Source organism: Entelurus aequoreus, linkage group LG09 (assembly GCF_033978785.1).
Source record: "Entelurus aequoreus isolate RoL-2023_Sb linkage group LG09, RoL_Eaeq_v1.1, whole genome shotgun sequence".
In the NCBI taxonomy this organism is placed as follows: Eukaryota; Metazoa; Chordata; class Actinopteri; order Syngnathiformes; family Syngnathidae; genus Entelurus; species Entelurus aequoreus.
Genome location: NC_084739.1, coordinates 28,532,771 through 28,676,949, shown reverse-complemented (window position 1 = coordinate 28,676,949; position 144,179 = coordinate 28,532,771). Strand labels below are relative to the sequence as shown.

The following is a 144,179-nucleotide window of genomic DNA, read 5'->3' as shown; positions in this document are numbered from 1 at the left end:
GCTGAGCTAGCCGGAGGTTGGCCGACATCGTCTCACAAAACGTAGTTTCTCTTTAAATATCGTTCTTGAAAATGGCCTTGCAAATATATGTGTTGTCATGTATAATGATAAAAGATACAGACGAGGAGTGTTGGCTGAGTTCTTAAAGTTTACTCCACAGCGTGCTCATCGATAACATCAAGCTGCCGGCTTGTCTACATTCAACCACTGTGCATGCTCTTCACTACTGTGGCATGCTGGGTAATGGGGTTCTTATGCTACCTAGCTCATAACATCACTATACCTGTATATCTGCCTTAGGCCAGCTAGAAGGCCTTACTGACAACAAGTGGTGATCTGATTGGCTATCGCAACTGTTTGTCAAATGTTTGTGTCCGTTCACTCCGCAACATAAGCTAGCTGAATTCTGATTGGATAACAACTCTATAACCTAAAAACAACAGCGCTGGAAGGAGCACAATATGACATGAAGAGAATATGAATACTTTTAGATATTTAGGGAAAGTAAATAAAAAAATACTTGTATCTTTAATTATGATCATGATTTCTGGTTATGTTAGGCCAGCAGAGAAGGCCTTGCTGGCCGTGACGGCACACCACTGACTTTACCATTGGGAGTTTCGGCCTGCTTTCCAAGTTTCTAGTTATGTGTCTGTTGGTCAAGACGACTGATAATTTATCTCTGTCAAAGTGTACTTATACTTAAATGTGCAGTATATCACTATTTTACATAGTTTAACAGACTGAGGATAGTTTTTTGTTTTTTTTTAACTTTCGCTTGGCATGCATGTTACAGCATTTCGTTTGCTTTTGCAGATCCAACAGATATAATTTTGATAATGATTTCTGTATGAGAATTTGAAGTTGAATAAAGGAACCCTCAGTAAAAGCTCACGAGAGACAATTGTTGTCGTTTTGTGACAAGCAGACTTCGTGCTGAGCGCTCTTGGGAAAGGGCCACTCCATGGTTAATTAACAGACAGTGATTTGGTCCCAAGAGGGCCCAGCAGTTAGCTCATTTCCCCTCATCTTCGCACATGCACGGCCGCTCCTCAGCTATGACTCAGTCCGTGGAGGCGGGGGAGCGGCGGGGAGGTCAGGTCGGAGAGTGAGAAACAGGAAGTTGTTTTACCCGTTTCAGGCCCATCTCCAGTCCCATCGTGATTACAAGCGAAACTGATTAAAACAAAACAACATAGCCTGGCAACACACACACACACACACACACACACACACACACACACACACACACACACACACACACACACACACACACACACACACACACACACACACACACACACACACACATACTTGAAAGAAACAGGATGTTTAAGCGGGATTCTAAATGTGATCATTTGAGACTCTAATGGCATCCTGATGGAACACAGGTGCCTCGTAAGTTGCAGCCTGGATAACGTACAGACAATCACTCGATGCCCATGTTCTCTATTATGTATTTCCTGATACTTCGGAGCTTCAGCTTGGCCTACTCTAGAACAATATCAAAGACTTGATAACAGTATGATGATAACCAGAGTCTCCGTGGCAACCAAATAAACAAGACTTTTAAAAGAGACGTCGCATGCAGGTGTTGTGCTAAGATCAAAGTAACAGCATAGAAGTCCTTAGTTTCGGAACGCTGTGAGACTGCCAGTTAATCAGAATCAGAAATACTTTATTAATCCCTGAGGGGAAATTATAATTTTCAGCACAATCCCATTCAGGATCAGACAAACATTACAGGGAGACAGAACAGGATCGCAGACGGGTCTGCCAACTTCCGGCGCCCCTTACAAAAAAGGTGAGATACAGGTAAACAATGGGGGTTATGATTGGAGTGCTACACGTGTACAGGGGAAGAAGACAGCACAGACAGCGGGGACGTTGTTAACTCTATATTTATTATATATACAATAGAAATGGAGTGTGTGAACTAATCCAAAATGTGTGTGGTGTGTGACTATGTGTAGAGATTAGCTATAGTGTGTTACTGGTAGTGTTGAGTGAGGTGCGAAAGTCCCAGAGGGGGCAAGGCAGACTTGGAGGTTTGTGGGCAGGTGTGAGGTCAAGGGCAGGGGCGAGGCGAGGCGCCAAAGTCCGTGTCCAGGCGGGAGGTCGAGATCCAAGCGGCAGCCAGGGAACCACAGGGAATACGGGGAGACGAGACACACATCTTGTGACGCGGAAACGGAGAAAGGCTGCTGGAAGACGACAAGGGACACGAGACAAATGAACACGTAGGGGGAGAAAACACAGAGAGAGTGTGTGCATAGAGCTTGATGAGTCGGCTTACTGTACTGGAATGGATCGCTACGTTCTGGCACCGGAACGCAGGTTTGCACTGGCTTAAGAAGGTACGGAAGCTCATCAGCGACAAGTGTGTAGATTGCTGATTGAGCCGATTGAATGCAGCCGCCTGCTGCAGCCGGAGTAGAGCGCGCCTGGCGCGCTCTTGGAAGTGCGCCCAGCGCACAGATGGATGCGCACTGGGGTGCGCCCGGGCCGTGACACGGAGCAGTTCAACATCAATCAATCAATCAATCAGTGTTTATTTATATAGCCCTAAATCACAAGTGTCTCAAAGGGCTGTACAAGCCACAACGACATCCTCGGTACAGAGCCCACATACGGGCAAGGAAAAACTCACCCCAGTGGGACGTCGGTGAATGACTATGAGAAACCTTGGAGAGGACCGCATATGTGGGTAACCCCCCCCCTCTAGGGGAGACCGAAAGCAACGGATGTCGAGTGGGTCTGACATAACATTGTGAAAGTCCAGTCCACAGTGGATCCAACACATCAGCGGGAGTCCAGTCCACAGCGGGGCCAACAGGAAACCATCCCGAGCGGAGACGGGTCAGCAGCGCAGAGATGTCCCCAACCGATGCACAGGCTAGTGGTCCACCCGGGGTCCCGGCTCTGGACAGCCAGCACTTCATCCATGGCCACCGGACCTATGCAACTCCCCCTCGCAAGGGACAGGGGAGAAGAGGAGAGAAGAAAAGAAACGGCAGATCAACTGGTCTAAAAAAGGGGGGGTCTATTTAAAGGCTAGATTATACAAATGAGTTTTAAGATGGGACTTAAATGCTTCTACTGAGGTAGCATCTCTAACTGTTACCGGGAGGGCATTCCAGAGTACTGGAGCCCGAATAGAAAACGCTCTATAGCCCGCATATTTTTTTTTGGCTCTGGGAATCACTAATAAGCCGGAGTTCTTTGAACGCAGATTTCTTGTCGGGACATATGGTACAATACAATCGGCGAGATAGGCTGGAGCTAAACCGTGTAATATTTTATACGTAAGTAGTAAAACCTTAAAGTCGCATCTTAAGTGCACAGGAAGCCAGTGCAAGTGAGCCAGTATAGGCGTAATATGATCAAACTTTCTTGTTTTTGTCAAAAGCCTTGCAGCCGCATTTTGTACCAACTGTAATCTTTTAATGCTAGACATAGGGAGGCCCGAAAATAATACGTTACAGTAATCGAGACGAGACGTAACGAACGCATGAATAATGATCTCAGCGTCGCTAGTGGACAAGATGGAACGAATTTTAGCGATATTACGGAGATGAAAGAAGGCCGTTTTAGTAACACTCTTAATGTGTGACTCAAACGAGAGAGTTGGGTCGAAGATAATACCCAGATTCTTTACCGAGTCTCCTTGTTTAATTGTTTGGTTGTCAAATGTTAAGGTGGTATTATTAAATAGATGTTGGTGTCTAGCAGGACCCATAATCAGCATTTCCGTTTTCTTAGCGTTGAGTTGCAAAAAGTTAGCGGACATCCATTGTTTAATTTCATTAAGACACGCCTCCAGCTGACTACAGTCCGGCGTGTTGGTCAGCTTTAGGGGCATGTAGAGTTGAGTGTCATCAGCATAACAGTGAAAGCTAACACCGTACTTGCGTATGATGTCACCCAGCGGCAGCATGTAAATACTAAAGAGTGCAGGGCCAAGAACCGAACCCTGGGGAACTCCGCACGTTACCTTGACATAGTCCGAGGTCACATTGTTATGGGAGACGCACTGCATCCTGTCAGTAAGATAAGAGTTAAACCAAGACAAGGCTAAGTCTGACATACCAATACGTGTTTTGATACGCTCTAATAAAATATTATGATCGACGGTATCGAAAGCGGCGCTAAGATCAAGAAGCAGCAACATAGATGACGCATCAGAATCCATCGTTAGCAATAGATCATTAGTCATTTTTGCGAGGGCTGTCTCCGTAGAGTGATTTGCCCTGAAACCGGATTGAAAAGGTTCACAGGGATTGTTAGTCACTAAGTGTTCATTTAGCTGCTGTGCAACAGTTTTTTCGAGAATTTTGGAAATAAACGGAAGGTGGGAGACCGGTCGGTAGTTTACCATGAGGTCAGGATCGAGGTTAGGTCTTTTGAGCAGAGGATGAATAACCGCTTTTTTGAATGCTAGGGGAACAGTGCCGGAGGAAAGTGATAAGTTTATAATATTTAACACTGATGGACCTAATAATACAAACAGTTCCTTGATAAGTTTCCCAGGAAGTGGGTCAAGTAAACATGTTGTTTGTTTTATCCCACTTACACGCTGTAATAATTCCTCTAATGTTATTTCATCAAAAATAGAGAGACTATTTTGGAGGGCAGTGTCCGTCGTATATACAGTCGTATTTGTGTTAATAGAGCCCAGTTGTAGCTGGGATGCGTTGTCTTTAATCTCCTTTCTAATGAGTTCAATTTTCTTATTAAAGAAATTCATAAAATCATCTGCCGAGTGGGTGGAGCTACTGGGAGGAGTCCCTTGTTGGGTTAGCGATGCTACTGTACTAAACAGAAATTTAGGATCGTTTTTGTTGAGGCGGATGAGATTTGAGTAGTATTTAGCTTTAGCTAAGGTAAGCATGCGTTTATAAGTTATTAAACTATCACTCCATGCTTGATGGAAAACCTCAAGTTTAGTCGCGCGCCATTTGCGTTCCAGTTTTCTACATGATAATTTATGAGCTCTAATTTCTTCTGTAAACCATGGGGTGCGCCTTTTAGGGGCCCTTTTTTGCTTTAGCGGTGCTATACTATCAATAATTTCGCGCAAGGCATCGTCAAAGTTGTTAGTGAGTTTATCAATAGAGCCGACATAATTTGGGAATGGTGCTATTACCGAAGGCAGTAGGTCAGCAAGAGTCATCGTTGTGGCAGCATTAATGTTGCGGCCGCTATAGCAGTTATTATTATTATTAGCTTGTTGACAAAGAGTCAAAACTTCAAATTTTATAAGGTAATGATCGGACATTACTTTAGTATATGGAAGTATCATAACTTTGGAGGTGGTGACACCCCTGACAAGCACTAGATCTATTGTATTACCGTTGCGATGCGTGGGTTCATGTATTATTTATGTAAGACCACAGCTATCAATTATCGTTTGGAGCGCCACGCACTGAGGGTCCGATGGGGTATTCATATGGATATTAAAGTCCCCCATTATGATTATATTGTCGGCGTGCGTCACTAGATCAGCAACGAACTCTGAGAATTCACTGATAAAGTCCGAATAGGGCCCAGGGGGGCGGTAGATAACAGCCAGGTCGAGAGGTAGCGGTGTGACAGACCTCATAGTAAGCACCTCAAACGATTTATATTTATTATTTAGGTTAGGGGTAAGGTTGAAATTTTCATTGTATATTAGTGCGACACCCCCTCCCCTTTTAAGAGGGCGGGCAACATGCGCATTCGTATAGTTAGGAGGAGATGCCTCATTGAGCGCAAAAAATTCGTCCGGTTTGAGCCAGGTTTCGCTAAGACCAATGACGTTAAAGGGAAACTTCGGTTTTTTTCAACCTGGGCCCTGTTTTCATAATTTTTTCTGTATATGTGAGTGCTGGATAAAACATTTTTTGAGGTCGCGCCAGTATTGAGCAGGGCAGGCAGCCTCCAGCCCAGCTAACGCTCGTACACAGGGCAACTGGCTCTCGTCAAAATTCGGCCTATAAACATGCATTTTTTTCACACTGACAGGCTCAGATAGTTACAATGAGTGTCCGACAACATACTAGAAAGGAGAAATTAACGTATGTCTCTACCTTTAGCTGGAGATCGCTGTATGTTGTGAGCTGTGTCCAAATCTCACCACGCTACAAATCTCGTTCCGAAATCTCGCGATAACTCGCGACAAATCAAATCGTCCACATCAGGCAAAAATTCAGCCATGACAGACAAACAAACAAACTTTTCTATAAAACTAAAATAACAGTCTTCGGTAATCCAACAGAAAATCACTTCAGTCATCTCTCTTCACCTCAGTCAGGTAACTGTTTTTCCACCGGTGTTTTGTCGCGAGTTATCGCGAGATTTCGGAACGAGATTTGTAGCGTGGTGAGATTTGGACACAGCTCACAACATACAGCGATCTCCAGCTAAAGGTAGAGACATACGTTAATTTCTCCTTTCTAGTATGTTGTCGGACACTCATTGTAACTATCTGAGCCTGTCAGTGTGAAAAAAATGCATGTTTATAGGCCGAATTTTGACGAGAGCCATTTGCCCTGTGTACGAGCGTTAGCTGGGCTGGAGGCTGCCTGCCCTGCTCAATACTGGCGCGACCTCAAAAAATGTTTTATCCAGCACTCACATATACAGAAAAAATTATGAAAACAGGGCCCAGGTTGAAAAAAACCGAAGTTTCCCTTTAAGATTGTTGTCTCTAATGACCTCATTAACCAATAACGCCTTGGGAGACAATGATCTTATGTTTAAACATCTTGATGCACTACTGTCACAAAAGAAACACATCCCATAAATGTGTTGGTTACTTGTCGTTTAATTTGGGACAAGCACAGGGATGCACTGATGTGGTGTGGTGTGTTAATTGAATATCTCGAATTGTTGTTTTGCATTTTCTTCCAAATATACAGTGCATCATGGAACACATGGCTTTGATTATAGCTTATGTGGTACTCATGGATGGGTGCATTCCACTGCCATTCACAGTCATGTGCTCCAGCCTGGGGAATTTAGCTTTTTTGGAAGGTTAAAGGAATGCACCCACTAAATGCCGAAATAACACATACTTCCAATTTTTTTTAATTCATTTGGTCTCCAATGGCCTTGCCACATCAGTTACAGTATGATGTTTTTCACATAGCATTTGAACTTGTACTGTAGCCTGGAGGATTGGTTTCGGAACATGGACTGGATCCAAAATGCACTAACCTTTGCTGTTTGCTCTTTAAATCCACCTCACTCAACCCAAGGAAGAAAACCACTGAGGGTAGGGAAACCATCTGACAAACAAATAGGGCTCTTTCTCTGTCATGCATGTCCCAATGCCATGGAAACTGGGTGTTTTACTGTGGAAATTAAACGTAATAAAATATAATTAGGTTGGTTAGTACAAGTGCATGGTTCTGCAACAGTATAGGGCAGAAAAGGGACATGCCACTTGTATGGATTCAAGGAGGCAGCCTCCTTGAAATTAGACCTATAAATGTTATTGCAGAAGTAGAAATTCATATTCTTTGACTACTTGACCATGTGTGCAGCAAAAGCGCTTGTTAGTGGAAATGATTCTCATAAAATTGCATGGAATGTGCAAAATAATGTTGTAATTAAAGGACCCTCGTGAAAGTACGGGTTCAGTCTTTTTTTTGTTACAGTTCATCTCCACACAATTAGGAATGAGTACCTTTCTTATTTAATTGACACGGTACCAATTCCTGGAACTCGATACGGTACTCAACGGTAACACATTTCTGTGCTTTGTGTGTGTATAAGTGTTTACTTGATAATATATACAGTATATAAAATTTGACTTAACAAAACTAATCTGTGCTGTCCATTTTTTATCTTTTCTTACACTTCTGTCTCTTTTGTACTGTACTGTACCATATTATATAGCTTGCATAGACTATTTAGATTTTAAATGCAGTTACAATTCCAAGATGTTAGATGGTAGTAGTGTTAGCCCGCCAGCCAGGAAGTAGTCGTTGCCAATAAGTTGAATGTGCTAGTCTTTTCTTTTGTTAAGCCCTACAAAGTGTTTATACTGTAAGTATTGCAGTGGTGGGCCGTCAGGCCTATCATAACCAGAAATCATGATCATAATTAAAGATAAAAGTAATGTTTAATTTACTTTCCCTAAATATCTAAAAGTATTCATATTCTATTCATGTCATATTATGCTCCTTCCAGTGCTGTTGTTTTTAGGTTACAGTTTTTATCCAATTAGAATTCAACTAGCTTATGTTACCATGCTGTACGAAATCTGCCCAGAGCCTTTAGAATAAAAAAATGCGGGCGTCCGTGCACTGTAAGTGAACGGGCACATACAGTTGATAGATAATTGCAATAGCCAATCAGATCACGACTTGTTGTCAGTAAGGCCTATTAGCTGGCCTCACGAAGAACGTGACATTTACGCGTCCTGTGATTAGATACTCACTGGTTTGAGCCGCGGCGGTGCTATGTAGATCAGCAGAGCTCCACCCGGGAACATTAGCGGATTAATTTAATACAGCTACTTTTTCAACCCACAAAGAAGGAGAACAAAACGTTGATTAGGTGGCAGATATATATTTGCAAGGCCATTTTCAAGAAGGATATTTAAAGAGAAACTACATCTTGTGAGACGATGTCGGCCAACCCCGGAAGCTAGCTCAGCTATTCCGGCGATGAAATGGGGTAATACCTGCCACTCGAATCAAGCGACTACGAGCGGTACTACTGGCTTATACGGCGTTGAATGGGTTCTACAAATTGTGAGTTCAATTATTTTATTTCTTTATTTTTTCACGTTTAAAGTTTTTTACAATTTTAATTTTGACAGTACCGCATAAGATATCTTCTAATTGCTGATGCGGGTTTATTGATTTTTAAATGCGCCAGAAAATAGCCCGTTTTGTACACTGTTGAGGTGTTTCAATGGCCAGTAGTGCCTAAATGTGTTTCTGTATAGTATTTCTCCAGCAATGGTCATGTGGTGACATCAATGATGGTATTTTGAGAGGTAATCATTGAAGTCGGACCTCACTGAAGGCCCAAGTGGGAAACGCACGGCTTGCCACTGAAGTATTGTAATTATTAGACACCAGCTGTTTAATTGTAATTTGCACCTTAGTTGTAGTTTATATTAAAGAATTTGGAGGTGTGGAAATCACTAATAGTAATGTTTACCATGTCAATGGCAAATCCAATCTAAATTTGCACTTTCTTTTTTAACTAGAGCCTTACAGTGCTTATGAGTGCTGTCTATTTGCTTTGTTGGCATGCAAATTGTAACATTACCTAGAAGCAGTTCAGCTGACTCCACTCTGAGTGCTTGACTGGTTGTATCCCTGCCAAGTGCTTGAGCCAAGGCTGAATTTTGCAACTGAATGTGATGTCACATGTAAAAAAGGTATCGAAATATGGCACCGTTTTGATTTCGCCTGAATCGGTACCGACAGACTTCAAAGAGCACCTATAAAAGTAAAAAATTATGTACACATACTACATGCAATACACATGCAGTACTTTAAATATAGTACTTTCAGTATATGTATACATCCTTGGCTTCCATTTAATTATTGTCTTTGACTGAATCCATTGCGGTCTAATCAGAGTCAGAATCAGCTTTATTGGCCAAGTATGTTTAACACACAAGGAATTTGACACAAGAGTTGTATCAGAAAAATACTTTAGTGGGGTGTTTTAAATCATCTGGTTACATTAGAAGTCAAAATACTGGACACAATTCTCAATCGGTCATAATGCATTTCCACACTGCTGCAAACTGCAGCCACATTAATGCACATATTGTTAGACAAACATCTTTTTTCTAAAGCAAATCTAGAAATCATCAACTTTTTATACACATATTTTGTCATCCAGCTCTTCAATTGATGCTCAATAGTTGTTTTCAGATACTTACAGTATATCAGTGGCGTGCGGTGAGGTTCATGGCTGGTGAGGCACTGACTTCATCACAGTCAGATTTACAAACATATGAACCCTAAAGAGTATCTTATTCACCATTTGATTGGCAGCAGTTAACGGGTTATGTTTAAAAGCTCATACCAGCATTCTTTACACATACAAACTGTAGCACACAAAAAAGCACATTTAATAAAAAAAACATTATTATGGTCTTACCTTTCTTGCTGGACATCCACACAGCCAGCCTTTGCGTGTGTACCACGCCGTTTGAAAAGAACGGGTCTTCTGTCCCGAAGTCTGAAGCAAACCTTTTAGCTCCGGCGTTGGTCTACCTTTAATTATTACCTCCTGCTTCGATTGAAAGTCCGGTTTAGAAAATGGTTTTATTTTACATTTGTAATCCTCCATGTTTTTAATAAAAGTTCAGGTGAGAGGAAATGAACAATCACTGCACTTGACCGGCTAACTTTTTTTTTCTTTTCTTCTTCTGCGGCCGAGGAATGATCTCTGGGATCACTACCGCCCTCTACCACCAGGAGGCCGAATTACTGCGAGCCTCAGCCAGTACGTCTTTTGCAGCAGTTTTATGAATGCTCAGCACAAAAAATATGTTACACACATACAGTTGTTGACAAAATACACTGTACATTATATACCTCAGCTAACTAAACTATGCCATAGTTTAGTTAGCTGATATAATTCATATAGCAATACAGTCTCACTGCACAGCAGGCCAGCAGTTAGCCGAGTCATTGTGCACAATCCATGTTGAGGCACAACTGAGTGACGTGCCTCAACTGGCTGCTGATCACCGCACCGTCTCTTCTCAGTATTTGAACGGCAAATGTGAAAATAAAAATACAAATAATCTAAAACTGGTGAAGTTAAATGGAAAATAACTTTAGTATAATCACTGGATACATATAACAATTTAATTATTATTTTTTTCTTTTTACATTTTTTTCTTTCCATGATGGCAGGTGAGGCCGTGCCTCCCCTGCCTCTACTGACTGCACGTCACTGCAGTATATGCAGATTACAGTCAGTTCTATTATTTTGATAGCTGTCCTGTATGTCATTAAACTGCTGATGAAGAAAAATGTTAACTATTTTAAATCGTTTCTCAACATTGAACTTGGATTGATAGTTTTCACGCTACAATGCCAAATACTTGGAGTTGCATTTTGTGTGACCACGGCTCCCAAATGAGCCGTTAATTATGTGTACTTATTTTTGTTCGAATGCTTTTTTCCCTTGGAGACCTCCGACAATACAAACACACACTGCGTGTACAAACTCATGCACACACCTTATTCCGAAGCGCGCTCACAATGGTTTACTTTCACCTGTGTGCTCTCCACCCAGCAAGCTATACTTCAGTCAGTGTGCACATAAATCTAGATAAACCCTCCTTGTAAGGCCTGCGTGGTACTGATAATAAAGTTGGAGAGATTCCAGAGGACTCTTCCCTTCCCACAATGCATGTCATTGTGCTCTGCAAGGCTGCAGTATAGAGCATAGGGATCACAGGCCTGAACACTGCAAACATAAATGAGATCAGTCTCTATGGATGACACGCACCCAGTCATTATAGAACTTTAGGATCAGAGCTGTAGCTTTGTTCTCTTGTCAGTGTGTTTTATGGCCCAAATCCTCAAGATGCCTTTAGAAACCGGCTCCACCACACAGACCCATATCATGTCAGCATACCGCATCCAACGGTCATCTCAAAGATGAGTGGCTTTTCTGCCTGGTTTATCGCAAATAGCTTCCTGTAACGGTTTGTGTGGCCGCCGAGTGGATGTTTTACATACATTCTCACTGGAAGTTGACACAAGACGACACAGAACCGGCTCGCCGCTAATTGTATTTGAAGTAAGGGGCGACTTAGAGGTGAAGCTAAAAAGGAGTAACTAGGGAACACAAAGCTGTAGCTCACAGAGCAAAAACACAGCACTGAAATTCTTGTTTTGACTCGCAGAAAAACAAGAAGCCATGAGAGTGCAGAGATTAAGCACTTCTTGAGGGTGTGCGCTCACCTGAGTACACACATCAGTCCTGCACAGAGTAGCCATCCAGGGTGTTGTGACATGTTCAAAATAGAGAGGGATATGACATATGATTTATTAGTTTTTGTCTGTGAAGTTATTTTATATCCAAACTGTTGTTGAATACAAATAAATATTAATGCAGAGAGGTAACCATGCACAATACTAAATGTTTTCCTCTAGCCTTCTTACACAAACGTGGTCAGAAGTTTACGTACACTTGTAAAGAACATAATGTCATGGCTGTCTTGAGTTTCCAATCATTTCTACAACTCTTATTTTTTAATGATAGAGTGATTGGAGCACATACTTGTTGGTCACAAAAAACATTCATGAAGTTTGGTTCTTTATGAATTTATTATGGGTCAACTGAAAATGTGACCAAATCTGCTGGGTCAAAAGTATACATACAGCAATGTTAATATTTGGTTACATGTCCCTTGGCAAGTTTCACTGCAATAAGGCGCTTTTGGTAGCCATCCACAAGCTTCTGGCAAGCTTCTGGTTGAATTTTTGACCACTCCTCTTGACAAAATTGGTGCAGTTCAGCTAAATGTGTTGGTTTTCTGACATGGACTTGTTTCTTCAGCATTGTCCACATGTTTAAGTCAGGACTTTGGGAAGGTCATTCTAAAACCTTAATTCTAGCCTGATTTAGCCATTCCTTTACCACTTTTGATGTGTGTTTGGGGTCATTGTCCTGTTGGAACACCCAACTGCTCCCAAGACCCAACCTCCGGGCTGATGATTTTAGGTTGTCCTGAAGAATTTGGAGGTAATCCTCCTTTTTCATTGTCTCATTTTCTCTCTGTAAAGCACCAGTTCCATTGGCAGCAAAACAAGCTCCGAGCATAATACTACCACCACCATGACTGTAGGCTTGGTGTTCCTGGGATTAAAGGCCTCACCTTTTCTCCTCCAAACATATTGCTGGTTATTGTGGCCAAACGGCTCAATTTTTGTTTAATCTGACTACAGAACTTTTCTTCAGAAGGTCTTATCTTTGTCCATGTGATGTCAGATGAAACAAGTAGTTAACAGAAGTATAACATCATTAAGCCTTTAGGCAGCACTTTTTCCAAAAGATGGACAAATGGATCATGTCCTATGAGAAACCAACAGTAATTTAGCAAATACTATACCACACTAGACTCTCTAGGGTTTCGTTATGTTGAGACAAATCCCCGTAAACTCCCATCATAAATGTTTATGAAAAAAAATATAAAGGCTTTTAAAATATATACTAAATATTTATTGATATTGGTATGTATTGGAATATTCAGTCACATTTAATCACATCATAGTTATAAAATAACTCTTACAAATGCCAGTTATAAAAAGCATGAAATTAAATAATTTATAATTGGGAAAAGGATAACCCTCAAAACATTGCAACTTTTGCAAATGTTTCTGAAAAATCTCTTTAGCAGCAGTTTTCTAAAGAAGTTCACAAAATCCCAGAGCAGATGTTACAAACCTTTTTCGAGCACAGAATCCCAGGTCCCAGCCATGAACCAAAGCAAGATTTACCACTGTATCAGTTTTTCCTAATCCTATTGTTGTTGTTGTTGTTGTTGTGTTTGCTGTGGTTGTTTTTGTCTCTCTGTCTAATCCCCCTCTTGTCCCCACAATTCCCCCCTCTGTCTTCCTTTTTTTCTCCTTCTATCCCCTCCTGCTCCGGCCCGGCTGCACCAAATGATAAAGTCAAATACATTTAATAAAGTCAAATACAAATAAGGCAACAAGAGAAGTATCCTACACTTCTCTTTTGTAAAGTAAATCTGAACAGCCGATATGGGCGTCTACATCAACTATATGATTTGCCTGAGAAGCTGGACAGGACAAAAAAAAAAAAAAAAAGCCAGTTATATAAAGCATGACATTAAATAATTTCTAATTGGGAAAAGGATAACCCTCAAAACATTGCAACTTTTGCAAATGTTTCTGAAAAATCTCTTTAGCAGCAGTTTTCTAAAGAAGTTCACAAAACCCCAGAGCAGATGTTACAAACCTTTTTCGAGCACAGAATCCCAGGTCCCAGCCATGAACCAAAGCAAGATTTACCACTGTATCAGTTTTTCCTAATTTTTTGCAGAGTTTTTGGGAATTAATTTTGTTTCTGCAGTGTACCCAGGGCCAGTGACAAAATAAGTTACGGGCCTCTGATGGCTCCTGGGCTGATTTTGGATACCCCTGCTGTAGCTTGTTGTCGCTATAGTTTTAGTTGTCTATTTGTTCATGCTATGGTCACATATTCATATCACATTACCTGCTCAGTGGCCTTGTGGTTAGTGCTTGGCACTCAGCATCAAGGGTTGGAATTGGGGGTCAAAACACCAAAATGATTCCCAAGCGCGGCCACCGCTCACTGCTCCCCTCACCTCTCAGGGGGTGGAACAAGGGGATGGGTAAAATGCAGAGGATAATTTCACCACACCTAGTGTGTGTGTGACTATCAGTGGTACAGTCAGCCTTAATGCTTTGCTGCACCTTGATGATTATTTTTGGGAGGTGCACGTCATGCATCGCGTGTTTGTAGGCTGAGCTGGTGGCATGCCGCTGCGCGCCTCAGTGTGGGAGGATACTGTCAGTGGGTTTCAGAGGCAAAGCTGGTGGGTTGGGGCCCGTGTCCACACTGGCAGGATACGGGCTCAAGCCATGACTGCATGATCATGGGTTGAAATGTGTGCATGTCTGTTGGTCACTCTGTGTCACGGCGCGGATTCGATCCCGCTTCCCTCCTGCCAACGCCGCTCATCCGTCTGTGCGCACCTCGGGACACGCCCACGGGTGCGCACATCCAGGGACGCGCCGCGCGCGTCTCCGCCCTGCAAGCAGCCACCAGCTGCAATTACTCACCGAAATTCTGCACACCTGGGACTGATGAGGGCGAGCTGGATAAGAGACCAGTGGACCCAAGGATCGGCCCGGGAACTTAGTTTACCCTTTGGATACCTTACCTCTTGAAGTAGCTGCCTTCATAAGCGTGGACAACCTGGCATGCCGCGGCCGGAATATAGTCTTCAATCGGCGTATAGTAAGCGATCATCCTGCTTGATGCAATCCTGTAGTGATGGGTTGATGAGGCCTCATGAAGCGTTTCGACACATTGCAAAACTGTATTGATACTGTGTCGATACTGTGTCACTAAATACTGACATCTGCTGGACATTAAAAATCCCTACAGGCAACCTATGGACCGATTCAACTGACACTGATTTTATGACCTAGTATATGCAATAATATAAACCAAGTCATTGTATTTCATTTAGGATTATTTCATATCTTCATTTAAATAAATATATATTTTTATCTTTTTTAGATACAGTCAAATAATGTGAACATGTATCATGACTAGGATGGTAGAAGGTGGGGATTGAACCCCAGTAACCAGCAACCCTCCGATTGCTGGCACGGCCACTCTACCAACTTCGCCACGCCGTCATTCCTATACCTTCTCTAGTAACAGTAGTGATGGGTCCACACAGATGCATCGGCGCATGCGTCGAGCTCATAGAGCGAAACCCTGTGTCGGTGCGCGTACCGCTTTTAGAAAGTCACGTGACCGATCATGAGCTGCTTTGGTCACGGGACCGATACGCGAACTGTATCGCACTGACGCCTCCTTTGTGCCCTGTGAGCAACGTTCCCTCTAAGGTGCGCGCCTGCGCAATTGCGCAGTGCTCAAGCGTCCTCCGCGCACACCGTGCGCCGCACAGCCAATATATGCCGCGCACCAAATCAAACCCATCTGAATTCTAAACAAAATAAACACATTTATTCTGTGTAATTTTGAAATGCAACTTTGAGTGACAGTGACAACAAGCGGCCCTAACGGTGTTCGTCAACAACACACATTGCGCCGCTTCCTAATAAACACAGTTTGGTGCGCAGGCGTCAGTGCGATACAGTTCATGAGCGTTCACGTGACCAGAACAGCTCATGAGCGGTCACGTGACCAAAACAGCTCGTGTTCGGTCACGTGACTTTCTAAAAGCGATACGCACACCGACACAGGGTATCGCTCTATGAGCTCGACGCATGCGCCGATGCATCGGTGTTGCCGGACCCATCACTACAATCCTGCTCTCTCTGTCTGTTTTCCCTTCCGTGTCTCATTGTCGTGTCATCCTACTGCAGACCTCCGTTCCCGTGTTTGACGTTGCTGTGTGACTCGTCATTCCTCGTCGTTCCCCTGCTTCCCTGACTGCCTCCTTCGTTCCCTGACTCCTTGCTCGTCCCTGGATTCTGACGCCTCTCTATCGCCCCGGATCACCTGCCTGCCCCCTGGACTTCCTCTTCTCTCGTGCAACACTTGGTAACACACACTTCAGTTAAAAACTACACATATCTTACACTATACATACACTTTTTGATCTAGTTCACACTCCATTCTATTGTTTATTTGTATTGATTGATTATTTATATATATATATATATATATATATATATATATATATATATATATATAGTTTATATATATAATAAATCATTCTACATACTGCCATCTAGTGTCTGTCGCCGTCACCTCCAAACCATAACACTCTGGGCCGTAACTAGGATTTGACAAATATCGAGGTCGAAAATTGGTGGTCCAAGAGGAGATTTGAAAGGCTGTAATCATGGGTATCCTAGCACCATATAAATAATATTACCTTGAGCAACACAATTCATTTCCAGAATAACAAAAGCCTTCATTGAAACAGAATTATATCAATTTAGATGATCTAACACAGTGTTTTTCAACCTTTTCTGAGCCCAGGCACATTTTTTCCCATTGAAAAAATTCTGAGGCACGCCACCAGCAGAAAACATTAAAACGTTAAACTCAGCAGCCGATATTGACAATAAAAAGTCGTTCTCGCAATTGTTTGATATGAATTCAAACCATAACCAAGCATGCATCACTATAGCGTTAAACCCAGATTCCGAACTAACAAAGGTCTTAACTCATTCTCTTTCTATGCCACATCAATGTGGAATGCGCTCCCAACAGGTATAAAAGAAAGGGCATCTCTATCCTCCTTCAAAACTGCAATAAAAGTACACCTCCAGGCAATTACAACCCTAAACTAACACCCTCCCCGGATTGTTAATAATCAAATGTAAACAATCAAATGCAGATACTTTTTCTTATGCCTTCTGATATCTCTCTCTCTCTCTCTCTCTATGTCCACTACTTGCTGTACATATCCTACCAAGTCAGACCTACACTGTTCCAATATCCATTTCTCTGTTCTCAATTGTTGATGACTGATGATAACAACCAAACCTAACCCCCCCACACCCCGGATTGTAAATAATGTAAATAATTCAATGTGATTATCTTGTGTGATGACTGTATTATGATGATAGTATATATCTGTATCATGAATCAATTTAAGTGGACCCCGACTTAAACAAGTTGAACAACTTATTCAGGTGTTACCATTTAGTGGTCAATTGTACGGAATATGTACTTCACTGTGCAACCTACTAATAAAAGTCTCAATCAATCAATCTCAAACAAAAAGCTCTTGTCTCAAAGTAGGTGTACTGTCACGATTTGTCACATCGCGCCGTGACTTATTTGGAGTTTTTTGGTGTTTTCCTGTGTGTAGTGTTTGAGTTCTTGTCTTACGCTCCTATTGTCTTGTTGATTGTACTTTGTGGACGCCGTCTGCTCCACACGCTGTAAGTCTTTGCTGTCCTCCAGCATTCTGTTTTTGTTTACTTTCCAGCCAGTTCAGTTTTAGTTTTGCATAGCCTTCCCTAAGCTTCAATGCCTTTTCTTAGCGGCACTCGCCTTTAAGCATTAAACACCTTTTTACCTGCAAACCATTGTCGTCGTTCCCGACATCTACAAAGCAATTAGCTACCTGCTGCCTCCTACTAGTATGGAAGAGTATTACACGGTTACTCTGCCGAGCTCTAGACAGTGCAGACACTCAACAACGTTACATTTACGGATTATAACTACTGGTTTGCAAAAAATATTTTTAACCCAATTAGGTGAAATTACAAAATCTCCCACGGCACACCAAACAACATCTCACGGCACACTAGTGTGCCGCGGCACAGTGGTTGAAAAACACTGATCTAACATACTGTATTTGACAATCAATATGACTTTGTAACAGTCCGCTTTTTTGTATTAATATGCTGAAGTTGAGCGTATTAAACAATTTTAACTGTACTAAAACATAAATCATAAACCTTTGTATTTTTCAACTATGAGCAGAGGTCGAACCCACGATCTTTGGTTTGGCAACTGGGTATTAATGACACATGCCACAAGAGCTACCGAAAGTCCAAGAGGGAAATGTGTTAGCTACACTATATTGTCAAAAGTATTTGGCCACCTGCCTTGACTCACATGTGAACTTTAAGTGTCATCCCATTCCTAACCAATAGGGTTCAATATGATGGTCAACCTATTGCTGCTATTACAGCTTCAACTCTTCTGGGAAGGCTGTCCACAAGGTTGCTGAGTGTGTTTATAGGAATTGTCCACCATTCTTCCAAAAGCGCATTGGTAAGGTCACACACTGATGTTGGTCGAGAAGGTCAGGCTCTCAGTCTCCGTTGTAATTCATCCCAAAGGTGTTCTATCGGGTATTCCTATCAGTGACAGAGAATGATGTGGCCAGGATTACGTTTGGGGTAAAGTTTTGTCATCCAATAATTTACATTTGACATGGGCTTTTTTACGCAAAACGCCGCCTCCCCTCTCCCCCACGGATCGCGAAGACCTACGCACAGCTACGTTTAGGGGGCTTGATTGCTGTGAGCAGAAGCTGGCTGACATGACAATGGTATTTTTCCGACAATTTTATTCAGGTGAAACCAACATTAGTTACGTCAGTACCGTTTAATATTAATGTCATGTTGACAGCACATTTCGGATCGGATGATGTTTATAGTAAAAGTGGACTTCAGTGTGTTAAAGTTGCTGAAGTTGTAGCGGGCAGTGCATGACCAAAGATTGTATATTGTGAGAGGATGGTACTACCGCATGGTGATGTAGAGGCGTCGGACAGTGCAGCGCACACAAAGTACATTTGCAGTCAGTCATATCATCTTTTTTTTGTCACTTAAAAAAATACCAAGGACATGACCTCTGTGTCCTCAATGGTAGTTACGGCCATAGTCACTCTTAGGCCATGTCCACACGAACACGCAGAGTTTCAAAAACACAGCCTGAAAAAAAAAAGCAATATCTGACTTGGTGGCATTACACCTCCTATAATGTTACTTTAAACGTACAGTGGCATGTACATTATCTTTAAAACCTGCCTGCACGTACACACAGAATCCTGGGAACATTATTAAAGAGCGAATGCACGCCTGTGCTGCAGAAACCCAACACTCATAGAATTATAACATGTTCAGCAACAAGGTGATGTATTACATGTGCAGTGAAGTGTACATTATTTCTAAAATCAGCACGCACTAAGGAGCCAAGAAAACCATTTTGCACGTTTAAGGGCCTATATAAAGCACACTGACGTGCGTGTGCCGCTGCAAAACTCTCATGGAATTATAAAGCATTTAATCATGGATATAGTGATATAGTACATGTGTAATGAAGTGTATTTTGTCTTTAACATCAGTACACACTACAAGGAGGATGCTACATCATGTTTTTTTTTTAGTTGCTTGGTTGTTTTGACGCGCGAGCAACTCTACAAAAATGTAAGCAAGATACGTAAGTTCACTTCTTGATTTGTTGTTAAACAAGGACTAAAAACATAAGATAGCGTTGCACCTTTCTTATGACACATAGCAAAAAGTCTTGCTTATCAAAGTTTTCCCATCAGGTGGAAGTTCCACAGCGATCGTATCCAAAACAGCTGACTGTTAGTGTCGCAGAGCCCATTTTGATGTGTCTTTTTTATTAATGTTGAGTGAAAATAGCTGCATGTTTGCATTCAAACATCCTTTAAGTCATCTTATAGTGTGTTCAAAGGGAGCAAGGCAGTGTTGTTGAGCTTGTAAATCACAAGTTTCCGTTTGTGCCGTGTACACGCATACGCTAAGCAGAGAGTTTTGGATCTCTACACTTTGGCCAGCGTTTGCAAAAATCTGCGTTTTTAAAGACAAAAGTATGCGTCTGCGTGTGGACAAGAGGCCTAAACTCAGAGATAATTATGCGTTTATTAAGTATCTGTGTTCGTGTGGACACGGCCTTAGTAGGTAAGGTGTCATCATTTATTTAAAATGTATTTATTTTTACTAATATGTAGATGTTCTACTACTTGTTTATCTGATGTATATCTTAGCGTTGGTGTCACATAACTGCATTGATTGCAAATGTATGCTTGGCAAACAAAGGGAGTTCTGAGGTCATTTAGTCTGCTTTCTCTCCACAAAAAAAAAACATTCTATCCCAGACTAAAGTTGTCTTCTTTGCGCATGACGCCACTTCTGTCGACAGACTGCACTGCTCTTGTAATCTCGATCAAATGCATCCAGTTAGACTTCACCATTCAGAGGATTTAAAGACAGTTTTTGGCCTGCAGCCTGATGGTGTGTGATGACAAAACCCCGAAGCTGCAGAGTCCAGAAGGAATAGCTACACTATATTGCCAAAAGTATTTGGCCACCTGCCTTGGCTCACATATGAACTTTAAGTGCCATCCCATTCCTAACCAATAGGGTTCAATGTGATGGTCAGCCTTTTGCTGCTATTACAGCTTCAACTCTTCTGGGAAGGCTGTCCACAAGGTTGCAGACAGTGTTTATAGGAATTTTCGACCATTCTTCCAAAAGCGCATTGGTTAGGTCACACACTGATGTTGGTCGAGAAGGCCTGGCTCTCAGTCTCCGTTCTAATTCATCCCAAAGGTGTTCCATCGGGTTCAGGTCAGGACTCTGTGCAGGCCAGTCAAGTTCATCCACACTAGACTCTGTCATCCATGTCTTTATGGGACTTGCTTTGTACACTGGTGCACAGTCATGTTGCATCCGCTGACCCCTTCTCTGTCAGTTTACGTGGCCTACCACTCGGTGGCTGAGTTGCTGTTGTTCCCAAACTCTTACATTTTCTAATAATAAAGACAGTTGACTATGGAATATTTAGGAGCGAAGAAATTTCACGACTGGATTTATTGCACAGGTGGCATCCTATGACAGTTCTACGCTGGAAATCACTGAGCTCCTGAGCGCGACCCATTCTTTCACAAATGTTTGTAGAAACAGTCTCCATGCCTCAGTGCTTGATTGTATACACCTGTGGCCGGGCCAAGTGATTAGGACACCTGATTATGATCATTTGGATGGGTGGCCAAACTTTTGGCAATATAGTGTATGTAGTGTCATGGTCATTACTAAGAGACTGCAGTCAACTGTTGTGGTGTACTGGTTCTAACGTGGAGGTAAAGAGAGGTGGTGTAAGGCAGCTGTCTCCACCTCCACAAGATTTCTTGACTCTCCCTTTTTTCTGTCAAATAAATCCTCTGTGACTCTTTGGAAAAATCCTTTAACTTTTTTCTGCCAAACATTCTTTTCACCCTGTCTTTTTCCCTACTCCTCATTAAAGGAAGAAAGCCTGTTTTGGGACCCCTCCCCCCTTTTCTTGGCTTAGAAAAGGGAACTGTAACAGTTAACTGAGGGAGGTCTCGCCCTGGGAGAGGAGGCACATGCACAATGCACACACTCACATCGTGACATTGTTCGGAAGGGATGTAAGAGGCGGAGGATGAAACGAACATATCTCTGTAAACGACTCTTGATGGGACTCAGGTGATGATGGCGAGAATAAGAGGGGAATAGCCCAAGGAGACATGGCGCTTGTCTGGCCTGTTTCCCGGCCTCCCGTGTTGGAGCATGAAAAGGAGCAGGTCGTTTACACCTCAGTGAAAAAAGCCACCACAGCCATAGCAGCACCTGGTTGTTATTTAGGTTAATGGACTTGGGCGCTTACTCAATAGTAATCAACTTGGGAGAGCTTGTCATTTGGATTTGTGCTCCGACTTCCTCGCCATTCCTCATCGCGCCCGACTATTCTCTCCACGGCTCGCTCCCTGGCCTTATCACTCCCCACCCTTGCCTTTCTTCCTCTCCCATGTTTATTTTATTTAGTGGAAAGCTGTGTTATGACAAAGACTTCACTCCCCGGATGTATGCAGTCATGCCCTTATGAGGTATGGGGGCCCTCGCAGCTTCCATGCCAGCCCCACCCAGGCTGCCCTTCCCAGGCATAGAGGGCTGAGAGGAGGGGCCCGGGGGAGGGTGATTGTCTCTTGCCCACACCCTGTCCTGTCCTGTCCTGCCTGGCTTGATAATACTCCAGTGATATTCCAAGAATCACGCTGCTCCAGCTCTTGTGTTCAAGTTGAAAGTGCTGACATGCAGCTTCCCGACACAGTTGTCTTTCCTGTCTCGCTGTGATGACCTCATTCTTACATGCTCATCCGTCCGTCACAAAGTGCTGGCGTTCTAAAACCATTAACTGGATCGCGAAAGCTCTGGTAGTCACATAGAAAAACCCTCACCAGAAGCTTGCTCAAAATGAGTTGAGTTCAGTTTGTGTTTATTTCCAACATGCATGCATACAACATGATACATCACAATTCCCAGTTTCTCTATTCCAGTGTTTTTCAACCACTGTGCCGCGGCATGTCATGAAATAGCGTCTGGTGTGCCGTGGGAAATTATTTAATTTCACCTATTTGGGTTAACAATATTTTTTTGCAAACCAGTAATAATAATCTGCAAATGTGCTATTGTTGACTGTCGGTGCTGTCTAGAGATCGGCAGAGTAACCATGTTGTACACTTCCATATCAGTAGGTGGCAGCAAGTAGCTAATTGCTTTGTAGATGTCGGGAACATGGTTTGTCGTGATCACAATATGCAGGCGACAGCGTGCAGGTAAAAAGGTATCTAATGCTTAAACCAAAAATTTAAAAAAAGGCGAGTGCCGCTAAGAAAAGGCATTGAAGCTTAGGGAAGGCTATGCAAAACAAAACTAAAACTGAACTGGTTGCAAAGCAAACAAAAAGAGAATGCTGGACGACAGCAAAGACTTACTGTGGAGCAGACAGCGTCCGCAAAGTACATCCGAACATGACATGACAATCAACAATGTCCCCGCAAAGAAGGATAGCGACAACTTAAATAGCTTTGATTGCTAAAACAAAACAGGTGCGGGGAATATCACTCAAGGAAGACATGAAACTTCTACAGGAAAATACCAACAAAACAGGAAAAGGCACCAAAATAGGAGCGCAAGACAAGAACTAAAACACTACACACAGGAAGAGACCAAAAAACTCCAAATAAGTCACGGTATGATGTGACAGTACTTTGAGACAAGAGCTATGTCATGCATGGACGGTTATGGTTTGAAGTAATATCCAACACTTGCGAGATCAACTTTTTAATATCAATATCAGCTGCTGAGTTTAATTTTTTTTAATGTTTTCTGCTCGTGGTGTGCCTCCACATTTTTTCAATGAAAAAAATATGCCTTGGCTCAAAAAAGGTGGAAAAACACTGCTCTATGCAACATGTTCGAAAAGGAGTAGGAAGAAGCAGAGCTTATTTAATTCTACCCATTTTCCTTTACATAGCAGTTACTAAAACTTTTGTTCACTTCCTGTTCTCAATTTATTCACAATATACTCCATAATTAATAACATTAAAAATAAATAAATGAATAAAAACACAAATTAGTGAAATAAATTATATTTCATATGGTGAGATGAATACGATTATCTTGAAAATTAATTTATGGATGAAATAAATTCAGAATGTTTATCGTGGTTCTTCTTCTTTGTACTTTGTAAACACTTTAAGTTTGAAGAGTTTCTTGAAGTGGATCATATTAGTGCAAAGTTTGATTTCTTTGCTTAATCCATTCCATAATTTAATTCCACATACTGATATACTGAAGGTCTTAAGTGTTGTACGTGCGTACAAATGTTTTAAATTACATTTTTCTCTAAGATTATATTCCTCCTCTTTTGTTGAGAAGAATTGTTGTGTATTTTTGGGTCGCAGATTATAGTTTGCTTTGTGTATAATATTAACTGTTTTGCAAATTCACTATGTCGTGGAATTTCAGTATTTTCGATTCAATGAATAAAGGGTTTGTATCTTCTCTATATCCAACATTAGGTATTATTCTAATTGATCTTTTTTGTAACACGGCTAATGAATGACGTGTACTTTTGTAGTTATTTCCCCATATTTCTACACAATAACTCAATGGTATTTATTTCATAAAATCCTAATGGTGTTTTCCCCGCCTATAGTTTACTTTCTGTAGTCTGCATCTGTTGATTGTTTGGTGAAAAAGTATTTCCTTTCCGATTCCTGAAAATCATTTAGCCAAAGACAATTAGTCAATATATCAATCAGCGATAGCAATTGGCTGGCAACCATTCTAGAGTGTCCCCAATCTATCGCCCATTGTCAACTGGGGTAGGCCTCAGCTTACCCGTGAGCCTAATGATGACCTGCTCAGTGGCCTTGTGGTTAGAGTGTCCGCCCTGAGATCAGTAGGTTGTGAGTTCAACCAAAGACTATAAAAATGGCACCCATTAACTCCCTGCTGGGCATCAAGGGTTGGAATTGGGGGTTAAATCACCAAAATGATTCCTGAGCGCGGCCACTGCTGCTGCTCACTGCTCCCCTCACCTCCCAGGGGGTGATCCAGGGTGATGGGTCACATGCAGAGAATCATTTCACCACCTCTCGTGTGTGTGACAATCATTGGTACTTTAACTTTAACTTTAATAAACACTACATAAAATGAATAAATGAATCAGAGTTTAATATTTCTTTCTCATTAACAGTAGGGTTGATCTGAGAAACAAATGTTTTGAAACAAGCAGCTTCATTAAAGTTTTTTCATCCCACTGTCAAACATCTTGAATAAAATGTGAAAAAAAAGCCATAAGCAGAATACTACATTGGCTTAGTTTTCCTTTTGTTAATTTTCACCACACTGTCTGAAATGTTTTAAGAGGTGCAACCTAATATTGCTTGAACTCGTGGACCTACCACAAAGATCTCTGGGTAAATGGGAGGGAAGGAAGTGCACAGACAGGAGGACGGGCGTGGATGGAAAAGTGCGCAGTAACTTGGCTGCAGCACACCCTTAAGTAACAACACATGCTATGAAGGATTTCCACATCCAGACTCTCCATAAGGAAGGCTAATGAAGGCTGTCCAGCCTGCTCAAACTTAACGGCCTGGTCAGGTCCAAATGGGAAGCTGATAAGGCTCTGCCATACCTAATTCCTTTCCATGTTCTCATTCAGGGTAGGCATCACAATGGGCATGATTCATGGGGGTAATTCCGCCAGCTACTGACTTGGCTCCTGCTTGCAATTGCAAAGAATGTGACCTCACAATATGCTTCTTTCAGCCCTGTCTGAGTTGGAGCAGCCTCTCCTTGAAGCCCTCTTCTGTTTGAGACTGCAGGGTGAGGACAGGAGAATGCAGCCGCAACGCAAGGAGGAGATGCAATGTAAGCAAAGGGTGGGAAAAACTCTCCTCAAGTCCGGTCCTTTCTTTCCCTGCATCACTATCCTCCTCCCACTGGTTTCTCCCCCTAATAAATAAATGATGTATAGCAAAGAGGGGATTGAACTTGAATGTTAACCACCATGGCGACCACAGAGACAAACCCTGATTGCGCAGACGGAAGTCGTAGGTGTGATGCCTGTTGTAGTTTTCCATACATGAGCCACAGAGACGAGTCTAGACTGGGCGATGATTCAAGCAAGTACATAACTGTGTGCTGTACTGCAAGTCTCCGACTGCTCCTCGAACAAACTGCAATCATAGATGGTCATTATTTAGCTACATTAGGCCATTTGAAGCCCAGTTAATTCCCGGTTACATTCCGTCTGTCACAGACACAAAGACCCTTGTCTTTATCGGCCGTCAGTGCTGACACATAAATTGGGCTCATGGGCTAACTTTGACCAAAGTAAGTTTAAAACTGATGCTACATCAAATATAAGTATTCAACATCAATGCCAGCTCTAGGTCAAAGCAAAATGAGGTCAGCAAGGGCCTTACAATAAAAGGCATACCATTTTCCCCTCAAGCTCTTACTAAGGAGCAGGGGTACTTTACCACTAATGTAAAATTCTGAAAAAAAAACATACATCCTTAATTGGAAATTTCGCCTCTTAAAACTTCAAATAGAAGACCGGTTCAGTAGATAATAAGGCTGCGGAAGAAAATGACTTTAGGGAAAAGGCACCACTATCAAACACATGAACACATAACCATAAGCACAACATGAAACAAGTAATGGCATTTGCACTCTCACAATATATGCAAACAAAGGGCGTTGACACGTTAGCATGCAGAGGTGATTTCGTCATGTCACCCTACTTACGATCCTGCCATTGGAGGAGGTTAAATGATGATGTCATCGCTGGCACAGTTGTGGTGTCTGAAAACGTTTTCATGCAACCAGTGAACAAGAGGCAGACATCATGCATTGAAAACTGGAGAAAAGACTATTTGCTTGCCATCAATAATAGAATATTTTTCTTACACTGGTGGACCACTGACAAAACAAAACGCTTCTAAAATCACCCACAGGAAGTGAGTTGATGTGCCAATCACACGTCCTTCCTGTCCCTAGCAGGCACTGGCGCTAAGTGAAAACCGCCAAGTTTGTCATCACCAGCCAACAGTCTTGTACGCCTTCCAGTAAGCATCATGTTCTACTGCCGTTTAGGAACCACTCAATCAGCCATGGAATGAACTAATTCATTTCTAAGAACTGTGGAGAAAGTTCAGTGTAGAAGATTTAGTGTCTTTATTTGTCGATGTTAATGCTCACTCACAATTTACATAGGCAAAACATGTACAAAATGTTGAACACATTGATGCAAATCCAATACAAAAGCTGTGACAAGAGATAATAATCCTCAGTTTTCTTGTCAGACTGTGTCAGTTTTGACATTAATTTTTAATTTAGTTTTAGTCACAGTGTTTTGATAAATGTTTTTTAGTTTTAGTCAAACTTTAGTCATCTAAATTCATTAGTTTTAGTCTAGTTTTAGACTAAAACTAAAAGGGATTTTTTTTCAGACTAAATTTCACATATGATTTGCCCGAGAAGCTGGGCAGGACATTAAAAAAAAAAAAAAAAAAAAAAAAAAAAAAAATTCACATTTTAGTCAACTAAAATTACAGTAAATTTTGCCAACTAAAATATAAAAGATAAGACATGTTCAAAGTTTCCTTGAAAGTGTCTTAATTTCGTCTACCTGCAAAACACTTGTTCAACTCAAAACTAGAAAGAGCTTTTGGTCAGGATACAATTATAAATTTTTCCCTCCACATGTCCATGTCAAGAAAAATATTTTTAAAGGCCTACTGAAACCCACTACTACCGACCACGCAGTCTGATAGTTTATATATGAATGATGAAATCTTAACATTGCAACACATGCTAATACGGCCGGGTTAACTTATAAAGTGCAATTTTAAATTTCCCGCTAAACTTCCGTTTGAAAACGTCTATGTATGATGACGTATGCACGTGACGTCAATGGTTGAAACGGAAGTATTCGGACACATTGTATCCAATACAAAAAGCTCGGTTTTCATCGCAAAATTCCACAGTATTCTGGACATCTGTGTTGGTGAATCTTTTGCAATTTGTTTAATGAACAATGAAGACTGCAAAGAAGAAAGCTTTAGGTGGGATCGGTGTATTAGCGGCTGGCTACAGCAACACAACCAGGAGGACTTTGACTTGGATAGCAGATGCGCTATCCGACGCTAGCCGCCGACCGCATCTATGATCGGGTGAAGTCCTTCGTCGCTCCGTCGATCGCTGGTACGCAGGTGAGCACGGGTGTTGATGAGCAGATGAGGGCTGGCTGGCGTAGGTGGATAGCTAATGTTTTTAGCATAACTCTTTGAGGTCCCGTTGCTAAGTTAGCTTCAATGGCGTCGTTAGCAACAGCATTGTTAAGCTTCGCCAGGCTGGAAAGCATTAACCGTGTAGTTACATGTCCATGGTTTAATAGTATTGTTGATTTTCTGTCTATCCTTCCAGTCAGGGGTTTATTTCTTTTGTTTCTATCTGCAGTTAAGCCTGATGCTATCACGTTAGCTCCGTAGCTAAAGTGCTTCGCCGATGTATTGTCGTGGAGATAAAAGTCACTGTGAATGTCCATTTCGCGTTCTCGACTCTCATTTTCTAGAGGATATAGTATCCGAGGTGGTTTAAGATTCAAATCCGTGATCCACAATAGAAAAAGGAGTGAGTGTGGAATCCAATGAGCCAGCTTGTACCTAAGTTACGGTCAGAGCGAAAAAAGCTGCATCCTGCACTGCACTCTAGTCCTTCACTCTCACATTCCTCATCCACAAATCTTTCATCCTGGCTCAAATTAATGGGGTAATCGTCGCTTTTTTGGTCTGAATCGCTCTCGCTGCTGGTGTAAACAATGGGGAAATGTGAGGAGCCTTTCAACCTGTGATGTCACGCTACTTCCGGTACAGGCAAGGCTTTTTTTTATCAGCGACCAAAAGTTGTGAACTTTATTGTCGATGTTCTCTACTAAATCCTTTCAGCAAAAATATGGAAATATCGCGAAATGATCAAGTATGACACATAGAATGGATCTGCTATCCCCGTTTAAATAAAAAAATGTCATTTCAGTATGCCTTTAAATTGTTTTTTGTACTTGAACTCTATAAAGTTTGTCTATTAGATTGTGTATTTTAGTTTTCTTTGGAAAAGTGAGCTTTCGATCAGTGTTTCTATCATTAGATAAAATCACTGAAAAGTACTGTATTTTCCGGGCTATAAGCTGCAACTTTTTTCCCAAGCTTTGAACACTGCGATTTATACAAAGATGAAGTTAATCCATATATTTTTCTCTGCCAACGTCTAAATGAGGGAATGGATTAACCAAAGAAATAAAACAATTAACTAAAATAATTAACTTTAAGAAACTGTTCAAACTCAAAATGTTTACAAAGTACAAGAAAGAAGAATCCTGATAAACATCTTAAACAACTTAGTTGGCACAGCAAAAGGTGTATAAACTTAGCAAAGAATACCAGTAGTTCATATAATAACTTTCATAATAATAGTTTTGGCTAACTGGCAGTTGTGTAGACACCATGATGACTTGCCTCTTGATGGTGTCATAGCAATCAAAAGTGAAATGTGCTCTCCTTCGTAACGCATTCCAAAATATTGATTGGATTTTGTTGGTTTTGTTATTGAATGTTACTATTGGTTGGCATTATATGTTATATTGAAAGGGACAAGCGGTAGACAATGGATGGATGAATATTAAAGTACCAGTAGAATGGAAAAACAAGTTGACTTTACTGTATAATGCATAATTGCTTTTCATTGTATCTATTAAACCATATCCAATTGTATTTACAATCCGTAAAGTTTGTGAAAATACCGTCTAAACATCACAAGATGCAGCAAATTCAGTCAGCCAGTTTGAATATTCCACTCCGGACTTCTTCAGTAATTTCAGTAGATTGACGCCACTGGAGTAACACTAATGCAATCTGACCATATTATCAGATCAGTCATAATGGAAAATATCCAAAAATTAGAGAGAGACGTGCCGTCATTCACAATCCTTATATAAGACATGAACACATGTTTTTATGCGTTCTAAGTCTATACATAAATCTGTAGTCCAACAGCAAGCCGCACTCACCCCCGCAAAAGTGCTTTTGATTGATTGATTGAAACTTTTATTAGTAGATTGCACAGTACAGTACATATTCTGTACAATTGAATACGTTTTTCAACTTGTTTAAGTCGGGGTCCACGTAAATCAATTCATGGTACAAATATATACTATCAGCATAATAAGTCATCACACAAGTTAATCATCAGAGTATATACATTGAATTATTTACATTATTTACAATCTGGAGGGTGGGATGTGGAGGGGGGGTTGTGGCGGGGGGCTAACAACAGCTCTGGCATTAGCCGGGTTCCAGGCTAAGCAAAAGCCATTCAGCTCTTGGATGTATCTTGTCATCAAACAAAATTTCACATGTGGACTGCCATCTCCTCTCCTGTGGTGGATCATTTTGGCTTGTCTGACCGTCATCCACTCTTGTTGGTGGCAAGCATCCTGGCAAATACTAGCAGCAGCTAACACAGGCAGCTCGAGCACCCGCATGCTCGGCAGCTCAATGGAACTCCAGCATCCCCACACTAACCAAGATCCGACCTCGTCGGCCCTGTTACATCCACCGGGGGTCTGGCCGCAGGTTCAATCTCTCCTCACCTGGCGACCACAGCTCCATAACCCTATCGTCAGCTGAATGTCCCGTCGCGCAACACCTGTGTCACCCTGCACGTCATCAGATCTCGACAACAACGAGCACAGATATGAGCCAGCACACTGCAAAATCTGGAGTGGGTCAGTGTCCTCCGGCCTGTGAACAAACAGAACTCTACAAATCATATCCTCTTTGAACAATTAAATGCCCCATCTGTATCCAATAAAACTGTATGCAAACACATTAAGGTCAAGAGGCTGGGCATTCTCCGCCTCACACAAACGTGGCAGTAGCTTAAATGAGGCTTACCCGCCTGGGTATAAATACCTGAGCAAAGCCCGTACAACTGGTCGTGGTGGTGGCCTCGCTGTTTTATACCACCGTGACATTGAATTGAGCCTTCTGTCTACCCCAAATTGATGTTCTTTTGAAAATCTATTACTCAAATGCAAACACACTCTTAATGTAACTATAGCTCTTATTTACTGTCTTCCAAAATCACAACCAACTTTCTCCTCTCTCCCTCCATTACCAACCTTGCGGTCAGCATTACCCCCACCTCTCCTTCCACAACCATGTCACCCACATCTGCAAAACCTCACCTCCGTTAAATCTCCTAACTTCGCCTTTTCCCTTCCCTTCCAGCTGCAGAGAAGCTTGTCCACACCTTTGTCTCCTCCAGGTTGGATTACTGTAACGCACTCCTCATCGGGATCCCTGGCAGGAGCCTCCAAAAGCTCCAGTATGTTCCGGACAGTGCTGCCAGGGTCCTGATGAGGGTGCGGATGTATGAGCACATTACCCCCATCCTCCGCACCCTTCACTGGCTCCCTGTCACCGCCCGCATTGAGTACAAGGTCCTCCTGCACACCCACCATTGTCAGCACGGTGATACCCCATTTACCTCTCCGACCTCCTCACACCACACACCCCAGCTAGGACCCAATCAAGCCAACAGCACTGTCTGCTCGCGCCCAGGACACGGCTCAAGACCATAGGGGACAGAGCTTCTGAAGCTGCTTTTAAAAAAGGGCCAAAATCCTACTTTAAAAAAAAAAGGCATATAACTCATTTTAATATTGTTTTTACTGTCTTGTTTTAATGCTTTTATGATGTTTTTACTTTGTAGCACTTCAAGATTTGTTGCTCAAATGTTAAGTGCAATACCAATAAAATCTATTACATAAGTTTCTGGATCATAATTTTTCCCAAAGTAATCGTTGTTGGCTCTCACAAAGTCTGCATGATTTGCATTGTTGTTGTGGGGGAAGGAATTTGCAGTTCCTACCTCTACGTCATGCGTCAAGCTCATTATCCCTCAAATTGGCTCAGGAATCGCTGTGAAATTGATACTATTTTGATCATATTTATTTTACACGCAAACTTTGTAAGTCTTTCGGTGTCATACAAAACCCAAAACCACTGAAGTTGGCATGCGTGTAAATTGTAAATAAAAACAGAATACAACAATTTACAAATCATTTTCAACTTATGTTCAATTGGATAGACTGCAAAGACAGGATACTTATCGTTGGAACTGGTAAATTTTGTTATTTTTAGCAAATGTTAGCTCATTTGGAATTTGATGCCTGCAACATGTTTCACAAAAGCTGGCACAAGTGGCAAAAAGACTGAGAAAGTTGAGGAATGCTCATCAAACACTTATTTGGAACATCCCACAGGTGAACAGGCTAATTGGGAACAGGTGGGTGCCATGATTGGGTATAAAAGCAGCTTCCATGAAATGCTCAGTCTTTCACAAACAAGGATGGGGCGAGGGTCACCACTTTGTGAACAAATGCGTGAGCAAATTGTCAAAAAGTTTAAGAACAACATTTCTCAACGAGCTATTGCAAGGAATTTAGGGATTTCACTATCTACAGTCAGTAATACCATCAAAAGGTTCAGAGAATCTGGAGAAATCACTGCATGTAAGCGGCAAGGCCATGACCTTTGATCCCTCAGGTGGTACTACACCAAAAAGCGACAACAGTGTGTACAGTATATCATCACATGGGCTCAGGAAAACTTAAAAAAACCACTGTGAGTAACTACAGTTGGTCGCTACATTTGTAAGTGCAAGTTAAACTACTATGCAAAGCCAAAGCCATTTATCAACAACACCCAGAAACGTTTCGCTGGGCCTCAGCTCATCTAGGATGGACTGATGCAAAGTGGAAAAGTGTTCTGTGGTCTGACGACTCCACATTTCAAATTGTTTTTGGAAACAGTGGACGTGTCCTCTCGACCAAAGAGGAAAAGAACCATCCGGACTGTTACAAGAGCAAAGTTCAAAAGCCAGCATCTGTGATGGTACGGGATATATTGGTGTCCAAGGCATGGGTAACTTACACATCTGTGAAGGCACCATTAATGCTGAATGTAATTTTCATGGACGCCCCTGCTTGTTTCAGCAAGACAATGCCAAGCCACATTCTGCACGTGTTACAACAGCGCAGCTTCATAGTAAAAGAGTGCGAGTACGAGACTGGCCTGCCTGCAGTCCAGACCTGTCTCCCATTGAAAATGTGTGGCGCATTATGAAGCGTCAAATACGACAACGGAAACCCCGGACTGTTGAACAACTTAAGCTGTACATCAAGCAAGAATGTGAAATAATTCCACCTGAAAAGCTTCAAAAATGGGTCTCCTCAGTTCCCAAACGTTTACTGAGTGTTGTTAAAAGGAAAGGCCATGTAACACAGTGGTAAAAATGTGTTGCTGCCATTAAATTCTAAGTTAATGATTATTTGCAAAAAAAAATAACTTTTTCAGATCCAACGTTAAATATCTTGTCTTTGCAGTCTATTCAATTAAATAGCAGTTGAAAAGGATTTGCAAATCATTGTATTCTGTTTTTATTTACCATTTACACAACGTACCAACTTCACTGGTTTTGGGTTTTGTACATCAGATATACATGATAATAGCTTCAATTCAGAGGCAATTTGTCTTTCCAGTCTACTGGTACTTTAAAATATACGTGTATGGAGAGCTATATTGTATTTCATGGGCTACGGACCTCAAGCAGTAATTGACTGTAAATCCAAATACTTTTATTCAAACATTAGAATTATTATGGTTATATTTATGATAAATTATCCAAACAATAAATTATCCAAACAATAAATATACAGATCAAGTGGTTCCTCGGTTTTGCAACTTTTTTGAGACACAAACCATCTCTTGGCTATTGTTATATTTCAGTTTGCGCGCAAACATTTGGGTTAGGAGCCTCCCCACCGCAAGTTGGTGTGATGAATGTCACAGTGAACCCTGTAAGTTCCAACCAAAACATCCCGTGTCCCACTTGCTAGTGTGAGCTAATAGCTAGCAAGATATAACTGTGTTTTTCCAATAATGGGTCGTAAGAAAGTGAAGTGAAGTGAATTATATTTATATAGCGCTTTTTCTCTAGTGAATCAAAGCGCTTTACATTGTGAAACTCAATATATAAGTACATTTAAACCAGTGTGGGTGGCACTGGGAGCAGGTGGGTAAAGTGTCTTGCCCAAGGACACAACGGCAGTGACTAGGATGGCAGAAGCGGGGATCAAACCTGGAACTCTCAAATTGCTGGCACGGCCGCTCTACCAATCGAGCTATACCACCCCAAGTGAGTGTGAAGGACAGTACTGAGAAGAAGAAGCCCGTGATATTCATTAGATTAAAGAAATAAATCATTGAAAAACATGACCAAGGTTTCTGTGTAGTCAACTTAGCGAAGCAGCATAGCATTGCTACAACAATTTACACAAGCAGATTAACGCCCACCAAGGGCAGTACAAATATTTTTTACAGAGGACATTTTCCAAGAAGACATGGAGAAGCTCCTGATGGTGTGTTTGACGAAGAAGCAGCTCACAGAAGATACAGTAGAAACACGCTCTCCATGGTAAACAGTGTACATTATTATTACATTACTTAATAAAACTACCGTAGTTTGTAGTACTGCATTCTATGGTATTGTGTTAAGACAATCTTTGTTATCTAGAAGTTATTTTTTCTTATTAAAAAACATCATTTTGCCTGTTAAAATTTTGTTGTGTTTATTGTGGAGAAGTGGAATAATTAAATTCATTAATTTGACGAGGTGGCGACTTGTCCAGGGTGTAACCCCCCTTCTGCCCGAATGCAGCTGAGATAGGCTCCAGCACCCCCCACAACCCCAAAAGGGACAAGCGGTAGAAAATGGATGGATGGATGGAATTTCAAAGGGTAACATTGATTTGAGATACAAAAATTCAGGGTTACGAGCTCCATTTTAAACCGATCGAACTCGGAAGCAGAGCGACCACTATATATAAGTTCCATAATCATTAGAAAAATTGGGCAATTATCTCTTGCTATGTTTTGGTTGATGGCGGCAATATTTTTTAACCGATCTTGCTCACATTTAAGGCCATATGGTGACCTATATTTTACATAAGACTGCAACTGTATACAGAAAATAGTGCAGATCAGTCGTTCTCAAACTTGGCTCTCCATATACCACAACAGTGACCAAGACTAAAATATAGTAGTGTAGTAGGCCTAAGTATTTATTAAAAACAAGGCAAATGTTTTGTTTAACAAGTATATTTAATATGTGTTGCCACTGTACCATTAGATACACTTTAATCAGTAACACTGAATTTGAATATTTAATTAAGTGATTATTTGGCGTACCACTCATCGAAGCATGCGTGCTACTAGTGGTAGATGTACTACAGTTTGAGAATCACTGGCTTAGATTATTTGTCCACATGGCATACATAAAGATTCATGCGACACTTAAGTAGGCATCCCAGCGATGGTATTGGATCTGACTGGACTGTGCACATACAGCATTAGCATTTTCACATTGCATTGTGACTATTCCATGATTTTATGAATTATGTGTCCCCTGCAAGTGTTCAAATGTAGATCAGATGGCGGCGTTATCTCGGCTATCCTTATTGCTGCATCAACATTCTCATTCTAGCTGACAGGTCAATTGAACTGTGAAGTCACAGGACGGAAGAGGCCTTGTTTCACTCATGAGAAAGTACAATGATCCTGTGGGCAGGATGTAGCTGACAACACACAACTAAATCCATTCAGTGTGTCTATTTTGGTGCAACGTCTAGACATGAAAACATTTTACTCGCCACCAAAAACCACCACTGTGTTCTGCAACAAGTTGAACCCAGCAGAGACACCGGTGCCCAAAAACGCGGTGCGGGTAATACAATTATCTGTAACTGATTTCCTACCGAGCACCTTGCAGTGTGCATAACATGAAGTGTAATGGATGAGGTCATGTATTTACACCCTGTAATGTTTTTGTGGTGGGTTAAAGATGTGTTTGCATTTGAAAAAGTGTTTATATTAGTGCATTTTACAAGATGTTCCATGTATACCTTACTCTTTTCCGCATCATAAAAAAACAAGCACAAACTGCAAATTAAAGGGGTTGTGGCTGACACTTTTTTTCCTCCCAGCGTTCAAGTTAAAACTTCTCGAAACATTGACACACTTTTAAAAGGGAAATCACAAATTATGTAATTTTAGGACAGTGGTTCATCGAGGACAGACATTTCTTCTTGCACCTCTCTGACTTGAAATACTGTTAAGAACCATCCATCCATCCATCCATTTTCTACCGCTTGTCCCTTTCGGGGTCGCTGGAGCCTATCTCAGCTGCATTCGGGCGGAAGGCGGGGTACACCCTGGACAAGTCGCCACCTCATCGCAGGGCCAACACAGATAGACAACATTCACACTCACATTCACACACTAGGGCCAATTTTTAGTGCTGCCAATCAATCTATCCCCAGGTGCATGTTTTTGGAGGTGGGAGGAAGCCGGAGTACCCACGTCCCACGCAGTCACGGGGAGAACATGCAAACTCCGCACAGAAAGATCCGGAGCCCGGGATTGAACTCAGGATCTGTTAAGAACCATATTATATTTATTTATTTATATGTACAAACCACTGTATAAGTTACTGGCAACAGCATTTTGTATAAAATCACCTAATTATCAAAATAGATTAATGAAATGAGCTGAGATAACATCTGCAACAATGTAGAACAGTGAGTAAGCTAATTACCTGAATTGGTAACATATATATTACCTGATAGCAATTGCCAAAAATGCTATTCAATACTGATCGCAAACGCCAATCCTCTCTGGCTGACACTGTATACATTGACAAGCTAGCAGCTAATTATGCATCGTCGTGCACAGTGGGGAGCCGCTCCCCTAGGTTAATAATAAGCACCTTTATATTTTAGTATCTTAAATTAATTTGCACTGGAGGACGAGGCTCAGCATGTTACACATTGAGAACAATAACAGGGCCACACAAGCTTGTGATCACGGTGCCGCTATAAAAAGTTTGTCTGCATTAGCGCTTATGATAGCAAAATCACTAATACTTGGTTAATATTCACGTCACGAAATGGAAATGGAGTATTATTGGTGCTTTTTGAATGGTTATTTATTTGGATTTTATGGGTGAAATAACAGAGCTCCCATTGGCTTCGCTGTAAGTGGACTTTTATTTACATTTATGTAATATTTGGAATACATAAAAAAAAAAATCATCCGTCGTCATGTCTTTCATAATGATTGAGAACAATAGGCAAAATTCCAAAAAAAGTGATTTTCCCCTTAAAATACCAGGTGGTTCTAAATGTTTACTGCCGTCATGTGGACAATGCAAGTAAATCATATATATATATATATATATATATATATATATATATATATATATATATATATATATATATATATATATATATATATATATATGTCGCTCAGGAGTATAAGTCGCACCGGCCGAAAATGCATAAAAAGGAGGAAAAAAAGATATATAAGTCGCACTGAAGTATAAGTCGCACTTTTTGGGGAAATGTATTTGATAAAACCCACCACCAAGAATAGACATTTGAAAGGCAATTTAAAATAAATAAAGAATAGTGAACAACAGGCTGAATAAGTGTACATTATATGACGCATAAATAATCAACTGAGAATGTGGCTGGTATGTTAACATAACATATTATGGTAAGAGTTTTTTAAATAACTATAACATACAGAACATGCTATACGTTTACCAAACAATCTGTCACTCCTAATCGCTAAATCCGATGAAATCTTATACGTCTAGTCTCTTCCGTGAATGAGCTAAATAGTATTATTTGATATTTTACGGTAATGTGTTAATAATTTCACACATAAGTCGCTCCTGAGTATAAGTCGCACCCCCGGCCAAACTATCAAAAAAAAACTGCGACTTATAGTTATTGGTACCTGTTTTTGTGTATTGAAGGATCTGCATACGTCGAAAATGTGAAATCCAACCATGGAGGCATTGCTGAGATATTTATAAACAATCTCGTCTTCTTTCATACTTCCTCCAAATGATAATTTTCCCCATTTGTGACGTTTTTCCCAATTGTCAGCAGATATCTCCATGTATGGTAGACATTTAACCAAACTGCTTTTCACGAGTCCGCCATCGTAGTCCGTGTCCACACCTGCGGCCAATCAGCATATGTCTATTTATGTTTCACTCGAGCACTCCTCAGTGCTCGAAGATCACTTTATGTTGGTAACTATTACATGCAAGACTGCTTCCCTCTCTGTTTGAGTAATACAACTCATCTCACCTGCTCATCGTCCTCCTGGTTCTTGCATCTTGTGGTCAGAAGAACTGCAGCCATGCGAGTTCCTAACATTTCCGAGTTCCGAGTCGGAATTTCAACTGAAACGCCCCCCGACTCGGAAAGTGGGAGCATTCTCACCACCCCTGAGTTTGTTTCAAAGATGGCTGCTCTGGATATAAACAATGATAAACAATAATAATCTGTTATAAGCACCTCTGATTAGTTTTTGTCACAGTAAATCACCTGGTATTGTTGTACGTTGATATATGGTTACGTCACTGTAGTGTACACTACATTAATTTCATGTGGTATACATGTGCTACATCACTAGCAATAGCGTCTGTGTTTTCTCTTCATTCACCGTGTTTGAAGGTTGCAGAGAGCGCATATTTTCCCATAAGTTGTCTATATACCAAAGACTATAAAAATGGGACCCATTACCTCCCTGCTTGGCACTCAACATCAAGGCTTGGAATTGGGGGTTAAATTCCCGGGCGCGGCCACCGCTGCTGCTCACTGCTCCCCTCACCTCCCAGGAGGTGAGGTTGATGGGTCAAATGCAGAGGATATTCTCACCACTCCTAAAGTGTGTGTGACAATCATTGGTACTTTAACTTGAACTTATATTCAGACAAGGCAAGCGCAAAAATAACTTTTGTGAATGTGGCCATCTTGATTTCCAACTGCGTATCTGGAACGCGCTCAACTCGGCAGTGACGTCATTCCCAGCTCCGACTTCCCACTTCCCAGTTCACTGGAATGCAACATAAGATCGCCCACAAAATGACACATCCTTAAGACTCTTAAGGATGTGTCAGAAAGCAGCTTGAAAACGGTCTGTGAAACAGAAACTATGAAACATTTAGATCAAAGAACCCCCACTACATGTTATGCAGACCACAAGGAGGTGTTTTACATGTAGCAAAAAACCTTAATATGACCTCTTTAAGAAGTGTAGCTGGGACCAATGTTCCCTCTAATTTTTAGTGTGTATGAGCAAACGCAAAAACTCCCTGAGCATTCAGTGGAGCACGTGTGAGCGACATCAAACGTGCACACTGTGGCCACACCAGCGTCACACCTGTCCCAAACCTGACATCATAACAATTTAAATGTTTTATTAAAATAATTTTCTGATAAAAGTGATTTTGCCCCCTTACAATGACAATAACAAAAAAACATGTTTTTCATGACCTATGTGCTAGTATTGTATGTCTGGCTGTGGGTCCTGCCTTTAAAGGCCTACTGAAACCCACTACTACCGACCACGGAGTCTGATAGTTTATATATCAATGATGAAATCTTAACATTATAACACATGCCAATACGGCCGGGTTAACTTATAAAGTGACATTTTAAATTTGCCGCTAAACTTCCGGTTCGAAACGCCTCTGAGGATGACGTATGCGCGTGACGTAGACCGGCGAACACGGGTATGCCTTCCACATTGAAGCCAATACGAAAAAGCTCTGTTTTCATTTCATAATTCCACAGTATTCTGGACATCTGTGTTCGTGAATCTGTTTCAATCATGTTCATTGCATTATGGAGAAGGAAGCTGAGCAAGCAAAGAAGAAAGTTGTCGGTGCGAAATGGACGTATTTTTCGAACGTAGTCAGCCACAACAGTACACAGCCGGCGCTTCTTTGTTTACATTCCCGAAAGATGCAGTCAAGATGGAAGAACTCGGAAAACAGAGACTCTAACCAGGAGGACTTTTGACTTCGATACACAGACGCCTGTAGAGAACTGGGACAACACAGACTCTTACCAGGATTACTTTGATTTGGATGACAAAGACGCAGACGTGCTACTGTGAGTATGCAGCTTTGGCTTCTAAACATTTGATGGCTTGACCGTATGTGCGCAACTTTTTTTTGCGTATGTACGTAACTTTTTTAAAATATATAAGCTTTATGAACCTTGGGTTAGGTGAACGGTCTTTTGGGCTGAGTGATTGTGTGTGTTGATCAGGTGTTTGAATTGTATTGGCGTGTTCTATGGAGCTAGGAGCTAGCATAGGAGCTAGGAGCTAGCATAACACGTACCGTACCGTACGTGCGCGTCACGTACGTAACTTTTTAAAAATATATAAGCTTTATGAACCTTGGGTTAGGTGAACGGTCTTTTGGGCTGAGTGATTGTGTGTGTTGATCAGGTGTTTGAATTGTATTGGCGTGTTCTATGGAGCTAGGAGCTAGCAGAGGAGCTAGGAGCTAGCATAACAAACACGCAGGTGTTATTATGCAGGATTAATTTGTGGCATATTAAATATAAGCCTGGTTGTGTTGTGGCTAATAGAGTATATATATGTCTTGTGTTTATTTACTGTTGTAGTCATTCCCAGCTGAATATCAGGTACCGTGAGTATGCAGCCTTGGCTGCTAAACATTTGATAACTTGATCGTATGTGCGCGTCACGTACGTAACTTTTTAAAAATATATAAGCTTTATGAACCTTGGGTTAGGTGAACGGTCTTTTGGGCTGAGTGATTGTGTGTGTTGATCAGGTGTTTGAATTGTATTGGCGTGTTCTATGGAGCTAGGAGCTAGCAGAGGAGCTAGGAGCTAGCATAACAAACACGCAGGTGTTTTTATGCAGGATTAATTTGTGGCATGTTAAATATAAACCTGGTTGTGTTGTGGCTAATAGAGTATATATATGTCTTGTGTTTATTTACTGTTGTAGTCATTCCCAGCTGAATATCAGGTCACCCCCGGCTCTCACAGCATCTTCCCTATCTGAATAGCTTCAACTCCCCACTAGTCCTTCACTTGCACTTTACTCATCCACAAATCTTTCATCCTCGCTCAAATTAATGGGGAAATTGTCGCTTTCTCGGTCCGAATCTCTCTCACTTCATGCGGCCATCATTGTAAACAATAGGGAACTTTGCGTATATGTTCAACTGACTACGTCACACTACTTCCGGTAGGGGCAAGCCTTTTTTTTATCAGATACCAAAAGTTGCAATCTTTATCGTCGTTGTTCTATACTAAATCATTTCAGCAAAAATATGGCAATATCGCGAAATGATCAAGTATGACACATAGAATAGATCTGCTATCCCCGTTTAAATAAAAAAAATTCATTTCAGTAGGCCTTTAAAAGAAATGTTACCCCTTTCAGAGATTACATTTAGTTCCTGTAACTTTCTGTCTATAAAATACATCTTTTTATTAGCATTTATGAAATCTAGTGACAATATTTCATGAATAATATCCTTAGATTAACATTCTTAATAAATGGCAGTAAAATAAGCACACATCTGATTGTGGAGTCAGAGTGTTACAAACTGGCATTTACACATTGTGTGGCGTTGGGGTTGTCCGACTCTTTTTGTGGCCTTAAACGCAGCACTGGGTAAGTGCCATGAGTGCGTGTGTTGGTGCAGGTGAGCGAGCGAGCGGCTTCTGTTGATATGACGGATGACAAAGTTGGTTTAAGCTTGGTTTGTATGGCAGAAAATGACCAGGTCTTGTTTTTGGTGTGGTTACAAACAGTTTTGCTCAATAAAGTGATTGATGGAATTCCTGTCCGTAAAGTGTCTCGACAGACGATAATTGAACTGTGTTGACAAATATTGTTTTATTCATTGGGGCCACTCTTGTTGTCACCTGTCACTCACAGAGTTGCATTGCAAAATCATACAGAATAAATTGTAATGTGTTTATTTTGTTTAAAGTTCAGATGGGATTTTTGATTTCCTGCGCAGCATTAATTTGCAGTGCGCTGAGGATGCGTGAGCGGTGCGCAATTGCGCAGGCGCGCACCTTAGAGGGAACGTTGGCTGGGACCGCTTTGTCGCAGAAAGTAAGCAGTTATTAACAGAAAATGATATAAAGAAGAGAATATAACAGCAACTGTTGGTGTGTCAGCATTGTCACAGTCAGTACACGATGCAGTGCAAATTATTTGCCACTTGCCAAGCTTTGAAATGTTATATTTAGAACATTTTACAAAATAATTACTTATTTTTAGTCATTGACCCATTTTTATTTTAGCATGAATAAGGGCATTTCTTGTATTGTAGTTTAGGAATGTTAAAACTGAGAAAATAACTATTAAAATAATATATTTTGGAAACAAGAAAAATCTTGTTTAAAGATTCTGCAACATCCCGAGAATGTTTAAGTTAAGAATTGCAAGTTAAATAATGCTCGTTTTTAGTATAACAAACTTTTTTCCATCTTAATAGTCCTGCTTATTTCTAGATATACACATCTTAATTTAGGATGTCTTATTAAGTAAAATGATCTGCCCAAGCAACTTGTAACTTCACTTGTTTTTAGTATTTTTCCTAAAATCTTGTCTTTATATTTTGACAGCTCTTTTTTGCAGTGCTTGTACAGTAAGAGAGCCATACATTGGTGGTGTCAATACCAAAAGTAGTATCAGTATATGATCGATTATGAGTGATTAGATTGGTACTTTTATTTTTTGTTTTTGTTAATGTTTACAAAAAAAGGATTTAAATGAGTAGCAAATAGTAGTTTATACTTTTGTTTAGTTATTGTGTATTATTGACTTTGTTTTGATCAAACAATGTTATGTAATAAAAATAAAATAAGGAACTAATATTGTGTTAATTTACCCTCAAAAGCATTTGCCATAACTGTATTAAAAAATGTGCAGTTAATACATGTCATCGGTATTAGCATTGATATTGGCTGATCTCACTCGTTGATGATTGATATCAGAATCAGCAGCAAAAAACCTTGATGGACCATACCTAATTAAAAAGAAGACTGTTCAGTCTGTGTGACTCTCAAAACTGAAAAAAAGGTGCAAATTATTCAATCGGATGTAAATTTGTCTACACTCAAAGGGAAACTGCACTTTTTTGTGGTATTTTCCCTATAATTCAAAATCCATTTTGCGAGACAATAACACACATTGTATGTCTTTTTTTTAATGCATCCTAACTCATAAATAAATGTACATAAACGTATGCTTACAATGGAGCCAATGGGCGCTATGACGTCATTGCGTCTATTGCATTTATTTAGAACATAGAAGACGTGCGAAAGACGCTGGTTTGCAAATACATTTTTAACCCTTTGCCATGATTATGATTATTTCTTCATCCTAACAGTCTGCATCCCAATGACAGCAGACATTGTACAGTATGTGATGCTGCATTATGTTTATTGGGTCTCATAAAGTCTGCAGTGAGTAATAATCAGTGATGATCTCAAAAGGGGCAGCACGGTGGCACAGGGGTTAGTGCATGTGCCTCACAATACGAAGGTCCTGAGTAGCCCTGGGTTCAATCCCGGGCTCGGGATCTTTCTGTGTGGAGTTTGCATGTTCTCCCCGTGACTGCGTGAGTTCCCTCCGGGTACTCCGGCTTCCTCCCACCTCCAAAGACATGCACCTGGGGATAGGTTGATTGGCAACACTAAATTGGCCCTAGTGTGTGAATGTGAGTGTGAATGTTGTCTGTCTATCTGTGTTGGCCCTGCGATGAGGTGGCGACTTGTCCAGGGTGTACACCGCCTTCTCCCAAATGCAGCTGAGATAGGCTCCAGCACCCCCCACGACCCCAAAAGGGACAAGCGGTAGAAAATGGATGGATGGATGGATCTCGAAAGGAAAAAGCGAACGTTGTGATGCGTCTGTGAAATTAATGCGCCGTTGTATGCTTAAAATGAGCAAAACACGTAAATAATACATCTTATTATGAATGTACGTGTTACTACATTACATTAATACTTACATTGTGTATATAAAACGATAATGGAGGTGTTTGGATGTTCTTTTAAGCGCTTTAGCGTTAGCTTTAGCTGAGTGGCCTAGTGGTTAGAGTGTCTAACCCTGAGATCGGTAGGTTGTGAGTTCAAACCCCGGCCGAGTCATACCAAACACTATAAAAATGGGACCCATTACTTCCCTGCTTGGGGGTTAAATCACCAAAATGATTCCCAGACGCGGCCACCACTGCTGCTCACTGCTCCCCTCACCTCCCAGAGGGTGAGGGTGATGGGTCGAATGCAGAGGATAATCTCACCACACCTAGTGTGTGTAACAGTCATTGGTACTTTAACTTTATAGGCCGGATAGAACAACTCCCATGTACTCTATTGTAAGCTGACTTTTGATTGCATGTATTTACTATTTAGAATGCATTAAAAAAATAAAGAAAAACATATGTGTCCTTGTATTACATGATTGTGAATGATGGGCTAAATTCCCAAAAAAGTGCAATCCTCATTTAACGCTGTAGCATCCAAAACATTTTTAATTCACTTGGCTTCATACTGTCTGCTGACAAACTTTTTAGGCATAAAACAAACCATTTTTTCTTCACTTCCTGCTGTATTCACAGAAAACTTGAGTTGCTATGTATGCATGCTACGTATTGTTTCCTGCTCTTTTTATTCTGGGTTTTGTCATCTGTTTTTTTTTTTTTTTTTTTTTAACTTTGAGCAATATGAAAACACCTCCTTAAAGTTACGTCCTCAAACAGGGGTTGATGCATCTTCTTTATAAAAAAAAAACTTTGTGAAAACAGTTTGGAGAGTAAATCTTGCACAAAAAGACCACCATGAAAACAGGAAAAAAAACAAAAAAACAAAAAAGACTGACTAGGTAATGACAGTTGTACAATCACCAACACCAATATCAATATCAGTTCTAATCCTGTGGTTTAGGCCAGAGTCACTGGCTGGCTAACATACTCAGATTACCATCTTTATGGGTTAGCTGAAAGAACGAGAAAAAAAAAAAGGAGCAACATATCTTGACTAAACTCTGGTGTGCTGCGGGGTCAAACAGTCACACAAAGCCAAGATTCTACTTTAAGCACGCGCTTCAGTCAAAAACAATATATTTTTCATGGCAACGGATACATCCAAATAGAAAACATGGTGCATACTTATGGATTTTCCTCAGACTGTGCGTGACTGAAGAGAAAAACGATCAACTGATTTACATTGCTGTCACTTCTAAGTGGCACTTCCGCTGTTCTTTTGGAAAACCATGTTTTACTGTTAAATTGTTTTCCTTTTTAATTCTCTAAAATAAGCAGTCCCGCCCATTGTTGTCCGGAATGAGGACTTGGGAACCAAAAAATAAAACAGAAGAAAAATAACTCACTCAAATCAGGCTGTGACTGATTTCTTTCCTTCAGTAGATAGATTTTGTTGAGGTCTAATCTTGAGGAAACATATTGGTGTGAACACCCTGGTTCAGCCCAACGTTAATCACAAAGAGAGGTCTGTCTTGATTAAAAAAAAATACTAAATTAAGCTGCACTTTGATACTGTAAGTGGGAACAAAAGCACAAAGAGTCAGCTGGAAGAGGGGGGCCTCCATTAGTTGTGTTGAGTTGAGTTTGATATTAGCCCCCTCTTTGGAGCCTCTGATGATTGATACGATAACAGGCCCATTCAAACTGCAAATTTTACACATTGAGACTCTATTGGTTGTGATGAAACGTCCTTTCTGAGTATTGCGCCTTACTGCGTGACCACCAGCACAATAAGTGCTATTATAATTTTGGGCCTCCAACCCGTTTTTCATTTTACAAGGTTTCCAGTGCATGTTATTATTGCTGTAGTCAAAACGAAACTGCGGCTTTGGGTTTATTTATCTCGATTACTGATGTGACCATTCTTTCCGCCAGGAGCCATCCACACAATATTAATTGACCACTGCAATCCCTCAGCAGATTTATTGAAAGTTTGAACAGTCAGAGGATAAATGTTAGGGCTGCGAATCTTTGGGTGTCCCACGATTCGATTCAATATAGATTCTTGGGGTCACTATTCGATTATAAATTGATTTTTTCGATTCAACGCGATTCTCGATTCAAAAATTATATTTTTCTGATTCAAATACGATATTTTTCTGATTAAAAAAAAATTCTCTATTCATTCAATACATAGGATTTCAGCAGGATCTACCCCAGTCTGCTGACAAGCAAGCAGAGTAGTAGATTTTTGTAAAAAGCTTTTATAATTGTAAAGGACAATGTTTTATGAACTGATTGCAATAATGTAAATGTGTTTTAACTATTAAATGAACCAACAATATGACTTATTTTATCTTTGTGAAAATATTGGACACAGTGTGTTGTCAAGCTTATGAGATGCGATGCAAGTGTAAGCCACTGTGACACTATTGTTCATTTTTATAAATTTTTTTTTTATAAATGTCTAATGATAATGTCAATGAGGGTTTTTTAATCACTGCTATGTTGAAATTGTAACTAATATTGATACTGTTGTTGATAATATTCATTTTTGTTTCACTACTTTTGGATTGTTCTGTGTCGTGTTGTGTCTCCTCAATTGCTCTGTTTGTTGCTGTTCTGAGTGTTGCTGGGTCGGGTTTGGTTTTGGAATTGGATTGCATTGTTATGAAATTGCTGTGTATTGTTTTGTTGGATTGATTAATAAAAAAAAAAAAGAAAAAAAAAAAAAAGAAAAAAAAAAAATTAAATAAATTAAAAAAAGAAAAAAAAATAGATTTTTGAAAAATGAGAATCGATACTGAATCGTACAACGTGAGAATGGCGATTTGAATTCGAATCGATTTTTTCCCCACACCCCTAATAAATGTACTGCAAGAAGGAAGTCCATACAGCGGCACTTGCCTTTAAAGAGGAACTGCACTTTTAAATGTTGCCTATCGTTCACAATCATTATGAAAGACATGACAATTAATGTTTTTTTTTAAATGCATTCTAACTTGTAAATAAAAGTCAGTTTACAGCGGAGCCAAAGAGACCTCCTCTATTTCGCCCATAAAATCTAAAAATTAACCATTCAAAAAAGGCCAACAAAACTCCATTTACATTTCGTGGTATCATTGTTATAAGCGCTAACATAGAAGAACTATTTATAGCGGTGCCCTTATCACTTCCGTGTGTTCCTATGTTTACATCATCGAGTGGTCTGCTGCTTCCTCGCTGCCTTGCTCCTTGTAGGTTTATCATAGATCATAAATCATGCATCTCACTTGGGCATGAGTTGTCTGAGTAGGTATTCCAACAAGTTGGTACACTTTGACAGCCATTCAGGACCCGGAACTGGCGAGGACGACACAAAAAGACGCTTCAATTAATTAATCAAAGATTATTTGTTTAGCCCTTAATAGGGTTGTCCCGATACCAATAATTTAGTAGCGGTACCGGTACCGGATTGATAAACTGATCCGGAAAGCCGGCCAAACTATTGGCACGCAGTTGGAGGCGTTTGTGTCAGTGAGGAACAGGAGGACACTGGACAAACTGCTCGCCATCATGGACAATCCTGCCCACCCACTCCACCTGACAATTAAGGGACAGCGGAGCTCATACTCCAACAGGCTCCTTCAGCTTCGTTCCCACACTGTGCGATTCAAGAACTCCTTCATTCCACACTCCATCCAGCTGTATAATCACTCGCCATACAGCAATAGATGACATCTGCCTATTACCTGACAACCTTCTATGTGAGCTAATTCTCTTTGTTTTTAATGTCTCTTTTCTATTTCCTGCTGGATCTACTCTGTAGTTTATGCTGCTGCTGTCACATATATGCAAAATACGATAAGGGTATCGCAACTGGCTCACCTTTACAGGTACTCGCCCCTGCACTATCTGTGAGCCTGTGGGCTCGCTCTCTTCATCTCTCCTTCCATCAAGGCACCGGCGGGACTCTGCATGGCAGGGACGTCCTCCTCCCTGAGCCAAAACTAAGCTTGACCGCATACCTCAACTGGACATGAGTTGATTGGCATCAGCAGATTCTCAAATGGGCACCCCCCGTCATCAACGTTACGTCGAAATAAGCCCATGACGCTTCGGAGGGGCTCGACGGCAGATCTAGCGTCCTGGATCTACCCCCGCTGAATGCCACCCAACTCTATGTCCCTAGTCCTTCAGTAGGTCGGCTCTGCCACCGCACCTTTCTTTGTAACCAAATCCAGCGTGATGCTTCCTCTGCCCTTCTAGTGGTGTTGGCTACCAGCCGCTTCCTAGCCAGCCCCTCGATCCCTAGCAGTCCGAGTGCTCTCCAGAGCGACCGCCCCGCAAAGCCTCTACAGCCCACCTCCACCGGTAGGTTCCAGGCCTTCCATCCATTGTGCTGGCTCTCGAGGATGAGGGTTTGGTACTTCTTGAGCTTGCGTTCGTACGCCTCCTCCATCCTCTCTTCCCAAGGTACTGTCAGCTCGATAAGCACCACCTGTTTGGTTCCTCTAGACCACAGAACAATATCAGGTCTCAGGGTAGAGTGGGCTATCTCCTCTGGGAATTTGAGCTGCTTCTTCAGGTCGGCCCGCATCTCCCAGTCGTTTGCTGTGGCCAGGACTCCTTTGTTCCTCCCTCCTGCTGCTGCGCTTTCACCTGCCCTGACGAAGTGGATGAAGCGTGGCCCATTAGAGAGCTGCCTTGTCCTCTTCCTGGCCTGCTCAACACCTTCTGCCAGCTGAGCAAGGATCTGGTCGTGACGCCACCGGAACTTGCCATCTGCTAAGCTTGAGTGAAAAGAGGAGAGGACATGCTCCAGGTTAGCTATCTTCCCGCAGAGTGTGCAGCTGGGGCTCTCAACCATTCCCCAAGTATGGAGGTTTGATGGGGTGGGCAGGACATCATATGTAGAACACAGCAGGAACTTGATCCGGTGGCCTTCCATACTCCAGATGTCCTGCCAGGTTAGAGATCTGTCTTTTACACTCTCCCATCTAGTCCAGCTGCCCTGTTTTTTCATGGCTACTGCCTTGACATACCGGCTTTCCTCCTCAGCCTTTCGGACCTCCCTCTGCATCAAGCCTCGCCGCTCCTTTGGGTCAGCTTTGTTCCATCTTGTTCTGGATGAGCAACCCAGACCAAGTCTTCCCTGGGCTACTGATCCCACAATGTCCGTGTGATGCAGTCGATCCTCCGCCTCCCTCAGTGCTTTGCTGGCTAACCACTTTCTGCCTGACCTGACGACAATGCCTGCCTGCCGTACTCGCTCGTCTTTGCTGTCTCGTAGCATCATGGCCCGGCGTGTTTTTGTCACCTTGTACTCCTCCACCACTGATGTTATTGGCAGCTGTAGCTTGCTTCCTGTGCTGTACAGTCCAATGGAACAGAAGCTTCTTGGGCCACCCAGCCATCTCCTCAAGTATACTGTATATACTGTAATATTGTACATGGTCATTGGTATATATTGTATATATGTTGTAGACATAATATAATATATCTGTATATATATTATTCTGTACACATATTATGTATATATTCGTATATATGTTAGATTTTTTTATCGCTATATTAGTCTATTTATACCTGCATTGTCCTTCCATCCATACACTTTCCATCATTGTAACTGAGCTACTGTGTTGAACAATTTCCCTTGTGGTTCATTAAAGTTTGTCTAAGTCTAAGTCTAAGTTTAAGTACCAAAAAGTATATCGATAGTTTTTGATACTTTTCAAAACTTTTCAAAATTAAAGGGAACTACAAAAAAACTTCACTATTGGCTTTATTTTAACATGAAATCATACAATACATTAAACATATGTTTCTTATTGCACTTAAAGAACAATTTTACAAGGTTGAAATATAAATGAAAATGCATTGGGCTTTTCTTGTTGCACTCAAAAAAAAAAAAAAAAATTAATAAATAAAAATGTTCCATATTATAATTCTGCCATAATCAAATATTAGGTTAGAATATAATACAAATGCTTAATATAATACAAATGCTTCATGATTTATGGTTGATAAGCCATGTAGCAGGCAAAATACACATTGTTAAAGATAAAACACAAATTGTAACAAAATTCATTCACTTGTCATTTCACTTGCATTAGTTGACGCTAATTGGGCGGTTTTAGCTCTGCTAATATTTGTTATCAAGCCAAGCAGCTGCTGCACAGAACACAACAACATCCTTGAATCTGATCCCACATCAGGGCAACAAAGAACTCAACCCAATGGAAACAATGTGAAATCTTGGAAGGGACCGCAGATGTGTGGACCCCCCTCCAGGTGACCGGTGCAATGAATGCCGAGTGGATATGTTTAATAATATGAGAGTACAGACCATAGTGAGGCCAGCACAGGAGCCTCTTGCATGTAGATAGGTCAGCAGCACGAAAACGTCGCCAACTGATGTACCAAGGAGTGGTCCAACCCGACTTGGTACTGTGGAAATTGACCCGTGGCCACCTAAAACCCTCTCCACATAGGAGAGAGGGCAGATCAACTGGTCTACAAATGGGTTTATTTAAAGGCTAGGGTGTATACATTAGTTTTAAGATGGGACTTGAATGCTTCTACTGACGTAGCATCTCTAACTGTTACTGGTAAGGCATTCCAGGGTACTGGAGCGCGAATAGAAAACGCTTTAAAGCCCGCTGACTTTTTTGGGGCTCGATGGGAATCACTAATAGGCCGGAATTTTTGGAACGTAGGTTTCTGGACGGAACGTATGGTACAATACAATCAGCAAGATAGGATGGAGCTAGACCGTTTAGTAACCTTAAAGTCGCATCTTAAGTGCACAGGAAGCCAGTGCAGGTGAGCCAGTATAGGCGTAATATGATCAAACTTTCTTGTTCTTGTCAAAAGTCTTGTACCAACTGTAATCTTTTAATGCTAGACATAGGGAGACCCGAAAATAACACTTTACAGTAATCGAGACGAGACGTAACGAACGCATAAATAATGATCTCAGCGTCTGTGGTGGACAAATTGGGACACATTTTATCGATTTTACGGAGATGAAAGAAGGCCGTTTTAGTAACACTCTTAATGTGTGACTCAAACGACAGAATTGGGTCGAATAGAATGCCGAGATTCTTTACCAAGTTGCTTTGTGTAATTGTTTTGTTGTCAAATGTTAAGGTGGTATTATTAAAGTAGATGTCAATGTCTAGAAGGACCGATAATCAGCATTTCCGTTTTCTTAGCGTTGAGTTGCAAAAAGTTAGTGGACATCCATTATTTAATTTCATTTAGACACGCCTCCATCTGACTACAATCCGGCGTGATGGTCATCTTTAGGGGCATGTAGGGTTGGGTGTCATCAGCATAACAGTGAAAGCCAACATTGGAGTTGCGTATGATATCACTTATAGCAGTGGTTCTCAAATGGGGGTACGCGTACCCCTGGGGGTACTTGAAGGTATGCCAAGGGGTACGTGAGATTTTTTAAAAAATATTCTAAAAATAGCATCAATTCAAAAGTCCTTTATAAAAATATATTTATTGAATAATACTTCAACAAAATATGAATGTAAGTTCATAAACTGAACATCAAATCAAGTATTACCATAAACCCAGAGTTTCCCCCATGCCATGATGGTTTGATCCTCACTAAAATGTCTGTCAAAAAGAACTGTGAAAAGAAATGCAACAATGCAATATTCAGTGTTGACAGCTAGATTTTTTGTGGACATGTTCCATAAATATTGATGTTAAAGATTTATTTTTTTGTGAAGAAATGTATAGAATTAAGTTCATGAATCCAGATGGATCTCTATTACAATCCCTAAAGAGGGCACTTTAAGTTGATAATTACTTCTATGTGTAGAAATCTTTATTTATAATTGAATCACTTGTTTATTTTTCAACAAGTTTTTAGTAATTTTTATATCTTTTTTTCAAAATAGTTCAAGAAAGACCACTACAAATGAGCAATATTTTGCACTGTTATACAATTTAATAAATCAGAAACTGATGACATAGTGCTGTATTTTACTTCTTTATCTCTTTTTTTCAACCAAAAATGCTTTGCTCTGATTAGGGGGTACTTGAATTAACACAAATGTTCACAGGGGGTACATCACTGAAAAAAGGTTGAGAACAACTGACCTAGAGGCAGCATGTGGATGCTAAAGAGTACAGGACCAAGAACCTTGTTCACCCTGCCCCCTGCCCCGTTTCTTTGTGAGGATGTCGAGTCATTCTTCACCAAAATGGGAATATATGAACATTCCAGCAGTCTGCAACCTAATGACAGCAGACGTAAGTGATGTTTTATCATGTTTGTTGACTTTCAAAGTCTTCAGTGAGTAATAATCAGTGAAGAAAAAATAAGCAAACTTTGTGATGCGTTTTGGAAAGCTTAAAATTATAAAAATATGTAAATATTAAATATGCCCGTTACTACATTGTCACCACTTTTTTGGTGCGCTCATGGGGGAAAAGCTGCACTTACTCCGCTCAAGACGCAAAAAAAATGCATACCTAAAGAAGTTTTTTTCATATGATAAATATTTTAATAATATATATATATATATATATATATATATATATATATATATATATATATATATATATATATATATATATATATATATATATATATATATATATATATATATGCGTGAAAAAACAAGCGTCATTAAAAAATGCTGAAGGACACCAAAACGTATGAATTTAATTTGTTTTAATCAGTCCCTTAACTTCCCTCGTAGCTTGACAAACACACACATAGGATGGAGGATTCTTGTCTGTCCATAGTCTTAGCAGCGCGAGCACTGATTCTGCTGCCGAGTGTGGAACTGTTAGTTTGCAAGTCCTTCTGATACGTAGTAAATAAAATGCAAAATAGTGCTCACAAAACAACGATGAATGTTGATAAATAACATTGCGCGTGCTAAATATTTATATTTGCACCTTTTCCTCCCAGTAGTGTGGGCGTTTTGATGATCTGTACGTATATATATATATATATATATATATATATATATATATATATATATATATATATATATATATATATATATATATATATATATGTATAATATATAATATAATATAATCACAGCAGTATGATGATTCTATGTGTCTACATTAAAACATTATTCTTCATACTGCATTAATATATGCTACTTTAAAACTTTCATGCAGAGAAGGAAATCACAACTAAAAAAATCACTATTTTTTTCATACGGTGTTGATCTGGAAATGTTTGCCTCTGCATTTTGATGGTGTGGGCGTGTGGCACCGAACGGAGATGTTGACATGCGGAGTAAGCACTGTTCATTCTCTAGCAGGTGACTTTTCAAATGATGCTACATATTAACAGTAATGCTACTTTTTATAGAAAAGCTTTCGCCCCAAACTTGACAAATTACGGTTGTCTGTTCGACATATTCCCACTTGAAGCCAAACCACCGCCAGACGATGGACCCCCTGCTGTTTTTTGGGGGAATTAATTAGTCCTTCATTTGTTATCAGATTCGCACCTTCTTTCTCTCGTATTACCGCTAGCATCACAGCTAACGTTAGCCATGCTGCTACCTCTTTGCTGCGCGAGGGCGTATGCGTATGTGACGTATGTCATGACAGTATGTGACGTATGTAGAAGCTGCGCTTGCTGTCTGTGAGAAGGAGGGACAGGAAAGAGCGAGGAGAGCCTGTAGTGTAATGCCAGCAGCTAAAAGCAACTGCGTGAGAACGCATACTCGAATATCACGATATAGTCATTTTCTATATCGCAAAGAGACAAACCCGCGATATATCACGCATATCGATATATCGCCCAGCCCTACCCCAAACACACGTCAAAAGTGGTAAAGGAATGGCTAAATCAGGCTAGAATGAAGGTTTTAGAATGGCCTTCCCAAAGTCCTGACTTAAACGTGAAGAAACAAGTCCATGTCAGAAAACCAACAAATTTAGCTGAACTGCACCAATTTTGTCAAGAGGTGTGGTCAAATATTCAACCAGAAGCTTGTCAGAAGCTTGTAGATGGTTACCAAAAGCGCCTTGTTGCAGTGACACTTGCGAAGGGACATGTAACCAAATATTAACATTGCTGTATGTATACTTTTGACCCAGCAGATTTGGTCACATTTTCAGTAGACCCATAATAAATTCATAAAAGAACCAAACTTCATGAACGTTTTTTGTGACCAAGAAGTATGTGCTCCAATCACTCTATCACAACAAAATAAGGGTTGTAGAAATGATTGGAAACTCAATACAGCCATGACATTATGTTCTTTACAAGTGTATGTAAACTTGTTTGGAGAACATTAGCATTCATGCCACTTTTTAGAACGATCTGTATTACTTTATTATGTAAACAATTAATGAATCGCTCACATTCTTTAATCGTGATGTATCAAACAATCAATTATTTTTCCCACCTCCATTCGGCAGTGTTAATGTTTATAATAATAATGAATTCCAATTGCAAAATCAAAAAATACATTAGTATAATTGGTAATTTATGCTCTTGTCGACTTGACCTCACAGTGCAAGTACAACCGTAAAATTAAAACTGAAAAAGCATTAGTAATCACACAATATCAAATTTATTCACAAAATTCAATCTGGCATAAGTAAGTGGTGACCCAGTTTGTGTCTCTTTGTTATCCACTCATACAGATGTGTGTGCGTGTGCGAGGAGGGTGCCATTGCTCTGAGGTCCATCTGGCCTTCTATAATCAGCTTTTAGGAACAAAGCTAAAAACAAACGCATGTCCAAAACCTGTCACTTGGTTTATTCCACTCCACTGCTAACATCCAGTGCATTTTTATAAAAGAGTATGTTGTGATTCGACACTACTTGGTACCACGCTGGGACGACTGCAAATATCGTTGGATCGTTCTGTTGCGCTTCTCAAGCAGTGTGTTTTGATGCAAGTGCGTGTGGCTTGCATCTGGACACTCCTAATACTGTTAATCCCCTTTTTTGTCAGCTTTGCAGCCTTGTGCTCAGGTCCATGCATGATACATCAGTGTGTCACTCATCTTCTAACAGAACGCACGCATCCCATATGGAATAATTATAAATGCTGCTTACGTTAAGGTAAGAGAACGTCTTTTTTAATTCAGTTACATTACTTCCTATGCAATACACTAGGAGTGCACACAAGAGGCTTTTCCAAATAAGGGATTGAATTTTTGCTTTCACCTAATAGTATATTTGTTAACAGCTCAGTTCAGTTTCAGTTTATTTCGAACATGCATACGATACAATGTAATGCATCACACAGTTCCAGTTGTTTCATTACAGCACGTCCGAAAAGGAGTAGGAAGAAGTAGAGTTTATTTAATCCTACCCCTTTTCGTACCATAGCAATTTTATCCAATTTCCTTGTTCTTTGTAACAGAACGGTAAACAAATAAATAATAAATAAATAATATACCATAGTAAAAATACAAATATTAAATACATACATAATCTTTGTCTCCATAAAAAAAAGGAAAAAAAAGGATTCAAGATGTTCATCATAATTCTTGTACTGTGTACTTTGTGAACACTTGTAATTTCAACAGTCTCTTAAACTGAATCATATTGGTGCTTTGTTTGATTTCTTTGGTTGATCCGTTCCATAATTTAATTCCACATACTGATATGCAAAAAGTTTTAAGTGTTGTACGAGCATACAGATGTTTTAAATTAGATTTTCCTCTAAGGGTATATTTCTCCTCTTTTGTTGAGAAGAGTTGTACATTCTTGGGTAGCAGGTTATAGTTTGCTTTGTACATCATTTTAGCTGTTTGCAAATGCACCAACTCGTTGAATTTCAATAATTGTGATTGAATAAATAAAAGGTTTGTATGTTCTCTATATCCAACATTATGTATTCTTCTAATTGATCTTTTTTGTAACACTGTTAACGCACTGCTTTAGATAATTTCATCATCACTTTAATATGCAGCACATGAAGATCATGCCAATCATTTTTGGGCAACAGCTTTTTGTGGGACCTGTAAACAGATCTGCAGTGACAAGTCTGTGTTTTTCTACACTGGGGAAACTGTTTCGGTGCATGACGTCTTGCAATGCCACGCTTGCTTATGCAGAAACGCAGCACTAATGGATTTGGGTTACATTGCTAAATCAACTCGCCTCCCAGCAAACCTTTATGATCCATTACCCACAGGGGGACAGTTTTGCCAGGGCGCCTGTGCCAGCTGGCAAAAACCTCCGAGCGACAATGAGGTTTGCACAATTGCTCTTTTTCACTCTTGCCGAACACATACATGTTGTTTTCTCATTACACGACTTCTTGTGGTCTTGTCTTATGGAAATGTTTGATGGAATGAGGGCAAATGCGCTGTGTCAGACAGCTCAGCGAGAGAGAATGTGCAGTGGTTAAAGTTTGGGTGGAGACGGCAACATTTACTGTAGCACTGCAGACAAATATGCAAGGACTCCACCCTCAGCCAGTGATCAACTCCTCCGTCATCACCGTCTTTATCATGCGAACAGAGATTGATACCCAAGGATCAAATTCTTCTAGATTCCTCTGTCCAAAGAAAAACAAAATAAGAGTACGTGCATAGTAACTTCTGTATCCATGGAAGCTGGCAGGCGTCCCCAATATATACGCTCGAATAATCTCCCTGTTTTCCAAGTGGCCTCCCATTTTGACAAGTTGTTGGTGCACGTCCTGTTTTGCAAAATGGATTATGAAATTGATGTCTTCTTTAGCGGCCGTGCAGATCTATTTGCCAAGCTTTTCTCCTGAGCGCACTGTTTAAACTCCCCGCGGATGACTTATTTTTCATGGCCAATGTTTAATGGGTCGGGGAAGGCAAAGAAAGAAGACAAGTGAACTACAAAAGGACCAGATCCAAACAATGAGAGATTGATAACATGTCGTTTGCAATGGAAGCAATGATCACTCGAAGTCATAACGTCTCATTTGTTGCATCCAAATCTGGCTTCTTGTTCTGAAGTAAACATGATCCGCCCAACTAGCTTCAAAGCGCCACTCGGATGAAGGGGAATTCCAGGCTTTTATCAGATTACTGCACCAGTATAGCTGTTAACAGCATCTACTCAATAAATATATATATAGCATTATCTACAGGTCGTAGGGCGGTCGAGGCTCCTTTACAGTATAATGTGGCACTTTCACTCAGGTAGAAGCCAAAGCATGCTATGAGGAGGAGTGGTGGGTATGAACGATAGAAAGTAAGACAGGAAAGACAATGGTTCAAAGCCTCGTCATTGGTATTTGATCTATTGTTCTTGCTGGTCCTTGGAGACCACCACCACCAAGGAATCATCTTACTCAAATTGACTGGGTTTTGTGAAGCTAAGATCTCCTGTGAGATTAAGCTCAGTTAGCCAAGGGGATGAGGGAGTGATCACCCCGGGAACTTCAATTTGGTAGGCATTTTTTTTAAAAAAGGGTAAAGAACCATAGTAGTTGTATATTTCAGCAAAGGTCACTGTGACGGTGTTAGCTGTGTCTTGCTCAATGATCCTATACTTTTTTAAAGGGGAACTGCACTTTTTTGGGGGGAGTTTTGCCTATCGTTCACAATCATTATGAGAGACGAGAAAACAAACGTTTTTTCGCTTTCTAACGTATAAAAATGGTCTCCTTTTTGGTGGCTATACCAATGCAGCTAATGGGAGCAATCAATTCTAGCTCTAAATCACTTTAAAATGCATTAAAAAAACGTCAACAATACTTAATTTATATTCTGTAACCTGTATGATAAACCAAGCTGTAGCAACATTATGTTAATTTATGAGCAAACAATGAAGAACTCTTTTTCTAGCGTAGTAACACATCGGAATGCTTCGGTATTAGCCGTAGAAGCTAACTACTACTACTACTACTATAAGCTAGCTTCTACGTGAGCACAAAATGCGTTTGAGTTTGTAATGCACAACACAATGCAATCGGACAATAACCTGTACTGACTGAAAAACATGAACAATCATATTTTTACAGTACCTGTAAAGTATTAGCCCACCAAAAGTATAAGGTTGTGAATCCTCATTTAGTCGTCTTCGTTGTCTGTTACCAAAGTCTGCCATGATTAGAAAACACACTTGTGTTTGATTCCGGAAGTAGTAATACACATGTTGCCAGAAGTCAGACGTGGAAACAGAAATCAATGCGCTGAAGAAATCAGTCCCGGAAATGATTAAAATTATCAAAATACGGTAAATGTTGAACATATTACATATTGCTATGAACATGTCTGTTACTACATTATATATAGACTTGCAGGGTGTGTACAAAACATTGATGGATGGTTTTGAAGTTGTTTTAGAGAGTCTTGAAGGCTACAGCGGTGACTCCCATTAGCCGCATCTGCGTTTTTTTATCATCTTTAAAATCGTAATAAAAAAAAACGTGTTCTTGAATCTCATAATGACTGTGAACGGTAGGCAAAATTCCAAAAAAAGTGCAGTTCCCCTATAAGATTCCTTTATAGTCATAACCAGATAACCCGGTCTCAACGGCTTGGAACATGGTAATAGGTATGTTTTCTTCTCGGACTGTTGTATAAATCAAAGGGTTGTAAAAATCTGCAGTCTTTTCCAAAGTTTCTCATTGTCCCATTGGGTTGAGTTTTTCCTTGCCCTGATGTGGTATCTGAACCGAGGATGTCATTGTGGCTTGTGCAGCCCTTTGAGACACTCGTGATTTAGGGCTTTATAAATAAACATTGATTGATTGATTGATTGATAAACAGTGTAAACAATGTGGAATGATGTTCAAAGAGCTGGCATATAAAGAAGAACGCTAAGTAGCAACCAGAAACTTATTTGAGTTTACGACACAAATCAGTAGACAAATGATAAGAGAAGCATGTAACTTTGTTGGCAGAAACTTGTGTTGGTCTTTGTTTTGACATTTACATGTACAATCCAAATATACAGTGTGGCGTTTGGTGTTTCTGTACTGTGTAAAAACAAAAATGTGTACAGTACATTCCCAGATCAGCTTACATCATTCAAAATCCTGAAGACAAGCATACATATGTTTTTTTCAATGCATTCTAAATAGTAAAAAATGTGAGCAAAAGTCCTCTCACAATGGAGCCTATGGGAATCACTTTTTTCTGTCTATGAAGTGCTTAAAAAAACATCCAAACACCTCCATTAAGGTTTATATATACACCGTAAGTATATATGGCACATCCATAATAACATTTAATATTGGCATATTACTTTCACAAACGCATCAAGACGTTCGCTTTTTCCTTTGACAACATCACTGATTACAACACACTGCAGACATCACGAGAGCCAACCGACATAATAAAACATCACTTACTGTACAATGTCTGCTCTCACTAGCATGCCAACTGCTCGGATGTTGATATATTCCAGTTTAGATAAAGAATGATTTATAATCCTCACTAAGGGTTAAAAAAGGGGGTTGGGGGTGGGTTGAAACCAAGTGTCTTTTTGTGTCTTTCTCGCCATTTCCGAGTCCAAACTGGATGCCAGAGTTGACCAACTTGTTGGATTATGTCTTCATTCTTCTACTATCAAGGTGAGAGGCATTGTTTATGATCTAGAATAAACTTCCACAAATTCCGACCACAGCTGTTGGTGTCAATATAGCTAGTTAGCTCTCCGTAATCACGGCGCCACTAAAAGTAGTTTGTCTCCAGGTAGCGCATATAATAACAATATCACTAATACTTGGTTAATATTCAGGTCACAACATGTAAATGGAGTATTGTTGGCAGTTTGTGGATGTTTATTTAGAGGTCTTTATTCGCAGAATGAAGGACCTCCCATTAACTCCACTGTAAGCAGACTTTTATTTACGAGTTAGAATGAATACAAAAATACATCTGTCTTCTTGTCTCTCATAACGATTGTGAACTATAGACAACATTTTTTTTTTTAAAAGGTGCAGTTTTCCTTTAAGAGAACACAAATTTTGACTTGCCCCGGGTTTTGATTGAGAAGTTTATTGACATCTTAAAGATTTTAATCCATGTAATGCTTTAAAAAGGCAAATGGATGGCACAAAAAGCCATAAGGCTTGTTTCCATTGTGGTCCATTAAATATTCTTTACATTTTATACACTCAATAATAAAAGATACATAACCTGTAACATGTATATAAAAAATTATGTTACGTTACGTTGGCGACAGCTGTGGTATCGCCATAATTTAGGCGTATTCTGCTTACGCTAATGTCCTGGTTGAAATATAAAGGCATTGGCAAACAGTATCATTCTTATTTTCTTACTGTAGGTAGTGAAATTAAGAACACATGTGATGTGTTAAAAAGACATTGCCTGTTCTTTCATGTGATAGTATTAAACAACCGCCCTTTTTATTCTCGAGTAGATTTCTCCCCTTTGTAATTACCATTTGGCTCGAATGGCGTCTACAGCAGAATTGATGTAAAGAAAAAAATGTGAGTAAAAGCCAAGCATGTACACATCTCCGAGTGAAACCACAACGGACGAGACTTTGAATATGCTAATCAAACAACATTTTGATTTGCCGACAGTAACATAACAATTACTTTTTCAATGCCAGACCCTGGGTTGTCGTACTACTTGGACAAAGCGGAACCTTTTTGCTTCATTTACAAAAAAGTGGAAAAAAAGACATGCACGTGTACAGTATTTATTTGAACCGAAAGTGAGGTAAAGAGTCAAGACATTGAGTGATAGTTTCACAACTTATGTAAACTTGTGGGTGAAACTTTGGTGACTTGGTGATGAGACTGATTAGACCTCATAGAAAACTTCCCCAGCTTCAGAGCAGCAGGCTTTGGGCTGGCTCTTGAATGAATGGGACAGAGATGTTATCTGGCCTTAAGGAGGATGTTTTGGGAGTGGGAGTGGGAGTGGAAGAGCTGTGGGCTTCAGTGTGCTAATGCAGCTAACAGCCAGGAAGAGAGAGTGTTGACTCTGCAGATTTAAGCCCGGCCGCTACTGATGGCTACAGGGCTAAATACTGACCCAATGGACTAATAAAGAAAATCACCTCAGGCACGAGCCGTAGGGGTCAGAGGTAACAGCGTGGCTGGGAAAAAAACACTGACCGTGGCTTTCCATCACAACACTGCCTAATTGAAATGACAGTTGAAGACCGATGAGGGTAACTGTGTTTATTTACGTCTTTGTTACGCAGTGAGCAAGCACAAAGATAGGGGTGACATCGCTCCCGTATTCTGTCTGGCTCCGGGATCTCTACACAAGTACAATAAGGACTTCCTGTCTGCCGTCACATTCTGATGCATTCCATCCAAGCCTGGGATAAGGGGCAAAGCTGTGACGTGATTGTGTTCATAAGGGTTTGTGGGTACAAATCCTAATCACGCTAAAATGGACGATTTCACCATTGACCTCAGTTGTGATGTAAAACTCTGGATAAGGGGAGTTATGAGCAGGTCCAGCAATACATGTTTTTATGTCTCTCTAATATATATTTGACATGCAATACAGTAGTGATACAGTTGCAAAATAAATCTTGAAATTAACTCTCACAACCCATTTTTTGTGCAGTTTTGGGGGGGATTTCCTTCATGCTTGTCTGACGTCCTGTTCCTGTCGTCTTTTTTTCTGCAGGCAGACATTCTTTTAGCCTATTAGTTACTGTATGACTGATACATGTGCCAGTGTAATGGATGCCAGCTTGTGTGGTTCAGCGGCAGTAAGAGTGTAAACTACATTCCCTGACGCCTTAAGGCCCCTTTTACACTAAACCGGCTAAAGTTATCCAGATTAAATCCCATTCAACTTTATCCGTGTCCACACACACACAGGTCGTTTAAGACCCCCTCCCCCTCCGTCCGCTGGCGCAATGCGACCTAGTACGCATGCAGGGAAATAAAATGTATCCTTACTCAGTGTTTCAAAGTAGACTATTGCCACATTTCTCTTAACAGTAAACCTTGCTTGCCTCACCATCAGCAGCTGTTAGACTATTGCAGTGAATCACACATGAGCCATCATATATGAATCATATCTTTAAAGGCCTACTGAAACCCACTACTACCGACCACGCAGTCTGATAGTTTATATATCAATGATGAAATCTTAACATTGCAACACATGCCAATACGGCCGGGTTAACTTATAAAGTGCAATTTTAAATTTCCCGCCACACTTCCGGTTGAAAACGTCTAGATATGATGATGTATGCTCGTGATGTCAACGGTTGATACGGAAGAATTCGGACCCATTGAATCCAATACAAAAAAGCTCTGTTTTCATCCCAAAATTCCACAGTATTCTGGACATCTGTGTTGGTGAATCTTTTGCAATTTGTTTAATGAACAATGGAGACTGCAAAGAAGAAAGCTGTAGGTGCGATCGGTGTATTAGCGACGGACTACAGCAACACAACCAGGAGGACTTTGAGGATAGCAGACGCACTAACCGAACGACCTCACCTTGACTTCCTCCGTCTCCGGGCCGCCAACCGCGTCGGTGATCGGGTGAAGTCCTTCATTGTACCGTCGATCGCTGGAACGCAGGTGAGCACAGGTCGTGATGAACAGATGAGAGCTGGCGTAGGTGCAGAGCTAATGTTTTTAGCATAGCTCTGTCAAGGTTCCGTAGCTAAGTTAGCTTCAATGGCGTCGTTAGCAACAGCATTGCTAAGCTTTGCCAAGCTGGAAAGCATTAACCGTGTATTTACATGTCCAGAGTTTGGTAGTATTGTTGATCTTCTGTCTATCCTTCCAGTCAGGGACTTATTTGTTTTGTTTCTATATGCAATAAAGCCCGATACTATCACGTTAGCTCAGCAGCTAAAGAGCTTCACCGATGTATTGTCGTGGAGATAAAAGTCACTGTGAATGTCCATTTCGCGTTCTCGACTCTCATTTACAAGAGGATATAGTATCCGAGGTGGTTTAAAATACAAATCCGTGATCCACAATAGAAAAAGTAGAGAGTGTGTAATCCAATGAACCCTTGTACCTAAGTTACGGTCAGAGCGAAAAAAGATACGTTCTGCACTGCACGCTAGTCCTTCATTTTTACGTTCCTCATCCACGAATCTTTCATCCCCGCTCAAATTAAGGGGGGAATCGTCGCTGCTGGTGTAAACAATAGGAAAATGTGAGCAGTCCTTCCTCCGGTGTCGTCACGCTACTTCCGGTAGGGGCAAGGCTTTTTTTATCAGACACCAAAAGTTGCAAACTTTATCGTCGGGGTCACCAACGCGGTGCCCGGGGCACCAGGTCGCCCGTAAGGACCAGATGAGTCGCCCGCGGGCCTGTTCTAAAAAAAAAAAATAAATAAATAAAAAAAATAAATAAATAAAAAAAGTTTTTTTGTTTAAATTAAATCTAGATAGAAAAAACACAAGATACACTTTCAATCAGTGCATCAACCCAAACAACCTCCCCCATGCACACTCATCCACACCCACTCACACAAAAGGGTTTATTTCTTTCTGCTACCAATATTCTGGTTCCCACAACATAGACAACACATCTGCAAGGGACACAGTCCCTGAAGCACACATGATTGTATAGGCTGCTGGTCCACTAACATTTTCATTAATTACTATTTTTTATGTAATTATTTTTATATTGTTTTACTTTCTTTTTTTTCCAAGAAAATGTTTTTTATTTATTTATCTTATTTTATTTTATTTTGTAAAAAAGGGCCTTATCTTCAACAGACCAGGTTGTCAATGAAATTAGATTTGTTTAAAAGGTTTTTTAAAACCAGGCCCAGTCCAGATAATGTCCAAGTCGGACTCAGCAACACACACCTTCATTCATGTACACAGAAACAAATTAGGGAACACAACAGATTGCATGTAATTTATAAACAAAATTGCATTTTCAAAATAAGCATTTATGTACAGTCCAGATTATGTCCAGGTCACTCAAATTAGGGAACACAACAACAGATATCATATAATCTATAAACATAATTATACTTTCAAAATAAGCCTTTGAGGACTTCTCATCTTTGTTTTAATGTTTTTTGGCATCATTATCGTTTTCAACCATGTAACTTTCTAAAATTAGAAAATACTGAATAAATGTTTTAAAGAAAGTAATACTAAGTGAATATCTGTTTTTGGCCTTAAAAATAAACATTTTACCGAGTACTATAATTAAATTGACTAAATCATGATTGTCAATGAACTCTCCTAAAATAACAGAAACCACATTAAGCTTCATAAACACACCAATCCTTAAACACATTTTTTCAACTTCCACCCAAAACAAAGACACAATATGACAATACCAAAACAAATGCAGGGTGGATTCAGGCTCCTGACAACAAAATCGGCAATCATCTGACTCTGTCATATTCCATAATTTTAACATTTTCCCTGTGGGTAAGAAGTTATAAATAATTTTAATTTGAAAATAACAATTTTGCACATCGATAGTGGTTTTATAGATTAGTTTGAATATGGCATCCCATGGCAACGGGCAGTCAAAAAAGTCCTCCCATTTTCCATTTGTGTTGTATGAGGCAGCCTTCAAAGATTTCTTTATTAAATAAAAATGATATATTTTTCTATTTATTTTAGTTCCTTTTTGCCAACTAGAATTTCTTATTAGAGGTTTACAAACTAATAATTTAGTAGTTCCATAATTAATTATTTGTTTCCATCTTTTCCCAATTACTCCAGTTAGTTGATAAAATGAAAAGCTTGAGCAAGCATCACCATACATAGCTCTAAATTCATCATACTTCATAATTTTACCATTCTCATTGAAAATATCATTGACAAAAATGATTCCTCTTTCAAACATATTTTTCCAAAAGAAAGGCTTTCCATCTATTACAATATTAGAGTTCATCCATATTAACTGCTGCAAAATATCGTCTCTTTTTTCTGGCACATAAAATTGAAAACACCACTATGAGTGGATTGTTTCCTTTATGATCCCCGCCATGTTACCCAGCAGACTCTCTGGGAGGGGATCACTTGTAAAAAAGGATACAATTTATTTTGATACAGTACATGTTTTTTGTCCAACAGGACATTTGTGTACCACTCAATGTTTAAATACATCTTTGGAACAATTGATGCTTTTAAAGACAGACACATAGCTTCAAGGTTGAGAAGTTTCAGGCCCCCATATTCATACTCTTTGTACAAAACCTTTCTTTTAATCTTTTCTGGTTTGCCGTTCCAGACAAAATCGAAGACCCTCCGCTCATAAATCTTAAAACAGTTTTGTGATGGCGCTGGTAATGACAAAAACTAATAAATAAATTGAGGAATAATTAACGAGTTGACAATAGACATTTTACCATACAAGGTTAGGGATTTCCCTTTCCATAATTGCATAATTTTGTCCAGCTTTCTTAGTCGATTATCATAATTTACTGAGCCTAGATCTTCCAGATTTTCTGGGACAACAACACCAAGTATGTTAACTGGTCCATCTGTCCACAAAACAGGCACTTTGCATTCCATTCGAAAGGACGTTCCCTTTAGATTTCCGATCCTTAACATTTTACATTTATCATAATTAAGCTTAAGGCCAGATTGCTGTGAAAATATGTCCAAAAGATTAAGAAGGTTCCGCAAACAATGAGGAAAAATCTTATCTTTGTGAATCAGCCTTTTCTGACATGAACTTCATCAAGAACAAACACAGAACACGCCTCACTGATGCACATCTGCAAGACTCACTCAGAGTTGCAGTGTCAAGTTACACACCAGAGTACAACACACTAGTTAACAGCATGCAATGCCAGGCTTCCCACTAACTGACAAAGAAACAGATAACAGATTTGGTGTCCAGTTCAAAGTGTGACATGATTTAAAAATTTGAGAGTTTACTTTTGTATTTTACATGAGTTATTATTTGTACAAACATGGTGCAAAGTAATTCATGATTTGTTAAAAAATGTTAGTGGCTAGCTAGTTAAAATGGGATATTGTGATTTCACAAGACTGTCTTAGAAGTGATCATTTGAAAATGTTCAATTTGAAAAATGTGCACTTAGAGAAAATATAAAAATAAAGTGTTGCATATTGATATTTATCTGTTTCTATATATATTTATTGTGAGAAATCATTAAGATGATCAGTGTTTCCACAAAGATAAATATCATTAATTATTAATAATAACAGAGTTAAAGGTAAATTGAGCAAATTGGCTACTTCTGGCAATTTATTTAAGTGTGTATCAAACTGGTAGCCCTTCGCATTAATCAGTACCCAAGAAGTAGCCCTTGGTTTCAAAAAGGTTGGTGACCCCTGTTCTATACTAAATCCTTTCAGCAAAAATATGGCAATATCGCGAAATGATCAAGTATGACACATAGAATGGATCTGCTATCCCCGTTTAAATAAAAAAAATTCATTTCAGTAGGCCTTTAATGGACATCTGGAAGTAAATAATGTGATAAAGAACATTTTACAACAATCATAGATATCTGTTCAGGACCTGTGCTTGTAGGCTGAAATTGGCGGTCATACTTGACGGCTGCAACCACTTCATGGCTTCACAATAGTTATGGAGTACAAAACTAAACGTTAGGTAATCACTCAACATACTGTACATCGCGGACAATAACTAGTAACAGTCTGCTTTGCCAGTCCAAATGTGTTCGCTGTTTTTCAAAGTCTATCGTTGTCTCCCCTTTGACAAATGGACAAAGTTTTTCACTAAGTAGAATCACAGCTGACCTGGACATTCGAAAGTTCTCTCGCCGTTCCTCTGACACAACACACTCGGTGACAAACATATCCCACCAGGCTGCCGTTCTTCCAGGGCTTATCCAAAACCGTCGCTCAACCGTCTATGTTGCCGTCTGAGATGTGTTGTATCCGAAATAGCTGCAAACGCGCGTTTGCTTCTCTTAAGGTTGCTTCGGGTGATTTCCACACGGGCATGTCTGGATGACTCGCCTCCATCTTTCTGACGTCACTTTCTGTGTGGGGTGCGATCTTTCTGGCGTCATTTCCTCTTTGAACTCAGTTTGTAAACAATCAATGAGTCCATACAAAGCTAAGAGCCGGAGATTCAAGAAATATACGGCGCACTTAAAAAATTGTCAGAGGAGAGGGACCTTAAACGCTGATTTAGTGTGGCTGACACGAGGTTTAGGCTAAATAATTATTCGTTTAAGGGGTTATCCGGCTTAGTGTAAACATAGCCTAAGGCTATGTTTGTTTGGAAAAAAAATAGCTGGTTATAGTCTGGAATTTATGGTTCGTTTCTGTGCTGACAGGATAGTGCATGTTAATTATGAAATCTCATAATCAATAATAAACAATCCTTAATGTCCGTATATTAATAATGCTGCTTTTGTGAGAGATTTTTTGAGAAAAAACACATCGCACGTTTGCTGTGGTGCCTAAGTACAGTGGAACCGGAAGTTTTAAATGCCAAATATGTTTTTCAGATTTCAGAGTATGACTTTAAGGTCACATAAACTCTTAATGCATAACGTCACACAAGACTGAAGCATATCTCACGAGAAGTGTGTTCATTTTTTCCCCCCACTGTGATGCACAAGGAATTTACTAGCGATGACACAGGGAGAAGTGTAATGATTACCATTTACACAAAATACGAGACACTTTAGTTTTTGGTCACATTTTTCATGAGTTCAACTCAAAGATCTAAAAGTTTTACTATATACACAAAATACATATTTCTCTCAAATATTGTTCACAAATCTGTCTAAATCTGTGTTAGTGAGCACTTCTTCTTTGTCGAATGTGGAGGGGGGCGTGGTCTGCGGGCCTGCCGCAGACCGGGGTGTGTAAGGACCGGCCTCGAAGCACAGCTGGCAGGTGATTGGATTACCCAGCTGGATCATCCAATCACCTGTCATGCTTATTAGAAGCAGCCGGGCTGAGACACAGTGGTTGGGAGTGGGATGAAGATACTGAAATGTTGTGGAGCAGAGTGCTGTCCTGGCGTATGCATACAAAATAAAAGATTGTTTAACCCAGACTCCCAGGCTTCCGAGAAGTGGTATTACGGTCAGGCGAATCCACACGAGGGAAACCCTCACACAGAGATAATCCATCCCACTTCACAGGTGTGGCATATCAAGATGCTGATTAAACCGCATGATTATTGCACAGGTGTGCTTTAGGCTGCCTGCAATTATATGGCATTCTGAAATGTGCAGTTTTGCTTTATTAGGGTCTCTTTGGGGGGGTCAGAAAAACAGTCAGTATCTGGTGCAACCACCATTTGCCTCACGCAGTACAACACATCTCCTTCACATAGAGTTGATCAGGTTGTTGATTGTGGTCTGTGGAATGTTGGTCCACTCCTCTTCAATGGCTGTGCGAAGTTGCTGGATATTGGCAGGAACTAGAACACAGTGTTAAACACACCAATCCACAGCATCCCAATGGGTGACATATCTGGTGAGTACGCTGGCCATGCAAGAACTGGTATGTTTTCAGCTTCCAGGAATTGAGTACAGATCCTTGCAACATTGCAGCAATGTTGCAGCATTGTCATGCATAGTTTATCACAGTTTGTGCTGACATTATTTGGTTATGCAAACCAATTGTTGCAGCAGTTTTCCAGGTCGCTGGTCTCAGACGATCATGGAGGTGCACCTGCTGTAGTGGCTGTTGTGATTACACATGGTCTGTGGTTGTGAGGCCGGTTGGATGTCCAGCCAAATTCTCTGAAACGCCTTATGGTAATTAACATTCAATTCACAGGCAACAGCTCTGCTGGAATCTCTGCGGTCACTTTTCCAACTGCACGCTTCCTCAAAACTTGCGACATCTGTGGCATTGTGCTTTGTGATAAATCTGCACATTTTAGAGTGGCCTTTTATTGTGGGCAGCCTAAGGCACACTTGTGCAATAATCATGTTGTTTCATCAGCATCTTGATATTGCACACCTGTAAAGTGGGATTGAATTATCTTGGCAAAGAAGAAATGCTCACTAACATAGATTTAGATAGATTTGTAAACAATATTTGAAAGGAATAGGTATTTTGTGTATATAGTAAACGTTTTAGATTTTTGAGTTCAACTCATGAAAAAGTGTTGCTGTACTTTGACAAAGGAAATAGTCTGGTGAAGGCCGAGATGAAGATAATAGAATTGCAAATTGAAATTATTGTGATGTAAGGAATAAATATACAAGAGTTTCTGGCTGCTCAGTACAATTTAGCTACCTAGGCAACAATGGAATAGAGCAGTACTGAGCTGTGTTTACATAGTCCTACACTGAATACACAATTATTGCTTTTGTTCTACAGTACAGTAGTAAACTTAACTTGCCACTTATTAAACGTTAAACGTTTGACTCAAGACATTGTTGTAAGGTTCATAAAAGCTTTATGATGGCGACGGTGCGTGACTTCAGCAAGCTAAAACTGTTTGTCTCTGTGTAATGTGACCAGCAGTCACGCCTTGATAGGCAAGCACTCGTTATGTGGAAGAAAAGCTCACAAATCCAGCACAGGCGACACAAAATCATTTGTATGTGGTGTCACTCGACATGCATGCCGCTGAAATGACTCTGCCACAAATTATATACAAATCAGAACCCCGAAATGACACCAAAATGATTCATTTGTCTCCAAGATCATTGGTCCAACACTAACATTTAAAGAGAAGCTTTTTTCACACAACTGCATTCCCACAGCTCAGGAAAAGACAACTCTAAAGACTAAAACTTGTGTTTTTGGTACTTGATAATACAAATGTACTTTGAATTGTACATGAACATACATATGCATATGTGTGTGTATAATATATATATATATATATATATATATATATATATATATATATACTGCGATGAGGTGGCGACTTGTCCAGGGTGTACCCCGCCTTCCGCCCGATTGTAGCTGAGATAGGCTCCAGCGCCCCCCGCGACCCGGAAGGGAATAAGCGGTAGAAAATGGATGGATGGATGGATAAAAATATATATACTTGAAAAAAACGAAAAAAGATTTTGTGACACTAAAAAATATCGACGTAATCATAGTAGTATCGACTAGATACGCTCCTGCACTTGGTATCATTACAGTGGATGTTAGGTGTAGATCCACCAATGGAGTTTGTTTACATTCAGGTACGGCATCATTAGCGGTGACGCCGGTGAGCTACGGTGTGTAGTGAAGCATTTTCAGCTATTCCTCGTCCTGCAGGGAAGATACTTGTAAGAAACATACTTTATTTGTCGCCATAGAGGCGAGGATTAGTGATTTAGAAGTAGCTACAACACTGCAAATTGCGGATGGACTTCAGCCGCTAGCTAGCTAGCCATGTCTTAAAGCACCTCTTTCGGTGGGTGTTTCAGTGTTATAACTTCACCTTTATCTTTAGTTTTTATGCCAAAATGCGTCCGTTCTCCCTTTTCTGTCTACACACTGTGTCTGCTTGTAAGTACTCCGTGATTGTGCGCTGACGAACACGAGCCTCTGCTCGTAAACCAGCAATGTCACGAAGTGACGACGACGGGGGGGCAGGTGGTTGGTGACCAAGTTTTTTAAAATGTAAAAAAAAATCACATTAAATGCCTACTGAAACCCACTACTACCGACCACGCAGTCTGATAGTTTATATATCAATGATGAAATCTTAACATTGCAACACATGCCAATACGGCCGGGTTAACTTATAAAGTGCAATTTTAAATTTCCCGCTAAACTTCCGGTTGAAAAACGTCTATGTATGATGACGTATGCGCGTGACGTCAATAGTTAAACGGAAGTATTCGAAACCCATTGAATCCAATACAAAAAACTCTGTTTTCATCTCAAAATTCCACAGTATTCTGGACATCTGTGTTGGTGAATCTTTTGCAATTTGTTTAATGAACAATGAAGACTGCAAAGAAGAAAGTTGTAGATGGGATCGGTGTATTAGCGGCTAGCTGTAGCAACACAACCAGGAGGACTTTGACTTGGATAGCAGACGCGCTAGCCGCCGCTAGCCGCCGACCGCACGGATGATCAGGTGAAGTCCTTCGTCCTTCCGTCGATCGCTGGAACGCAGGTGAGCACGGGTGGTGATGAGCAGATGAGGGCTGGCTGGCGTAGGTGGAGAGCTAATGTTTTTAGCATAGCTCTGTCGAGGTCCAGTTGCTAAAATAGCTTCAATGACGTCGTTAGCAACAGCATTGTTAAGCTTCGCCAGGCTGGAAAGCATTAACCGTGTATTTACAGGTCCATGGTTTAATAGTATTGTTGATTTTATGTCTATCCTTCCAGTCAGGGGTTTATTTCTTTTGTTTCTATATGCAGTTAAGCACGATGCTATCACGTTAGCTCCGTAGCTAAAGTACTTCGCCGATGTATTGTAGTGGAGATAAAAGGCACTGTGAATGTCCATTTCGCGTTCTCGACTCTCATTTTCAAGAGGATATAGTATCCGAGGTGGTTTAAAATACAAATCCGTGATCCACAATAGAAAAAGGAGAGAGTGTGGAATCCAATGAGCCAGCTTGTACCTAAGTTACGGTCAGAGCGAAAAAAGATATGTCCCGCACTGCACTCTAGTCCTTCACTCTAACGTTCCTCATCCACAAATCTTTCATCCTGGCTCAAATTAATGGGAAAATCGTCGCTTTCTCGGTCCGAATCGCTCTCTCTGCTGGTGTAAACAATGGGGAAATGTGAGGAGCCCTTCAGCCTGTGACGTCACGCTACTTCCGGTACAGGCAAGGCTTTTTTTATCAGCGACCAAAAGTTGCAACTTTATCGTCGATGTTCTCTACTAAATCCTTTCAGCAAAAATATGGCAATATCGCAAAATGATCAAGTATGACACATAGAATGGATCTGCTATCCCCGTTTAAATAAAAAAATGTCATTTCAGTTGGCCTTTAAGATATTAGCTAGTTATTAAATAGCAATTTTTGCTAACATAAATTGAGTCAAAAAATGTTTTGTTGACTTATTTTGGATGATTAAAAGTTATCCTTGTAATTACAATGATTAAAACAACTAATAAAGAAATCAAAGTTTATTGCGCTTGAAAGCAATACTTGCATTATTGTTATACCTTAAGATTACACATGTGCTTAATTTGGTCTCAAAATAAAGCTGACAACAATATTTTGACTTGGCAATAATTTGTGGGACAATATATCAGCCAGCAAAGTTTATTACCAACCAAAGCCGAGTACAGTGACAATTTTAAGACATCTTAAAGGCCTACTGAAATGAATTTTTTTTATTTAAACGGGAATAGCAGATCCATTCTATGTGTCATACTTGATCATTTCGCGATATTGCCATATTTTTGCTGAAAGGATTTAGTAGAGAAAATCGACGATAAAGTTCGCAACTTTTGGTCTCTGATAAAAAAAAGCCTTGCCCCTACCGGAAGTAGCGTGACATTGTCAGTTGTTCACTTCCTCATATTTTCCTATTGTTTTCAACGCAGCTAGAGCTATTCGGACCGAGAAAGCGACGATTACCCCATTAATTTGAACGAGGATGAAAGATTCGTGGATAAGGAACGTTAGAGTGACGGACTAGAATGCAGTGAAATACATATATTTTTTCGCTCTGACCGTAACTTAGGTACAAGCTGGTTCATTGGATTCCACACTCTCTCCTTTTTCTATTGTGGATCACGGATTTGTATTTCAAACCACCTCGGATACTATATCCTCTTGAAAATGAGAGTCGAGAACGCGAAATGGACATTCACAGTGACTTTTATTTTCACGACAATACATCGACAAAGCTCTTTAGCTACTGAGCTAACGTGATAGTATCTGTCTCAAAGGCAGATAGAAACAAAATAAATAAATCCCTGACTGCAAGGATATACAGAAAATCAACAATACTATTAAACCATGGACATGTAACTACACGGTTAATAATTCTCAGCCTGGCACAGCTTAACAATGCTGTTGCTAACGACGCTAAGGCTAACTTAGCAACTTAGCAACCGGACCTCACAGAGCTATGATAAAAACATTAGCGCTCCACCTCCGCCAGCCAGCCCTCATCTGCTCATCAACACCCGTGCTCACCTGCGTTCCAGCGATCGACGGGACGACAAACGTCTTCACCCCAACACAGATGCGAAGGCGGCTAGCATCGGCTGGCGCGTGTGCTATCCAAGTAAGTCCTTCTTGTTGTGTTGCTACAGCCAGCCGCTAATACACCGATCCCACCTACAACTTTCTTCTTTGCAATCTGCATTGTTCATTAAACAAATTGCAAAAGATTCACCAACACAGATGTCCAGAATACTGTGGAATTATGAAATGAAAACAGAGCTTTTTGTATTGGCTTCAATGGGCTACCGATACTCCTCTTTCACTGGCTACGTCACGCGCATACGTCATCATCCAAAGGCGTTTTCAACTGGAAGTTTAGCGGGAAATTTAAAATTGCACTTTATAAGTTAACCCGGCCGTATTGGCATGTGTTGCAATGTTAAGATTTCATGATTGATATATAAACTATCAGACTGCGTGGTCGGTAGTAGTGGGTTTCAGTAGGCCTTTAAGACAATTTAAGACATTTAAGACATCAATACTGAAATAAACTGCAACAAAAAAAAAGTGCAATTAACAGTGCAATAACAGTGCAATACATTTTCATAACATGGTCACTACTGCCTAGTTTCTCTTGTCATATTCTTATTTTTACTGTTCTATTTTTATTCTTATTGTTGCTTTTTATTTTTATTGTTATTGTTATATTTTTTATTTTATTTCCATTATTTACTTTTTAAATTAAATCTCAATTCTGTACACTGCTGCTGGAATTAAAATTTTCCTAAGGGAACTCTCCTGAAGGAATCAATAAAGTTCTATCTATCTATCTATCTATCTATCTATCTATCTATCTATCTATCTATCTATCTATCTATCTATCTATCTATCTATCTATCTAAATTGTTTTTTATAGGATAAATTATGTCAAGACATGACTTCTGATAATTATTGTGTCATTTACACATTTGTATGCACATATCTTGTACAAAAAGTGAGACATGCCAACAAACACAGGGTTTATAGAAAGTTTTTTTTTTGTATTTGCCAAATGATTCCAAAGATTGGGAACTGTCATGTCTACCATGCTTGTGGCCCGATAGTTTCCTGTCCCTTTCAATGAAAACCTCACAAGGCTACGGTAAATTTCCCCCCCCCCCCCCCAAAAATGTCCATGAATAGTATCGATTGTGTTGAGGCGCGTGACTACTGTTGCCATCTGCTCACTATTTCCTTTCCCGAAGATGATAATTGAAGCTGAAATCACTTTTCACTCTTGGTTTAAGAGCGAGGGTCTGCCACCAAAGGCTACACCACAATAGCTACAGCTTGTGTTTGTATTCTTTATGAAGCTATTTCCCCCCGCTTGGCTCTTGAAACATCTGCCCCCCAGATCAATACGGGCCATCTAATCACCTGACACACTTAATTAAAATCTCATGGGAGGCATCAAAGGGCACGATGCCTAAAAGGGGGGGATTGTGGATGAGCCTCCAGTGGTGTGCTTTGTGCACAATAGAGGATGCTAAAATCCTTCCTCTGCTTTGGTGAAAATAGGTCACTGTTGGCAGCTGAGGCTAACGTGTCCAGGTCTGGCCTGTTGTCAAGCGTGCTACTCACTGAATTTAACACCCTTTGTGTCATCGTCTCGGCACTAATCTGTCTTTTCACTGAGTGTTAAAATTAATTTGCCATGATTTCTTTGAAAGCACACGCATCTTTTCGGAGACCTCAAACGGACAAGTTGCCACTCAGAGGCCTTTTGTCCTTGATCTCCCCCGTTCTAAACTCCCATGACAGGAGCTTTGAGAGGCCGGCCTGATGAGGCATCCCAGTGACCACACTTGTCCGCCTGTGGAAAACATCCCATGACAAAAGACAAACCCAGCGCAACAAACAATAAATACTGCACACTAAATTCTGCAACTTCACAGGCGGGAGTCCGGCTATCGTTGCCTGGTGATGTGGAGCCACGATAATCCTGCTCGGCTCGAAATGGACAGATAAAACATAATTTGATTTAACATTATCTTCTCACAGCTAGTCTCAACAGTGCATATCCGGAAAGGAGAACATGAGCGATGGAGATAACTTTATCAGAGTGCTTGGCGACGACACAAAATGGTGTTCCCATGGGAAAAGTGGAGAGGCAAGTTTTTTAGTGGTGCTCATAATGCCATTAGGAGAAAAAGGATCCACACAGCGCCCCGGAGGAAGTCGTATCTTGTAAAGCAGGTTTCTAGCTGCCTGTTGTGCATAAGGTCTGTAGCGGCCTACTTGGATTAATGACACAAGATGCAGAGAGCTTCGACTGGTGCAACTTTAATTCTCTCCTCCTTTTCTCCTCACAATTTTGACACCGTGAAAACTATGAAGATGGACAGAAAATACAAATGCCATCGTACCATATTTCCACAAACAATGCATAAATCATGTTTACATTTTAAACTTGTAAACAAATCTTTTTTAGTAAATAAAATAATGACATTTTCCCGTTTGTTTTAAATTAAATGAACCATTAGTTTTACAATAAATACAACCATTAGTCTCCTCCTACCTCCTTCCGCTTCCAAGGGCGCTAAGTTTGCTCAGCTAGTTAGCCTAGCTTCCACACACAGCTCGTAGTGACTCTCCTTAAATGTGACATATAAACAACACAAACACGAGGCACAATAAAATAACCTGTCACAAATGTTCACACAGAATATGAGAAATATATCTTTGTCAGCATGTTTTACCAGTCCTGGAGTAACGTGAGTATGCTGTTGAAGTCAGACGGAACGGCAGCAGGAAGTCAAGCACCAGCAATAAAAGAAGTAACAGAATAAGAGTGGGCTCTTCAAAATAAAGGTGCAAAAAATCCGTAAAGTGACAGAACTGCATTTTTCTCATGAACAAAATTTGCTGCCATTTACAAGGTCCAGTGCCAGTTCCTTGCTTCTCTGGATAATAAAGCGTGTCCTTTTATTCCCCCGTCTTCTTTTATCTGCTTCTATTTAATCCGTCCCTCTGTGTACATCCCACTCAAACATACACCTCTGGCCATGAAACAAGTGTGAAGAAAAGATGGTACGAAATAGGGCTGGGCCATATATCGAATATATTCGATGTGTCGCAAGTTTGTCTCTGTGCGATATAGAAAATGACTATTTCGTGAGTATTTGGGTATACACCTACTCAGTGGCCTAGTGGTTAGAGCAGGGGTGTCCAAACTTTTTCCACTGAGGGCCGCACACTGAAAAATCTAAGCAAGCAGGGGCCATTTTGATATTTGTTATTTTAAAAACCAATACAATAAATGTATACACTACCGTTCAAAAGTTTGGGGTCACATTGAAATGTCCTTATTTTTGAAGGAAAAGCACTGTACTTTTCAATGAAGATAACTTTAAACTAGTCTTAACTTTAAAGAAATACACTCTATACATTGCTAATGTGGTAAATGACTATTCTAGCTGCAAATGTCTGGTTTTTGGTGTAATATCTACATAGGTGTATAGAGGCCCATTTCCAGCAACTATCACTCCAGTGTTCTAATGGTACAATGTGTTTGCTCATTGGCTCAGAAGGCTAATTGATGATTAGAAAACCCTTGTGCAATCATGTTCACACATCTGAAAACAGTTTAGCTCGTTACAGAAGCTACAAAACTGACCTTCCTTTGAGCAGATTGAGTTTCTGGAGCATCACATTTGTGGGGTCAATTAAACGCTCAAAATGGCCAGAAAAAGAGAACTTTCATCTGAAACTCGACAGTCTATTCTTGTTCTTAGAAATGAAGGCTATTCCACAAAATTGTTTGGGTGACCCCAAACTTTTGAACGGTAGTGTAAATAAATATACATTTAGGCCGCCACTCAGGCTTGATCCCGGTGAACCAAAAGAGTTTTGGTCAAAAAAATATAAAAAATGTGTCATTATTTAGTATTATTATTATTATTCAAAGTTTAAATCTCTAGATCAACATTAGGTCTATCTGTCAAAAAAACGTTTTTAAACATTTAAGTTGTATGCCCTTTTTGTCAAAGAAAACCCAGGTTTTTTATGGAAAAAACCCCACCAAATATGCAATATTTTCCCCCAATTAAATTTTAAAGTAGAATATTTGAGATTATAAAATAATTGGAGCCTTAAAAAGGTCAATAACTCATAACAACATTGACATTTTTTGAGCAATGACACACGCAAAAAAAAATCCCACTAAAATGATCCTACTCATTAAAGTGTTAAAAAATAAATTATACTTTTTTTTTTTACTGATTACTTTTAGCACAATAATTGTTACGAAATAGGTGAGGTGGATCCCAAGGATGCAGAGACGAATTTGTGTACACAATTGTTCTTCCTTTTATTAGGCGGAAGCACAAGGTAGCAAAACAAAGGCTATGGTGGAAAACACAAAAACACACCATGTAAAAAACTACTAAGAGAAAAAAAAACACACAAAACTAAAAGCGCTAGACAAGGCCAGGAAAAATACTTCACGAAAGAAGTTAAATAGAAAAAACAAAGTACCAAAATAAAAACGCTAGACAAGGCTAGGAAAACATACTTCATGAAAGAAGTAAATAGATTAGGTACAAAATAAAACGCTAGGCAAGGCTAGGAATAATACAGGCCAACCTGAGATGAAAGGTACACGATGAACTAGTGAGTTCTCTTGGCACGACCAACAGGTTGCAAGCAATGGCAAAGTTCCGGCGCTCACAGGTTGTCAGCAGCCTGATTAAATAAGCTGTTTCTAATTACTGTCAGGTGTGTGCTGCTGCCTTGCGTCAGCTGCACGCCATACTGTGAACGACAGAGAGAGTGAACATGGAGTGCAGACAACAGAAATGAGCAAGGAAATTTCAGATTACCACAATAATCTCGAGATGAGCTTCAGATCTGTCCGTCAATTCTAAGTTTTATTGTTGTTTATGTTTTTTGTTTGTTCGTTTTAGGCCCTTCTTTTAAAAAACAACAGCTCAGTTTTTTATATGGCAAACACAAAATATGCAACATTTTCCCCAAAGAATATCTCAAAGTGGAATATTTAATGTGACGTAATTGGAGCCTTGAATAGGTCAATAATTCATAATGACGTTGATTTTGATTAAATATTATTTTTTAAAGAAAGAAACAGCCTACATGGCAGCTTTGTGTTATTAGAGTAAACATTGCAACATTTTCTTGTTACATTTCACCTGTTTGCTCTTTTATACCACGTTTGTTTTTGTTTTTTTATCGTATTTTAAGAATGTGTCGTGGGGCCGTTAAAAAATGACCTGCGACCGCAAATGGCCCCCGGGCCACACTTTGGACACCCATGGGTTAGAGTGTCGGCCCTGAGATCGGTAGGTTGTGAGTTCAAACCCCGGCCGAGTCATACCAAAGACTATAAAAATGGGACCCATTACCTCCCTGCTTGGCACTCAGCATCAAGGGTTGGAATTGGGGGTTAAATCACCAAAATGATTAACGGGCGCGGCCACTGCTGCTGCCCACTGCTTCCCTCACCTCCCAGGGGGTGGAACAAGGGGATGGGTCAAATGCAGAGGACAAATTTCACCACACCTCGTGTGTGTGTGACAACCATTGGTACTTTAACTTTAACTTAACTTTAACTTTAACGTTCTCACGTAGTTGCTTTTAGCTTTGGGCATTACACTACAGGCTTTTCTCACTCTTTCCTGTCTCTCCTTCGCACAGAGAGATAAAACTAGCGCACTTTGTTACACACGTCACATACTGTCGCACGTGTAACGTCATACGCCCTCGCCGAGCAGAGAGGTAGCGGCATGGGTAACGTTAGCAGTGGCAGGTGGTGCAAGCGAAGCGGTGCGAGTGGTAATATGAGAGAGAGAAGGTGCGAATCTGGTAACAAATGGAGGAAGAATAATTAATTCCCAAGAAAAACAGCACGGGGTCCATCGTCTGGCTGTGGTTTGGCTTCAAGCGGGAATATGTTGAACAGACAACCGTAATATGTCAAGTATGTGTTGCTACAAAAAGTAGCAGCACTACTAATTTGTAGCATCGTTTGAAAAGTCACCTGCTAGAGAATAAGGAGTGCTTAAAACTCTGCATGTTAACATCTCCGGCCGGTGCCACACCCAACAAAATGCCGTAGCAACCAGCCCTGACCCAATTGAGCCTGGCTTCTTCCATTTTCAGATCAACACCGTATGACAAAATAGTCAAAGCAGAAGGAGAGAGCGTCCGCAGTAACCTACCACATAGCGAAGGACATACACAATTTGATTTCCTATTATGCAGTTTTTATTTTACAGTTTTTGAAATATCTTGTGTGACATCATGCACAAAAGTGCACTTTAATTGTTTTAAAATATTGTAGTGGCGTTCTGTACAAAAAGTGCACTTTAATTTAGTGTTGTTTTGATGTCATCTTAGTGACATCATGCACAAAAGTGCACTCATAGCTTATTTTAAAATGTCTGACAATTTTGCACTTTCTTTTTTGAAATGACATGAATGTTTGTTCCACTTCTTAATAACTGTTTAATAAATACAGTTTTGGTAAATTGACTGAGTTGTGATTTCTCTTTCTGCATGAATGTTTAAAATGAGCATATATTAATGCAGTATGAACAAGAATGTTTTAATGTAGACACATAGAATCATCATACTGGTGTGATTATATGCATCAAGTGTTCATTGAAGGCTAAGGCAATATATCGAGACATATATCGTGTATCGTGACATGGCCTAAAAATATCGAGATATTAATATAAGGCCATATCGTCCAGCCCTAGTACAAACACTTGTGATGGCTGAAGTGTCCTCGCTCAAAGATAACTCGATAAAGGGGCTAAACTTAGAAAACTTAATGGTGAAAGGCAACAGAATGAAGGGCTTAAAAAGCCAGCGATAGTGTTTTGTCCGTGGGTGTGGTGTAAGAGTTGCTCTCATCCAATTAAACATCCATCACAGTCAAGGGAATCACATCCAAACGAGGCAATCATTCAATCTTAAACAAGTGATTTTGTGGAGGTTTGTAGCCACGCTGAGCGTGAGAACAGCTCTCATTCTCACAGACAAAAAAAAAGAAGCCCTGAATGATTTGATAATTGAATCTGTTGGCCTTCTCAGTAAACAATATTTGGCATCCACGAGGGTGTGTACACGGATTGGGGCGGGATGCAGTCTTTGCATTGCCACTGCAGTGTTAATTTTGACAGTACCGGTAGTTTCTAATTTAGATTTATTTATAGTTTTTTGACGAAAATGTATTTTGGTTTTAGTCTAATTTTAGTCATCTAAATTGATTTAGTTTTTGTCAAAGGTTAAAATTAAATTAAATTGAGTCAACTGAAATATAAAGTCTAAAATATAAACTTTAAAGTTTATTTGAAAGCACCTTTACCTAGACTACCTGCAAAACATTTGTTTAACACAAAAGTAGCATGATCTTATGGTCAGAATGATGTATGTTGCATACAATGGTCAACAGTGGAGGGCCGTGCGTTTCCCACCTAGGCTTTCAGTGATGTCCGACTTCAATGATTACCTCTCAAAATACCATCATTTATGTCACCACATGACCATTGTACTGGGCATTGTACAAAACGGGTTATTTTCTGACGCATTTAAAAATCAATAAACCCGCATCAGCTATTAAAACTTATCTTATGTGGTACTGTCAAAATTAAAATGGTAAAAAAATATAGGCTCCAGCACCCCCGCGACCCCGAACGGGACACGCAGGAGAAAATGGATGGATGGATGGATGGATATTAAATGTGAAAAAATAAAGAAACAAAAAATCCCTGAACTCACATTTCATCGCCGGGACAGCTGAGCTAGCTTCCGGGGTTGGCCGACATCGTCTCACAAGATGTAGTTTCTCTTTAAATATCCTTCTTGAAAATGGCCTTGCAAATATACAGTATGTGTTGTCTTGAGAGGCAGACGAGGCGTGTTGGCTGAGTTCTTAAAGTTTACTCCACAGCCTGCTCATCAATAACATTAAACTGCCAGCATGTCTACATTTAACAACCTAAACGGGGCTACTGTGCATACTCTTCACTACTGTGGCATGCTGGGTAATGGAGTTCTTATGTTACCTAGCTCATAACATCACTATATATCTGCCTTAGGCCAGCTTGAAGGCCTTACTGACAACAACTTGTGATCTGATTGGCTATCGCAACTGTCTGTCAAATGTTTGTGTCCGTTCACTTAGTGCACGGACGCCCGCATTGTTGATTCTGAAGGCTGCCTGCAGATTTCGCATGGCAACGTAACATAGCTGAATTCTGATTGGATAAAAACTCTATAACCTAAAAACAACAGCGCTGGAAGGAGCATAATATGACATGGAGAGAATATGAATACTTTTTGATATTTAGGGAAAGTAATTTAAAAATTACTTTTATCTTTATTTATGATCATGATTTTTGGTTATGTTAGTTATGCCCCACCACTGTTGGTCAATGCCAATAAATATCTTTCAGGCATTTTTTCTATTTTTTATGCTACGACTCTGGTAAAGCAGATATGTATGCGTGTTGTGAAACGGAGTTATGATACATGCCTTCATTATAATTTGTTCATGAATGCAGGACAACCGGAAACAGCTTACACACAATTTTAACCTACAGTTGTGTAGATTACACGATAGATCACTCACCTATTGATGGCATCTTCGCTTGCTCCCAGGTGTACACATATTACAATGTGGAACAGGTTAAATCCACACATTATTGTTTTTGCGGTGAAAAATCCAACTTCCTCACCTCAAAAGGAAAAGCATCTGATTGGCTCTCTTTCGTAACTAACTGCCGACCGCTCTTCCATATGTGCGCTGTTAAAGAGCTCTGATTGGATATATTCCCAACTTGTCCCATCCATCTACAAGACAACATTAAATTTGATTGAATTTAATTTGTGCACTTAAGATGCGACTTTAAGGTTTTACTACTTACGTATAAAATACTACACGGTTTAGCTCCAGCCTATCTCGCCGATTGTATTGTACCATATGTCCCGACAAGAAATCTGCGTTCAAAGAACTCCGGCTTATTAGTGATTCCCAGAGCCAAAAAAAAGTCTGCGGGCTATAGAGCGTTTTCTATTCGGGCTCCAGTACTCTGGAATGCCCTCCCGGTAAGAGTTAGAGATGCTACATCAGTAGAAGTATTTAAGTCCCATCTTAAAACTCATTTGTATAATCTAGCCTTTAAATAGACCCCCCTTTTTTAGACCAGTTGATCTGCCGTTTCTTTTCTTCTCTCCTCTTCTCCCCTGTCCCTTGCGAGGGGGAGTTGCATAGGTCCGGTGGCCATGGATGAAGTGCTGGCTGTCCAGAGTCGGGACCCCGGGTGGACCACTAGCCTGTGCACCGGTTGGGGACATCTCTGCGCTGCTGACCCGTCTCCGCTCGGGATGGTTTCCTGTTGGCCCCGCTGTGGACTGGACTCTCGCTGATGTGTTGGATCCACTGTGGACTGGACTTTCACAATATTATGTCAGACCCACTCGACATCCATTGCTTTCGGTCTCCCCTAGAGGGGGGGGGGGGGTTACCCACATATGCGGTCCTCTCCAAGGTTTCTCATAGTCATTCACCGACGTCCCACTGGGGTGAGTTTTTCCTTGCCCGTATGTGAGCTCTGTACCGAGGATGTCGTTGTGGCTTGTGCAGCCCTTTGAGACGCTTGTGATTTGGGGCTATATAAATAAACATTGATTGATTGATTGATTGATAATTTCTGTCAACATTTTCATTCATCGACAAAAATGTCAGTTAATTTGGTATTGTCTTAGTTAACGTGCATTTTGTTTTGATTAGTTATCGTCTTATTTTGGTCAGGGTGAAATAGGTTGGTGACGATAACCAAGTCAAAAATGATTAGTCAATGGAATTAACACTGTCACTGATGAATAAGACTGTTCAATGGTCATTTAAAATGTTCCGCTTTTCTCATGGTTGTTTAGATCAAAGCAGTTTGCAAGACTTCTTTCCTCTTCCCCCCTCTTATGTACTCACACTTCAACCCCCCAAAACCATGTCTGCCCTGCTCCCGCTAATCATTGGTGGTCTCCTGACTGCCAACAGTAATTGATTAGGGAGCAGAGTACTGGTGGGAGAAGGTGGTGGTGGTGGTGGGGGTACAGGGGAAAGTTCAACCCACAAGTTCTCCAGGTCACTGGCCTCTCCTTCCTCCCCAGTAAACTCTTTTTCTCATGCTATTATGTGCAGCCACAAGGGAAACTACTGGCACACTCTGGAAGTCTAAATGGTGGCGAACAGGAAGATACTCAAGCAAAAGTAGAGATTTTTTGATGCCAGTGGAAAGTTGGCTGTCCCAGAAAGTGTTGAGCAAGTTTTCCATTGGCGTAACAGAGTGAGAGGTGACGGTGTTTCAGGCAGGCGTCCCCCAAAAGCCAATATTGATGTTGGCTAAAGGAAGACTCGGACACTCCTGGACGTATATGTGTGAGCATGCATGTAGACAAGCTCAACAAGTGCAATGACGTCCACCAGGGCAGGGAGTCAAACAAATCCGAACAAGGCTGACTTAAAAGCAAATGATCGGGTTCGTTTGAAATGTACATTGGGGGAGTGGAGACTAATGGCTTTCTGTGTCCGTCTCACTTATTTCGCCTAGAAGTGGCCCCAGGCTACAGCAGCTGTGCAGCATTCATCTTTGTCTCCTGTGTCGGTCTCCCAGCATCTGTCATAAGGGTCTCGGTTTTCATAAGTTTGCCATTTGGTTGAAGATTTTCAACTGATTTCAAACATAATGAGGATGGAGGACATTAATCTTACATACATCATACAGTTTCCCCACCACATGGATTTATCAAAACAACATGTAACGGGGATTATAGCAAAACTTGATATCTTTTCAAATAGTCAATCAAGATATCATGAAAGCTGACTTTAGATTGCTGTGAATGAAAAGTACTTATGTGGTTTAACTCTCCCCAGACTTGTGAATACCAAAGGAGGTGGTTCCTAGAAGTGTTTGGTTGTGGTTTATGTCTTGTAAAATGTTATAAATCTGCTCTCTACTGCCCCCCTTTGTCGGGCATGCAATATTGATTGGGATTATCTCAGGGGAACCGTCATTTAACATTCTTTCATGTATGTATGTAGCACAATCATGCAGGATTGCACTTCTTTCTAAATGTCTCATGTTTCTAAAAATGGTTTACAGCTGTTTCCTTATGAGCGGAAGCAAACATTCCTCACCTTGCCAGTGGTGCTTAAGTGCTGTGATGTTTCTCATCTTTTTTGCTTTGTTGTGGTATATTCTAATGCGAGGTGAACTGAGCCCACATAGTTTCCCATTACCCACCCTCTCGCTCTTCCGGGATGTTATGGGAGCTAAGCCACCTAGTCTCTGGGATAATGCTGGTATCTGCCTCAAACCACCAATAAAAATAAAATTTTTCTGCAAATGCATTACCTAAAAAGTCAATACAGACTTGCCACAAAATTGGGTTCATGACCCACAAACATTGCACTCCACAATAAAACAATATATTACCTTATGTTTCCGACCATAGGGCGCACCAGATAGTTAAGCGCACTGCCGATGAGCGGGTCTATTCTTACAAAAGATGAACCGGATTGTAAGGCGCATTAAAGGGATCATATTATAATTTTGTTCTACATTTAAAACAATTCCTTGTGGTCTACATAACATGTAATGGTGGTTATTTGATCAATAAAATGGCATAGATTATGTTTTACAGACCATCTTCAAGCCGCTTTCTGTTTACCTCCTCAAGGTTCGCCGTTTTGTGGGCGGTCTTATTTACATGGCTCCACTACGACAGCATTTTCTCTCCGTCATCTTTGTTGTATCCGTAGTTTTTGGCGCTGCCATAGCGAGTCTACATCTATATAAGTTAGAACTGTACGCTACTTTATGTTAGAAATGGCAACAGCGGAGTATGAATGCCCCACAACAAGAACATAGAGAAAAAGATGGAGCCTATTGTCTACGGCTTCGGACTACAATGGCAGACCAGCGCAATGCACTTTAGGTAAACCTTTACCGTGTAATTAATATAATAAGCCGCTGTTGTCAATTGAACAGGCGTCAACTCGCAGTATACGTGTAACTCTTATGTGTGACTGCCATCTACTGGTCACATTTATCATTACACCATGTGCCAAATAAAATTGATTGGCGGTCAGTAAGCATGGCGTGGCGCTGTTGGGAGAGTGGCCATGCCAGCAACCTGAGGGTTCCTGCTCTGATCCCCACCTCTACCAACCACGTCACGTCCGTTGTGTCCTTGAGCAAGACACTTCACCCTTGCTCCTGATTGGTTGTGGTTAGGGCCTTGCATGTCAGCTCCCGCCACCAGTGTGTGAATGTGTGTGTGAATGGGTGAATGTGGAAATAAAGTCAAAGCGCTTTGAGTACCTTGAAAGTAGAAAAGCGCTATACAAGTATAACCCATTTACCATTTACCATAAGCACAACCAGAATTAATATGTTAGGCGCACCGGGTTATAAGGCACACTCTTCGATTTTTGAGAAAATGAAAAGATTTTAAGTGCACCTTATGGTCCAAAAAATACGGTAACTTTGACAGCATCATTCAAATTTAAAAATGTTTGTTGATTATAAAAATAAAATCCTGTATCAGAACATATTAGATTATGCAGACATACTTGATGTGGCGAGGGCATGAAACACAACAATCTATCAACTAACTGTTTTACAATGTTAGCGTTATGATGATTGAAGTAAGATTACATTCCAAGGGCAGGAATGGCAGAAAAAAGTCCAACTATGCAACAATAGTCATGAAATTATACCCATTACACATATTATACGCTTGTACTCAACAAAGCTTTCATGCCAAAATGCAAATCCAAGGTAAGAGGTGGATGATGGAACTATATTCCCATCCCTCTACTGCTACATTGTGGGCGTGAGAAAAAAAGCAAAACACAGATATCATCTGTTCATAGAAGCCTCCAATGCGGGCGGTGTGGTCAAATGGTTTTGTGCCGGTGCTGGATGACTTATCATGCAGCAGACAACGGGACTGGTCCTGTGGAATATGATGCCATAGGGGTTTGAACAGTCAAGCATCCGCCAGCCCATATTTTCACCTGTTTCCAAACACGCTGTTAACCCCCCAACAGACGACCCACAGGGAAACTGAACCCTGACTTGTATTAATACAGGGGTGTCCAAAGTGCGGCCCGGGGGCCATTTGCGGTCCACAGCTAATTGTTTACTAGCCCGCCACACATTCTGGAAATGCTACTGCAAAAATTTAAAAAAACATTTAAAAAAGTGGAATGGGGTGAAATCTAACTAGAAACAGTTGCAATGTTGACACAAAGCTGCCATGCAGGCTGTATTTTTTTCTTTTGCCTATCTTTATTTTAGTTTTTTTTGCCAATATTAAAAAAAAAAAAAAAATCAATGTTATAATGAATTATTGACCTATTCAAGGCTCCAATTATTTCAAATATTTCACTTTAAAATGTTTTATGTGGAAAATATTGCAGATATTGTGTGGTTTCCATACAAAAACATCAACGTTTTCTCTGACAAAAGAGCATAAAACAAAAAAAAATAATAGTTCAAACGTAAAATCGACCGATATATCTGAAGTTGATCTCGTAACTTAAGTGTTGGAAGTAAAAAAAATAAAAATAAAAATGTATCACTTTATGAGTGGGGCACCTTTTGGATCCCAAATATATGTATCAGGATTGTATTTATCTTTTCACAGTGATTACTCAAAAATGATAATGAATGAAAATCAATGGTGTCCTGCATTATTGATCTTTTTAAGGTTCTAATTACTTCACATCAAACATTGCTTTCTGAATGTTTTGGGCAGTGGTGGAAATACTGCATATTTCAGTTTTATTACAAAAAAAAAGTTGTCTTTGACAGAAAAGGCATAAAACTTTTTTGTTTTTTTAACTTTATTAACTTTTTTTACTGTAGAGATTTACAGTAAGCATTGAATAAAAAAATAATAATAATTTGACTTGTTTTTAAAACATTTTTGACTTAGACCCTTTATGGTCCCCTGGACCCCTAAAGGTTAAAAAAAACAAAATCCATATATTTTGTTATGGTTTGAAAATGAAAAAGATCAAAATGGCCCCCGCATTCTTTAATTGTTCTGTGTGCGGCCCAGTGGAAAAAGTTTGGACACCCCTGTATCAATATCATCAGAAGCTCAAACAATGCATTACAATTTTGATAATATGTTTATTTATTTTATAATATGATCTAGGGTTGTACGGTATACCGGTATTAGTATAGTACTGCTAATGAGTCATAAATGGTACTATACCGCCTCTGAAAAGTACCGGTCGACCACCCCCCTGCGCCCCTGTCGTTGTCACGCCGTGACATTGCGGGTTTACGAGCAGACGAGCTTGTTCGGTAGAGCACAATCACCGAGTACTTACAAGCAGACACAGTGTGTAGACAGAAAAGGGAGAACGGACGCATTTTGGCCTAAAAACTAACGATAAAGGTGAAGTTATACGTTTTAACAATGCTTTAAGATGTAGTTAGCTAGCGGCTAAAGTTCAGCCGCAGTCGGCAGTGTTTTAGCTACTTCTAAATCACTAATCCTGGTCTCCATGGCGACAAATAAAGTAAGTTTCTTACAAGTATCATCCCTGCAGGACGAGGAATAGCTAAACATGCTTCACTACACACCGTAGCTAACCGGCGTCAAAATGTAAACAAACGCCATTGGTGGATCTACACCTAACATCCACTGCAATGATACCAAAGAACAGGAGCGTATCTAGTAGGGGTGTGGGAAAAAATTGATTCAATTTCAAATCGCGATCCTCATGTTGTGCGATTCAGAATCGATTCTCATTTTTTTTAAATCAATTTTTTATTTTTATTTTTTTATTTTTATTTATTTATTTATTTTTTTTAATTAATCAATCCAACAAGACAATACACAGCAATACCATAACAATGCAATCCAATTCCAAAACGAAACCCGACCCAGCAACACTCAGAACTGCAATAAACAGAGCACTAGAGAGGAGACACAAACACGACAGAACAAACCAAAAGTAGTGAAACAAAAATGAATATTATCAACAACAGTATCAATATTAGTTACAATTTCAACATAGCAGTGATTAAAAATCCCTCATTGACATTATCATTAGACATTTATAATAAAAAATAATAATGAACAATAGTGTCACAGTGGCTGACACTTGCATCGCATCTCATAAGCTTGACAACACACAGTGTCCAATATTTTCACAAAGATAAAATAAGTCATATTTTTGGTTCATTTAATAGTTAAAACAAATTTACATTATTGCAATCAGTTGATAAAACATTGTCCTTTACAATTATAAAAGTTTTCACAAAAATCTACTACTCTGCTTGCATGTCAGCAGACTGGGGTAGATCCTGCTGAAATCCTGTGTATTGAATGAATAGAGAATCCTTTTGAATGGGGAAAAAAAATCGTTTTTGAATCGAGAATCGTGTTGAATTGAAAAAAATTCGATTTTGAATCGAATCGTGACCCCAAGAATCGATATTGAATCGAATCGTGGGACACCCAAAGATTCACAGCCCTAGTATATAGTCGATACTACTATGATTACGTCAATATTTTTTGCCATCACAACATCTTTAGTTTTTTTAAAATGTATATAATGTTTATAAACTCAGGAAATATGTCCCTGGACACTTGAGGACTTTGAATATGACCAATGTATGATTTTGTAACTACTTGGTATCGGATTAATACCCCAAAATTTGTGGTATCATCCAAAACTAATGTAAAGCATCCAAACAACAGAAGAATACGTGATTATTACATTTGAACATAGAACATGTTAAAAGAGAAAATAAGCAGATATTAACAGTAAATGAACAAGTAGATTAATATTTCATTTTCTACCACTTTTCCTTTATAATGTTGACAAAATAATAGAATGGAAAATGACGCAATATGTCAGCAGACTAAATTAGGAGCCTTTGTTTGCTTACTTACTAATAAAAGACAAGTTGCCTTCTATGTTCACTATTTTATTGAAAGACAAACTTGCAATAAGAAACATATGTTTTATATACCCTAAGATTTGTTGTTAAAATAAAGCCAATAATGCAATTTTTTTGTGGTCCCCTTTATTTAGAAAAGTACTGAAAAGTATCAAAATAATTTTGGTACCGGTACCGCTACCAAAATATTGGTATCGGGACATCACTAATATGATCTCTTTTGTGCATGTCGTTTTGTGGCAGCTCTTAGCGAGAGACGCTGCCCACGTGATGACGCTGCTTACCATATCAAAGCGCGCTGATTAAACCCTGCATTCATTCTAAGTGCCCACCTGACCCGTAGTGTATGAACCTCACTTTAGCAACACATGTTGCAAATGAGTGCTTTTGCTGCAGATGCTGCATATCCCAAACTCCAATTCTACTTTGGTGGGAATGGTTGTGGATTTTTCAGTGGGTGTTCATGTTTAGCAGACAGCTGTCATGGAAAGCCCGATTGCAAACTCCAAGAAGGTGCAGACCCGTTGGTTCCTCAAGAAGAGAAGTAAGCGTCCTTCACGTAGGCTCTTTTGTTGCTCATGTCTACAAGATGAAGAGGATCTTTTGCAGGAACAGGAGGATAAGATAAATGGAGGCCCTCTGCATCTTCTCGCGGGTCAACAGGGATCAAGTGCAAAGGACACTATCCATATTACAGTGGAGGATTTAGGGATAGTTAATAGCAGTTTCAGCCTGTTTGAGGAGGACCTTGTGGCCCAGAGGAACAATCTGGGTCGCTCGGCGAGCTCCGTGTCGGCCTGCCTGAGGGCTCTGAAGAAGAAAAATCTGCAGCGTCTGTCTTCTCTGCCTCTTCAGCCTCGCGCCAGACAAGCTAACCCTTCTAGCAGCGGGGAAGACGACGAGGATGAGGATGACACCTTTTTGTTTGGAAGTGGCAACGGCAGCACCCCTGCTTCCGGGAGCCTTTTGGCGCACCCTGTAATCAATTTGATTCCACCCACTCCATCGGACGTTATTGATTATGATCAGTTCTTTGACACCAATTCAGACGAGCGCATAGTTTATAGCGCAGAGAGTGACGGCTCTGCTGGTGGTGATGAGGAGACGACGGAGAACGTAGAGACGCCGGAGGCAAAGTTTGGATTAGCGTTTACTGAGAATCAAGATTGTGTTGACATATCGGCAGAGTGTGATGAGGACAAACAAGATCATTTGGCAGAGGAGAGGGAGACAGTGTCAAGCAAAGATGGGGAGGAAAAAAAATCAATGGCCATTTTGTCTCAAAATGTTTACCAGGTGGCTCCTCTTCCTATCCTGCCTCAAAAATGTGAGTTAACACCCGTACCATCTTCACTAATGCTTGGTAGAGGATACAAGCAAATCAAATTCAAGTCTCTATTACATATGTTTATTAAGAAGCATCTAGAGTAGCTTACATACAAATGTAATTGTGTATTTGTGCTTGTATGTATATCGTGTATTTAGGGTTGTACGGTGTACCGGTATTAGTATAGTACCGCGATACTAATGAATAATTTTCGGTACTATACCGCCTCTGAAATGTACCGGTGCCGCGTCGAAGTAACGTTGTGTCATTGCTGGTTTTACGAGCAGACGAGCATGTTTGGTTGCGCACAATCACGGAGTACTTACAAGCAGACACAGTGTGTAGACAGAAAAGGAGAACGAACGACGCATTTTGCCTTAAAAACTAAAGATAAAGGTGAAGTTATAACACTGAAACGCCCACAAGGAAGAGGTGCTTTAAGACATGGCTAGCTAGCTAGCAGCTAACCGTCCATCCGCCGTCAGCAGTGTTTTAGCTACTTCTAAATCACTAATCCTGGTCTCCATGGCGACAAATAAAGTAAGTTTCTCTGACAAGTAATCATCCCTGCAGGACGAGGAACTAGCTAAACATGTTTCACTACACACCGTAGCTCACCGGCGTCAAAATTTAAACAAACGGCATTGGTGGATCTACACCTGACATCCACTGTACTGCTATCAAGTACAGGCACGTATCTAGTTGATACTACTTTGATTACGTCGATATTTTTTGGCATCACAACATCTGCTTTCGTTTTTTTTTAAATTCATATTATGTTAATAAACTCAGGAAATATGTCCCTGCACACATGAAGTGAAGTGAATTATATTTATATAGCGCTTTTCTCTAGTGATTTCTGTCACTTCATCCTGCATCCTCTTTGTTGTGAACGTAGCACGTCTGTGAGGTGATTGGCGAAGAAGGAAGAAGCGTTGCTGTTGCGGAAATGAGGAGTGAGGATTGGTTTTCCTTTTGGAAAGAACGAGATAAGTTGAGCTGTGTTAGTATAGCATGCTCAATAAAAGTTTAAAAAGAACGTCAGACTTGGTGTGCACTTCTTCTGGACGCTACAATTGATGTCACAAGTGGGATGAAATGCCTCCCAGTTCGCCTTGCCATCAAACCTGGGAGTCTGCATTGACGGGCGGAATTCCCCCGTGGCAAGCAGCGTGGCTGCACCTGGTTAAACGCTCTCTCTCTCTCTCTCTACTCTCTCTCTCTCTCTCTCTCTCTCTCTCTCTCTCTCTCCTCTCTCTCTCTCTCTTCTCTCTCTCTCTCTCTCTCTCTCTTCTCTCTCTCTCTCTCTCTCTCTCTCTCTCTCCTCTCTCTCTCTCTCTCTCTCTCTCTCTTTGCGGCGAGCTCCTCACGTGGCACGTACCTCCGATGACGTAGCACACAAACAGTGCAGTATGCGCAAAGTTTTTACTTCTGACACCAATTGTAGCGTCCAGAAGAGTGCACAGCAAGTCTGACGCAATTTTTAAACTTTTATTGAGCAAGCTATACTAACACAGCTCAACATATCTCGTTCCTTTCACACGCACGTCTCCTCACTTCTCATTTACACAACTCAAGAAGACAACATCTACTTCAGCAGGTCGTTACACTATATTCTTTAAACACAGCAACATGTGTACCACAAATAAGCACACGGCTTTACCTTTACTTGGCAGTCCATGTCTTTTTTAAAACACGCCATTCGTCATCAACTTTTCTCTTTTTAGCGTCTCGGGGATAACCGCTGTGCGCCTTCCCTTACAGGACATACGCACATATAACACTTTTCAAAATAAAAGCAGCACAGTTGTATTGCACGCACGACAAATATGTTTTTTAAAATGTATTTTGTATTTGTGATTGTGCTGCTGCGCGCACGAGCATACGTCCACACGGAAGTAATACAAATAACGCTTTTCAAAACAAAAGCAGCACTGTTGTATTGCACACTCGAAATAGATACTTTTTAAAATGTATTTTGTAATTTATAATTGGCCTCACGCGGCCGGACAGGGACGTACAAAGGGCCGGATGCGGCCCGCGGGCCGCAGAATGCCCAGGTCTGGCCTATGAGGACTTTGAATATGACCAATGTATGATCCTGTAACTACTTGGTATCGGATTGATATCCAAATTTGTGGTATCATCCAAAACTAATGTAAAGTATCAAACAACAGAATAATAAGTGATTATTACATTTTAACAGAAGTGTAGATAGAACATGTTAAAAGAGAAAGTAAGCAGATATTAACAGTAAGTGAACAAGTAGATTAATAATTCATTTTCTACCCCTTGTCCTTAATAATGTTGACAAAATAATAGAATGATAATTTTGACACAATATGTTACTGCATATGTCAGCAAACTAATTAGGAGCCTTTGTTTGGGCTCACCACCCATAGCAGGGGCCATAGAGGTCGGGTGCAATGTGAGCTGGGCGGCAGCCGAAGGCAGGGCACTTGGCGGTCCGATCCTCGGCTACAGAAGCTAGCTCTTGGGACGTGGAACGTCACCTCGCTGGGGGGGAAGGAGCCTGAGCTAGTGCGCGAGGTGGAGAAGTTCCGGCTAGATATAGTCGGACTCACTTCGACGCACAGCAAGGGCTCCGGAACCAATTCTCTCGAGAGGGGATGGACTCTCTTCCACTCTGGCGTTGCCAGCAGTGAGAGGCGACGGGCTGGGGTGGCAATTCTTGTTGCCCCCCCGGCTCAGAACCTGCATGTTGGAGTTCAAACCCGGTGGACGAGAGGGTAGCTTCCCTCCGCCTTCGGGTGGGGGAACGGGTCCTGACTGTTTGTTTGCGCTTACGCGCCAAACAGCAGCTCAGAGTACCCATCCTTTTTTGGATTCACTCGAGGGAGTACTTGAGGGTGCTCCCCCGGGTGATTCCCTGTTCTACTGGGGGACTTCAGGCGCTCATATTGGCAACGACAGTGAAACCTGGAGAGGCGTGATTGGTAAGAATGGCCGCGCCGGATCTGAACCCGAGTGGTGTTTTGTTATTGGACTTTTGTGCCGTCACGGATTGTCCATAACAAACACCATGTGTCAAGCATAAGGGTGTCCATATGTGCACTTGGCACCAGGACACCGCTGGCCGCAGTTCCATGATCGACTTTGTAGTTGTGTCATCAGATTTGCGGCCTCATGTTTTGGACACTCGGGTAAAGAGAGGGGCGGAGCTTTCTACCGATCACCACCTGGTGGTGAGTTGGCTACGATGGTGGGGGAGGATGCCGGACAGACCTGGCAGGCCCAAACGCATTGTGAGGGTTTGCTGGGAACATCTGGCAGAGTCTCCTGTCAGAGAGTTTCAATTCCCACCTCCGGAAGAACTTTGAACATGTCACGAGGGAGGTGCTGGACATTGAGTCCGAGTGGACCATGTTCCGCACCTCTATTGTCGAGGCGGCTGATTGGAGCTGTGGCCGCAAGGTAGTTGGTGCCTGTCGTGGCGGCAATCCTAGAACCCGTTGGTGGACACCGGCGGTGAGGGATGCCGTCAAGCTGAAGAAGGAGTCCTATCGGGTTCTTTTGGCTCATAGGACTCCTGAGGCAGCGGACAGGTACCGACAGGCCAAGCGGTGTGCGGCTTCGGCGGTCGCGGAGGCAAAAATTCGGACATGGGAGGAGTTCGGGGAAGCCATGGAAAACGACTTCCGGACGGCTTCGAAGCGATTCTGGACCACCATCCGCCGCCTCAGGAAGGGGAAGCAGTGCACTATCAACACCGTGTATGGTGAGGATGGTGTTCTGCTGACCTCGACTGCGGATGTTGTGGATCGGTGGAGGGAATACTTCGAAGACCTCCTCAATCCCACCAACACGTCTTCCTATGAGGAAGCAGTGCCTGGGGAATCTGTGGTGGGCTCTCCTATTTCTGGGGCTGAGGTTGCTGAGGTAGTTAAAAAGCTCCTCGGTGGCAAGGTGGTGGATGAGATCCGCCCGGAGTTCCTTAAGGCTCTGAATGCTGTGGGGCTGTCTTGGTTGACAAGACTCTGCAGCATCGCGTGGACATCGGGGGCGGTACCTCTGGATTGGCAGACCGGGGTGGTGGTTCCTCTCTTTAAGAAGGGGAACCGGAGGGTGTGTTCTAACTATCGTGGGATCACACTCCTCAGCCTTCCCGGTAAGGTCTATTCAGGTGTGCTGGAGAGGAGGCTACGCCGGATAATCGAACCTCGGATTCAGGAGGAACAGTGTGGTTTTCGTCCTGGTCGTGGAACTGTGGACCAGCTCTATACTCTCGGCAGGGTCCTTGAGGGTGCATGGGAGTTTGCCCAACCAGTCTACATGTGTTTTGTGGACTTGGAGAAGGCATTCGACCGTGTCCCTCGGGAAGTCCTGTGGGGAGTGCTCAGAGAGTATGGGGTATCGGACTGTCTGATTGTGGCGGTCCGCTCCCTGTATGATCAGTGTCAGATCTTGGTCCGCATTGCCGGCAGTAAGTCGGACACGTTTCCAGTGAGGGTTGGACTCCGCCAAGGCTGCCCTTTGTCACCGATTCTGTTCATAACTTTTATGGACAGAATTTCTAGGCGCAGTCAAGGCGTTGAGGGGATCCGGTTTGGTGGCTGCAGGATTAGGTCTCTGCTTTTTGCAGATGATGTGGTCCTGATGGCTTCATATGGCCAGGATCTTCAGCTCTCACTGGATCAGTTCGCAGCTGAGTGTGAAGCGACTGGGATGAGAATCAGCACCTCTAAGTCCGAGTCCATGGTTCTCGCCCGGAAAAGGGTGGAGTGCCATCTCCGGGTTGGGGAGGAGATCTTGCCCCAAGTGGAGGAGTTCAAGTACCTTGGAGTCTTGTTCACGAGTGAGGGAAGAGTGGATCGTGAGATCGACAGGCGGATCGGTGCGGCGTCTTCATTAATGCGGACGCTGTATCGGTCTGTTGTTGTGAAGAAGGAGCTGAGCCGCAAGGCAAAGCTCTCAATCTACCGGTCGATCTACGTTCCCATCCTCACCTATGGTCATGAGCTTTGGGTTATGACCGAAAGGACAAGATCACGGGTACAAGCGGCCGAAATGAGTTTCCTCCGCCGGGTGGCGGGTCTCTCCCTTAGAGATAGGGTGAGAAGCTCTGTCATCCGGGAGGAGCTCAAAGTAAAGCCACTGCTCCTCCACATCGAGAGGAGCCAGATGAGGTGGTTCGGGCATCTGGTCAGGATGCCACCCGAACGCCTCCCTAGGGAGGTGTTTAAGGCACGTCCGACCGGTAAGAGGCCACGGGGAAGACCCAGGACACGTTGGGAATACTATGTCTCCCGGCTGGCCTGGGAACGCCTCGGGATCCCCCAGGAAGAGCTGGACGAAGTGGCTGGGGAGAGGGAAGTCTGGGCTTCCCTGCTTAGGCTGCTGCCCCCGCGACCCGACCTCGGATAAGCGGAGGAAGATGGATGGATGGATGGAAGTTTGTTTACTTACTACTAAAAGACAAGTTTTCTTGTATGTTCACTATTTTATTTAGGGATTAACTACAATAAGAAACATATGTTTAATGTACCCTAAGATTTTTTTGTTAAAATAAAGCCAATAAGGCAATTTTTTGTGGTCCTCTTTATTTAGAAAAGTATCAAAATAATTTTAGTACCGGTATCGGTACCAAAATATTGGTATCGTTACAACACTACGCGTATTTATGTATGTACAACATACGTCTTTTTTTTTTAAAGGGGAGCTATTGTGATTTTAATCTACATTCAACACAGCTCTTGTGGTCAAGATAGTACGTGTTGGATATACTTTGGTGTACATTTTGCATACATCTCCAACCAGTTTTCTGTGTATCTGCAAACTGTTCGTTTGTGGAGGTGTTCCCTTTAGATCAGGGGTGTCAAACTCATTGTAGATGGGGTGCCACATCGAGAAAAATCCCCTCCCAAGTGGGCCGGACTGGTAAAATCACAGCACGATAACTTAAAAATAAAGACAACTTCTGGTTTTCTTTGTTTAAAGCACATTCTGAAAATGTACAAATCATAATGTTGTTTTGTTTTTTTTACACTGACATGCTGCGATTAATAGTATTCTATCTTTATTTGTCGTTATTTATAGTTTCTAAATAAATTATGTGATAATGTTCAGTCAACTCATTGATGTTAATTTTCAATCAAGAGAAAAAAATATCAAAATCAAATTACAGGATGTTATTTATGTAGTTTGCTCATTTTCCTTGGCTGGTGCACTAACATCATGTGGTTCTTTTTTTTTTTTTACATAAGTAACATCATCTACAAACATAAAAATAATTGCTATTGCGACATCTAGTGGACACATTTAGAACAGCGGTTTCTTTTCATTCCAAAAAATTTTGGTCCGGATAAAACCTGTTCGCGGGCCTAATACGGCCCCCACGTTTGACACCCCTGCTTTAGAAAGCTAATTGAAACCTTCCATGACCCTCCCGCATTATTGGCTTAATTTTAACAACATATCTTATGATACATTAAACATATAATCCTTATTGCAATCAAAGAACAATGTTGGCATTAAATAAGATGGTGAACATACAAGACAAATTCTCTTTTAGAGTAATTTAGCAAACAAAGGCTTCTAATTTGGCATTTCTTATTCTATTATGTTGTCAAAATTATGAGGGACCAGCGGTAGAATATGGATTATTATTTTTACTTGTTCATTTCCTGTTAATATCTGGTTATTTGTTTTAACATGTTCCATCTGCACTTCTGTTAAAATGTAATAATCACTTATTCTTCTGTTGTTTGATACTTTACATTAGTTTTGGATGACACCACAAATGTGGGTATTTATCCGATACCAAGTACTTACAGGAGCTAAAACACTACGAAGAGACTTTAGCGGCTAGCTAGCTACACGCTAGCTATGTTTTACAGCACTGCTTGCTGAGCAGCGCTTCAGTGTTTATAGATAAACCTTTATTTATAGGTTTGAAGCCAAAATGTGTCCATTTTAACCCAGCAGGCACGCTAATTATACATACCGGTTACATGCTTTTTAAAACTGGCTCCTAAACAACGTTGCAAAATAGTTGTATCTGTAAATTGAGACAACATTGATTTCCCAACCACGATGTTGGTTGGGAAATGACCAAAATCAACGTCTCAACCTGACATTGAATAAACGTCGCCAGAAAGCATGTTGTTTCAATATTGGTTGGTAAATGACCAAAATTCAATGGTCAACTCAAAACCAGAACCCAATATTGTAAACGTTGTCAAAAAGCGTGTTGTTCGAATGTTAGCTTTAAATTGCTCAACATCAGGATCTAATCCAACAAGTTCTCAACGTTGTTTTTAATTTAATTCTTAGGAGTGGTAATAGATGAAAATATATCATGGAAGCCACATATGAGTTACCTGAGGACAAAAGTTGCTAAATGTGTTGGAATGATGAGGAGATCATGTCATTTATTGAACACCAATGCTCTGCTGTTATTGTATCATTCATTTATTATGTCTTATTTAAACTATTGTGTTGAAGTCTGGGGAAATTGTTATAAATCCCATCTACAGCCTTTAGTAACTCTGCAGAAAAATGTCCAATGTTCACTACAGACATCATTGAAATCCACTATTCATGGCGTTAAAGCAACTTAAACTGCACGATGTGATCAACTTTAAAACTGCTCAAATTATGTTTAGGGCATCCCAAAACTCTCTACCATCCAATATACATAACCTATTCCAGGATATAGATGCTCACCATAGTTACAGTCTAAGAGGAAACAACAAATTATATTTGCCTAAATTTAGAACAACTTTAAAATCAATGTGCATTTCAGTGCGTGGAGTCAGTCTGTGGAACAACTTAGGGGACGAGTTAAAAACGTGTTCTGACATGATTGAATTTAAAAGACTGTTTAAAAAAGAAGTACTGAAGAAGTACGAGGAGGAAAGAGAGTGATGCCCTCAGCACAGAGCGATGGGAGAGAGGTGTATGGTCGGGGAGTGTTTGGGCCTGTGTGTGTGTGTGTGTGTGTGTGTGTGTGTGCGTGTGTGGCTTTTGTCTCGTCTTGTCTTGTCTCATAGTAACAGTGGTACTATTGTATTGTTAGTGTACAGGAGCTTTTCTTGTTTTTGTTTGTATAGTATTGTTCTTGTATTATATTGTTTATGTTAAATGTGGAATGAGTGAGAGGGGTTGGGATGTTATAAGTATCTGCTTCATCCAACCCCTTTTCAAGCCTTGCATAAATGTCTCTGCCAAAATGTAAAAAAAAAAAAAAAAATGTGTGTTGTACTGTGCAGGTTTGAAATAAATACTTCAATTCAATTCAATTCAATGTCTTGTGCCTGCTGGGCACTCTATCTCCACACTGTTTCCACTTACAAGTGCTGTGTGACAATGCGTGTGTGTGCATATGTTGACTAATTTGCGTCGCGACTTACCAATTCATACCATACCAACTTTATTTTTAAAGCCCTTTAAAAACAAACACAGTTGAAAAACAAAGGGCTGTGCACCACAAACAACTACACATATAACAAAGCAGAGAAGTACAGGCAAAGGACAGACTAAATGTTGATGAAAAAAAAGTACTGGTAATTTTTCAAAAGCAGTATAGTGCCATTTTAAATTAATTAGTACCGCAATACTTTATAAATACCGGTATACCTTACAACCCTAATCTACACAAATATACTTCATAAACATTGGGTGCACCTGCCCATCCTTGGTTTGATACAGAGCTGTATTTTTATTTTTTTTCAAAGCTGCTTTTATGGCACATCACATGTCGGTGTTACAGTGCACATCTCACAATTAGATGAAAATAGTACTTTATCCGATATGCCCACAAATCAAGCAGAAATGTCGCAATGGCGCCGTCTTTTCCTGTGGGAGTTTGTCGGCTAATCAGATTTTGGAGTTGCCCAGTTTGTCAAAACAGTCCCTTGTAAAATGTCGTGCAGCAGGCAGGAAGGCATGAGACAAGAAGGAATAACACCGGAGGCTACATACAGCAGCCATAACAGTCTCACAGCCTGAAGCAGAAGGGGAGGAAGCTGGTCGAGAGCAGATACCGAAATGCCCAAATAAGTACATCCGCCACACAGTGATGTCACAATGTTAAAAAAGATAGCAGTCAAAGCCTTCCAAAACTAAATGCAAGCTCACGCCAAAATGTATGAACCTTATGGTTTGACGCTTTAGCATTGTCAAAACGGGTATCCAACATTTAGCATTATTTACAAGTCAGAAAAGTGGTACAGCAAATCATCATAAGCAAGGAAGCAAGAACGGAAGAAAAATTATTTGTCACAAATATGCGACCCCCACGTGACATCCCCCTTTTTAGTATTATTTGCAATTAAGGCAGGAAATTAATCACAACAGCGGTAGTTTCAGCACATTGTTTATTAATTTATACAAGTCAAAATAATACTTGGCAATACACTGCAATACAATAAGACATGAGTCCACTTATTTAGGTGTAAAAATGGAAAGGAAAATATAAATCAGATGGTTTTACTTCCAAACGCTGAAAAAAGTTCCATGAATGAAGTTGTCTCCATAGCCTGGATACGAGGCTCCCTCTCGGGGTAACAAGAGAAAGAACCGCCGGAGGTGGCTCAACATTACGATAGTCAAAGTCTCGTATTTTAACACAAATTGGTTACTCATGTTAAAGTCGCTCTTTTCGCTCCGCGTGGAAATGTAAAATTATTGGTCCATACAAAGTTTTGCCTAATATCATGCTATATCGAGACAAACATGGATAATTTCAATATACATAATCAATTCCTATATCACTTGTACTACAAAATGTACATCCTCAAAGTATGGCTAGGTTAACATAGAGATATCGTATAACCTTTACACCTAATTTAGCACCATCGGTCATCCGTTTTTCTTTGACGGTGTTTTTACAGTCCAGTAAAACTGCTTCAGGGTAAACTTGTTGTAAGCCCTCTCATGCTAAAACACTGCCATTATTTTGAAACCGTACCAAACAGAAGCGAAGCTGGGAAAAAAAAAAAAAACCTGTGAAAAAAGAAGCGATTATAAAAACCTTAAAGAGTGTACAAAAATATGAATATTGGAGTTGAAAGCACCCACCAAAAATATTGTATTTTTTCATTGTTTGTATTTATTTTTTTGCCAAAACTTGTTTCGGCGCCAATACAACTTATTCTTCAATGTCAAATTTTTTTCAATACCAAATTATTATTTGCATTGTTCTGGCTCCATAGTCAAACCACTGCTCATTTCATCTGAAAATGTTTGGTTGCACGTAATTTTTCATGTAAATGTACTGCTAATTAAACCTTAAGATATGTTGGTTGCACTTTATTTTTTATATTAATTTGGAATTATTTTATGTTGAAAAACAACAGAAAAAGGAGCATGTAAATCTATTGTTAAAATGTTGGTTACTGTACTTTTACTGAAAATGTCCTACATGTTGAATATGCTAGTGGAAAAGTTTTGTTTTACTTTATTGAAAGATGTGAATGCATTGGCCATTAATTGTTGTTTACTTGCTTGTTTGTATCTATAATGCATTGCTACACAATTTCCTTACAAGAAATTACAGTAATCTAGGAAGCTTCCCCTAAAGTGTCCAGTATCTACTGTAGTATATATTTCACAGTCACACTGGTTGAATTGTGTTTGCTTAAAAGTTACTGATTTTAATTTCAATTTACTGAATTGATTCAAATTGTACTGTCTAGAACAGGGGTCGGCAACCTTTACCACTCAAAGAGCCATTTTGGCAAGTTTCACAAATTAAAGAAAATAATGGGAGCCACAAAAAAATGTTTTTAATTTAAAATGAAACACACCGCATACAAAGCTTAAATTGCTTTGTGCTATGTTAACCAGGGGTCTCAGACACACGCACCGGCACGCACCTTAATATGGAAATTTGATGTTAGTGCGGCCCGCGAGTTTTGAATGAATGGTGTTTGATAGTGTCATACTTGCCAATCCTCTCATTATTTCCGGGAGACTCCCGAATATCAGGGCGTGATGGCACTGTTTTTGGTGCCCTCTACAGTCTGCCAAAACAGTGTGCCTGCTCGACCACATGTAGAATGCAGCTTCAGCTTGCTCACGTAAGTGACAGCAAGGCGTAATACTTCAACAGCCACACAGCTTACACTGACGGTAGCCGTACAAAAACAACTTTAACACTGTTACGTTACAAATATGCACCACACTTTGAACCCACACCAAAAAAGAATGACAAACACATTTCTGGAGAACATCTGCACTGTAACACAACATAAACACAACACAACAAATACCCAGAATCCCATGCAGCCCTAACTCTTCCGCTCAACCGACGCACGGAGGGGGGGAGGGTTGATGTGTGGGGGGGGTTTGGTGGTAGCGGGGGTGTATAATCTAGACCGGAAGAGTTAGGGCTGCATGGGATTATGGGTATTGGTTGTGTTGTGTTACACTACCGTCAATGTAAGTTGTGTGGCTGATGAGTAAGTATGCTTTGCTGTCTCTTACGTGTGCAAGTAAAAGCTGCATACAACATGTGGCCGGGCTGGCACTCTGTTAGTAAATCCTATAGAGGACAATTACTGCAGTGCATTTAGGGCACGCCCTTTATTTAGTAATGAGAGTGAAAATAGGATTATAATTGCCCTTGGAGATTTCTTAGACAGGCACTGAGATCCACAAGTCTCCTGGGGGGGTCGGCAAGTATGCAGCTGAGCCGCAACAGAGGGGTCAAAGAGCCGCATGAGGCTCCGGAGCCGCGGGTTGCCGACCCCTGGTCTAGAAGAATAATATCGTCCCTGAAACGAATTGGCAACTACAATTATCAAATCAAATCGTTTTTATAACTATAAATCTCAGTAAAACTAAAATAGTGCTATTTGGTAACAGTAGAAGAGAAAGTCAAACACAATTACAAATAGACTGAGTAAATACTGAAAGGGTAAAATAAAACACATTTTTGGGTGTAATAATAGATGATAAAATGAATTGGAAATCTCATGTAAAACCTGTACATAAAGTAGCAAGAAACACGTCAATAATGAATAAAGCTAAACATGATAGTGTTACCATATCTGAGTTATTGTGTAGAAATATGGGGAAACAACTACAAATGTGCGCTTCATTCACTAAGTGTGTTACAAAAAACATCAATTAGAATAATACATAATGTTGGATGTAGAGAACATACAAACCTTTTATTTATTCAATGACAAATATTGAAATTCAACGATTTGGTGCATTTGCAAACAGCTAAAATTATATACAAAGCACACTATAACCTGCTACCCAAGAATGTACAACAATTCTTCTCAACAAAAGAGGAGAAATATAACCTTAGAGGAAAATCTCATTTAAAACATGTGTATGCTCGTACAACACTTAAAACCGTTAGCATATAATTAAATTATGGAATGGATTAACCACAGAAATCAAACAAAGCACCAATATGATTCACTTTAAGAGACTGTTCAAACTACAAGTGTTCACAAAGTACACAGAACAATAATTATGATGAACATCTTCAACTCTTTTTTTTCCCATTGAGACAAATATTATTTATGTATTTAATATGTGTTTGCTTACCATGGTGTATTATTTATTTATTATTTATTTGTTCACTGTTCTGTTACAGGGAACAAGAAAATTAGATAAAATTGCTATGGTATGAAAAGGGGTAGGATTAAATAAGCTCTGCTTCTTCCTACTCCTTTTTGGACGTGCTGTAATGAAACAACTGGAACTGTACTGAACTGAACTGAACTAACAAATTGTTACACCCCTAATTTCGATTTACAAATAACACCCAATAGGACACTTTATTAGGCACTTTCAGATGAAATCCAATAAAAGGTGTATAACAACATTATTTTTGGTTTGTTTTGATCGCAACTTTAATTGAACATTATTAATGTGGTTCTTTTCAGCGGTGGTTCTCACCACATCATAGTTAGAGGTCTTTCTAATATTTTGCCCCTTTAACAAATCAAAATTAACCAATTACCACACAACTTTATAGAGTAAAAAAAGCCCTAAAGTAGGACACTGGAGATCTCTGTTACAACTGTGCAGGGTTCCAAGCAGAGCAGATGTCTTGCAGCAGATGGTGGAAAGCTGAGGTTACAACCAATAGAGACTTGACTTAAGATTTCGTCTCTAAAGAACGTTACCAATAATAATATTAGAAGCAATAACATTTTTTTTTTCCTGACCAAACTGTGTTATTTCTCTGTCACAGGCAAATTCAACAGTGGAATACAACTTCTGCCATTCACTGAGCTCAACTTGGGTGAGTTTTTTCTTGTCAGACACATGTACTAAGTAAGTATTTGTATTTAGATGTAAAAGGTCTGTTTCCATTTGGAACTATAGAGGCGAGGTAAACGGCACCAGATGATGGTCCACATCATCCAGCTGTTGAGCTCAGTTCCCCATTCAGATGAAATTGCAGTCATTATAAGACATGGCTACAGTACCTCGAACACCTCCCTTGGGAGTAGCAGAAGTTCCCCTTTGTTGGAATCCCATTTTAGCTATTGTGTGTGTGTAGTCCCAGTGCTTGGCTGGACCGGTGGTTCCCAGGTTTTGGGTTGCTGTGACTCAGCATGTTATCTTCCCTCAGTCGTCGGTCAAAGCGCTCTTTCTTTACTCTCAAACCAGCCGAGGGCAATAACACTGACAGAGTGCATCAATGTGTTGCAAAGATCTTATGCAAAAGTATTAGCTTTTTACCTACTAAGGATTTTGCAATACACGTTTGAGAGATTTCCACATAAGGCATTATATTTTTGTACTGATATGAATAAAGGTGTGGATTCCAGACAATCCACACTCCTTTGCCAGGACCGCCTTAGTATACCCGTTTGGCGACTGATCCGAGCCCATAATCAGTGACCTTTACTCGTCTGGCATAACTGGAAGATTTGGGCCAGTGCACGGACTAATTGGCCATGCTCGCAACGTAGCCATTGAGATTGTTCCTCACCAGCTCATCATGATAACCATCACATTTCATAGTCGACATGAAAGGAAACTCAAAATAATCCACCATGTCAAAACCCGCGGCACACTCGTTAATTTCCTAGTACATTTGAGCTCTTAAGAAAGACGTGTTTAGGCATTAAAAAAGGTGATTGCCACCTTGTGCAATAGAAAAAAACGGAACACTTCAAAGACTGGAAATAATCCACAAAGTTAGGAACATTTTCACTATGCAGCAATGTGCAAGTGTTGGGGCAAGAAAACCAGTCAGTGTGAGTGCAGGGCGGCAGGGATGAGGTGAAGGAGGGGGATTAGTGCGCAGCTCCAGCACAGTTTCAATGGTTTAGTGTGAGTACACACTGCCAATGTCTCAAGTGATAGTGCGTCCACATTTGATGACAACATTAAGTACATTTTGGTGCTGATCCAAATCAGTATATTGTGTGTCTATTTATTTTAGTTATTAAAAAAATACAACTTGGTTAAAAGATTTTAGTGTGTGTAAAAGTACTTTTTGAGCACATTCAGCAATACCGTTATAATAATGGTAACCGTGATCATTTTGGTCAAAATAACTTCATTTAGCCATTTTACTAATTGATTGTGTTATGATCCGTTGCACGGATCATAGTTTGTTTACGTTTATTTAGGTTTTGATTCACTTGTGGTTTAAGTTCTGTTACAGTACCCCTGTTTTGTGTTTCTTGGTTGTCATAAATGATAAATGATAAATGGGTTATACTTGTATAGCGCTTTTCTACCTTCAAGGTACTCAAAGCGCTTTGACAGTATTTCCACATTTACCCATTCACACACACATTCACACACTGATGGCGGGAGCTGCCATGCAAGGCGCTAACCAGCAGCCATCAGAGGCAAAGGGTGAAGTGTCTTGCCCAAGGACACAACGGACGTGACTAGGAAGGTAGAAGGTGGGGATTGAACCCCAGTAACCAGCAACACTCCGATTGCTGGCACAGTCACTCTACCAACTTCGCCACGCCGCCATGAGTGCTGATTGTTTTCACCTGCCTCTGATTAGTGTTCGGGACGCTCACCTGTTCCCGGGCACTAATCAGAGAGCTATTTAGTCCTGCCTTTTTGTCTCACTCAGTCTGGTGTTTTTGTTTGCCTTCCTGCAACACTTTATAAATAGTTGATTTATATAGGCTAGTAAGGTAAAGTTTTGTACCTGACTTACTAGCCTATATAAATCAACTATTTATAAATACACATTAGTAGGCTAAATGAACCTCTTTAACAAACTTCCTGCAACACGTTACGTGGATGATTTCCTGTCTCTATGTTTTTGGCAACAAATAAATACGTTTCGCCTTAGCTCCCCGTGCTATCGGCACACATCTCTTTTGTTTGTTCCTGTCTTTTTGTTTGATTTATGCAAATACATCATTCTCCTACCTGTATGCTGTCTCCGGAGTTCCTGCTACATCGTTGGGAGAACAATCCGTGCATCACCATGCGACCATCTCGTAACAGAAAAGCATCGGACCGAGGGAGGCGAAAAGGCAGGACTAAATAGCTCTCTGATTAGTACCCGGGAACAGGTGAGCGTCACGAACACTAATCAGAGGCAGGTGAAAACAATCAGCACCCATGACAACCAAGAAACACAAAACAGGGATGCTGAAACAGAACTTAAATGATCATAAGTGAATCAAAACCTAAATATACGTAAACAAACTATGATCCGGGCAACGGATCATAACAGGTTGTGTATATTTGAGGGTCCCCCACCCCCTACTAAACATAGACAGTAACTATATTATTGCTTTTGGTAGTGATTTTTATTCAAGTGCAACATTTTGATGATAGAGTACATTTTTATTTTTTATGATTTATTCAGTGTTTTAACTTGGATATTTAAAAGTTTAAATTCCACTTCCAAAGTTAAAATATATGAAAAATACAAGTTTATTGCATTTTAAAGGTGATACTTGAAATATTATTATGTATAGGACCATCATTTCATCAGTGGTTAATTTGGTCTAAAAATAATGTTGACAATAATATCCTTTATCGGCAATAATCTGTAGGTCAATATATTGTCCAGCAAAATGTGTTTTCGGCCCAGGCCTAACGTTTGTTACCATTTCAAGATTTGAGGGTGTTTCTACGACTGATTGACAAACTTCATCTCACTCACATTATTGCAAAATGCGCTTGTGTGTTTTGGCAAGCAAGGATGCCAAGTTGTTGCCTGTGCGAAGCAGTCAAGCGTTTGAAACTTTGCTCCGGCTTTGACATGTCCTGACAAAGCCCGCTCAGGCTTGGAGCAAAGTCCATCTGTGCAGTGCAGTATAATTTCACCCTATAAGGAAACAGTCAGCCCTGTCGCAGAGCCTGCCCAAAATGTTCTGTCTTCTTGTTTTGATTGGACCCAGAGAAGATACAGGCTGTGTGAAGTCTGTGGGCCACTGTGGTAGGGCTGTGGGTGTATGGCTACCCTCCATTAGCACTTTCTCCATCTTGAGATCCTTCTTCCATCCATGGTGAAAAGATGTCATAGAGCAAGACAAAAAAGGGAGTTTCTCCCACAGTCTGGTCTGAGGTGACCCAAAAGAGGAGAGAAAGCATGCGACTGCACGTCTCCAAGCATTGCTAACTTGACTGTGAGGGCAGACTTTGCTTGGCTTGCAAGCTTGACATTTTGATTCTCTTCAGACAGACTCACAGGCCAGCCAGGTGATGAAGAGAGTGCCAGCTATCTGGTCTCCCTCCTCCTCTTCCTCCTGTCTCTCCTGGACCCAGACAGGATTCCTTCGCTGACACACATAAACCCATTAACTGTCTTATCTGATGGTGACTGTATCTGCACTCCTATCTATCTCAAACTAACCTTTCACAAACCTGAAATGAAAAACACGTGTTCCAAAAATTACGATGGATTATTTGTGACGTAAACAATTCAATAGAGCTACTGTTCCAGGGATTTTCCAAGAGAGACTCTCAAATATTCAACCAAAATAACGGAGCTTTCTAATTACAAATTGTGCAATGAAATTTGATACAAAAAAATAGTTTAAGAAAAGAGTTGACTTTGTAACTCTTAATTTGTCATCAAAACAAAATGTGGGAATAGTTTAGTGAAGGCTCTTTTCCGTTCCAGCATGACAGTGCCATGGTACACAAAGAAGGGTCCATAAAGGCAGGATTGGATGCATTTGGTGTGGGTGAACTTCAGAGCCAAATCACACACCAGGTCCATGTCCACCATGCAATATAGGGATGTATATTATATTTATTCACCTGTATGAAGACTAAGGCCCCTTCTACACTAAGCCGGATAAGGTTATCCAGGGTAAATACCACCTTTGAAGACTCCCTCCCCCCGTCGGCGCAATGCGACCTAGTACGCATGTGCGAAAAAAATGCGCGCGTCATAGTCACCTCTGACCTGGAAGTGTATCCTTACCCTGTGTTTTAATGTAGATTATTGCCACATTTCTTTTAACAGTAAACCTTGATTGCCTCACCATCAGCAGCTGTTAGACTATTGTAGTAAATCACACCTGAGCCATCATACATTAATCATATCTTTAATGGACGGGTGAAAGTAAACAATGTGATAAAGAAAATTTTACAACAACAGGACACTGTGCTGGTAGGCCGAAATTGGCGGTCGTACTTGATGGCCGCAACCACTTCATGGCTTCACAATAGTTATGGAGTACAAAACTAAACGTTGAGTAATAGCTCGACATACATCACGGACAATAACTGATAGTCTGCTTTGCCAGTCCAAATGCATTTGCAATTTTTCATAGTCTTCCCTCGTTCTCGGCAGCCCGCATTGTCGTTGTCTCTCCTTCGACAAATGGACAAAGTTTTTCACTAAGTAGAATCACAGGTGACCTGGACATTTGAAAGTTCTCTTGCCGTTCCTCTGACACAACACATTCGGTGACAAACCACCAGGCTGCCGTTCTTCCAGGCCTTATCCAAAACCGTCACTCAACATTTCTATGTTGCCGTCTGAGAAGTGTTGTATCCGAAATAACTGCAATTGCCCGTTTCCTTCTCTTAAAGTATTGATGTGTGATTTCCAAAAGCGCCTGTACATGTAGAAGAAGAAGAAACACAGGCATGTCTGGATGATTCGCCTCCATTTTTCTAGTGGTTGTCGCCGAGTTACCAAACGGGTTGTTATGAAGCTGGCTGTAACGCGTTTTTTCTGATGTCACTTCCTGTGTGGGGCGCGGTCTTTCTGGCATCACTTCCTCTCTGAACTCAGTTTGTAAATGATCAATGAGTCCATACAAAGCTAAGAGCCGGAGATTCAAGAAATACACGGCACACTTACCCGTGTAAAAAAGTATCCAAGGAGGGGAACCTTAAACAATGGTTTAGTGTGGTTGACACGATGCTTGGGCTAAATAATTATTTGTTTAAGGTGTTATCTGGCTTAGTGTAGACATAGCCTTAACTATAGGTAGGTAACGACAACCAGCATAATGATGAACTGCGACAAAATTCTAGACGGTTAATGTTACATTTTAAATTAAAAGTATTGTAAAACCATGACTGATAACCCCACTTTGCTCAACTCACGGACCGGTGACATTGCCAACTTACTGGCGAAGCAAGTTAGCGGTAGGTCGCTAGCTAGCTTAAATGCTAAAATGAATACAAGAGACATTAACATATTTCCCCTTTACAAATGACATAGTTACCCCAATCTCTCTCTTGTATAATCACATTGCTTTCTGAGCTACTAAGCTAAAATAAATCGACACGTTTTAAAGGGGAACTGCACTTTTTTTGGAATTTTGCCTATCATTCACAATCCCTATGTAAGACAAATGGTAAATTGATTGTACTTGTATAGCGCTTTTCTACCTTTAAGGTACTCAAAGTGCTTTGACACTTTTTTCACATTTACTCATTCACACACACATTCACACACTGATAGCGGGAACTGCCAAGCAAGGCCATAACCACGACCCATCAGGAGCAAGGGTAAAGAGTCTTGCTCAAAGACACAACGGATGTGACTAGAATGGCGGAAGCTGGGGATCGAACCAGGAACCCTCAAGTTGCTTGGACGGTTGCTCTACCACCCCAGACAAGAACAGATAGGTATTTCTTTTTTATGCATTCTAAATCGTTAAATACGGAAAGTACTAGGTGGCTAACAATGCAACTCTATTGGGTCCATAATGCCCTCTAAAAAAACATCCCAAAATTGCCAAGAATACTTCATTTACATCTCCTGACCTGAATCCATCCATCCATCCATTTTCTACCGCTTATTCCCTTCGGGGTCGCGGGGGGCGCTGGAGCCTGCCTATCTCAGCTACAATCGGGCGGAAGGCGGGGTACACCCTGGACAAGTCGCCACCTCATCGCAGGGCCAACACAGATAGACAGACAACATTCACACTCACATTCACACACTATGGCCAATTTAGTGTTGCCAATCAACCTATCCCCAGGTGCATGTCTTTGGAGGTGGGAGGAAGCCGGAGTACCCGGAGGGAACCCACGCAGTCACGGGGAGAACATGCAAACTCCACACAGAAAGATCCCGAGGCCGGGATTGAACTCACAACTACTCAGGACCTTCGTATTGTGAGGCAGACGCACTAACCCCTCTTCCACCGTGCTGACCTGAATAAAACACAATTATTAGCAATATCAAAAAGAGCTAAGTAGCCTGTGCAGCTATATTGACATACTGAGCCGGTGAGCTAATGTGTCGCCTCTGAGTTGGTAAAAGTTAATGCTAGATTATAAATCATGCCTCTCACCTGGATAGTAAAAGGTTGTGGCCATAAACCTTCAACGGAAGAAGATAAAGATATTCAAACACTAAAATAATATGCCATTGTTTTTAACCAAAAAATTGGATGGTGTACATTTCACAAGCACCGGTTCGGCCATCGTTTAAGCACTGGCACTGTTTTAAAAGTATAAAAGGGCGGTATAGCTCGGTTGGTAGAGCGGCCGTGCCAGCAACTTGAGGGTTGCAGGTTCGATCCCCGCTTCCGCCATCCTAGTCACTGCCGTTGTGTCCTTGGGCAAGACACTTTACCCACCTGCTCCCAGTGCCACCCACACTGGTTTGAATGTAACTTAGATATTGGGTTTCACTATGTAAAGCACTTTGAGTCACTTGAGAAAAAGCGCTATATAAATGTAATTCACTTCACTTCACTTAAAAGTAACAATTTAATACGAGTGTTGATTAAAATGTAAACGAGACCCATTCCTTTATGACCACAGTGCATATACTATGGAATCTTTGAGGTCTAACGAAATCCTTTCCAAGATGCTAATAGAACTCTAAATAATTTGAAACTACATTTTCTAAATGAAATTACGGAAAAGGTTGCCGCCATTAAACATTTATAAACAGTAAAAGCATTGTTAAATAATATTCTAAACAGGCATAAAATGTAAAAATAAGATAATAAAAAAATATAAGGTTTAAAGCTGAATAACTAATGCGCATTTCACTTTTTGACATCATGAACTGGCACACAAGTTTTTTAAGAAGTTAACTACATCGGTACCTTGGTTTTCATTATTATTGCGTTCCAGTGGATTTCTTGAAAACTAAATCATACGAAAAGTAAAACCTTTTGGGGATGAGCAGCTAGGGACGAGGGGAAGACTATTTCGTTATGTTACTTTCTTTGGACCCATGGTGGGTTATTTTGGAGCCTTACTCAGTTTAAAAAGCACACAGACTGAGTTCCAGTGTGTGTTACATGGTATTAAAATCGAGATAGCGTACAAAAACCGGGACATATTTTGGATGAACATATTTGCCTAAAGCCAAATCATGCTAAAACTGGGGCGTATGAAAACGGACCATTACACTGTAAAATGCAACAGTTATGTTATTGCATGTAATCTCTGGTGTATATTTGTCGTCTTCTTTTAACCCCCCTTGTTAGGGCTGCCTCTTTTTTTGGAAAAGGTCTTGATGAAAAGCCAAAGAAAAAGCATTAAAAAAAACATCCACAGTTGTGAACAATGTGTGTAATGTCACGTGCGACCCTGGTCTAGATCAGACACATAGACCTGTTCCTGTGATGCTCACTGAATTGAGGTCTAGTGATGTGTGATGTCCAACATCAAGTGATGTGCAACTTTCAAGGTGTTTTTTTTTAGGGAAATAAACTCGGTCGAATTCCAAATCGTACCACCTCAGGGGAATTCGTTGTTCCAGTGTACAGTCTCTGTATGTCGTACTCTATTACTTGTTATGATAGCAGACCAAAATGGAACTAGCTTGTGGACCATTATAGATTTAGAACGTGAAGGAATATAACGTTTCTGTGGGAAAGAATTTTAACTGTCAAAAAAGTATGTCACCAACCAGACGATGGAAAATAATGTTGCTGCCTGGTTGCCAAGCAACACCATTGAGCCGTGCCAAACAGCCCTGCTGACCTGTGTATCATAAAAAGCCATAACAGGAATAATACAATGGCATGAGGCCATTTTCCCATGCACTTACCGGTTGATAAAACATCAACCAGGCTGCATTTATCAATGAACTTGTTTTTTTCTGCACAGACGACTTGATCAACAGTGATGTGAGCTGCTCTGACATGCTCAAGACTGGCATTGGCCTGCATTTTAAAGCTGCCAAAATGGATGTGTGTACTCATCAGAGGGTATGAAGTCCAATCAGTGCTTCTATTTTCCCATAGTGTCACATGTTCTTTGTACAGACCCACAATAGCACGTCTAATCTATTTGAAAAGTCTCTACACATTCCCCCACTTATCTGATTTAGACTTTGACTGTACATTACTGTCCATTTTGCTAAATTGATTTAATTAAAATGTGCAGAGACCAATCACTCGCTCCTGCAGTTTGGGGAATACACCAACCAGTGGCGCTACTTTCCACACTTTCATCGAGACCTCAGACCAGCAGCAACAGCGGAAAGGGTCGCTACGTCAACGGCGTGTAACTGTTGGTGGGTCTTCTGTGGTTTTATTCTGAACAAATGAATTCACATGACAGCGAATTCAATATTATAACCATGTGTTCCTTCAGCTTTGTGTGCTCCCCGGTGCAACGACCAGAATGGAGATCTCCCTGAGAAGGTAAACCCTCAAAGCAGAGCCTTCAGGGTGGTATCAGCACACGACCCAGATCTGCAGCAATTATGCTCTGTTTATATTTCCCGGCTCTCTGGAGCTGTCAAAGCAATGACTTTAAAAATAGTGTCAGGGTTTTAGTTTTAGTGTGTGTCTGATTTGCGTAGGATTGTACAAAGCTGTGTGGTTATACAAACACGACACTGTAAAAAGTGTGATTAGAATTTAGTTTGAAGTCAAACGCTACTTTTATTAGACACAACATTTGACTCAAATTAAAGCTGCAAGCAGTGTGCATTAAAGGGCTCATGCAAGTTGGCGGGCACGCATGACGCATGCAGTCACGTCTTTCCCAATGCTGACACCTACCATCAAAAATTTTAGGAAGATGTGGAAGGAAGTTAAGACTGGTATAATTTTCCACCGCAAGGAGCTAATACTGGTGTCGGTCAATATCAACGTCTAGTCATGATCAGACTCCAACATTTAAGCCTCATACCAGTTTGGAAGGAGATCTGATCCTTTAAAATGAAGTCATGACAGGTGATGGCGAGGAGCAGTTTTTACCGCCACGCTCTGCCCACCACAAATGGGTACCAACATGTATTGATCCATCTGACACTTCTGTATGTCATCATCATCATTTCTACCAAGTTTGATCAAAATCTGAATTTGTGGAGCACAGATATAAACGTTGAACATTTTGCGGCAAACCATCAGATCAAAGTTGGGGACACATCCTATGGCGTAAGCAACGTTCCTTCTCAATTTAGCATCGCCTATCTTTCTGGTATCTGTCCTTATAACCGCGACTCATTTTTCAAAGTCCCTAGGAGGAGTTTGTAAAAGCACAACCACTGTTTTTGGACTAAACATAGGAGACAGAAACCAAGATGGGATAGAATAGACTTTTATTTATCCCACAATGGGGATGACCGACTTCATGTTGGTTTTTAAAAATGGGTTCTTGAAACTTTGACTTGTGTACTGTCATGATTGACGTCTCCAGGGATTTTAGTGACAATACGTGAATTTGGTGGCAGGGGCTAATTTTTTTTAAATTTTCAAGGGGGCGCTAGAGAGTTAATTTTGATATGTTGTGTTCGTGAACACCATACTATAGAAATGTTCGCCAAACCTAATGAACTTGGACATTTTGGTGAGTTTTCATGCATGTTATGGGCCTCAAAAATGCATCAAAACGTATTGAAATTTAAACGGAGCAGTTACAAAAGGGCCTTTGCAGCGTGTGCTGCTCGGGCCCTAAATATGAGCATAAGATCAAACCTGGGATCTGAGGGGTGCTCAGGTAATAATGCAAATATCAAGAACACAGTACTTTCGTCTATCGTTTTTAGTACTGTTAATTGATTCCGGGCATAACTGTGATTGATGAATTTCCGCAGAGTAGGAATCATTATTTATACATTGAATATTTTCATAGCTAGAGCATAAAACCCTGTTTAATATCTTCTAAAGTGTCAATACGTGGACTATGGCGGGTTTGTTTTCCCGAGATGCAATAAAAGTTGGAGCGGACATGGCGTGAAGGTAAGGACATATTTATTTTTACTATAACAAAAAGAACAAACTAAAGGCGCGCACAAGGCGGAGGTACAACTTGACTATGAAACAAAAACTTACACTTAACGTAGACTAAGGACATGAAACAAAAGAACTGCTAAACGTGACATGAATGAACAAAAACTTACTTGGAACAAGCATGGAAACGATCATGGAACAATGGCATGGAATCAACGCATGAGTGACAAGGGTAACAGCAGATAATGTCGCCAGGCCGACCAACAGAAAAAGACAGGCTTAAATAACAGTGACATGATTGGTGACAGGTGTGTGAGTCCAAACGTGGAACAGGTGAAACTAATGGGTAACCATGGAAACAAAACAAGGGAGTAAACAACCAGGGACTAAAAAGCGTCCAAAAAACAAACAGCACATGGCCAAACAAAAACATGATCAACACAGACATGACATAAAGTCCATTATGAGAGCCATTTCGACATGAAATAACACCCTTTAGTCACCTTTATGAGCCAATTAGTGACCCTGATACTGAACAGTGTGATCTGATTAAATTGATCACATTTAGTGGCCAGTGTTGCCAATTAGGCGACATTGTCGCTTAATCTGGCGACTTTCCAAATCCTCTTTGCAACTTTTTTAGTAAACAGCTAATAGCGACAAATCTAGAGACTATTTCCGGTGTTGTGGCTTTGACAAAAAGTGCATAAAACATAAACAAATAGACCTGAAGTTGACCTAGAGATTTAATAAAATAATAATAATAATATATGACTTATGTATTTTTAGTGACTGAGGCACTCCTGAGTCCGCGGCACCAAACTTGGGGGGAGCCTTAAAGATTTAAAATAAATCTATATATTTTATTGGTTTTAAAAATGCAAAATGCCCCCCTGCATACTTTGATTTTTCAGTATTCGTCCCTCAGTGGAAAAAGTTTGGACACCCTTAGTTTACAGTATAGGCTACTGTTGTTTATAGTGCAGTTTTACCTTTAAATAAACTAACAGCACTGTTGAAATAAAAAAAGTAAAAAATATATAAACTATAACTGATAAAAAAAAAAAAACACTGGCAGAAGAGCGTCCCCACCTGGCTGTGAAGAGGCAGGTGAGACAATGCACAACATCAGATCCCTGAAATATGTCTCCTGTTTGTGTTTGCTCACAGCATGTATCGAAGGGGTCAAATCATCGTACATGTATGCTTTTCAGAATTATTGATTGGGGGGGGGGGCATGGCTCACATGGTAGAGTGGCCAACGGATGCTTTCCTGGTTCGAATCCAGCTTCCGCCGTCCTCGTCACTGTCGTTGTGTCCTTGGGCAAGACACTTCACCCACCTTGCTCTCAGTGCCACCCACACTGGTGTAAATGTAGATAATGGCTTTCTCAATCCCAATATGTTTTATCCAACAGGCCTTGGGGTGCAATGACATCATTATGCATTTCTAATTGTGTTCCACATTATTCACAGGTTGAAAAAAAGGTTTTCCCTCAAAACACATTAGTCACAAGTAACAGGTATGCACGCTCTCTTTCCCCTCCTCCAGGATGTGGACAGGCAGGAGGCCAAATCACTCAGGGAGCTAAACACAAATGAGATCTGCGTGTGGTTCGCCAGCATTGGACTGCACAAATGTCTCCCTTTCATCCAAGGTAAGGCACACATGCCTCTGCAATTAGGTGCCTTTCCCAGCCCCGTGGCTGTGTTAGCTTTATCTGAACCACAGATCAAATGTTTTGCTTCATCTCTGATCTAGTCGATCAGAGGATATAAAATGACGACAATCGTGTGAAGGATAACACATAATTGAATGGGTGGGGTTATGAATGGGTATTTATGTTGTCCGAGCCAAATATTCAAATGCAATCATTACTTCAAAGTACAGTCGAGGCGTGATGGTTTTATGATAGCAATTAAAGCATTCACCCAAATTTAAATTACTGCATACAAAAAATGGTTACAATTACACTTTCTTGGTGTTTTCATTATTTTCTTATTTGGTTTCAGGTATTCAATCAAAGAAGTAGAAGCCTGGTTTGAGCATTGGTGTACATGACAACGTTTCTCTTGCAGAGGCAAATTTGTGTGGAGCAGACATCGCGTCAATCAACGTGAACATTCTGGACATGCTGCACATCAACGCACTAGAAGACAAGGAGAAGCTACTCTCTGCTATTTACAATGAGCTGCACCCTTCCAGTACTTTTGGTACACCCGTATTGCCCGTTGACTAACTTTCATGCCAGCATCATTGACGTGTGTTCAACCCTATACTTCTTTGTAGGCTCCTTCCGGAATAATCATGTCGAGACGTTCATGCCAATGATCAAATCAAAGTCCTCACCTCAGGTGAACTGCCTAAGCATGAATCGACGATCCCTCAAGCTCAGGTACAGGTCTGCCCTCAAAACTTCAATGTGCACTCCACCTTGTAGCTACTTGCTTCTAGGCAAGCAAATCATACTAACCAACATGTTGATATGCAACTCATTTATTGTTTATTTTTGAATGCCAGGCACAATAACCAGAACTACATGGCACATCGGAATTCACAGTTGATAGAAGTCACAATAAATGGTAAGCAATGGTAAACTTTTGACATTTTGGAAAAATTGTTGCAAAATAGACTTAACTGATCTGTGGGGAAAATTGGTTGTAAATTGTATGCTTTTAACCATAGACATCTTATAAGTAGACGCAGCATTGGCTGCTGTGACGCGAGCAATTTGGCCGCCATCTTGAAGTGGTGATGAGGAGCCGGCGAGCAGCCTAAACTGACAGTTGACAGGTAGAAAACAAAGATGGTGTTCAGCGTTTTCTTGCTCAAATGAGCGGACTGTTGAAAATAGGAATTGGGGGATTACTTTTCACAAGTAAGATTTAACATTAACGTATTATTGGTTGTATTTTGTGAAAAGAATATTAGCACAGAGTTGAGAAGGAGCAAAGATCTTCAATAGTACTGAAATCGTAGCCGCTATTAAACAAGAGTATGGGGGGGGGGGGATACATGTTAGCTAACTTGACAATCAAATGGACAGTGGCTATACAGTATTAAACAAGTCTAAATTTAAAACAAAATTCACCAGCCGCCACTGATTATGATGCATTCTCATTTTAGGCAAAGTATAAGACAATACTTTCTTAGCAGTATAATTGTAACCAGGAATAAGTCATCAAGTAATAATATTCAAATACTAACATTGTTGGGTAAGATGGAATTTGGTTTTATTTTGAATCCAGTGAAACAGATTGGTGGTTTTAGCTGATATAAAGACTTTCAGGTGTTTATATATGTTTACGTTAAAGTATTTGGCAGACGCTTTTATCCAAAGCGACATACATAAAAAATACATATAAAACAATCACTGTAAACATTATCATTCAAGGGAAGAATTTAATACAAAATATCAATACAAAGTGTCAAGACAGAATAAACTCTCTGCTGCTGCAGCAACAGAGATACAGTCTATAGGTCCCTAAGATATATAGATATCTAATGTATTCATACATTGTTTATGTAGGATATACGCTTGTATATATAACCTAATCATATTGTTTCTTCAACTTAAAAATAGCTGACCGTTTTTTTCCCCCTTCTCTGGAATTATATTCCCAGTTTTGATCTCGGACGTCTGGTCACTTATAACATATAAGAATATTCTATTACTGTTAAGCAAACTATGAATAATAAAACACGCCAAAACATGTGTCCTTTATCATAGCTACACGTATGACAAAAAACTGCGTGAAAATCAGTGGTATTCAGTGAGGTAAGATGAATTAAATGCGCTGACAGTTCATTGCTCCTGCCAAATGAATTGCACTGAGTGGAGCTTATCACCACTCCAAGATGGCGGCCCCACGTCTCGTCAGCGCCAGTAGGCAGTAGCGGTCGATGCTGCGTCTACTTATAAGATGTCTATGCTTTTAACACCACATGCACAAAAAAAGAAATTCTAAAATTTGACGTGAATTATGAAAAAATATATGAATGATTGACACCACACTGGCCTATGAGTTCAGTTCAAAACCTAGTAGACACTTAAACATTTTTGCAATAAATTAAATATAAAACACTAAAGTGATCCTGTGGTATAGAGTTACTTGGACCAGTGTAAACACAATGGCAGATCCTTGCATTTTAATGTTACCCTTGGCAAGGTTGTCCCTCCCTATATGTGCGCCGGCCCCTGTTATCCGTGAAATTTTACCGTCAACTTATTCTGTATCCCCTTCCTCCATCTCTGTTAAGGTTGGAATAGCAAATATTCCTTAACAAACATCCTTTGTGGCACTCAGCCCTAATGTACAAGTTTCCTAAACTAGATGTATTTGCTAAATATGTTAAAACATTGTTTTTGCATCCAAAATAACTCTTAATTAGGCCCAACATATGCATCTAATTAAATTTTAGCTTCGGGCCCCAATTTAGCCAGGAGTGGCCCTGGCCAGCATCCACTGCAGTGGACACATGTATTTTGAATAACAAGGCTATTTTTTCTGAAATGTTTTACACTGACAAAATAAAGAGACAAAACATGTCCACTGCAGAGAATACTGGCTCTCAAAATTAGAATAATAGTGAAAAAAAGAAGTCTGGCCCCCGGTCTAATTTTTGGGAAATGTGGCCCAAACAATTTATTTGAATAGCTCTGCAGCATTGGGTAAGACATTGCAGGGGTACTTACAGATATTTGACTCTTTCTATAATGATATTTTTTCAAGCATTTTTGGATTCGGTATCGTATTATTCACATGAATGATGAAAGCTTGACGAAAATGGTGAGAGTCCTACTGTATTGTAGACATTTTTGGTGGAGTCATATTAACATTGCAGATGATGTTTTGTCCTATGTATGAGTTTTTATGTCAAAGTTGCACATCAGTCACTACAGTGGACACTATTGTGTCTTGCCATACACTGCCACCCATTGGTCAGCCGTTTTAAGTACAAACATTTTTTATAAAAATGGCTGACCGACATACGAAGAGGGACATCTGTCCATTCCTTCTATTTTAGGAGACCCTTGCAGGTGTACAAATATGGGAATATCAAGCAACAAATAAGGAGTAATATATTTGTTAAGATTTTGTAAAAATAATTGATTTTGAGTTTTGAGGAAATTATGATTAACCTTATTTCCACTAAACTGGACATTATGCATCTCTGGTTATTCTATTTGGACTTCCATGAATAGTGTTGCTGCAACGTTGGTGCTTTTGAAAATACTTCATCTGCATGAACGTTTTGGTTGCAAAGCAATTATATGTGTTATTAGAATGTAAGTGCATTTTTATTGAAATGTTTTGACATTTTTTAGATGTTAGTCCTGTAGGTTTAAAAAAAAAGTTTTTAAGGTCAGAATGTTTAATATTTTTTGCAAAACATTAAGCAATATTGGGATATGTTAATATATGTGAACAAATGTTAAAGATCAGTAAGAACATATTTTATAGTGTTGACAAAATAATATTTCCCCTTAAAAATATACTTTATCAAAACATGTTGTACATCTTGGTGGACATTTCACCAAGTCTTTAAAAATGTGTTTTTTAAAGTTAAGTTGACTAATAAAAATCCTAGAGTAGTTTACCATAATTCATGCATCACAGGGTTAATTCAGTTCTAATATGACAATAAAATAAAATTACCACAAAAGTATTGCTAACAAAGGAAGTCTTTCCTACTGCCTTGTCATGTGTTGCAGCCTCAGAGCGGATCGTTCACCTCAGAACCCCAAAAGAAACAACAATGGCCAAAATAATGGACTCTTGTCTTAGAATGCTGGGAATGACAGAAGACAAAGGCCTTTTTTCATTGAAAGAGCAGAGAGGTACAAAACACTGTACATGAAAGAGCACAGTAGAGTTTTATCACAGCAATATGAAGACATCATGCGCACATCTGCTTTTATTTCTAGATTCCGCAGCTGAGCTTTCCCAGGATCAGCATATTGGGAGCCTGCTGATATCCTCATCTGAGAGGGAACTGGAGTTACATTTGTGTAAAAAGGTATCACTGGACATTTTATCAATATGTACACATTCACTGTAAAACAACTAATAGATGGACAGTTGAAAAAAGATCATTTGTAATGTTAGATGTGGAGTTGAGTTGAGTTGAGTTTGTGTTTATTTAGAACATGCATGCATTCAACATGATACATCACAATTTTCAGTTTCTCTATTCAACATGTTCGAAAAGGAGTAGGAAGAAGCATAGCTTATTTAATCCTACCCCTTTTCCTTTACATAGCATTTGCTAAAACTTTTGTTCACTTCCTGTTCTCAATTTATTCACAATATACACCATAAGTAACAACAAGACAAATAAATACATAATAATTAGTGAAGTAAGTTATATTTCATAAGGTGAGATAAGTAAGATTATCTAGAAAAGGAATGGATGGATAAAATACATTTAGAACGTTTAACATGGGGCCCTGCGATGAGGTGGCGACTTGTCCAGGGTGTACCCCGCCTTCCGCCCGATTGTAGCTGAGATAGGCTCCAGCGCCCCCCCGCGACCCCGAAGGGAATAAGCGGTAGAAAATGGATGGATGGACGTTTATCATGGTTCTTCTTATTAAATGAGCTATTGAACTAAATTGGTGTTGTTTTATTGCAGTTTTGTACATATTGCGAATAAATATAAATTACAATGGTGTTTGAATAAATAAATGAATGAACTGAATCTATTATTTTGCAACACAGAGTAAAAGCACCACTTCTCAAAACAGTCCAGAGGTCAACAGCTCTATTGGAACCCAAAAAGAGAAGCGGATCAGGGAGCTGAATCTGCAAGTGGACTCCCTACAAAATGTCATCCTGCAGGTCAGTTCCACCCTTGAACTAAGATGGTAAAGCACATACTGTATGTTGATCTTTCATCCTTCAGTTATTGTGCAAACTGTTAACTTGTAGGTGCAGGAGCTTCACCTTGGGCTGGTAGCCTTCTGCTCAGAACTGAAGAACTCGGAAGGAGATGCGAATTTAGAAATGTTTGGCTCAGCTGAGCTGGAGCAGAAACTGGAACTGCTCCACAGACGACTAAGTGACAAGAAGCAAAGTCTTCAGACCCTCCGAGATCACATCAGCAACTCTGCAGCTCAACGGAAGAAGTAACCTTTGTTTTGCTTTCAAATTGTATCCTAATGATATTATGAATATAAATGGTTATTGGTGTACTGGAAAATCATCCCCCAAAAAAATCTCTTTCATGATAATAATGCTTGATTTATATTGCCACTGTCAAAAAGGTACTTATTTAACCGTGTTTGGTCTTGTTGTGTTTTTCCTCTCACAATTAGTGACACAAACACTGGAAATACCACTCCGTATGATGCTGTGCAAACACCATTAGACCACTTCAAACTACAACCACAGCAAGAAACATTTAAATATTGGCAAAATGAGTCAATCAAAACTCATTATTATCTTTGCAATGGCAGAGGAAGCCATCAACTAATTGTGTCTTCTGACACTGGCTTTTCTTATCTACAAATGTCAACACTATTCAGCAGGACAGATGAGTCACATGACAGAGCACATTTTCACAGATTCAACAATGACAGATGCACTAATGTCCCAAGAAAATAGTTGCACCTGGAGCTCGAAAACTGATGAGCCATGCCTTGAATAGACACTACATGCTAAGGTGCAATGAGATTTTGCTTTGTTTTTCTTGCATCCAGACAGCTAGATGTTCGTCTTTTGGAGAAGATGAAGCTGAACTGCCAGGTGTTTAAGGAAGAAATCTCTATGGTGCATCTCAACCGACAGGTGGCTCACCTTCAAAATGCTCTGCAGGAAAGCTACATTAAGGTACTGATTATTTTGAGAAACCAAATGGATTGTCATAAAAACAGTCACTGTTATGAGTTTGGTTGATAGCATGAGAAACACACTCAGTTGGTATGTGGGAAGTCTGTTTTGTCTGGGTATAAGAATGTGTGGATTGCTAAAAATATACTGGCATCTTTACTAAATTAGGTTCAGTTATGCAAAGTTGTGGTGGTTTGTTCTCAGAAAATCTACACAAACCTTTGAGAAGGGTTCATACATGTACCAATTTTGGGTGGATAAAGAAATGTGTTTTTTTTTTACATTTGAGAGACTGAGATTTTGGCCCCATGTAAATGTTCTCTGGCTCCCAGTGTGCAGTAAAGTGATTCTTGCACCAGTTTAGCACCATTCCTGAAACTTCACATACTTTGTGGAGAGCTGGCATTGGGTGGCTAAAAAGGACCCGTTTGATGAGGATCTGCATAAAGCTGCAAGTATTTTAACAAATGTTTGCAGTCTTTGTTAATATGCATTACGAATAACTAGGGATGTCCTGGTTAACCTTTTTAGCTTCAACCCCAATCAGAATTTGTTGGCCTCAGATCAAGTGCTCAGCTTATACTTTGACTATAGATGATATAATTGGAATTGTTTTACAGCAAGTAACTAAAGTAAACATAAAAACACATTTTTATAAAGCTTATCTTATTAGATTTAAAATTTGCTAGTATTGTTGAAAAAAATCGAATGATGTATTGAAAAAAAAAAGTAGCTACTGCACAATAACTAAACAAAAGCAAAAACTACTATTGGCTCTCATTTAAATCATTTGGGTTTTGCCCTCAAAGCCTTCATGTGTCCATAGGCTTACTCCCTGAGTTTGTAAAGGCCAACAAAATTGAACCAAATAATGGGAAAACAGTATTACATTATAACATTATCACTTTAGTACCATTTACATACTGATACTAAACTAGGTATCAGTAGTGTCAACATCTGGATCAATCCTCTCTACTTTACTGTACATTCAAGCTTTAGCGGTTAGCTTCTTGTGTTGTCCTGCCTAGTGTGTGTGTGTAGTATGCGTAGCCATTCATTTTCCTCTAGTCCTCTAGTGATGAAGCTACTTGGAAGAAATATATATATTTTTTTGGCCATGGTGGTGAGGATTGGTATTTTTGAAGCTGTGGATAGACAACACGTTCGTTGGAGATTGCTCTCAAATTCGAGCCGGTGTTCTGGCAAGACACGCACCCTCCTGGAATTCATGCAACTCATGCATGTGTGTAACAATGAATATAAAAATGTAATTGTGTCTCTCTGGCACCAACACAGCTGTGGTAAAGATTGGCTGGGCTCGGCAACTCATCGGCCTATCTCTGATCATTCAAAAAAGGCAAATCAATCAATTGATCAAAGTTTATTTACAGTCGGGATCAAAAGTTTACATACACTTGTAAAGAACATAATGTCATGGCTGTCTTGAGTTTACAATCATTTCTACAACTCATATTTTCTGGTGATAGAGTGATTGGAGCACATACTTGCTGGTCACAAAACAAATTCATGATGTTTGGTTCTTTTATGAATTTGTTATGGGTCTACTGAAAATGTGACCAAATCTGCTGGGTTAAAAGTATACATACAGCAATGTTAATATTTGATTACATGTCCCATGTAACCAAATAAGGCACTTTTGGTAGCCATCCACAAGCTTCTGGCAAGATTCTGGTTGAATTTTTGACCACTCCTCTAGACAAATTGCAGTTCAGCTAAATGTGTTGGTTTTCTGACATGGATTTGTTTCTTGAGCATTGTCCACACGTTTAAGTCAGGACTTTGGGAAGGCCATTCTAAAACCTTCATTCTAGCCTGATTTAGCCATTCCTTTACCACTTTGGACGTGTGTTTGGGGTCATTGTCCTGCCGGAACACCCAACTGCGCCCAAGACCCAACCTCCGGGCTGATGATTGTAGGTTGTCCTGAAGAATGTGGAGGTAATCCTCCTTTCTCATTGTCCCATTTAAAGCACCAGTTCCATTGGCAGCAAAACAGGCCCAGAGCATAATACTACCACAACCATGCTTGACAGTGGGCATGGTGTTCCTGGGATTAAAGGCCTCACCTTTTCTCCTCCAAACATATTGCTGGGTATTGTGGCCAAACAGCTCAATTTTTGTTTCATCTGACATCATATGGACAAATATACGACTTTCTGGAGGAAAGTTCTGTGGGCGACCGGTGCAATGGACGTTGAGTGCCATCCATCCATCCATCTTCTTCCGCTTATCCGAGGTCGGGTCGCGGGGGCAGCAGCTTAAGCAGGGAAGCCCAGACTTCCCTCTCCCCAGCCACTTCGTCCAGCTCCTCCCGGGGGATCCCGAGGCGTTCCCAGGCCAGCCGGGAGACATAGTCTTTCCAACGTGTCCTGGGTCTTCCCCGTGGCCTCCTACCGGTCGGACGTGCCCTAAACACCTCCCTAGGGAGGCGTTCGGGTGGCATCCTGACCAGATGCCCGAGCCACCTCATCTGGCTCCTCTCGATGTGGAGGAGCAGCGGCTTTACTTTGAGCTCCCCCCGGATGGCAGAGCTTCTCACCCTATCTCTAAGGGAGAGCCCCGCCACCCGGCGGAGGAAGCTCATTTCGGCCGCTTGTACCCGTGATCTTGTCCTTTCGGTCATAACCCAAAGCTCATGACCATAGGTGAGGATGGGAACGTAGATCGACCGGTAAATTGAGAGCTTTGCCTTCCGGCTCAGCTCCTTCTTCACCACAACGGATCGATACAGCGTCCGCATTACTGAAGACGCCGCACCGATCCGCCTGTCGATCTCACGATCCACTCTTCCCTCACTCGGGAACAAGACTCCGAGGTACTTGAACTCCTCCACTTGGGGCATGGTCTCCTCCGCAACCCGGAGGTGGCACTCCACCCTTTTCCGGGCGAGAACCATGGATTCGGACTTGGAGGTGCTGATTCTCATCCCAGTCGCTTCACACTCAGCTGCGAACCGATCCAGCGAGAGCTGAAGATCCTGGCCAGATGAAGCCATCTGGACCACATCATCTGCAAAAAGCAGATACCTAATCCTGCAGCCACCAAACCAGATCCCCTCAACGCCTTGACTGCGCCTAGAAATTCTGTCCATAAAAGTTATGAACAGAATCGGTGACAAAGGGCAGCCTTGGCGGAGTCCAACTCTCACTGGAAACGTGTCCGACTTACTGCCGGCAATGCGGACCAAACTCTGGCACTGATCATACAGGGAGCGGACCGCCACAATCAGACAGTCCGATACCCCATACTCTCTGAGCACTCCCCACAGGACTTCCCGAGGGACACGGTCGAATGCCTTCTCCAAGTCCACAAAACACATGTAGACTGGTTGGGCAAACTCCCATGCACCCTCAAGGACCCTGCCGAGAGTATAGAGCTGGTCCACAGTTCCACGACCAGGACGAAAACCATACTGTTCCTCCTGAATCCGAGGTTCGACTATCCAGCGTAGCCTCCTCTCCAGTACACCTGAATAGACCTTACCGGGAAGGCTGAGGAGTGTGATCCCACGATAGTTAGAACACACCCTCCGGTTCCCCTTCTTAAAGAGAGGAACCACCACCCCGGTCTGCCAATCCAGAGGTACCGCCCCCGATGTCCACGCGATGCTGCAGAGTCTTGTCAACCAAGACAGCCCCACAGCATCCAGAGCCTTAAGGAACTCCGGGCGGATCTCATCCACCCCCGGGGCCTTGCCACCGAGGAGCTTTTTAACTACCTCAGCAACCTCAGCCCCAGAAATAGGAGAGCCCACCACAGATTTCCCAGGCACTGCTTCCTCATAGGAAGACGTGTTGGTGGGATTGAGGAGGTCTTCGAAGTATTCCCTCCACCGATCCACAACATCCGCAGTCGAGGTCAGCAGAACACTATCCTCACCATACACGGTGTTGATAGTGCACTGCTTCCCCTTCCTGAGGCGGCGGATAGTGGTCCAGAATCGCTTCGAAGCCGTCCGGAAGTCGTTTTCCATGGCTTCCCCGAACTCTTCCCATGTCCGAGTTTTTGCCTCCGCGACCGCTGAAGCCGCACACCGCTTGGCCTGTCGGTACCTGTCCGCTGCCTCAGGAGTCCTATGAGCCAAAAGAACCCGATAGGACTCCTTCTTCAGCTTGACGGCATCCCTCACCACCGGTGTCCACCAACGGGTTCTAGGATTACCGCCACGACAGGCACCAACTACCTTGCGGCCACAGCTCCAATCAGCCGCCTCGACAATAGAGGTGCGGAACATGGTCCATTCGGACTCAATGTCCAGCACCTCCCTCGTGACATGTTCAAAGTTCTTCCGGAGGTGGGAATTGAAACTCTCTCTGACAGGAGACTCTGCCAGACGTTCCCAGCAAACCCTCACAATGCGTTTGGGCCTGCCAGGTCTGTCCGGCATCCTCCCCCACCATCGCAGCCAACTCACCACCAGGTGGTGATCGGTAGAAAGCTCTGCCCCTCTCTTCACCCGAGTGTCCAAAACATGAGGCCGCAAATCCGACGACACAACTACAAAGTCGATCATGGAACTGCGGCCTAGGGTGTCCTGGTGCCAAGTGCACATATGAACACCCTTATGTTTGAACATGGTGTTTGTTATGGACAATCTGTGACGGGCACAAAAGTCCAATAACAAAACACCGCTCGGGTTCAGATCCGGGCAGCCATTCTTCCCAATCACGCCTCTACAGGTTTCACTGTCGCTGCCAACATGAGCATTGAAGTCCCCCAGTAGAACGAGGGAATCACCCGGGGGAGCACTCTCAAGTACTCCCTCGAGTGAATCCAAAAAGGGTGAGTACTCTGAGCTGCGGTTTGGCGCGTAAGCGCAAACCACAGTCAGGACCCGTTCCCCCACCCGAAGGCGGAGGGAAGCTACCCTCTCGTCCACCGGGTTGAACTCCAACATGCAGGCTCTGAGCCGGGGGGCAACAAGAATTACCACCCCAGCCCGTCGCCTCTCACTGCCGGCAACGCCAGAGTAGAAGAGAGTCCAGCCCCTCTCGAGAGAACTGGTTCCAGAGCCCTTGCTGTGCGTCGAAGTGAGTCCGACTATGTCTAGTCGGAACTTCTCCACCTCGCGCACTAGCTCAGGCTCCTTCCCCCCCAGCGAGGTGACGTTCCACGTCCCAAGAGCTAGCTTCTGTAGCCGAGGATCGGACCGCCAAGTGCCCTGCCTTCGGCTGCCGCCCAGCTCACATCGCACCCGACCTCTATGACACCTGCTATGGGTGGTGAGCCCATTGGAGGGGGAACCCACGTTGCCTCTTCGGGCTGTGCCCGGCCGGGCCCCATGGGGACAGGCCCGGCCACCAGGCGCTTGCCATCGTGCCCCACCTCCGGGCCTGGCTCCAGAGGGGGGCCCCGGTGACCCGCGTCTGGGCGAGGGAAATCTGGGTCCATAGGTTTTATTTTTCATTGAGGTCTTCGAGCTGCTCTTTGTCTGATCCCTCACCTAGGACCAGTTTGTCTTGGGAGACCCTACCAGGGGGAATAAAGCCCCCGGACAACATAGCTCCTAGGATCATTGGGACACGCAAACTCCTCTACCACGGTAAGGTGGCAGCTCAGAGAGGAGTGGACGTCGAGTGGATCTGGTTAATAGTGTATCATCCCCGATATATCATCCCCGACCTGATCCCATGATCTGGTTAATAGTGTATCATCTGGTTAATAGTGTATCATCCCCGATATATCATCCCCGACCTGATCCCATGATCGGAATCAGGACATCTCTAAAAATAACACTACCTTTGCATACCTGGTATCTTTGTCAACCTTCATGAACCAGGAAGTATCCTGTTAACAAACTAACACACCACTAAGTTGTAGTACAATCTAGCTAAACAATGTGAATCTCTTGTATTTTCCTTTAGATAACAATAGATCTGAGACATGGATGGTATAAATGACTTCCTGCTGTCAGGGCCTGACCCAGAGGGTCAGTCTTTTGCCCTATTATGTCCATCATCTTTGATCCTGTCCCCACTGTTCTTGTGAGAGACAAAACAATGCTGAAAAATAACTTCCCTCCACTGTTGTGTAAAGCTGTGCACCTTTTTTTAGAGAAAGGGCACACTAGGCTGGATGGACGCGCACTCCTTCTGAGAAAATAGTATTTTAGCACTGACACCCGAGAGCCTGTGACCATACCAACAATGGAATGTGCGCGACAAAAGACACTGGGAGAGTGCAATGGAGAAATGGGCCAGGATGTGTAAAACTATCTCCATCCATCCCCGGAGGAGCTCACTTCTTTTTTAATGTCAGCCTTTTATTCCGCTGGAGAAGGCCTAACGAGGTGCCATGAAAGGACACACGCCGCTTCGGCTTTGAATGGTGCCCCGTGTCACGTTGCTGCCCCAGGGCCACACTTTTTTAGGTGGCAAGCTTGTGGGAAAAGCAGCAGCGTTAATGTTTATCATATGACCTAATCAGAGTTAACACACAGGTCAGGACTGAGGAGCAGTCTGGGAACTGATGGAGCCACTGCTCTAATAAGGAGCAGACCGCCCTGTATTTGGTCTCGTAGGCCGTCCTGCATTGCAGACAATAAGGAAATATTTCATCATTGGCCGTCTAATCTCCAAGATCTCTTCCAACTGGCGAGCATCAATAAAGCAGCCGAGAGGGGAGGGAAAGAGAAACAGAGCGAAGAGTGCGAAGGGGCGCAGGGGAAACACAACAAATAGCGGAAATGACTTTAAACAAGCGTCTTAGCTTGGACAACTTAAAAACTTCAGACATACTTTTGAAGAGGGGGAAACCGAGAGAGCAATATCTTTGCTTGTCTTGACCTGAAGAGTGAACCTGTACATACCCCGTGTTCCCTTTTGAAAAAATAACAATCACATTTTTAGCAAATTTCATACGTCCGAATTAGGGCTGACGAAAACAACAAGTTAACTCATGTCACTAATCACAAAAAAAGTGCATTAATCATGTATACACACCATTTATTTTGACCTTACATACAATTTTATCTTAACTGCGAATGGTTATCTGAAAATATTAGTTGATATGGGCGGTCATCATGTCAATGCATACAACACTGATGAATAAGGAGACTCCAACTGGTGTGCTCAATTCATATTTCACTTCAAAATACATCCTGACTGGACTTTATATACAACTGTTAACAAGTTTTGAGCAAATAAATGACGTACATTTCAGTAAAACATTTTAAAAATGTTCCTGGGTGACATTCCGACATTAAAATTGCATTTGTGTACAAATATTGGGGTCTTTTTTCAAAGTTTTTTTAAACATTGCAATTTATCTTATTTAATCCACATTCAAAAGTGTGATTAGTTAAAAAATAATCATTTGACAGCACCAGTTCTAATACTTTTGACTTAAGATGTTCTCTTACCTGCTGACAGTTTTGGTTGTCGCCAACAATCAACAATCAAATTATTTATACTGTGTACTACACCAGTGGTCCCCAACCACCGGGCCGCGGCCCGGTACCGGTCCGTGGACCGGTACCGGTCCGTGGACCGATTGGTACCGGTCCGCACAAGAAATGTAAAAAAAATTAATAAATAAATAATTCTTTTTTTTAAATTTTTTTTTAAAATTAAATCAACATAAAAAACACAATATATACATTATATATCAATATAGATCAATACAGTCTGCAGGGATACAGTCCGTAAGCACATATTTCTTTATGACAAAAAAAAAATACAAAAAAAAAAAAAAAAAAAAAATAACCCCCCCCTACCCCACCCCCTCGGTCCGTGGGACAAATTTTCAAGCGTTGACCGGTCCGCAGCTACAAAAAGGTTGGGGACCACTGTACTACACAATTTATACTATTTTATACAAAATTATTGCTAGTTGTAGCAAATACCCCAAAAGTCGTGCAGTGTGGCGCTCACAATTATTTGGGAAAAAAGTTAAACAAAACTTGGGAGTTAAAATACAAACAACTACTAGACATAGCACAATGTACAATATTAGTAATACACCTAATAATATGTCAATTATGTACACAAATTAATTGGACCAAGCAAGTTCTAATGTAAATAGCTGTAGCTAGGAGCATACTTGCTAATGACTGCAAACATAATTTACGACAAAGCAACAACGCAAATAGTAATAATATAATTAATTTTAGTTGTATTGTTACTATGTAAATTAGGAATGTAAAAATGTTACTCAAAGTATTGTCCGTGGAGTATTTAAATGTTTTGCGATATCTACAGTTTAAGCCTGGAAAAAATGTAAATTATTTCCTATAGAAAAATGTGGAGAAGTGGATATCATTGTCTTTTTAGAACAATTACAAAACTAGTTCGGCTCTAAATAAGCATCCTACAATCCATGGAAAGACCTTATCCGATCGTGTTCGGTTTATGAAAAGTCGGACTAACACACACTATGTGATTGAAAACAAGATATTTCGAGTGGGTGTGTGCCGCCGGAGGGGAACCTTCATAACACAGGATACAACCCGGAAGCAGATACCATTCAATAAAAACATAATCTATTGTAATGAATAGGTGACAGTTTATTAAAATAACAAAACATTTTGGAGTGCATCGATGGGAGAAAAAAAGAAAAAAAAGATTTATTTAAGACGGTAGCTAAGGAAATGTAGATTGTTTGCTTAATTCGGACTCCCTAACGAAATACGAATGAGATAAAACAGAATGAAGCAGGTATATTAAAAGCGAATATTAAAGCGTTTACAAACATCTTCACGCCGCATTTGTGCACTCCAAACAGATTAACAATAACTCTGTATTCCACACACCTGGCAAGCTTGTCCAAAAAAATAGCAACCTTCATCTGGAACAGTATGAGCCTGGGCAAAACGGTATTTTCCTTCTAATTTAAAACTCCTTCCATCAACCACAGAGCATAATGAATGAACTCCAAGACATTCGTAAGTTTTGTTTCCATGATTCTCCGTGTGAAAATTCCTTCAAAACAACTCTCTTCTGCCGGTTTTTGCTTCGGACCGGCATCCGCTCCGATATATTCTTGGTAGTGGTGTCATGTTCGTAGCTGCAAATAAGATAATTTTTTATGTTGTCTGCGATTTAACATCAGCATAGCCATTGTCAACGTGATATTTGTGCCAATATTACAGCGGACATCATGTACCACAGAGCTCGGCTTTTGACTTGTAAGGAGCCACAAATGCCTGGTGTGACATATAGGTTAACCGCAAAAGCAATATATTTATCCGCGCTAAAATATATATTTTTTTCATTTATCCCCAATGTGAGATAAATAAAGTACCGTATTTTCCGGACCATAGGGCGCACTGGATTATAAGGCGCACTGCCGATTAATGGTCTATTTTTTTATCTTTTTTCATATATAAGGCGCTTATAGGGCGCATTAAAGGAGTCGTATTTATTTATTTTTTTCTAAATTGAAAACACTTCCTTGTGGTCTACATAACATGTAATGGTGTTTTTTTGGTCAAAATGTTGCATAGATTAAGTTTTACAGATCATCTTCAAGCCGCTTTCTGACAGTCACTTTCGGATGCGCCGTTTTGTGGGCGGTCTTATTTACGTGGCTCACCTTCGGCAGCGTCTTCTCCCCGTCATCTTTGTTGTAGCGGTGTAGCGTGCAAGGACGGGAGTGGAAGAAGTGTCAAAAGATGGAGCTAACTGTTTTAATGACATTCAGATTTGACTTAAATCAACAATGGAGCAGCATCTCCTCATCCGGAAACAACAACGCCGGAAATGTGTCACGTGAAAAACCCTCTGACCGGAACCCTTTAATAACTGAAGTTCCTTGGGTGAATAATGTAAACTCACTATACCGGTATGTTTTAGCGCTTTCATGGCGAGTTTACTGACACATATAAGTAAGAATTTTACACTATTTTGTATTAGAATTGGCAACAGCGGAGGATGACTGTCCCATAAAAAAAAAAAGAAGCTTATCAACTTCGGTGTCGGCACGGACTAAGACGGCGAACGCACACAATTTTTCAGGATTTTTACAGATCCCGAAAGACACATTGGCAGGTACCACAGAAGGTAAGAAAAGTTGCTTTTGCATAATATTGCGAAACAAAACGCCAGATAATGTCTTACCTTATACACACACCATAAAAGTACTCGTATGTTGGAGCACAGTACAATCCATCAAGCGATGCGGCTTCATAGCTTACCAAAGTCGTACGAAAACATGTTGATAGATTTTTGAGCTGAAATAGAAAAGGCACATTTACACTTACTGTAACCAATGATGGTGATGACCTCCAAAAGAGACAACTAGACTCATCCATAATGGGACCGCCATGTAAACAAAGCTGGTTTCTCTGTACTACACCAACCCAACGTAGCCGTCTCATTCGGGACGATTCGTAAGAGCCAAGGATTTGTGGACGCTTAAAAATGACAACCAGTTTCAATGAAACATATAAAATGTTGGTGTTGTTTACTTGAGTCATATTGCCATCACATTGCAGTCTACACGTATCTCTTATGTTTTGACTGCCATCTACTGGTCACACTTATCATTACACCATGTACCAAATAAAATTGCTTTGAGGTCGGTAAGAAAAAACTGAATTATTCCGTACATTGGGCGCACCGGGTTCTAAGGCGCACTGTTGAGTTTTGAGGAAAAAAAATGATTTTAAGGGCGCCTTATAGTCCGGAAAATACGTTATATCCTATCCTATCCTATCCTACATGACCAATAGTTGCCTTAGAGTGTGCATGGACACAGAGACTTAGGTGTGAAAATACAAAAAAACTAACTATTTAACACATCAGACTAATTTAGTGCATGGAAACGTAGTCAATGTGTTATTCCTTTTCTGCCCCATGTGAGACTGGCTGAATTGGTGAACATCATCTCACATCTGTTATCATTTTGTCTGGCCTGTTAGAGATTGATTTGTCATACTGGATCAAACAAAGTCTGTTCTCTGCTGATGGCAGAGGAACACTATTACATTGTGTTTGCTTAAGTAGAAATGTATTTAGCTAATGCTCCCATTTCTCTTCAGTAATTATCTTCTTTAATATTTTAACCTCATCTCATTGCATTTTCAAAGTATGCAGCCTCTAGGCTGTCCTGGCTGGGTTAAGTTTTGATGAAATCATGTGGATAAACATGGGGATCATCCTTCCCTCTTTTGGCCTGCTTCCAACAAACTAAGACAATATGATGCACATTAGCGTTTGCTTTTCAAGGAGCTTCAGATGCATTTCTGTGAATATTTCTTGTCTGGCTCTCTTGTCTGAGGCAAGAGAAGCCTTAGTTCTGACCCCAGATCCCGGCGAGGCGACATCAATTGCTGCAAAATATTCACACGCCTGACGGATGCCAAGAGGCTGGATAAGGGAACTGAAGAATTCAGTGGTCAGACTCACAAGTTATTTCTGATCCCCACAAGCTACTTGTGGCGTGATCTCCTCAAAAAACTAATCATTCACGTCTTGCTGGTCTGCAGGCTTTTGACGCACACATGCTCTTATCTTCCGGGCAACTCGCCAAAGTGGTATCTGTAATTATTTGCTTGCTAGAAAATAGGGTTACGTATCACTTCGAGGTAATAATTTTTCATAGACATAAGCCGCAACTTCTCAATAATGTTTACATGTGATGATGCGATGAAATCTGCATTTAAAGCATGTGCACAGATTGGAATAACTGTCTTGTTTAGGCACTTCGTTTTTGACCATATGGATCAAATTGTCAGGTTAAGGACACACTTGCGTGCTTTATATAAATAATATAAGCATCTGTCTATAATGCAAATTATTGTCCCTGTCAGGTTTATTTATTATGGTTGCACTTTGAAGTGGTGCCGAACTACACGATATCGCACATAGTTTTTTTGAAGAATCCCATTTAGGTGAAGAATGACTCCTAATCCTCACGAAGAAAAGGGGTGGGGGGGACCAAGCGTCTTTTTGTGTCGTCCTTGTCAGTTTCGGGTAGTAAATGGCTGTCAAAGTGTCGCAACTTATCGGATTATATCTTCAGCCATCTACTTTTCAGGCGAGAGGCATGATTTATGATCTACAAGGAGCAAAGAAGCAAGGAAGCAGCAGACCACACGATGATGTAAACATAGGGTTGTAAACACGGCGCCGCCATAAATAGTTTGTCTGCGTTAGCGCTTATAATAACAATATCACTGTCATGATCCGCTGCCCGGATCATATTTGTTTAGTTTTCAATTCCCTCACTTCCTGTTTTGAGCACCCATGGGTTTGTGTTTTGGTTGCAATGGGTGCAGACTGGTTTCACCTGCCTCTGATTAGTGTTCGGCGCACTCACCTGCTGCCGGGCACTAATCAGAGAGCTACTTATTCACGTTGTGCGCCACACTCAGTCTGGTTTCCTTGTTTGCTGTAAGCAACAGTTACGTTGGAAGATTTCTTGTTTCCTTGCTCAAGACTCCTCTGCCAAGTTTTTCCCTTAGCTCCCCGTGCGATCGACACGCATCTCTTTTGTTTGTTTCCTGTATTTTTGTATGACTTATGAGAATAAATCATTGTCCTATCTGCATATCGCCTCCGGAGTTTTCGTCTGCATCCTGGGAGAACGATCCACGCAGTAATATGTGACCCATCCGTAAAAATCCCCAATACTTTTAATACTCAAGTCACAAAATGTAAATGGAGTATTGTTGGCGCTTTTTAATGGTTATTTATTGGATTTTATGGGCGAAATAGTGGAGCTCCCATTGGTTCCGCTGTAAGCTGACTTTTATTTACGTTTATTTAATATTTATAATGCATTAAAAAATCCATCTATCGTCATGTCTTTCATAATGATTGTGAACGATAAGCAAAATTCCCAAAAAAGTGCAGTTCCCCTTTAACTAAAATATTAAGAGCACCTCTCAGTATAATGAAATGCAGTCCCACAACACTGCAAATTACAACTCTAATAATAAACACGCTGGTTAATTATATTATGAAAAGTCATCATTCATTAATTTTGTACAGCTCTTGTCATATTTGTCATTTTGTGTGTCCACAATGTGAACTCAGTCTTTTTTTCTCTATAAAGGAGAAAGACCAGAGAAAGAACGTGACCATCGGTAACCTAAGCCAGCTGGTGTCTCCGCAGTCTCCTGCCATGCTACTTTTGGTGCAGGAGAGCCGTGGACCTGACGGCTACTATGGCTTCACGTGCCGGTACGCTGAAGGCAGTGGCTTGGTGGTGGTCAGGGTGGACAGCTCGCAACTGTGTGTGGATGACAGGTAGGGACCTATGACCAGTGATGCCGCTACTTGCAAAATGTAGTAAGCTAATTAAGCTACAAGTTACTCTCGATTATATGTAGCTAAGCTCCAGAGGAAGCTATTCCCAGGGAATTGTAGCAAGCTATACTAGAAGCTACATGGCAAAAGTAGCTCGTGACATCAAAGCTAGATTTAATGGCATTTCTATCTACAGTTTGTATGTGCCCACATGTATAATACCAATGTTAATGTAACTGAGAGTGTACAAATGTATTCAATAAGGGTCCATTACTATTAACTATCTGTCATTTAGCTGGGGACACTCTACAACTACCTCTAAGGGTCACTGCACCCCAATGTATGTATTTATTTAGTTTGCCTTTTCTTTGGCCCATCCCTATAATGTTATTCATTCTCCCTACCTACAGTAAAACAACAGCATCTATCTAAATCTTGACAAACAAACTTGTGGGTTTGGGAATAGTTGGTAATACTTATGTGCAGTAAAACTCACCTTAATGTGTGTTCCTAAATTTGGGTTGGATGTCTTAGATGACGAGAGCAGTTATGATTTTGGTTTGCAACTAAAACAACTAAAAACTAAGGTTTGGGGCATTGTTTTCTCTAAACACACTTTTGTCTAAATATGGCTAAAGACACGCATTATTGTGAGTTTCCTGGACGTTGTGTTCGTCACTAAAGAAAATATATAATCTGCAGCAGAGAATCCCTCTGCCATTCTCAAGTATGTTTATTTTTTTAGTCGTCAGCTTGAAGCGTCCCTCTGTCTCTGACACCCTCATCGTCATGTGCTTGATTGTTAGGATTTTGCTTACCAGTTTCGATGACCTGCTTTATTTTGCCTCTGATTGGCCAGTCTATAAGGTTTCGCCCTAACCTTAGCCAATTGTGACTCATCATATAGACATCAACCAATCATCATGGATTTTTTCTGTATGTATGGATGTTCTCATTCATCCAGTTCATTGTATTTTCTCTGTATTTTTGGGCGGGGCCTGGATTCGCTGTCTATTTTCTCTCTTTGTAGCTTGTAGCTTTGATGTAAGTTACTTAGCTACATGGGTCTAAAAGTATGCTTAGCCTTAACACTCAGAGTACAGGTGTTACTAAATGAAAAAAAAATAGTAGCACAAAAAAAAAATAGTAGCAATATGAAATGTCCTAAATAACACAGTTGTACTAATAACACTCAAACAACATACACAGTAACACACGTGCACTCATACAAACCCAAAACCAGTGAAGTTGGCACATTGGTAAATCGTGAATAAAACCAGAATACAATGATTTGTAAATCATTGCAGATTCGATACGGTGTATAAATGATTCTATTATATTGTAAACATTTGTTAATGGACATTTTATTTTTTACACCACAAAAGACCAAAAGCATTCCTTCCTGCGCATATGCTACGTTCTGAGCAAATCAAAGACTTGCAGTTCAGTAAAACATTTAAAAAACATTCCTGTATGACATTCTGATTACCAAATTGCATTTCTACCCAAATATTGGGGTATTTTCTTCAGCAAATTTTCTTCATGCAAGTAAATAATAACCTGTGATTAATCATGATTATAGCAGTTCAAGAGTGTGATTAATCTGATGAAAAAAAATTATCACTTGATCCCCACCTTCTACCATCCTAGTCACGTCCGTTGTGTCCTTGAGCAAGACACTTCACCCTTGCTCAATATGGGTGCTGGTTAGCGCCTTGCATGGCAGCTCCCTCCATCAGTGTGTGAATGTGTGTGTGAATGGGTGAATGTGGATATACTGTCAAAGCGCTTTGAGTACCTTGAAGGTAGAAAAGCGCTATACAAGTATAACCCATAATAATAACTTGACAGCCCTTGTTTAAATACACGGAAACCTTTAGTACAGCGATTCTCAAACCCGTAGTAAAAGTACCACTAGTGGTATGTGTGCTCCATCTAGTGGTACAGCAAATAATCACTTGATTAAAGTACAATGTTTTATTTTTCTATTTTCAAACACAGTGTTACTGTTTAAACTGTGTGTAAGGTTACAATGGCCAAAAATATAAAATATACATGATAAATAAAACCTCTGCCTTGTTTTCAATGAATGCTTAGACCTACTGTGGTACTGTATTTGATGTAGGTCATTGTTGTAGTACTTGGAGAGCCAAGTTTCTAATTCATTGTTAAAGGTAAAACATAAAGTTGTGTATCATTAGTTTTCTCTCTAGCTTGTCTGCTTCCAATTAAAGCACCCTCCTCTTTGGGGTTTCAGTAAATACATGCTATAATTAGAGCATTTACAGTACGTAAGTAATGCTGGACGTTGTGTTGATAGAGTAAATTTGTTTAAACTTTGTTGGAAACATTGTTCGGGCAAGCGTACGACCCACCATTGCTGTTTTTGCTCTGACATGCTGAACATTTAACACAAATGCTTTGGTAAAAACGACAGCTTTTAACATTTTAATGGAAGCAACAATGGTGTCATTTGGGGGAAAAAAAGGTTCTACTTTGAACAGCAAAATGAATTCTCATGTCCGAGACGTCATCATGACAGTGCAGAGACAAAACCACAGATGCTGCACAGGCTTTGATTGCAGCATCTTAGCCAAAATACATTTCCCAGGGTAACAAAAACTAATAGGGGAATTTGTGGAGTGATTCATGCTCTGAATTGTTTTTCATATTGCTTTTCTTTTAACTGCCTGTCTCAACAATGTCTTCCGTAGGCTTGTGGAAGTGAACGGGGCACCAGTGGTCAACTCTACAGAAGAAGAACTGAGTGACCTTCTGCTCCAGCTACCTAGGGCCCAGATTATTGTGCTCCGTCAGCCGACTCCCACCCTCACCTCCCATCAACCCCCTCTGATCCTGCAGCACATGGTTAACCCTAATCCCCAGCAAACAGAGAGAGATGTGATCACCATGGAAACCCCATCACTGCGCAGGGTAATGGCTATCTGATGAAAAGGGGCATGATGGATGAGCACAAACAGAGGGAGTAAAAAAGAGAAAGCATATAAAGATAGTGGGTATATATGAGCATTTTGTTTTCTCTACTGCCACAAATCAATTTTGACCGCCAATAGTTTTCCCGCATAAACAAGTTATAGCCTACCTTGTCTGCCAGAGAATAAGGAAAGCGAGCAGGAAGAATAAGTGTTGACTTTCTTGCTATATTTAGCAAGTAATCAGACCGCTATAGATACTCTTTTTCAAAATAGCGTAGAGCAAATGAACTAGTGAAGAGTCTTTAGGCAACCATAGCAAGAAAGCACTCAGTTTTAACTCTGGCATTAAAACAACAAAAAGAAACAACAGAAGACAGTTCATTTGTAGCTCTAAATATGGGTTTTACTTTTCAATGTTTTTTAGTATGTGATCTTTGACCCCATCGCAGTTAGCGCCACCGTCTCTCACAGTAGTTTTTTTGCTGTGCTGTCCCATACTATGGCCTTGTTTGCACTGCAAACCAAATTAGGGTGCTTCAAATCTGATCTTTTCGCATCAGATTCAGGCCACATCAGGAGGTAGTCTATATCCGATTGGAATCTGATAAATTAAAATGTGACTTCGGTCTAAAGGCAACGACCTCTATGTGACTTTGGGCAAATTGTGTCATTCGTGTGCGTGAGCAAAGAAACAGCCCGCCAGTGGAAGTGGATACTTTAGCACAACATCCGGTTTCAGTGAGCAAAGTCTATTTTCGACGCCAAATTTTCGTTTGCATCACTCGTCAATAGTGTGCAAATAATAGGCTATGTGTAATATATGAATATATATTTTGATTCCGAAGAAATAGCGTGTGTTGAAGGACCGGAATTGATGCTGCCACAACACAGCAAAACACCACATTTAATGCAATACAGTCGGATAGGGACTCATGTGGCCCCATTTGCCTCAGTTTACCTGACGCATGGAACGTGACAAATTGAGGGAGCGCACTATCCCCAACCTGCTCAGTAGCCGCGTGGTTAGAGTGTCTGCCCCGAGACTGGAAGGTTGTGAGTTCAAACCCCGGCCGAGTCATACCAAAGACTATAAAAATGGGACCCATTGCCTCCCTGCTTGGCACTCAGCATCAAGGGTTGGAATTGGGGGTTAAATCACCATAAAATTCAATGCTCCCCTCACCTCCCAGGGGGTGAATAAAGGGAGGGGTCAAATGCAGAGGATAATTTCACCACACCTAGTGTGTGTGTGACTATCGTTGGGACTTTAACCTTAACTTTAACTTCAGACGGCAGTAAAGTGTTGAATATCTTAAAATGCATTTTGTGGCAATTCCAACGTTGACCACAGCCGCAGTTGCTATGTAGAATGGCACTTTCCTTTATTTTCAGCAGACTGCGTTGCAAAATGATTAAATTTTTCCCTCACGCCGGAACCACCCAGGAATGGGGCCCTATGAATCTCTTCCCTACTGTAGGTGTGGAGGAAATTTTCTCCATGGTGACTAACAGCAAAATCCTCATTTAAATAGGGAAGTGTACGCCACTTTTGCACTTATTATCAATTGTGCACACAGTCTTAGGAGATCACCCACAATACGCCCACTAATAGTACATGTGATTTTATAATTTGCACACGCTATTTAGCACTTGTTACTTGGGATCTTTGAAGATGGAGCCCTATGTCTTCATGTATCATGTATTGGTGACTTTTTCCTCTATAAAGTATTGTAGACCAGTGGTCCCCAACCTTTTTGTAGCTGCGGACGGTCAACGCTTGAAAATCTGTCCCACGGGGACCGGGGGGGGAGGAATTGTTATATTATTATTATTATTTTTTTTTTCATAAAGAAATACAATCATGTGTGCTTACAGACTGTATCCCTGCAGACTGTATTGATCTATATTGATATATAATGTATATATTGTGTTTTTTATGTTAATTTAATTTTTAAAAAATAAAATAATAACAATATTTTTTTTATTTTTTTATTTCTTGCGCGGCCCGCTGGTTGGGGACCACTGTTGTAGACTAGCAAACAGTATACCTCAGTGTAATCTCTGGATACGCTTGACATACTCACACCAATTTAAATTCACTATTCCATTCCATTGCTTGTTGTTTTACAAATTTATGACACAAGAGAGAGCTGTGACTGAAGAATAAAGTGATACAAATCCTACGTTTCGCTTGATACGTAACGCGCAGGCTTGTCTAACATCTGTCAGAGGGTTGTCCTGAGGGTGCAACAATGAATGCTTGATGTAGTGCAGGGGAACTCCAGCTTGGAAGTATAACAGCACGTGTAATCTCCTATAGCAACATACAGGCTTGAAAAAGCTTTGCATCCTACATTATCTTTGCAGAACACACACGAACAGCTCTCTCTGAAAGTTGAGTCACGTTTGGCCTTTTGTGTGTTGTAATGCAAACCAGTGGGCTGTGGGAATAAAACCTTGGCCGCAGAAACGCCTCATTTCAGCCTCGTTCTCCCTCGTTAAGAGCCAGCGGATCGTGCAGACTACGTGGTGCAAACAGTACCAGGCTGCCGGGGGGTTCTAATACCACTTTTTGCTCATCAGTTGGTCACAGGTCACTCAGCAGTATTTTAAATGATTTCACAATAAAAAATAAATGCGGCCGTCTGTAGTCCCAATGGGATGTGCTGGTTGCCAAACAAATCCTCAGGAACCTGGCAAATTGGAGCTACTTTGGCACAGACATGGGAAAATGAAGACTGACGCAGATCACCATTATGTCATACCTCCGGAAGTGTTAGAGTTTGGTGAGAAGTTTCTCAAAACCACAACACGACGCAGTGTAAGAAAAAAATGCTTCCCGGCAAACATGAACGCGGCATGGAGGAGAAAAGCAGAGCAGCACTTGCACACACACACTCGCAGGCCAGTGGAGACGATGTGTCATGGCTGTCTTTATGGGAATAAATTAACACTGGGGTAAATGAGACACAATCCTATAAACACTGCTGCTGGCAAACGAAGAAAGCCAATGGCGACCAACGAGAACCCAGAAAACATGGTCAGGATGTAACGCCCCTGCTACCATCCACTGTTCGCTGAGGCGGGGAAAGCGGAGGCTCTGCGAGTCAGGAAGACGACCTTGTACAGTATTAGTCAGAAACATCTGCAGCACATTTACATGAACGTCAACCTCCTCTTATTCCACTGCCAAGGCGCCTCAGGTTGACCCGGGCTGTACCTAACACGTAGTGGCACTGAGCAACCTGTGCTACATCTGGTTCGCCTTAGCAGCCTCAGCAACAACATCCAGCGCACATTGATAAGCTCCGAATGCGCTGAAGCTGCATTTTTTCCTTTTTCCCCTATCAGCCGCAGCTTCTCACTCCTCAGACCCCCATCCCTTAACCCCCTTATTCTGCCCCCAACCCCCCACCTTGGACTCCCACCCCTTGACATTTCGGGGCGCTGTGCATCCGTTTGATGTGGGAAAAGGGGGCATTAGCTTTGGTTTCCTGCCCAAATCCCACACAAGCCAATAAAAGGGATACAGGTCTGATGGGAAGCAAGGGAATTCCTGACCACTGAACATTAGACAAACTCTCACTCTTAAATTGGAGTCTACGGCGTGTAAGAGTGAGCCGAGTTTCAAACCACTTGACTAACATAACACTACTAATACCTATGATAATAATAACTGTTTTTATTACAAGGAATTTGACGACATGTCCTTCTGCATGGGTTCTAAATGACCCTTGCAGCTCAAACTCAAATTTAAATTGTCTCACGTATTCATCGAACCTGTCATAAACCTTTGTGTGTTTTTATATTGAGGTAATGATTTTGTGCCACAGCGGATAACAGACTAATCCCAGGGCTTCTGATTTCATTTTGCTCAGGTGGAAGTGAGGCTTCTAGCCTTTCCTCTGGCAAATCTAGTAGCTGCACTAGCTACTTAAAAATGTCCCTAGAGATATTTGTGTGTAGACCCGCTCCTGGTCAGATGTGCTGTGTTATTTGACCTTTGTTCCTCCAGGATTAGCTTCCAATAAAGTGCACGTCCACAGAAGCTGAGGATATACTGCCATCTACTGGCAGACACCTGAGAAAGCTTTCAGGGTTTCCCAAGAATGTCTCTTGGATTATGAAGGTATATTCTGGTATAAAAAAAAGGTATAAAAAAGGTATAAAAAAAAACAATTACAAAAACATTAAACAATTGCAAGCGGCATCATCCTAATGTATTTAGTTTATCTTGTTCCCGGTACCAAGTTTATTGGTAGGGATGTTCCAATTAGGGTTTAATGCTGCCAATACTGATCATCCATGAGTGAGATCAGTTGATAACAATACCAATCACATGTATTAATTCGGAAATGTTCAATTTATTTATGGTGAGTGCTATTAACAGTTTAACAATAACAACATTTTAAGTAGTTTATTATATTCTTTTATTACATAAAATGGTGAGAGAAAAACAAAGCTAATAGTACAAAATAACTTAAACAACTCTTAGAAGGAGTTTTTTTGTGCCCTCCAAGTCCCTCTGTGTCCAGAGAATTAGTCCCTAAATTTGTAAACATTAACAAAAACAACAACAAAAATTATTTTGAGAAAATAAATATATTGACCTAATCGCTCCAGTATTGAACACACTGATACTGACAATGCTGACACACCAACAGTTGTTGTTATATTATATTCTCTCTAGACTCTTTGTAATCTACTTCTTCATTTCCTGTTATTAGCTGCTTCCATCTACACTTCTGAAACTTTACGAAGCCCTTTTTTCTTGGTGTTGTTTAAAACTAGCTGAGCTGTTAGCTTAGCTAGTAGCATGCCTGCTCCTGGCTGGCTCTCGGTATGTAACATGTTTAGCCTCGTCCTCCAGAGATAAGGGTACTTGATAATGACACTTAAGATACAAAGAAATGCAGTTTATTTGCTGTAGCGGAGGTCATTATTATTAGCTTAGGGGAGCGACTCCACATTGTTATGGAGACACATAATTAGCTGCTAGCCGGTTGTCAGCTAGTATAATAACTAGTGTCAGCCAGAATTGATCGTTTGTGCTTGGCATTAAAAGGCATCAATAATCGGCAACATACTTTTTTAAAAATACATTCCTATTTAGTTTAATCGCAAACCATTTTGGCGCAAAGTATGAATAGTTAGTCAAGCCTTCAAATTAAATCTAACAATCATAATCCAAAAATTAAATTTGATATTAAATACTCTCTATGTCACTGGCTCCAAGTAGAAAAAAATGTTGAAGCAAAAAATAAGCATGTTACAAATAATGGTTTACGAGAACAGATTTGACAAATAAATGTCTATATCTGTCAGAATTACTAGTTAAAGGCCTACTGAAACCCACTACAACCGACCACGCAGTCTGATAGTTTATATATCAATGATGAAATCTTAACATTGCAACACATGCCAATACGGCCGGGTTAACTTATAAAGTGCAATTTTAAATTTCCTGGAAAACATCCGGCTGAAAACGTCTCGGTATGATGGCGTTTGCGCGTGACGTCACGGGTTGAAGCAGACATTTTGGAATAGCACGGTGGCCAGCTTAAATCGTCTGTTTTCACCACATAATTTCACAGTATTCTGGACATCTGTGTTGGTGAATCTTTTGCAATTTGTTCAATTAACAATGGAGACTGCAAAGAAGAAAGCTGTAGGTGGGATCGGTGTATTAGCGGCTGGCTACAGCAACACAACCAGGAGGACTTTGAGTTGGATAGCAGACACGCTACCGTGAGTACAGCTTTGGCTTCCAAACATTTGATCGCTTGCCCGTACGTGCATGCCGCTATGTGCTTGTCACGTACGTAACTTTGGGGAAATATATGTTTCTTGCCGACTCTGATGGCGGCCGGGGTGTTGTCGAAAGCTACAACGCCGTCCGCCGCCGCGCCGCCGCGCCGCTGTCCTCACCTGTCTGGGTTGACTTCCTCCGTCTCCGGGCCGCCGACCGCACCGATCGCCGTCGATCGCTGGAACGCAGGTGAGCACGGGTGGTGATGAGCAGATGAGGGCTGGCGTAGGTGGAGAGCTAATGTTTTTAGCATAGCTCTGTCGACGTCCCGTAGCTAAGTTAGCTTCAATGGCGTCGTTAGCAACAGCATTGCTAGGCTTCGCCAGGCGGCACAGCATTAACCGTGTGGTTACAGGTCCAGGGTTTGGTAGTATTGTTGATCTTCTGTCTATCCTTCCAGTCAGAGGCTTATTTCTTTTGTTTCTATCTTCAGTTAAGCACGATGCTATCACGTTAGCTCCATAGCTAAAGTGCTTCGCCGATGTATTGTCATGGAGATAAAAGTCACTGTGAATGTCCATTTCCCGTTCTCGACTCTCATTTTCAAGAGGATAAAGTATCCGAGGTGGTTTAAAAATACAAATCCGTGATCCACAATAGAAAAAGGAGAGAGTGTGGAATCCAATGAGCCTTTGTACCTAAATTACGGTCAGAGCAAAAAAAGATACGTCCTGCACTGCACTCTAATCCTTCACTCTCACTTTCCTAATCCATGAATCTTTCATCCTGGCTCAAATTAATAGGGTAATCGTCGCTTTCTCGGTCCAAATCGCTCTCGCTGCTGGTGTAAACAATGTGCAAATGTGAGAAGCCCTTCAACCTGTGACGTCACGTCAGCGACCAAAAGTTGCGAACTTTATCGTCGATGTTCTCTACTAAATCCTTTCAGCAAAAATATGGCAATATCGCGAAATGATCAAGTATGACACATAGAATGGATCTGCTATCCCCGTTTAAATAAGAACATTTCATTTCAGTAGGCCTTTGAACATTGTAAAATGACTCTACTGGCATTCATAGCTGTCTATCAAGACTAGGGCTGGGCGATATGGCCTTTTTTTAATATCGCAATATTTTAAGGCCATATCGCGATACACGATATATATCTCGATATTTTGCCTTAGCCTTGAATGAACACTTGATGCATATAATCACAGCAGTAT

The 144,179-nt window shown here is 40.8% G+C and overlaps 1 protein-coding gene across 2 annotated transcripts; it reads left to right on the top strand.

Annotated features, from left to right (window-relative positions):
* Positions 1-54,277: 54,277 nt before the first annotated feature.
* Positions 54,278-139,461, top strand: LOC133656824 (uncharacterized). 2 transcript variants are annotated; one of them, XM_062057672.1, is made up of 16 exons: positions 54,278-54,558; positions 102,865-102,915; positions 111,153-111,253; positions 111,432-111,561; positions 111,642-111,691; positions 114,780-114,885; positions 115,307-115,441; positions 115,518-115,623; positions 115,749-115,810; positions 118,945-119,070; positions 119,158-119,249; positions 119,951-120,070; positions 120,161-120,357; positions 120,931-121,060; positions 134,078-134,271; positions 136,986-139,460. In XM_062057672.1, the coding sequence occupies exons 3-16, from the start codon at positions 111,188-111,190 to the stop codon at positions 137,218-137,220; spliced, it is 1,749 nt and encodes a 582-aa protein (XP_061913656.1). In that variant the 5' UTR covers positions 54,278-54,558; positions 102,865-102,915; positions 111,153-111,187; the 3' UTR covers positions 137,221-139,460. The 2 variants fall into 2 exon arrangements, with proteins under 2 accessions (XP_061913656.1, XP_061913654.1); XM_062057670.1 differs by lacking the exon at positions 54,278-54,558 and adding an exon at positions 89,580-89,687 and having other exon boundaries at positions 136,986-139,461.
* The last annotated feature ends 4,718 nt before the right edge of the window (positions 139,462-144,179 follow it).

Bases quoted from the DNA above. Each gene is read 5' to 3' on its own strand.
- LOC133656824 (XM_062057670.1), top strand. From the start codon at position 89,627: ATGGCCATTTTGTCTCAAAATGTTTACCAGGTGGCTCCTCTTCCTATC. The intron at 111,692-114,779 runs GTAAACCCTCAA...CCCCTCCTCCAG, and splicing joins ATGGAGATCTCCCTGAGAAG to GATGTGGACAGGCAGGAGGC. The intron at 120,358-120,930 runs GTAACCTTTGTT...TCTTGCATCCAG, and splicing joins TCTGCAGCTCAACGGAAGAA to ACAGCTAGATGTTCGTCTTT.